General features: G+C 38.2%; 1 protein-coding gene across 1 annotated transcript; it reads right to left on the bottom strand.

Annotated features, from left to right (window-relative positions):
- Window positions 1-25041: 25041 nt before the first annotated feature.
- LOC125233863 (hemicentin-2-like) lies at window positions 25042-114815 on the bottom strand. The gene is made up of 6 exons (XM_048140005.1): window positions 114751-114815; window positions 93664-93800; window positions 70366-70576; window positions 55428-55527; window positions 35849-36006; window positions 25042-25591 (listed from the first exon to the last, which is right to left on the bottom strand). The coding sequence occupies exons 1-6, from the start codon at window positions 114791-114793 to the stop codon at window positions 25356-25358; spliced, it is 885 nt and encodes a 294-aa protein (XP_047995962.1). The 5' UTR covers window positions 114794-114815; the 3' UTR covers window positions 25042-25355.
- Window positions 114816-144179: the final 29364 nt, after the last annotated feature.

Raw genomic sequence — 144179 nt, 5'->3', positions numbered from 1 at the left:
TGCATCCCGCACTCGTTGTTCTATATTTTTTATTATTATTACAATACAAAAAGCTTAGTCGATGATGTAATCACCATTAGCATCTATGACTTCTTGCCAACGATTCGGCAAAGTTTGGATGCCTTTCGCCCAGAACTCTGATGGCTGTGCCTCGAAAAAGTTGTTCAACTCCACCTGTACATCATGGAAATCATTGAATTGTTTACCCCGCAAATGTCGTTTCAGGGCTCTAAACAAATGAAAGTCTGATGGTGTGAGGTCTGGAGAATAAGGTGGGTGGGGTATTGTCTCCCAGCCCAAGTTCTGCAGCTGTTGGCGAACGGTAGATGCGACATGAGGTCGAGCGTTATCATGTAGTAAAATTACAGTGGCTCGTCTTCGTCGTTTTTTCTTGATAGCAGAAGATATAGTTCGGTGAGCTGTGTTGAATATTTGTTAGAGTTTACAGTTTCATTGTGTAATAGTTCATCAAACAGCATGCCTTGCGAGTCCCAGAAACAACAAAGCAAAACTTTTAAGCGGTTCTTTTGACTCAGCTTCGGTTGAGTTGGTGGCGTTTCTTCTCGAGGCAGCCAAAAAGCACGACGTGTATCGTTCTCATAATAAATCCATGATTCATCTCCCGTAACCAGATCAGTCAAAAACTCTTTACGTCGGGGTCGCAGCAAAAGTGATTGACAGATGGCGACACGGACTGCACGACTGGCGTCGGTAAGGATGTGCGGTACCCATCGAGCCAAAACTTTTCGATACCCAAGCTCATGTAGATGGTATTCCACAGCATGGTGACTGCAGTTAAGTGCTTCCGCTAATTCACGAGTAGTAGCATCAGGATTCGACTGTAGTTCGCGGCGTAAATCGTCATCATTGAATGCAGGTGGTCGCCCTGAGCGTGACTGAATTTCAGGCTCCTGTCTCCTGATTTAAAACGGTCAAACCATCTGGACACCGTGGCATGGCTTGTACTTCCAGCGCCCAATGCAGTGTTGATATTGTCAGCCGCAGCCCGCGCATTGTGGCCTAACAAGTACTCGTATAACTAAAGTGTTCGAACTTGTCGCTCGTCCATTTTATTTCAATCTAACTAAACCAATCACGAAGGCGGCTTTATATACCCTCACATTAGAAGTACCTAGAATGTTCTACAACATACTAGAATATTATCGAAAACAATTAACTTAAGAAAGGAAATGTATAGAGTTTTGTAGAGTGTGTCATTACTTTTTGTGCCAACCCAATAGTTACCTATACTTAGTTTGGGGCTAAGTTGATCTGTGTAAAAAAAAAAAAGAAAAAAAAACTTACGTGATATTTAATTATAACAACACAAAAACATTAAACACTTAACGTCCAGAGACGTATTTCTTGTCATAATTAAGTGACAATGTCAGAACAAAGTCTTCCTCGTGTTGGCTAAGATCAATCATCACTTAGGTAAATAACCTTACATGATAAAAAAATAGTTGCAAGTTAATACTTATATCGTAATCGTAATAACGTAAGCGTTGCCCTCAAAAACCGGAAATAAAAAACCCATTAAGTAAAATCGGAGCGGTTACTACCGCTTACGTCCAGGGGGGTTACCATGACGTGCTAAAGCCGTTCAGTTTAGGTTGAGAGAGAGGGACGGAGCTATGTAACTGCTATAGCTGTGTCCCTTTCTCTCAACCTAAACTGAACGTCTTTAGTACGTCATGGTAACCCCCCTGTTCTTATTTCAAAATCTCTTGCGGATTTAATGTAATCCCCTCCCTTCTGTCCCGCGCCTCCATAAACCAACGTGAATTACTCACTCACGCAAAATTATAGATATACTATTAAACTTCATCATGGAAATACGCTACGGATTATGACTCCAAATTTATTAAGTCAAGAAACAAAATGGCGAGAGCGGGCGTTCAGCAAATTGGTTAATAAATTAAAAGCGGTAGTCTCGGCGCCGTCGCCGACAGATGGCGCTTGAAATACGACAGGTATTTAGCGTGTTGCAACACCGTGGCCGTGTTTTAATTTTATGCTTTATGAGCAATTTTTGTATCAATTTTCTCTCGTACTTTACATAATTCACCGCTTTCGACGACTATACGGCAATTTGTGAGCGAAGGTCGTTATTTGCCTTTTTGCTTGTGCGATTTGAATTAATCAAGGTGAAAAGGGTGAAATCTGTTGCCGAATAAAAGAAAGGAATAACGAAAATAAGCAGAAATAATAACTGGCTTTTGTTAAAGCTGATTGAATGTGTAAGGTACAGAGGGGAAAATCTCGACTGGGAGCAATTGTAAGTGATCCATTTTTTCCATTATTACACTATGATGTTGAGTTCTACATGTATCCACTGAACACGCCTACCGTACATAACCGGTGGACACTCTATTTAACAATGAAAACATTAAGAGTTTTGAATGATTCACGGTTATTTTCATTAGACTTATATTGACCGGGATATAGACCGTGATTACCTTTTTGATTTTTGTCAAAGGTAATCACGGTCTATATCCCGGTCAATATAAGTCTAATGAAAACATTGTAAAACATTGAAAAACTCTGTGTGGTGACGGGTTAAGAATTTCACCCCCATTCTTCTCATGGGTGTCGTAGAAGTCGACTGATGTGGGATATGGGTTAAATTGTGACGTTGGCGAGAGGCTGGCCAGCGAACAGCAAAAATACTTTGTAGACGAAAAACGAAGTTTCGTGATTAGCGATAAATGGGTTAGCAACACCGTTGGTAATTATCCGCAGTTTGTTTTCCTCGTTTGGAAACGCTTTGCAACGCATTTTTAGGGTTCCGTAGTAAACTAGGAACCCTTATAGTTTCGCCATGTTAGGCCGTCCGTCCGTCCGTCCGTGGATAATCTTAGTGACCGTTAGGACTAGAAAGCTGGAATTTGGTACCAATATGTATACATGTATAGGTATCAATCACGCCGACAAAGTGGTAAAATAAAAAGTGGATTTTTTTTATTAGGGTACCCCCCCCCCCACCTACACGTAAAGTGGGGGGTGTTTTTTTTTTTTCATTTCAACCCTAACGTGTGATATTACTGGATAGGTATTTAAAAATCAATAGGGGTTTACTAAAGTAATTTTTTGATATTGTTAATAATTTCGGGAATAATCTCTATAAAATTAAAAAAAATGTCCCCCCCCCCTCTAACTTTTGAACCATAACTTTGACAAATATGAAAAAAATCACAAAAGGAGAACTTTATAAAGACTTTTTAGGAAAATTATTTTGAATTTGATAGGTTGTAGGAACAGTTTTTTAAAAAACCGGCCAAGAGCGTGTCGGGCCACGCTCAGTGTAGGGTTCCGTAGTTTTCCGTATTTTTCTCAAAAACCACTTAACCTATCAAGTTCAAAACAATTTTCCTAGAAAGTCTTTATAAAGTTCTACTTTTGTGATTTTTTTCATATTTTTTAAACATATGGTTCAAAAGTTAGAGGGGGGGGGGACGCACTTTTTTTTCCTTTAGGAGCGATTATTTCCGAAAATATTAATATTATCAAAAACAATCTTCAAACACCCTTATTCATTTTTAAATACCTATCCAACAATATATCACACGTTGGGGTTGGAATGAAAAAAAAAAAATCAGCCCCCACTTTACATGTAGGGGGGGGGGTACCCTAATAAAACATTTTTTTCTATTTTTTATTTTTGCACTTTGTTGGCGTGATTCTCATATACATATTGGTACCAAATTTCAGCTTTCTAGTGCTTACGGTTACAGTACTGAGATTATCCGCGGACGGACGGACGGACGGACAGACAGACATGGCGAAACTATAAGGGTTCCTAGTTGACTACGGAACCCTAAAAACTGCGGAGCTCTACACTGAGTGTGGCCCGACACGCACTTGGCCGGTTTTTAAGAAATGCGAGCAACACCGTCTGACTTTCGGTTTAGACTAGTGGAAGTGGAATGACCCTGTCTGTTAAGCCGATGACCCTTGGTTCGAATTCGAATCCAAGTAAGAGCATTTATTTGTGCGATAAGAACAGATATTTGTTCCTGCGTTATGGATGTTTTCTCTATCTAAGTATTTGAATATTATATTATACTAGCTTTTGCCAGCGGCTTCTTTAGCGTTTAATCAGGGGCGGCTCACTCCGCGATTCTATCGCCGCGCTACAAGTACATGCTGGCGGCCGCGAGTTCGCGGCCTAATCAGGGGTGGCGCGCGTTCTCACGGAACGCACGTTCGCACTTTCTATTGTTACTTTATGCCGCGAGTTTTTTAAAGTTCATATGCGATGTCCACGTGTGGAATAGTTAAATAGACATCATGAATAAAATAGATCTTACACAGATCTTATTGATTAAGTCCCACGGAAAAGTTCAATAAGGCTTGTGATGCTGAAGGCTTAAACAAAAATATATAAATACTGTATATATACCTAGAAAGTACCTAAGACTTTAATATATAGTATAACATTTTATCTGAGAATTAATTCGTTTTAATCCATAGGCAACCCTAAAATCCGACGCTGCGCACGTGCGGCTCGTTTCTTTGTTAGAATTTTGTAGGCATTTAAAAAGCGGCATTTCGTGAACATCAAAGCAGTGAGCCTTCTGTACTTGTACTATTATATATTCTGTGGTTTAATTCGAAAATTGTGGAATCCTCCATAACTTCCACCCTCCCCAGAGACAAAAAGTAGCCTATGTCACTTTCTATCCCATCTACTATTTCCCATTAAAAAATCACGTCAATTCGTCGCTCCGTTTTTCCGTAAAAGACGGACAAACAAACAGACACACACACTTTCCCATTCATAATATTAGTATGGATTACACACACAAGCCTTCTTAAGCTTACCGTGGGGCTCAGTCAATCAGTTCATTTTTTTTTATGGGATGGGCAAACGCAAAGGAGGCAAACGAGCAGATGCAGGTCGCCTGATGGTGTTGGTGTTGGATTTAAAACAATCTCGCAAGCGGACCACCTCTACGTGACCGCATGCCGTTGATTTACGAGCGAAACACAACAATGATAACCTCCGAGCTACGTGGAAGATGCTTGAAAGGTTTTTTTAGAAATAATTTGAGCTTCTAACAGTATTAGGGCCAGTTGCATCAACCACATTTGACACACACATCATCGTCACGCAGCAGATGTCTATGGAATTTCCCATACGATAAAATTTAACGAACGCTTTAACGGTGACAGACGGTTTGATGCAACCGGCCCTTAATGTTTAAGAAGTTTACGTATAGGTACGTCATGGAGGATCTGGCGCCCATGGAGAGATTAAGTTTATTTCAGTAAAATGCGATTCTATTATTAGACTTAGTTATTAATTTTCTGGCCGCCCTGAAAGCCAGTACCGCTTCTATTAGACACGGTGTACGCTGAGTGGCATCCTATTTGGTGTACTAGTTATTAATTACTTGTTGTATTTATTATGTTTCTCTATGCCAAACAAAAAAAAAATTCTATTCTACTTATTGCTTATTGGATATAAATATGTCTGAGAACGACCAAAATTTGGTTTAGGATAAGTACGTTTTATAACGCTATATTTGACAAATAGAGCAAACAAGGGTTTTACAACTTTGTACAACCTGGCTGGTATTCGACTGAGTTCTGCCAAAACGTCGGAGACGACGCTATTGTCTAAAAGAATAGAATTGAAAAACAGATGATTGGATGCTGTAGACGACGGGTGTAGGCATGGGTCCAGAGGAGCGAAATAAGAACAAACGGAGATACTTTTTAGAGGTAAGTGTTAGAGCGCATGTACATGCGTGTATCGCACGGCAGCGAAATGGGAACTGACGGTGATTGGTCGAAAGCCGGTGCTTGTTGCACACATATGCATGCTCTCGCGCACACTTTATTCACACATACATAGGAAACAAATCTGGTAAGTACCTTCATACTATTGGGTTGGTAAGAAAGTAATGAGCGAATCATAACCAATATTGTAATTTTTATTTAATTTATTATTTTAATCATTTATCAAAAATATAACGGCCTTCGTTATCTACTACTTGTCTCCATCGTTCTGGTAAAGAATGAATAGCATCGGCGAAGAAGTTCTTAGGTTTAGATTCAAAAAACTCAGCTATGTACTGTCGTAGATGGGCTTGATCATCGAACTTTTTTTCATTCAAGGCATTGCTTAGCGATCTGAACAATGCGTAATCCGTAGGTGCCAAGTCCGGAGAGTACGGTGGATGAGGTATCACTTTCCAACCTAGCTCCAATAGCTTTAGCCGAGTCACTTTTGCAATGTGTGGGCGAGCATTGTCGTGTATGAAAAAAACTTTAGCATGCTGTGGACGATTCTGACAGATTTTTTGGTTTAAATTTTCAAGCTGATTACAGTATACTGATGCGGTAACAGTCATTCCACTTGGTAGGAGTTCCCAGTGAATAATACCATATCCCACCAAACGGACAGCATAACTTTTTTCGGGTGAGGCTCTGTTTTTGATGCCTCTATTCCTTTTTCGTTTGGAGCTAGCCACTGACGTTTGCGTGTGTGATTTATATATAAGACCCATTTTTCATCTCCAGTGATAAGATGGTCCAACCAGTTGAATGTGCGACGAAAAGACAGAAGTTGTATGCAGATATCGGCACGGCGGTTTAGTTGATCTCTATCAAGTTCATGCGGTATCCAAACACTGTATTTGTAGTTTTTTCCCAACTCGTGTAAATGTGTTTCTATGGTGACATGAGAGCAGCCTAACTCGGTAGCAAGAGTACGACTCGTTAGCCTCGGATCTCCTTCAATTAAGGTTTTTAATTTGGCTACATCAATCTTCACCGGTCGACCAGACTTAGGTTGATCTGATAATGAAAAGTCGCCACTACGAAACCGCTGAAACCATCGTTTCGCCGTGGCCTCAGACACAACTTCAGGAGCAACACGCTGACATATATTACGCACTGCTTCGGCGGCTGAATGGCCAGACTAAAATTCATATAGTAAGCAATGCCTTACATGCACTTTTAATTCGTCCATTTTCTTCCTTATATTAGCTCGGCGACAGCTAGTGAATGACTGACGAGAAACTGTGCGACTCGCCCTTTATATACTTTCGACCATAGAAGATTCTAGAACTCTCTCAAAAATTTTATGTGGAATTCAATCGATCGCTCATTACTTTCTTACCAACCCAATATTTTTATAAATTAAACCTAAATATATTTGTTTATTAATCACTAAGTTTTATGTTTCAGGTTTTCTCTTTCAGGTCCAGTCTAATGCGTTGTCTACAGATGCTGTCAATCGATCTGCAGGGGAAATGGTTGAGGAGTGCTTGCGTTGTTGGAGATTCATCGGTCTAATCCGGTGGTTTGCTCGAAATAACAGGCGAAATATATTCTATGATGTGATTTGATGTGTAGTCAGTTTTGTGCAGTAAATTCTGTAATATGGACATGGTATTTCATTGAAAGCTCTCATAAACAACGACGGAAAGTTCTGACAACCGAACGGTTCTGGTATGATGCGCCCACGATCCGACATCTCATCTGAAACATACTTTTGTTACATTACATACACTCCATTGCTGAAACAACTGAGCTATTTATGTATGTAATGCTTTATAATTGACTTACTACTGACCCACTATTAAATACACCCTATTCAGCAAAATAATCAATTTCCAATTTGTTTTTAATTAGCTCACTGCTGGGCAAAGGCTTCCCCTCGTTTTTTCCACTCGACCCTGTTCTCAGTGTTTTCCCACCATTTTGGGTAGAATGCGTCCAGGTCATCCCGCCATCGGCATAAAATCTTGTTTATAACAGTTCTAGATTTCTTCACATCAATCCGAAAAATACTAAAACGGTATGCCAGACTTTATTAACACCTTTGCTGTGGCAATAACCTCGCTGCTCGCAATAAACTATACTTTGTAATGGTTTTCACAATTAGCTGTTACAAAAAAGCATTGTGTAACAGCTGTACCGCTCTGTGACCGTATACTGTGACAGTCCCTACCAAAAGCTGTTTATTTTATACCATTAACATTATACTCTGTTGTTTTTTGGAAATTAATTTTGATTTGATCTAAAGAGGTCAAACTGAACTGAATTTAACGGATATCAAAACAATCACACAATGGTGTATAGCGGTCAATTTATCATATGACGACCACTATTGTGACATTCAGACAGCTACCGCAGTGAACGTGTAAATATAAAATCCGTACACTTAAACTCTATCTAATTACCCAAAGTACTCGCGAGCAAAACGCGTCCGGTGTTTTATCACATCTGTTCCGAACGCATCGGCTGCGTCGCCCGACGTGCCATGACGGTCCTGATTTATTAAAGGAAACTTGGCTCCTACCATAAGTTTATGACCTTTAGAATACAATACTCGAGTACCATAAAGAATATTCAGACACCTATTTCAGGGAACGTGTAAAATACACTTAAACTCAGTCTAATTACCCAAAGTACTCGCGAGCAAACGCGTCCGGTGTTTCATCACATAATCTGTCCCGGACACATCGGCTGCGTCGCGCGACGTGCCATCACGGCCCTGATTTATGAAAGGAAACTTGGCTCCTACTATAAGTTTATTATAGAATAGAATAGAATAGAAAAAACTTTATTCAGGACGCTTAAACGATATAAATTACAAAAACATGTCACAAAAATTGAAATGAAACGTCACTGAAAAGGTTTCCACTCAGCTTGGTGTCAAGGTACCTTTTGGATACTTTGACGCTGGTCTTCCGTGGCAACCCTTCCATTACATACAAACGGAACTTATTATTACATTTTATCGCTATAAGAAGCTCAATATAAACGCCACAAAAATGTGTGTGTTTTGGTTTCAGATTTTGAGTGAATTTGAATGAATAGTATTTGCAATACACCGTGTTTATTTTGTTTTTCGTTAAATTCGACATGTCGTTTGATTCGTTATCCAGGAACCATCCTGCATAATACTTTTAGTTAAATTCGCAAAAAAAATATTCATCGTTTTAATACATAATAAATGAATTAATTAATGTGTGAGACCCTCAGGAATAATATTCAAGTTAGTGTCAAGTGATTGACGGCACATGTCATAACAAGTAACATTGGGAAGTGGTAAAGGCTGTCACATACGTGTTCAGTGATTCATTTTATTTTTTTAATAACTCGATAACCGTAAGAGTTAAGACGCTCTAGTTTATTAGAGAAATTAATTGTATTTGATCTAAAGAACCATCCCCTAAAGTTAACGGAATTCAATAAAAACAGGGTGTATAAGTTGGCGTTTCAGAAGTGGAAAACTCCTGTACGGTGACGATCCATGCATGTGCATGGTTGTGAGTTTGAGTCCCATACAAAACAGTGCATTTAACGACTTTAAATTATCTTTAAACCTAATTTTACATGACATTGAAGTTATTTTAATGGAATGCTCCAGTAGCGTATTCTAAAACGTCCAAACCTTGTGGTAATGGTGCCTTAGTTGTACCAGGCTCGGAAAATTCGTCCGATAGCCTTTGCGGGACGTGATCCCGCTCGTTTTATTCAGTTAGCTGGATGAGACGGTTATGGCGCCGTGTGATGATTTACGCTGTCACTGGTATGGTGAACTTTCAGAAAAAAAACGCTGGTGGCCCAACGGTAAGAGCGTGCGACTTTCAATACGGAGGTTCGAACCCCGGCTCGTACCAATGAGTTTTTCGGAACTTATGTGCGAAATGTCATTTGATATTTGCCGGTCGCTTTTCGGTGAATGAAAACATCGTGAGGAAACCGGACTAATTCCAATAAGGTCTAGTTACCCTTCGGGTAGGAAGGTCAGATGGCAGTCGCTTTTGTAAAACTAGTGCCTATGCCAAATCTTGGGATTAGTTGTCAAAGCGGAGCCCAGGCTCCCACGAGTCGCGGCGAATGCCGGGATAACGCAAGGAGGATGATGGCTGGTAGGGTAAAATTTACGATTTTTAAGGGGAAACGGGTACCTACTTTTGTTCTGGTAAACCATTTTTGTTAACAAAGTAGCTGAAAAAAAACATGGATGTCTCAAACAACTGTTGAATTTTCCGACATTGACTCTATCGTTAGACCCTAAAATACAATAATTATTTACTCGTATCGCGTCGTGTGATGATTTTACGCGGCTGGTTGGATGCCGGTTTTGGAGATGGAAGAAATTTATGGAAAAACAGGCAGGTGTAGATACATACAGGTAGGTTTTTTTTTCGGATAAGCCATTTTTGGAGATGGAAGAATTTTATGGAAAAACAGATAGGTATAGATACATACAGGTAGGTTTTTTTTTCGGATAAGCCATTTTTTGTCAGACACAGATTTGGGAAAATGTTAGTGCAAATCATCGATGTCTTACGCAAATTTAATTTATACTTGAAAAATATGGGTGAAAAAAGTGATAGACACAAAATGTTAAAAGTCATCGTGATTTTTCTATTGACAAGCTATAAAAAAATCTTCTCTCACGAGTAATTGAAACTTAATCCTCAGCTTTATACATCAGATACGTTATAAACATTTAAAAATTAAAAGATACACGGATTCAGAATAAAAGTTGGCTCAACACATTGATATGTTCTCGAAAATGGGAAAGTCGGTAGCGTTTGTCAGCAAAATCGTTTTCCGATTCCATTTCCTTGCGAAGCTTAAACTTTCATTGTTTTTCTTTTAGGTGTATGGTATAATTTGCTTTTCTTCTAAAAAAAATATATGTTAGCACTGTAAAGCAACAGTGTAGGTATATTCAGCTACATTTTCAATTATAAATTGAAATAGATATCATACACAAAAGAAAAAACGACAAGGCCCACTGCTATTCAAATTGAGCTGCTATGCTATTTCAATTTATAATTTATATATAGTAGTGTGACTACTTGAAAAAGAAAAAAATCAAAAATATTCAGTAAAATAATTTGATTTGTTCCCTAGTTGTATATTTCCAAAGTTGCCGTTGATTATAATTGTAGGTAGGTACTAGGTACTTGAGATTGAACAATATTATTCTGGAATTCACTTTTTAATCTCATTGAAAATCAGTTTTTAGTTTTTTAGTTTCGTACAATTTATTGCAAATCCCGTTGAGGTTAACAGTACGCTTTTCCATGAAAATATAATAACAAATTTAATCAAATCAATATTGCCGTTTTGTAAAATGATTATTTGACTAATTTATTTTTTATTTTTTGTTGATAGATTTTATTCTATTCATACTTTTAATATTTACGAAAATTAATATATTACAAAAAATAAAACATAATCCGCGAATAGATAATGTGCAAGTAAAATTAGTTTTCACCACACCCGCAAACTAAATGTGCTATTGCACGCAGGCGGAGCGTAAGTTATTGAAAAATCGTTCTCCCAAGGGATTTTTTTTTACATCTATTTACATATTTTTTATATTGCGAATGTGATGAAAAACATTGTAACTCGGGGAGTATGAATATTACAAACTCGAGTCTTTAAATCGCTCCGGCAAGCCGTCGCGATTTAACTTACTCTCTTTAGTAATATTCAACTTCCTTTCCTTGTTGCACAATGTACTATAAATTGCAATGTTATTATGTAGAATCCTATAGGATATCAAGTTCAGATACAAGTTCAGATGGCAAAGATAAACCTTCCAGTCCTTCCACTTTAATACAAATTTAATTTGTCGACTCTGAAAGTTTTGAGACGGGGCCAGTCAACTCGCGTTATTTTGAAAGGCGCGCATTTCCTGGTTTCTTGGCTGGTCTTAAATTTTGAACTTTCTTGAGTTAAAATTGTACGTTGTTTATTAATAATAATAAGGGCTTCTCCTTGGGTGCATTACTATAGTGCATACAGGGATAAGCGTCGGTTGGTGTCACATCACCTTTTAGATTAAATTGTCTTAAAGGGCCTCTGCGCTGTTGGCTTCGGCCCCACGCACGCCTTCCAAATGTCCGGGACCCCATGGTCCAGAGATAAACGAAAGACATACAATAATAATAATATACGTTTATTTCAGGCCAAGGGCCCGTAAGTTAATTACAGTAATTTTGAATTAAATTCAATAAATTAATTAAGTACAATAACACATAGTCACTACATAGTATAAAACTAAGTCGCTTTCTCTGTCCCTATGTCCCTATGTACGCTTAAATCTTTAAAACTACGCAACGGATTTTGATACGGTTTTTTTTAATAGATAGAGTGATTCTAGAGGAAGGTTTACATGTAGGTATAGTACCCGTGCGAAGCCGGGGCGGGTCGCTAGTATACTATATACTATGAAATAAGGCCAAGCATTATTTGCCTCCATTTATTATAAATGGGGCAATCAAACCTATACGCAAACACTTCCACATTGTTTCCTCGTGTCTAGTCTACTTAGTAGTGACCTTAACCTTAGTTAATGGTCTCGGCTCTAGTTGGATGTTATATGTAAGCATCGCCCCCTTCGATATAATACCAGATGATGGCGACTGCACTTTTACTTTGGCCGTGGAAATGGGCCATTTTTTTCAAAGTTGTCCACCGCACATTTTTTTCTGGATTTGGAAATTGTTTTGTGGTTTCCACTCAGAATCGCGAGCTCTTTCAATCCTAATAGGAGAAAAAATGTGTCCCAAGGTTTTTTCCCATTCCGATACCATTTTTTCATACATTTTGTATGGCGGTAACGGAATGGAAGGTTTGAAAAATGTATGGAAATACTGGGACATTTTTTTCCTATCAGGATCGAAAAACCTGAGTATGAATAGCGTAAAAAATACCCATGTTACAAAAAAAGTGGGGCGGACAACTTTAAAAAAAACTTTAAAAAATGGACCAAATATTTCGTCATTTTCTAAAGAACAGGAGTTCCTATTCGTTCCAAGATTTTTAAAATGTACGCTTTAACTTTCAATTTAAAAACGAGCGACGAATAAATGTTTTATTTATTTCTTACTGGAGTATTGTGTTCGATGCTTGGCATACAAAGTCTCAACTAAACGTAGCGCTTAAGACTCATTTTGAACCGCACGACTGCAACTACACGAAAAGTCAAAAGTCAAAGTATAAAATAAAATATTCGATATGGCGTTATCTAAACCATATAATTAATAGTTTTTTCCCGCGGCTTTTCTCGCGTCAGAAAGAGACAAAAAGTAGCCTATGTCACTCTCCATCTCTTCGACTATCTCCACTTGAAAAATCACGTCAATTCGTTACTCCTTTTTGCCGTGAAAGATGGACAAACAAACAGATACACACACTTTCCCATTTATAATATTAGTATGGATATTTGATGTATGTCAACATAGTTCGAATCTGTAAATATATTCTAACTAGCTTTTTCCCGCGGCTTTGCTCACGTCAGAAAGAGACAAAAAGTAGCCTATGTCACTCTCCATCCCTTCAACTATCTCCATTTAAAAAATCACGTCAATTCGCCGCTCCGTTTTGTCGTGAACGACGGACAAACAAGCAGACACACACACTTTTCCATTTATAATAAGTATTAGTATGGATTTCTAAATATTCAACCACGTACAAAGCGAGTCCTGAATCAGTAGTTTCAGTCAACTCCAATTTTCCAATTAAAACATACAAAATTCAATAAATAATATTTTCAAGGACCAAATACCAAACTTCGAGAATAACATTAAATGTATCGACAGAAATATTCCCAGGCATGTTTATTTAGGCAAATAGTTGAAACGTGGACCCAATCTATGTTTGTAGATATCTGCCAGCGACAAGTATGTATTGTGCTTTATGCCCCTTAGCCGAATGGCATTACTGCGACGCGAAACGCCACCAAAATGCCGCTGAAATGTAGTCTGGCTCTGTCGCGCCAATACGCAAGAACGACAGAGATAGATAGCAACGAATGAGATAATTATTGTGAGCGTTTCGTGAGCGTTTGTGCATTCGGCTACGCACACAGTTCGCGTTCAGCTCCTTTGAGCTCAGACGAAGCTGAGTGTCAAGTTCCAGGGCTGCTATTCACAAGGAAAAACGCCATTTTGTTTTTACCGACCAGCTTAAGAAATGAAGCGCGATAGACATAGATAACTACGAAAACGATATTATCATGAACATTCGTGCATTTGGCTTCGTACCCAGGCCAGTATAATGCTAATGCTATACTAGTATGATACTAACATGCGACGTTTAACATGAACATTTTGTTTGTCAAAGACGTTGTAAACACAAGCCGTGGCCAACACTTTCCGGAAGCAATCGTTTAAGTAAATACTGAATAACTATGTGAATCAACGATGAACGTATACAATTTTATATCTTATTCCATTTGTAGTTGAGTTGAAAATGTAAATAACAATGAGTTTTATAGTTTATACACGTGTCTCCTTGAGGACTATAAGTATTTCTTATTGATGTCTAAGTTATTTATTATACGTGCCTAATTGTTGACCGTGGACTTCTTATGATTAAACAATCAAAAGCATACATAGTAAATGTTATAATGAAGTGACCACAGATATCACAGGCAAACGTATCCAGTGATCGGAACTATGGGAGTAAAACTTCAGTAAAAATCCACTGAGTTGTCCGTCTTAAATCGCCGTTTGCAGCTTGCGAGCGTCAATTTTTGTAAGTTGGAGTTTACAAAAACATTAAAAATGCCTCGTTACGTGATATTTAATTCCATCAACACAAAAATTATGAACACTCACGGGCCTGAGACATATTTAAAATCACAGGGAAGTAACAACTTGCACGCTCGGCCCCTATACAAATAAGTAGATGAATTTGTTCCTTCTATCTAAATCTAGTTCTGTGAAAGTGACATTTTACTGCCATTAGGCCGTCTCTATCGTATATCTTACAAATATAGTGTGGTAGGTAAGGGACGGCCTGATGTTTTATCATTTATCGCGCGACCATGCTTGCCTGCCAGGACCCGTAGCCGAATGGCATTTCTGCGACGCGAAACGAAAACGAAACGCCGCGAAAGGTAGTCTGGTTCTGTCGCGCCAATACGCAAGAGCTATAGAGATAGATATCTACGAGCGTTTCGTTTCGTGAGCGTTTCGTGAGCGTTTGTGCCATTCTGCTACGCACGCTGTAATATTTATTATTTATTTATTTATCACAACTTAATTAAATACTCAGTTGAGTATATTCTTCAATAAAATACTTAATTATCTGCTCTTTCATCTCAGTCGAAACTTATTTAATTATCTTGTAAAGTATTTTCAGTTGTTTATGTTAAATTAACATGTGAAGTCAACCAAGAACTTTCGATTACTGAGTGTGAAGAGTTGTCGCAAAGACTTCGAATTTGGGAGAAACAAAATGAACGCAAATAAAGTATTTATCTTATCAGCTTATCATATCTTATCTAACGGGAGTAGACCTCAGATAATATAATACGTAGAGTGTCGCGGTTGTTAGCTCCAGGGCTCGGATACCGGTAAAATTTTCAAATTGTTATCATGTACTTGCGGCAAAACCTTTAAATTTCGTTTTCGCTCGAAAAACCGCTATTTTTAAACCGGTTTTTAGGGGAGCGCTTTCATAAAGGTTACGTTCGATTAACCGGTTTAGAAAAAAAAAACCGGTTTATTCCGCGGCATGATAGGCAATACTGTTCTAACCAAACAAAAAAGTCGCTGCGTGAGCGTAGGCATTTACGCGGCGCCGGCGCGTCTCGCCACTCGTGAAATAAACCGGTTCATTTCGGTTAAAATAAAGTTCTTATAACGTTCGCGTTCTTTAGAAAGTTCGGAGTACAAGCGAAATAAACCGGTTATAACCGGTAAAAACTAAACCGGTTCCGAGCCTTGGTTAGCTCATTGAGCATACTATTTTCTTTGTGTGCGTGCGTGATGACACAACTCGCTGGTCGTTCGCATGTACAGTGAGCTGGAAAAGTGCATAGCGAATTTATCAATTAATTTATTCATAATTTCTCCCTGTGCATGCTTGGAAATGATGCACGTGTTGCGCAGTAGCCCAATAGAAGCGTCCCTCTACAAGACAAGTAGTGTGTGTGTGTTCAAGATGTAACGACAGGCGTATTCAATACTAGATCGCCCAGCATGTTCGATTTTCAGCATGTCAGATTTTATTTTCAGATTTAATTTTGAAACATTTATGCTCGTAGGTTTTTTTTTTTTAGTATGAATAGGCAGACGTTTGACCACGATCACACCTGATGGTAAGTGATGATGCGGTCTACGGTGGAGCACGCTTACCTATGAGATACCTATTTACTCTTGCTTTAAAGAGACCTGGATTGTACTCATGTGGGAACCCAGACTCAGGCAGGGCATTCCACTCCTTGCTGCGTGCTCTTGTCTTCGTAAATTATTCAAAATTATATGTCTTCGCCATATATTTTTATATAGCGGTGGGTGGCTAGAATAATTTAGCGGGAATACAAACTTAATTTTAATATTGTCTGCAGAATCAATAAAATTAATAATTTATATATTTTCTGACGACACACGCGATAAATAATTTTGTAGTCAAGTCAAATTGTCAGTCTATCAATATTAAGTACGTCAGTGTCATGTCATAATTATGTCAATGGCCACCTTAGAGTTGATTATTTATAGAAAATATTCACGTCAAAAGTCGAAAGCGAATTTAAGTAAGTATCGCCACCGGAGTGTAAAAAAAATATCTTTTTGGGCATCTTTTCTTAAGCTAGCAAGAACGTTTTTTTAAACCAACAAGATGTGTGGAGCACGACATAGTACCAAAGAACAAAAATAGTAAGTAGTTGATAAACTGTCCGCCCAATATGAACACCCCTTGTGCATATATCAGCCTAAATGATTCCGTAGCTCACATATATCTAAGACGATAGGCCGCCTACTTACTTCTAAAACAACTTAACTCATTCAACATTCTACAGACATATGACCTTTTAGAAATAAGCAAACATTCCGCGTTTCTGCTCCTTTTCATTTAGCTACGCTCCGTTTCGGGCTTTTATCCCTACAGTCGATGCCTTCATTTCTACAAAGCTTAGAAGCAGAAGGTCCTAACATTATGCAGATTCACTCTAATATATTAGGTTGTTCTTTTCAGTGGGTTCCTCAGCATTACTTAATACAATGATATTTTTCTTCTTTTTAACTTGTGTATTTTGGGAATGTTTTTGTTAAGTTAAACTAGATTTTGTTCATTCGGCTGTATTTAATTTTGAGTCCAGTGGCTTAGAATGAACAGAGATATTGTAATTGACCTTAAAATTGACCTAGAAATTACAATAAGCTGAGATACCTACCTACTATAACAAGTTCATATTCGTAATCAGAATCAAATCGTCTTCGAGTATATCTCATCAGTTTATAATAAAGGAACTGTTTTTTTTTAGTGTGAGTATATGTACTTATATTTCTTTGTCTAACATTAAATCATGGCATTTTATCAGTAAAACTTTTCACATGTCTGGTGACCATGCGCTCATTATAAAGGATTCATAATACCAAAGAGGATCGAGTATTATAGAGAGTTACAGTCAAAGTGAAATGTGTAATCACTGTGCATAGACTGCCATCTCTCGACACAAGCTTAAAACTTTTGAACCTCAGTTTTGACAATTCATTGACTAAGGTTAAAAATACCAGTGCTCGGCACAGTAATGCACAAGATTTAAAGTGACATCTACTGGTACACTATCGAGCACTGGGGGCCGATTTTTGAGTCTCACGGCGTTCGAATTCAGAAAATTGTCACTGAAAATAATATGCAATTCACCGTTTTCAACCGGAATTTTAGTGACAGTGAGACTCAAAAATCGGCCCCCAGGACACTAAACAATGTGAAGGTTTCAACTAAACAACGAGATATATATTTCATAATTATTAATTTTACTCCATTGTAATATTTTGTAATGCTGTAAACAATGCGTTTTAAATAACATATTGAACAATAAAAATTGCAACAATAAGATAGTGAGTTTCTCCAAAATATTTTCTTGAATACAACACGTCAATATTATTGTGTCTGACATGATTATGATACTAGTATAATGGATCTATGGTAGTACTTATGAAGGTACTATAATATTAGAGCAACTGATGCCTAAAGGTACCTTATAATAAAAAAAAAATAGTACAAGTACAGAAGTCCTTTGATGTTCACAAAATGCCACCATTCTAAATTGTTACCTACATTAACAAACGGACCGCACGCGAGCAGCCGACATTAAATTCTATTGCGCTGCGCGAAGGAGAAGGTCGCCACTGAATGGGCCGCGAACTCGCGGCCGCCGGCATGTACCTACTTGTAGCGCGGCGGTAGAATCGCAGAGTGAGCCGCCCCTGCTTCAAGTTCGATTCACTACTTACTGATTATTTTATGTTGCCACCACACCAGTTCTGTGTATTTGTCATGTTTATACCCTGTCGATAAAAATATATAGCTTGACTGTTATTGTTTATTTAAGGAATGAATAAAGAAAAAAAGTAATTTCTTGTATCAGTGTTAGTTCGATTGGGCCTGCTAGCTATATGCTAAAATAGATCTGCCAGACGGCCGGTCGCTAAGCAACCGAGCTTCTGACTCTCCAAGGCCGTTTCTTGATCTGGGAACTCGGGGCCAAATTAAATATATTTTTCATCTTACTCGCACACTAAGTGCGCTATTGCACTTGTTCGTACCCGGTCTTTAACTTACACGTTTGTGCCCCCCCCCCCTACTTTTTTTGAATTTGGATTTTTTTATGTGGATTCCACTCAGAATCGCGAGCTCTTTAACAGGAGAAAAAAGTGTCCCAAGGTTTTTTTCTCATACCGTTACCATTTTTTCATACCCTTTTTATGGCGGTAACGGAATGGAAGGATTGAAAAATGTATGGAAATATTGGGACATTTTTTTCTCCTATCAGGATCAAAAGACCTCGCAATTCTGAGAATGTATTATTGGACTTCCTCCCCACGTAGAACAATGTAATAAAATAAAACACCTTTAAAGCTACGAGAAAACCAATAGCATTGTCGATTTATTTGCGAGACACACAAATTTTAAAAATATCGCGTAAATGTTCATTTATAAACGGCATTTACATTATACATTTTTAACGAATTTATGTACGAAAACAAAACAAAAAAAAATGTACGTACTATAATTTAAGAGAATGTAAAAATAATTATGATTAAAATTGTATGAAGCATTTTTTCCACTTGTGGACCAAATTTGGCCGGTTTCGTTTACCCCCAACTTGACTGAGGTATTTAACTAAGTGCAATAGGCTAGTTTGCTACTAGTCAAATCAGCTTCTTATTAAGAACTGTCAAAACGACTTGCTAATATGGAATTACTATGAAATAATGAGGAGTGACGTCACGGTCAATTCATTTACTTTATTTCATTTAATTATGTTTAAACATAACTACTGTCCATATATTTCTTCTAATTATGTGGTGCTTTATTTCGTGCACTGCATAAAATATTTTATTTCAAGTACCTATAGGAAACTAGCCTACTTTAAGGGTCATAATATAGATTCCAAGAGCTTTGGATTTCCATTCCTGGTAGGACTTCATTTTAACGAAAAGGACCTAAAATGATAATTGCTATTTAATAATCGGAACACTTTATGAATTAAATGGAAATATAATATATGATATGTATAAGACTTTAAATAGAATGAGTAGGAGTTTTGATTACCTACCACAATTATATTTATTTTTACTTCTGCTATTTTTTCATCAAGGCTAGAAAACGTCTGCGATTTAGACACTATAATTAAAATAATAATGGTAATAGTTATTGTCCAAAATGTATAATTTTTAGGGTTCCGTACCTCACAATGGAAAAACAGAACCCTTACAGGCTAGCCTCTCCGGTACGGACGGAATTCTGCTATGGACCGGAATGAACAATTTTGGACCAAACTCCATAAAAAATTGCCTTGCATAGTTCTATCATGACATGAATGATTTCAAAAAGTAATTTTGTATCAAAATTGTGTTTTGTGTTGTTTTGCATTGTGTCTTTGATAACGTAAGGCCGTTTTCACATTATCCGATCCGATATCGGATGTCGGAAGGATTTCAATGGAAAAGCATCCAAGATGGCGCCTGTAATGTATGAGATATCGGTCCGACATCCGATATCGGATCGGATAATGTGTAAACGCAAGGGTATCATTATTGTTGTAAATAAAACCAGACATTTTCTCGAATAATTTATGACTAGTCTGTTATTATTCTTATAAATCATTAAATAACATTTTTAAATACAACTACACTTTGATAATTTATTACACAACCCATTTCATTATCTACTTTTAGAGTGCGAAGTTTGGAACATTCGCATTAAAAGGAATACACAAAATTATATTTGGCTGTCACAAAATTACGAATTATTTATAATTTTTTTAACTTAATTTAATTTAAAGGTAAAAGCACCAGTGCTGGACAGTGCTCCAGTAGATGCCGATTTCAATCATAGCATAGAGGAATAATTAGTAAAGAGATGCGACGCCATACATCAGTAAATGCAACTTATTTGTAGTGACACTTAGCGTCAATCACGCGTCAATCAAGCGTCAAGTAGCGTAAATTATCAGTACCTACTGCTACTTTTCAATAGATGTCGCCACGAATAAAGAGTCTAATTCTCAACAATTTTCACCAAATATTATTAATCAGTACTCTGTTTCCAATTCATTCTGCTAGTAATATAAGTTGCAAACTGTTTTAATATAAAAATTTTAACAGCCACGACACAGTTGACACCTAGTGTCGAGTAGTGGTACTGATAATTCATGCTGTTTGCCCGTGTGATGACGGGTTGAGAATTTCACCACCCCCTTTCTTCCCGTGGGTGTCGTAGAAGGCGACTGTGGGATATGGGTTAAATTGTGGCGTAGGCGAGATGCTGGCAACCTGTCACTGTAATGTCACAGTTTCGTTTTCTTTCAACCCCTTATTTGCCAAGAGTGGCACTGAAACCTGAGTAGTTTCATGTGCTCTTCCTACCCCTTCATGGGACACAGGCGTGATTGTATGTATGTATGTATGTATGTACTGATGTATGGAGTTACAATTCTTTCCTTATTTATTCCTCTATGATCTTAGTCATTGTCAACAAATGTGACAGAATGTGTTATATATTGGACAGTGACGTGTCGAGAACTGGTACATTTACCTTACACTATTTACATGTCTTATATTAAGTATAATATGTACATTTTTACATGATAAGTCGCATTCAAATGTATCTAAATCTGTTCACAAAGATAAACATCTGAACACAACTCAAATAATTAGGTATTATGAACATGTCTCATATTAGAGTTCAGATAATTTGTTCTGTGTTCGCTTGTGTTTAGATGTAAGTGAACACGACAATAGATCAAAAATAAACAAACTATAAAAATTGGAATACATGCATACATACTTTTCATTTCTCAGGTTTTTTTTTCAGATTAGGGGCATGTATTTTTTGGTTTTTGTGAAACAATATTTTTCTCGTAGGTGATAAAAAATGTAAATATATCATTTGCAGACGTCTTAAAGACGTTACATAATATATAAATAAGCATTCATGGAATAATTAAATATAGGTATTGTCTAAAACATTAAAAGTTAGTACCTTAAATGGTAATAAACAATTAAGCTTAAACATATTGTACAGTTATTTCTATCTTATTCAAGTTTTAAGACTAAATATTACATCGTTTTTAACCCCCGACGCAAAAACGACGGGGTGTTATAAGTTTGACGTGTCTGTTTGTCTGTCTGTTTGTCTGTCTGTCTGTCTGTGTGTGTGTCTGTCTGTGGCATCGTAGCTCTCGAACGGATGAACCGATTTTGATTTAGTTTTTTTTTGTCTGAAAGCTGAGTTAGTCGGGAGTGTTCTTAGCCATGTTTCATGAAAATCGGTCCACTATGTCGCGGTCGGGGATTTTTTCAAAATTTTAATTTTGTGGTTAGGTTAGGTTTTATCTGTCTGTGTGTGTGTCTCTTAGATTTTTTGTTTGAAAGCCGAGTTAGTCGGGAGTGTTCTTAGCCATGTTTCATGAACATCGGTCTACTATGTCAGGGATTTTTCAAAATTTTAATTTTGTGGTTACGTTATGTACAAATACATTGAAGAATTAAATGTAGGTCATATACTTTCAACTGAACATGCTCGTTTTAACGCGCCCAGTCTAGGAAGAATAATTAGAAAAAAATAGAGGCAGAGATCATGGAAATAAACTCAAAAAGTTTTCAAACAAACAAAGATAAGACGCATTTTCCTAACACAGATTAGCCTACTTGTTCCATTTGTGGTCTCCAGAATAACTAACTGTTAGTCATTCTACAGATAAGCACGGCCTGATTCGAACATTACCATAGGTCAAACATCTGTTCAAAGTTTGACTCTGTCTGTTTGGCCTTACGGCTGAGAGATAAAGAATGCCTTTTAGCATTTACCGCCTTTTCTACTACAAGATTTCTTTTGACGAATAAAGTATATTTAAATAAATAAATACTCAGTCGATGTTAATTAAGGCCGTCGTGAGCCCTACTCGCACCGTCTAGTCACAGTAATAAAGAGTACTATCGTACAGTATGGCCACCCCCGCTCCACACTGAAAGTGCCGCCCACCCCCTCTCGGTTACCTCACAGTTACCACCTGTCAAAAACGCGAACAGTCGACCTGACCATTTCATTCATACAAGCATGGCACGCGTTCACCTACACGAGCTTAGACTGTGTGCTAGGAACGCGCCTCTTTCATAATTTGACGACCGGTCTAGCGCAGTCGGTAGTGACCCTGCCTGCTACGCCGCGGTCCCGGGTTCGAATCCCGGTAAGGACATTTATTTGTGTGATGAGCGCAGATATTTGTTCCTGAGTCATGGATGTTTTCTATGTATATAAGTATTTTTAAATTATATATATCTTTGTCTGAGTACCCACAATACAAGCTCTCTTGAGCTTACCGTGGGCATCAGTCAATCTGTGTAAGAATGTCCTATATAATATAATAAATATATGAGCGCCAGTGTCCGCGGTGTGACCTAGTGTTTATATAAGGAATCCTAAGTTATCATGACAGCTTAATTTCGATAACTGTGTCAAAAAAATTGTTAGAAATGGTCGTAGTTACGCAAAAACGTTCCTATCCACATGAAATTGCCATTAAGTTTGAAAAACAAAAGTCTTTCATTTCAATCATGACAATTTCAGATGGATTGGAACGTTTCTGCGTGACTACGTCCAAATACGATATGGATCGGATATGTCAGACTCAAGAGTGACGTTTTTATTTGAAGAGTTTTGACACTGAAATAGCGTGATAAGAGAGAAGTGTGGAGTGGATGTAGATGTGGTGACAAAGATTGAGATGGGTATGTTAAGGTGGTTCGGGCATGTAGAGAGGATGTATGTGAGGAGATTAACGAAGAAAGTATATGAAAAAAGAGTGAAAGGGTCAGTTGGAAGTGGAACACCCATGCGAACTTTTCTCGACCAAATCGGGGGAATATCGCAAAAAGGCCAGGTCAGAAGTACTCGAAACCGACGACCGTGTATGAGAAACGTTATGAAAGTGTGTGAAGCGAAAGTGGTTTTTCAGGATCATAGTAAATGGAAATCCGTGATCTCTTCCTACCCCTCTGGGAAACAGGTGTAATTGTACGTATGTATGAGTTTTGACACTGATACTGAATATATATCGCATAAACAAAGTGCATGGTAATGGTTGGAGTTTATCAAGGTTCGAATCAGGCCGCTAAGGCCCTTCTCATTGAATATCGGTCCTTTGATCCGAATAACAGAACCGATTCGCTCGTTATCTTTAAGATTAAGGTAGTTACTCGGAAAAACAGAAGAATAACAAGACAATTTGGATGTAGATACGCTGACATCAGAACGATATCCAAACGATACCATTCAGACATCGTGCTTCTTTTGTCAATAGATCTAAGAGCAAGTGCGAGTGAAATGTACGATATCCGAATGGCATCCTTCTGATGGCCTCAATAATATTACAGGGTAGCCGAATAGCACTAACGCTTACGAAACGAAACGTAAATATCTATATCTCTCGCTTTTGCGTATTGGCGTGACAGAGCCAGACTGCCTTTCGCGGCGTTTCGTTTTCGTTTCGCGTCGCAGAAATGCCATTCGGGTACAGAACGGTGCGTAGTAGAATGGCACAAACGCTCACGAAACGAAACGCTTGTAGATATCTATCTCTATCGCTCTTGCGTATTGGCGTGACAGAGTCAGACTGCCTTTCGCGGCGTTTCGTTTTCGTTTCGCAGAAATGCCATTAGGCTACGGCACCTGATATCAGTGTACGTCTAAAAGCATAAATATAGGTATAATAACAGCGGATAAGCCACTAGCGGACGTGTAGCAGTTCTTACCTCATTGAGCATACAGTTGTCGTTGTGTGCGTGCGTGACGACACGACTCGCTGGTCGTTCGCATGTACACAGACTTGGAAATGATGCGCGTGTATTGCGCATTAGCTCAATAGGAGCCTCTATGTGTGTGTGGGTTCAAGAGGCTTGCGACAGGCACGGCGTATTCAATACAAATAGCCCGTCATGTCCGATCTTCTTTCTGCCTATATCTGTGGTGTGAGGCACAGTTCACAACACGGTCAGTTCAATCTGAAAACTCTGTCAGTTTGAACTGACAGGTTGCATACAAATCTTTTTTAAGATTATGAATTTTTAAGACTGTCTGTGGCGTGCCTTAAGTTATACAGTGTGTTACCACCACCCGGACCTTGATTGAGGAGTGTCTTTTCAAAAGGGCTTATTTCCACTTTGAACTTTTTTTGGGAAATCGAGAAAAACATAATTCCACGGTATTGATTTTGAAATTAATATTTAATTTGCAAAATTGTAATATTGTAAGTTGACGTTAATGCTATGATTACATCAAACGTAACATGTGTACCTAAATAAATATGTATGTATTCAAATCAAATTTTCTTTTTAGCTTTTTTCCGATTGGCGGTTCCGATAAACTAACTTATTCTATCGATTTCATAAACTAGCCCCTTTTAGCTGTATTCTGTCTGTGAGTTTAATTTATAGCCAGAAATTCCCATTACTGATTAATATACTTATCTAAAACTTAATATTACTGTACAAATCCTTCCGCATTTATTCTACTTTTATTTATAGTTAAACATCAAACTATACATGACAAGTTAAAACTTGTTAAATTTCAAGTTGATATGAACGAATGGGTGTATGATAAATTTTCTATAGCTGATCACATTTTTCGCTACAGTTGCAAAAATTAAGAAAGCCTAAAATGTCAAAATTCAACAGGCTGAGCTTCTATGAGCAAAGTTTTATCTTTAAAATTGACGATAATATGACAATAAAGATTTAGCAATATCAACACGAAAAATCTACTTTATAATCGTTGTATTTATATCCAACAATGGTATGGTTGAAATCGAATACACAAATTAATAATCTTATTTAAAAATTCCCCGGTCATCTTGAACTTAGGCCTTGACTTAAATAGTTGACGAGGCCTACAGCCGGGCTGATGAGTGCAGCGGTTGCAGTGAGTTGGTTTGCGAGTGCGAGCCACTGGCGAGGGCTGGCGACGGTAGCGGCGGTGGCGAGGCCTAAGATCGCCCGGTTGAGGCCTGGCGGGGACGATCCGGAGCTTTGCATGGCCGCCGGCCTCTCTCCGCTGAGCACATGCACTATTACCGAAGCGGACTCTGCAAGAGAAATAAAGACATTCAAGATACGTGACATGTGTGTTGAGCGTTGACCTGTTTGGGGTAATAAATTAATGCGACGGCTGAGATGCGCGCCATATTCGTGAACGGGTGCTGTTTGTGAAGACCGGTCTGTTTCAGCTAATAGGGGCTATGCTATTCTATGTAACATTAATTTTGAATGAGATTACGTTGAGGCACTCTGTTCGGTCCTTGTTTGTTTATTTTCTTTCTGACTCTTGGAGACCATATAGGTACATCTCCAAGGAAAAAAGTAGATTAAGTATATATATATTTTTTTTTTCCTTTGCTTAAGACAACAAGAGACTTTTAAAACTCTAAAGTTATATTAGTTATTCGTTTTTTTTCTTCATGTATAATTTTTTTAGATGTACTTTGACACTTAGAGACTCTATACATCTCTAACATCTCTTATTAATAATCATAATAGCTTTGTACTTTGTATAATTTCTTGTGGTAATTTTTTTTTATGAATACTTTTGCTTATTAAATTGTATCTTGTTTTTTTAATGCATGCTAATTATAAGATGTAATGTTTTGAAAAGAAGTGGCCCGCCGAGTTTCTTGCCGGTCCCATAGTGGATACCCTCCTCCAACTGAGGGGGGACTGAAATCTTCTCGAGGCTGAGGCGTAGGGTTAGAGCCGGCGTAGTTTAATTTGACGTTCATAAGCGCATTGTAATATGCCTACTTGGAAAATAAATATTTCATTTCATTTCATTTCATTTCATAATACACGATGAATAAGGCCTGAGTGATTGCCCATATTCGGCGTGCGTGGGGCGGAGGTGTGCTGAGCGTTAAAGTTCATACAAGTGACCTGAGTCGACGCTGCATAGTTTGTTATGTCGCAGTAAGATAGATAAAGCCGTTATATAGTTATATAATTATATGTCGTAACATAGTTAAACGAAAGCGATTAATTGCTATCTTACTAGGAATATAACTATAATACGTTACTAGTTTAGTGATATAATTATATGACTGGATTCAGTTTAGTGAAATGATTGTAGGCAGGAGTGCGGCCGTGCGGCGGAGGTATAGTTATAACCCTAGGGATATAATTATATGCCGTAACATAACGATATCACAGAAAAAGTGGCTAAAATTCAATAAATAATTATGCACGAAAACTCAACCGTGACGGGAACGACAACTGATGCCGAACGACTTCCTTGTGGTAGCGGGTAAGCTCCCGCCCCCGTCTCCACTGCACCCCCGCACTACACTGCTACAATTATACTACTGAACTTAATCCAGTAATATAACTATATTACTTAACTAGAGACGTATTATAATTATATCCCTAGACTAAGTTTAATCCAGTGATATAATTATATAACTAGGGTTATAACTATACCTCCGCCGCACCGCCGTAATCCATGGCTACAATAATTTCACTAAACTGAATCCAGTCATATAATTATATCACTAAACTAGTAACGTATTATAGTTATATTCCTAGTAAGATAGCAATTAATCGCTTTCGTTTAACTATGTTACGACATATAATTATATCCCTAGGGTTATAACTATATAACGGCTTTATCTATCTTACTGCGACATATACACGCTCGCCCGCCTCGCTGCACGCCCCGTCGAACGCTCCGCTCCGAGCGTCCACTCAGGCTTAAGACTCCTTATTCCTTAGAGCGCTCATCAATTTCACGAAACGGCCATCGATAGATGGCGTTGGCGCTCGGTACGCGAGCACCTGCAACTCAACGCGCGTTTCAACGCCGACACAAATAATCTTGATAGTTTTGAATTAAATTGGTAATAACATAATTTTCAATTTTATACGGGGAATTTCCTGTTCATGGTATGGTAGTAGTAAATAAGGTGTATGAATATAGTAAAAGTATAGTAGTCTACATATACAAATACATATATAAATACAGGTTTCCTAATTGATTGATTCAACAACCAACACCGCTGAGCCGAAACTACGAAAGCTAGAAAGTCGAAATTTGTATAGATTGCATTAACAAAATTTCGAAGAGATAAGAATCGATTATGAAAATTTACACCCCTAGTAGAGGGAAAAAGGGGGTGAAAGTTTGTATCGGGATCAATTTGTTTTTTTTTATTAGGAAAATTTTAGTTAGGAACTTGAAATTAGAGAATAGTTTAATAGTGATTTCTGTTTTTTTATTGAATGTATATGCATACTGATTGGTCCCATTTTTATCAGAACCCAGTTCTGATGATGGGATCCTGGAGAAATCCAGGGAACTCCTCAAGTCTGAAAGGCATACATATAGCGATTTTTGTGTTTTTATATGAATAGCATGCATTTACGTACGGAACAATGACATTTGGTGCAGTGGAACTGTTGATGATGGTCAGACCGGAACTCCCTAAATCTAAACGGCACAGTTATAGTGACTTTCATATTTTTATAAGAACAGCATGCACTTACGTCCAGAATAGTGACATTTGGTGCAGTGGAACTGCTCATGATGTTGTGTCACTTTTTAACCATCGCCTCAAATCTCTCAAGGAAGGACGGTTCTCAATTCGTCGTTTTTTTTTTGTTTATTCCTCGATATCTCCGACCGATTTAAAAAATTTAATAATTAAAGCATTAAAAGCAGTTTTAAAAAATACCTACACATTTCTACATGTGCTCTGCCTACCCCTTTATGGGATACAGGCGTGATTGTATGTATGTATTTGTACATAATCCAACATTCGCAAGTAGCTTTCATCAGAACCCAAAAGGCGGCGGTTTTTTTTTCTTAAAAATTATTAAACGTTTTTTTTATGGGATAGGAGGCAAACGAGCAGACAAGTTGCCTGATGGTAAGCGATCACTGCCGGCTATGGACACCCGAAGCACCAGAAGTGTTGGTGCGTTGCCGGCCTTTAAGATGGATGTACGTTCTTTTCTTGAAGGTTTGAAGGTCGCATCGGTCCGGAAATACCGCTGGCAACAATTCATTCCACAGTTTAACTGTGCATGACGTGACCTGTGCAAAACATTGCGTCTTAGAAACATTTGAAAGGGTGAAAATCAAATGATGTACATGTTCGTTCTAAAAGTAGCTGATCAAACATCGTCGGTTTGGAAAGCCTGCGGTTAAATTTTTGCTCCTTCCTTACTATACATATTTTATTTAGAGGGTTTTGAGATTTAGGTAATAAAACAACGCTTCATTAGGTTTAATAGCATTATGTAAAGTATAATGTCAATGTAAGTGCAAGCAGTCTTATGAATAGAATAGCAGTTCTGTTGACCACCTCCTGACTCCATCATGAGACCTTGGACCTCATCTAGTTCGATGGTGCTCGTCGGCCCAAATCTAATGAGCCCAAACATGATGGGGTTATAGTGAGGAGAATAGCAGTTCTGTTGACCACCTCCTGACTCCATCATGAGACCTTGGACTTCGTCTAGATCGATGGTGCTCGTCAGCCCAAATCTAATGAGCCCAAACATGATGGGGTTATGATGAGGAGAATAGCAGTTCTGTTGACCACCTCCTGACTCCATCATGAGACCTTGGACCTCATCTAGTTCGATGGTGCTTGTCGGCCCAAATCTAATGAGCCCAAACATGATGGGGTTATGATGAGGAGAGTAGCAGTTCTGTTGACCACCTCCTGACTCCATCATGAGACCTTGGACTTCGTCTAGATCGATGGTGCTCATCAGCCCAAATCTAATGAGCCCAAACATGGTGGAGTTATGATAAGTAGAATAGCAGTTCTGTTGAACATCTCCTGCCTGACTCCATCATCATGAGAACCAGAACCTCATCCTGGTCCCAAAATATAATAATAATTCAAACTCTCAACAAACTTCACGTATAACTTGAAATCCAAAATCATATGAAAAGCATGTCGAATACTAAAATTGCATAAGGTGTAAAAAGGATCAAGATTTGTTTAGTCGCAGTTTACGGCACTTCTCGGAACTATCGCGCTGCTTACGAAAGCTAGGTGCGCCGGACGATCAAACGCAGGTCCGTTGTCTTCGAGCGCTCGGCGCAGACTGAGCGGGCTCGCGTTAGCACAGTGTCTTTTATTCGAATTTTAGGTGTTTTAAAAACATATCTATCGACAGAAAGGTATGTCTTATATGTATGATTTTTTTTTTATAGGTCAATAAGAAGTTCTAGTTTAGGATAATATTATTTAAGAGTTACAAAAAATGCAGGAATCGCAGGAAAAATACATAATGTAAACCTCTTTTTATCGAAAAAATGGGGAGGATACGGAAGGTTATTTATCCACCATTTCAAGTAAATCTTAAAATGTCAAAGTATTAGCTAACTCGTACAGGATATAACAAATAGGATTGTGATCATTTATTACCCCAAATAACATTTTTAACAGCACAATCACGATTCTAAACGAGCTATTCCACTACGAAATTTGAAAACGTCTTCCGAAAAAACTGATTTTTCGGAAGTATAAAAAGACATATTTTAAAGTAGTACCAATTGACTTTCTAGCTTAAGATATGTACTTTTAGGAACATTATCATTTTTTTAATAATCATTTATAGTTTCTTTATAATTTTGAATGAAAAAGGTTCTATTTTGCAAAAAACGCTCGTCTTTAGGAATAAGGCCTCTTAAACTAAGGCCGATAGTCCACTATCATAATTATTATGTTTATTATAGAAATGTGATCATAGGCAACAAAAAAGCGCTGGTGGCCTAGCGGTAAGAGCGTGTGACTTTCGATCCGGAGGTCGCGGGTTCGAACCCGGCTCGTACCAATGAGTTTTTCTGACTTATGTGCGAAATGTCGTTTGATATTTGCCAGTCGCTTTTCGGTGAACGAAAACATCGTGAGGAAACCGGACTAATTTTAATAAGGCCTAGTTACCTTTCGGGTTGGAAGGTCGGATGGCAGTCGCTTTCGTAAAAACTAGTGCCTACGCCAAATCTTGGGATTCGTTGTCAAAGCGGAGCCCAGGCTCCCATGAGCCGTGGCAAATGCCGGGATTACGCAAGGAGGATTATGATGATAATCATAGGCAACATGTCGTCTTTTTCTTCACGTTGGAGAAAAAGGGAGGCATGCAGACCTATGATCATATTTCTTTAATTAAGGGCTATTTATTTAATTATCAAATGTACTCGTATATACGTCACATAGAGTTTATTTTATCATGAGAGCAAACCATTTTTTTTTTATTAGCCTACTGTAGTGTCTCACTGCTGGGCAAAGGCCTCCCCTCGCTTCTTCCACTCAACCCTGTCATGTGCGTAATTTTGCCAACTTGGATAAAATGCGTTCAAGTCGTCCCGCCATCTCTTTTTCGGTCTGCCTGAACCCCGGCCTGCACCCTCCACGGTGTTCCGTGGGTCCCACTCGGTAACCATTTTGGCCCACCATTCAGGGTGCATGCGGCAGACATGTCCAGCCCAGTTCCACTTAAGCACTTAACCATAAAATTACCAAATAAAATTACTAGCAGCACCTTTTTTTGCAATTTTGCGATCAATCTAGTAAAAGTTGCCAAGTGTGATTCACCCCGCAAACTATCGATCGTTGGTTGACAATGTTAAGTTGTTAGCATGGCGATAATACCAAATAAGGTAGTCTGGCTCTGTCGCGCCATAGAGATAGATATCTACGAGCGTTTCGTTTCGTGAGCGTTTGTGCCATTCGGCTTCGTACCCTGTGCTCGGCGGTGTACCAATGGTGGATGCTACTTTCAATATTAAGACAATGTCAACAAAGACTGAATTTATTGGGCAATAAAGCGTCAAACAATTTTAGTACTTTTAACTTATTTGAAAAGAATAACACTTCCAATTGAGACCTCTTGACTTAAACTAGTTATAGTTGTTATAAACTTATAAGCTTTAGTTTATAAACTAGCATTCTAAGCCCTTAACAAACTCAAGTTTAGGGTTCAGACGTTCAAAGTACTTGTTAATTTCGAAATAATGTTACGCCTGCGAGGTATTGACAACATACTAAAATACCCTATTTTACCTTTGTTCTATTTTCAAAAGATATTCAAAATATAGCACCACAGGTACACACACAGGTACAGGCACAGGTAGGTAGGTAGGTATAAACGAGTTTCTACAGGAAGATCATTGACCCTAACACTCTGGAACCATGTTATTAAGTAAAAATAATAATCACAATGTTGATACAAAAATGTAATGTATTTATAACTGTATTTTATTTCTAATTGTAATATTGTTGTTATTTTCATTTTAATTTAATTATAATAACTTATTTTTGACATGTAAATGAGATGTACATTTATCAATAAATATATCTGAATCTGAATCTGACAGGATATAAGATAACAGATGTGATGTGTAAGGGTAAGTAACTATGGAGATGGGAAGAATAACAATATAAGAGTAACAATAGGTACCTAAAATACAATACTCAATGAGAATAAACAGTTAGTTAGTTGTTTAAATATTACTTCAATTTAAACCAACCGTTTAGTTAGTTACCTTTACATTCTTAGTATATTAAAATATTCCTTGTGTTAGAACAACAGTAGTATTTATAGCTCTAAACGAACAAATTAGTTATTTGTTCTGGTGTTCATGTTTCAAAACATTTAAATCCTCTAGTCAACATGACAAAAATTAAGTACATACAAACACTCACGCCTGTTTCCCATAAAGAGGTAGGCAGCGCACATGAAACTGCTAAAGTTACAGTGCCACTCTTGGCAAATAAGGGGTTGAAAGAAAACGAAACTGTGACATTGCAGTGACAGGTTGCGAGCCTCTCGCCTATGCCACAATTTAACCCATATCCCATATTCGCCTTCTACGACACCCACGGGAAGAAAGGGGTGGTGAAATTCTTACCCCTCACCACACGGGCCATATATGTACATATACGTGGGATACCCCCATTTGCCAGAATTTCATTTGCCATAATTTTATTTGCCATCCTATTCAACAATCATAATATTGTTTCTCATAACATCTTATGCCATAATCATTGTTTACTATATTAATCTAGTGCCAGAAACTTTGTTTCCCATAAAGTCAGTTTCCATAATGTCATTTGTCAGAATCATCGAAATCCGTAATCACCACATTCCATACCATCATTTGTCATACAAATTAGCGTCCAGAAATGTCAATTTCCATAATGTGCTTTGGCAGAATCGAAAACTACTATAATAGGTACTAGAAGGACTAGAGAATGAAACTGCTATCAGAAAGTAGGTTAGGTTAGGTTAGCAGTGTGACCCCCTGGAAAATGAAACTGCTATCAGAAAGTAGGTTAGGTTAGGTTAGAACTGTGAACCTCTGGAAAAGGAAACTGCTTGAAAAGTAGGTTAGGTTAGAACTGTGACCCCCCGGAAAATGAAAATACTATCAGACAGTAGGTTAGGTTAGGTTAGAACTGCGACCCCTGGAAAATGAAACTGCTATCAGAAAGTAGGTTAGGTTAGGTTAGAACTGTGACCCCCTGGAGAATGAAACTGCTGGAAAAGTAGGTTAGGTTAGGTTAGAACTGTGACCCCTGGAAAATGAAACTGCTATCAGAAAGTAGGTTAGGTTAGGTAATAATATGGGCAACAATTAATATGGCAATAATTGCTTATGGCGTTTGAATATTCTATGAAACCATATTATTGCACTTAATAATAATGGCTAACAAATAGTATGGCATTGTATGATTATGGAAGGTAATATTCGGATAAACAACGAGTATGTCATATGATTTTTATGGTAAACAAATCATTCGGGCAAATGAAATTCAGGCAAGTTAGATTCGGGCAAATGAATATTATGTTAAATGACTGTCGGGCAAACAATAGACAACCACATAATTATACGTATATTGTACATTTGTTCAAAGTTTCGACTTAGTCTCCTAAAGTACTACCTACGCCGTATAAGTTCTGTTGCCATGATTAAACAACAAAATTATTGGCCTGTTAATAAATAGGTACGTACATTTAATAAATGAAAATGAGAATTGCCTTTCTCACTTATTACAAACAATAATCTGACGATTATACTTGATATTTATTGTTCAGCTTCACGGAATGACAAACGACGTAAGAGAATAAATGTTATAAGGGCACTTATCACGTTTTTGATTCTAGCTACATAGTCCAGTGATTCATTTGGTGTAATTTAGTTAGCCGATTTATGCCAGCATGCCGATGATGTCTACAAATGCAGTATTATTGGAGCAATTTGTGAATCCGCCCTGTGTGAGCTAACCGCAGCTCCTGATTTATATGCAAAATTAATGGATGTCCTGAACATTCGGTAGTTTTCGATGTCGACGCTTTGAAAAATATTGAATCAACACTTTTTCAACGTATCGGAACATTTGGAACGGCTATCGGGGGAGGTTTGGAAAATTTTATTTTCAGTTTTGTGGCCGTAACTTTTTAACGATCATAGACAGGCTTCAAAATAAAAGTTGTATAATATCACTAGCTAGGCTGTTTAAATACATGAACTCTCAAACACGTACGTTTATAAATGTATTACATCGAATGTTTTATTTTATAATATTCCCATTTTAGGAGGCAGAAGTGCTTATAAGCAGTGACTGAAATCAACCTTGCTCACTTATGCTATTAAACGATTCATAAAGAAATATACCTGAGCAATACAATTTGGAATAACTTTAATGCAGTAGTTTACAGGGGTTTTTCAATTTCTGAAATTCACTGTAGTATTGTGAACTAATAAAATAATAATAACACTCTTCCGTAAAGTCAAACATCGCTTTATTTTATTTGTAATAGGTAATGATTTAATTTCTAGATTTTACATATGCTGTAATATTTACCAATTGTAAAATTATTCTTATTCTATGCGTTGAATCATTTTAATATTTCCAACTAAAACGTACCTCAAGAAAATCATCTTAATGACAATAAAGTCTATAAGTAGGTATCTATCTTTTTATTTGATAACGCCTAATTTTTGTAGCCCAAGTAGCGCTGGTAAATACAATCCAATTACAAAGTCGACTTTATTCATCGTAACTTTTGCGTATCGAGGCAAAAAACATGTAAATGACCTTAAAAGGTTATTATATTATTACCATTTTGACGTGGATATTAAATTTGACCTTTTGGATAACCATGAAAAATAATATTACTTTCAACTTGCTTTCAACTAAGGCATATAGCATTGTAAACAATGTAAAGCTTAGGGCTTTTAGATATATTAGTAATTCAAAGTGAATAAAATAATAAACACAACATATTTTTTCAAATTAATTTAAATGAACCTATCAAATCCTGAAAACCTCCTACCGGCTAAAAATAATAGACAATATAAGTACAATCATGCTGCTCTTTACTGATTTAAAATCGTTGGTTATATAGTCGGACCGCATCCATAGATATGTGAATAAACTATTGTAACGAGTACAATGCAAAACGTATTGACTGTTCAGTCACCCCAAACACGAGTAAAATATGCGTTGATCCGAAAATATGATGGCAAATATTTATAGGTATTTGGCGCAATGAATGTTTCCACGCCAATGAAGTCACGGGTTTTATTTATTGTAACTGGCAGCAAGAATCTATCACGCATTGCTGCTGACCTGGTACATCATTTGAATATTTGGAAAATAAATCTCAACAGGTTAGATTTTTGTAACTAAAAATTTACAGAAGCAGGTAGTTCCTAATTATAGTTTCAAATAGAATTTGTTTTTCTAGTGCTACTTTCTCAGGGTATTTTAGAGATAGGCATGGAGAAGGTTACTCAAACTACCCAAGATTTTTTTATTTTTTTGGGCTTACTCTTGGACATAGACTAGCCAAACACAAAGACGTGGCCTATTACAATGGAGTGAGTTGGCTCAGAAGATGCCTGTTCAGTGTTCACCCTAGGTTGTAACTAGTCGATGGAGGAATATGATTCGAGCCTTACACCCAAGCAGAGGGTAACAGGATTTAAAGAGAGGAATAAGAAGTGCTACTGTCTCTATTAGTAAGTGTTATGTAACTCGGTAGACAAATGGGTTTGTTATCTTAGTGACAAAGGTACTAACCAGAACTACTTGAACGCGTTTAGTTCCTCGAGTTTTGCGGCGAGGCCTGCGCTATGTAGAACCGACAGGCACAGGTATGAGTACCTACGTTGCTTCATCCCACGGTACAAATGTAGTTCAACTAGTACCAAGATACTTACCAGAGCTACTTGGAGCAGAAAAATGAAGTTAGCGAGTGATTATTGGCAGGCGCGCGATAAGCAGCGATTGCTCTGTCTCCACATGGAGTTGACTTAGTACCAAGATACTAACCAGAGCTACTCGGAGCACAAGTATAGTTGCCCGAATCATGCGGCGACGCTCGTGCTATAAGCAACCGGCTGGTACGCGTACGCTGCTCCGTTTCTACGCTGATGCCTCCGCGCTGAGCGTAGTTTACCACCTGGTCGCCGCGGTACCAGTAGATGAAACTGAAACAATAGAAAATGTAAATATTTTAAAATACCACGCGGCTCTAGTTTTCAGGGCAAACAAAAACTAAATTTAAACTAAAACTGTACTAACGATGAAACAGGATGAAGAACGAACAAAGCATTACAGTTTTTGATCGGGGGCGGTAAGTTGTTCCAACGTATCGTGACAGCATATCGGAAGCTGCCACGAAAAGCGGGTGTACTGTGTTGCGTACTATTAAGTCTGAGAGCACGCATATTAACTGTCGAAAACTCGAGTTTTTTTTTGCAATTTCCTTGTAGGTACCATGTAATTTCCTGTCACAATAAGCACATTTTTCATACATACATGACACCCACAGGAGGAAACTTAATTTTGCAACAAGTAAAACTAGTTCTCTATATAACAAAACTAGCTTTTCCCTGCGGCTTTGCTCGCTCTAAATGCGAAAATAGCGAAATGATGCATACTAACTTTAGGGAACCACCCCTCATTTTAGGGAAGTGGGGAAGTTACAAAGATACAAAAATTAGCCTATGTCACTTTTTCCATTTCTTTAATTATCTCCACTCAAAAAATCACGTCAAATCGTCGTTCTATTTTGCCGTGAAAGACGGACAAACAAACAGACACACATTTTCCCACTTAAAATATCTGTACTTATGGATTCACTCGGTAGCTAGAATAAAAACTCTTTAAAGACTTTAACATTAATGTTATGAAGTGTATTCATTCAGCTCTTGCCCGCAATTTAACTTCAAAACTCGAGTATAACTTAGCCACAATGTTCTTCAAACGCCCTTTTACTGAGCCATTTAATGCGAAACGTTCATAATTTTCATAAATAATTTCGCTATTATAAATAAATATTGTTTATAATATCTTTATAAGACTTATATTGACCGGGGTATAAACCGTGATTACCTTTTTGATTTTTATTGAGGTCTCGATATTTCGACGCATTGGCATGGATCATGATCACGGGAAACTGAAGACGGCGGGTGGATGGCAAAGTTGCGTAGACAGCGCTCGATATCCCGGTCAATATAAGTCTTATGAAACTAACCGTGAATCATTTAAAACTCTTAATAATATCTTATATTTTTTACTTGTGGAGTCTAAACAATTTAGTAGAGGAAAAGACATAAGTACATCTAAGTCATAGTCTAGTAATAGTACAAGCCAAATAAAGTCTTGGAATAAAACGACCTCAAAAACATCAAGAATAAAATTCAGATGGCGATACACCTCTGGTTGGTACCAGATAGCTTTAACATTTATCATCTATCTATTTATCTATAGCAGCCTCTAAAGCGCCCGTCTTCGGACATAGGCCTCCTCTCCATTCCTCCACGCTTGTCGGTCCATTATCCGCATCCAGTTATCGCCAGCTAGTTGGCAGACACAGAACAACAACAACATCATCATCATCATTCATCATAGTATCTACAGTACAGTTTTTGACGAAGCTTGTAGCTAATAACGGATTTTGTATTCAGTTGACGAAGCCTGCGTTGCGGATTTGATCTACAGTCGGTTCATCTTTACTTGTCCTATCATGTAAACAAACGAAACATCAAATATGATCGATGATTAATATCGATCGTTCCTAACGATAAGTTGTCGTCCCAATATTACGACTCATAGACAATCTAGACTTCGTAATGTCAGGAGTTTTTGATGTCATCCGTTTGTGATGACAATCGTTTTAGAAATGATATTTTTCTGTGGTTTTTTGATTGATTTCAATACTTTGTGAGTTTATTTAAGTGCATAATAACATGTTAAGTGATGGTTAATGTGCAATTCCAGAGAAAAGTGAGATAATGTTTTCCAGCAGTGTTTGTTTACATGATTGGACAAGTAAGGTTGAACTGAGTGTAATAAATGATATAAGTCAAATTTTTAAAACTGTTGTTCAAATATTTTAGTCTCAAGTCGAGAAATGACAGTCTATGCACTGTTGTCAACACATTTTACTTTGACAGTAATTTTCTACAAATACTCGATTTCCTTTGGTAGAGGTTTAGTATAATTTATTAGTATTACACAAGGTTTAAAAACAAAATTTCATATCCTGCCTGCGTATTATGCTTCCAATTTTATCACTTATCCACGTGGATAATACGTCTGTCACGCTTTAGTAAGTATGTCAGTGTGAGAGTGACAGATGTCTTATCCACGTGGATAAGTGATAAAATTGGAAGCATGGTAGGCCGGCTGCCTGCGTATTATGCTTCCAATTTTATCACTTATCTCCGAGGATATTAAGACATCTGTCACTCTCACACTGACATACTTGCCAAAGCCTGACGGATACATTATCCACATAGATAACCACAGATGTCATATATACCATAGATCAAGCAAACATATCTATACTTAGCGTGTCAAATGAACTCAGTGAAATCCACTGAGTTGTCCGTCTTTACTCGCAGCAGCTTGCAGCTTTCGGGCGTCAAGTTTTGTAAGTTGAAGTCAACCAAAACAAACGAAACGAAACGGGTACGATTCGGGACGGTTTCATTTAGCTTAAAGTTATTATTTTATGTGTGACGAAGCCTGTTGCGGATATCATCATTGGTTTGTTTGACGAAGCATGTTGTTGATTTGGATTTGTGGCCACATGACGAAGCCTGCGTTGCGGATGAATTTTCGCATGGGAGTAGTGTTAAGTACTGTTTTATTTTAAGGTTGGAAGTGTAATTTTTGTACATATTGTATTCTTGTTTTAACTAAATAAATGTGAGTCACCAAAACATAAAAAATGCCTCGTTACGTGATATTCAATTGCAACAACACAAAAATTATGAACAATCAAGAGCCTGAGACATATTTAAAATTACAGGCAAGAATCAACTTCAGTACAAAATTTGACACGCTCGGCCCCTATACAAATATATGAATTTGTTTCTTCTATCTAAATTAAGTTCTGTGTAGATAATTGATAAAATTGGAAGCATAATACGCCGGCTGCAAGGAAGTTACGCCTGACTAAACAAATGACATCGTAAAGAACTACAACAAAGCACGTATTATGAAATTACTGCCGAGTGACGTCACTGTAACACAAGAAAACTTTGTCTTTGCCCTCAAAGACACAAAGCACTAACGTCACGTCAGAATAGAGATTTTATATAACTGTCAAAGTCACATTATTTTAAAATGAAACTATCGCGTGTTGATTCTATCAAGTTATCAAACAATAATCAACTTTGTTTTATTACTTCTGTACCATTTATAATAATAAGTAGGTAGTTTTGATTGTGAATAAGAAATATCCAATTTTGACAAGTGATGGAATTTATTCGACACAAAATGTCAGTTTTGGCAAGCCAAACAAGCCGAATAAAGTTCATTGCAAAACCCTTAGCTATTAGGTATTGAATATACTAAGACTTAAGGGGTATCTTTTGTCAGGAGAGTCATCCACACAACAGAAAATCATGTTTGTAATGTAGTAGTAGTAGTAGTAGTAGTAATCAGTTTATTGTGTACAACAGATTCATATACAGTTTACAGGAACAGAGGTACAAAGGCGAACTTATCCCTATAAGGGATCTCTTCCAGCTAACCTTAGATTAGATGATGATTTTGATGTCATACTGTTTTTGGAATCTCTGTGAGGATAGCTTTAATTAATATATAATCATCGCCAAAAAAAATACATTTCAAAGCTGCTTATTTTACATAATTAAAATTACGATAACAATAGACAACAATTATAATTTTCATCAGCCCTCTGGCAACTAATTAATATGTATCATAACATATTGAAGTCTCTTAGCGCTTATTAACGTTTAATAATGTAGCATATTATCTACTGAACTAAGCTGAGTACAGTAATTTCAAGTTAATATAACTCGATTGTTTGCACTTGGCACACAATGATCTGTCAACAGCGCTAGTAGTGTTCACAAAGAACTTACTGTAAAGGGCCAGATGCTAGGTCTCTTTTGCTTTGTCACAATAGAAATAAAGCCTGTGAGAAGTGGTGTGTGTAAGCTTTTCTCCGGATCTGGAGCGTCGCAGTGTTTATGTCGCATTCGTGTCAATATCGGAGCGCATTGCTGTCTCTCGCCGGCGCCCTTTATTCAATATTGTAGAAATAAATTGAAATATTATAAATACACAATGCTCATGGCATAAGGAAGCTAATGTTTCTATCATTCTATCAGCTAGATTAAATATAAGGAAATCATACTATCCCATACATTAAAATGCGACCGCCTAAGAACGCGCATACCACCCATAGATGTCGCCACAAAAAATGCCTCATTGCCATCGACTATTTGTAAATTGGCGTTAAGTGTCACTTTTGAGCCATAAATCTATGTCAAAAGTGACACTTAACGCCATCTACAAGTATAATCGAAAGCTACAAGACATTTTTTTGTGGCGTCATCTATGTGTGGTGTAGAGTATGCGCGTTCTTAGGCGGTCGTATTTTATTTTATGGGATGGAATGATCTTCTTATACTTAATATATGTTTATATTTAAGATGACGCATTGTACAGTAAGCTGCAAAAGTGCATGACGAATTTATCAATGAATTCATTCATTATTTCTCCATGAAATTTCGCAGCTCACTGTACATTTTGGTAGCTATTGTCTCAGATTTCTAAGAACCTCTTTTTGACACATGACAGCGTCCACAATACGCAAACTCGCACAACCTTTTAAATAAAATCCTGTAATAATATTTAAAAAAATCAAGTACTTAAAAACAATGTTTCGCTTGCTTTAAACATAATCTAGCACATGTTACATTTTTGCGGATCTTCGTAAGTGAGTATTTTACGATATTAATTTATCACGCAGGATTTACTTATCATGTCATTTATCATTCATTTTTATTTTTAAACTAGTGCTGTGACAGTCTGTAATTTCGATTGAAATGACATTTCAGTAACTTGATAGAAATCGTATATTTGTTTAAGCGCCTCCTTGTATGTACATAGGGCCTAATCGATTCAACCAATTCGAAATTAATCGTTAGAGTTGGCAAACGATACGTCTTAGCCACATCGCGACATACTTCAAAACAAATGTGTCAAAAATGTGAACTTACAGTCCGGGACAATAGAGATCTCCTAGTATGTTGCCGACGTTGCACGTTGCCGTCATACTACTACTACTGTCATTAGGTGACGGGAGCTAGAATATTGAAGCAGATGCCAGGTGCCGTAGCCGAATGGCATTTCTGCGATGCGAAACGAAAACGAAACGCCGCAAAAGGTAGTCTGGCTCTGTTGCGCCAATACGCAAGAACGATAGAGATAAATTTCTACGAGCGTTTCGTTTCGTGAGCGTTTGTGCCATTCGGCTACGCACCCAGTAATCATTTTATTGACCGTACAAAGCGTAGATCTACGGTTTATCTCGATTAACGTTGTTTAAGCATGTTCCAAGGGTCTACTGCTCACAAAGCCACTAGTATTTTTATAAAGTTTGTTATTGCTAAGATTTTTATTATTTATTTATCGTATGGTGTGTACAGTCAAACAATTGGAACTCCAGGCCACTAACTACGTCATGTCACGTTATAAATCAAATTGTAAGAAACCTGTTACGCCGTGGCTTGCGTGGGCGACGTAGCAATGCACGGTCGAGAAGTTTCCAAAGTTGCAGAACATTCCTCATGAGAATTTTCGGTAACTTCTGAGAATGTTCTCGAGAACGAGAATTTATCAGAATACTTAGTAACTTCGTAGTTTATACCATAATTTCGTCGAACTCAGTAAGTCAATACGTAGTCCCGTGGCAGTGCGCTGGCTTCGTATGCCGATGTTCTCAGGATCGATCCTGACAGCGATCTTTTTGTTTTTATTTTGTTTGTTTTTTTTTGTATATACATATATTGGCATGACCAAAAACAGGCATCAAGAAATAATAGTTCGGTACCTAATTTAAAAAAGTCAGGACTAAAACTGTGAAGTCTGAAAGTCGAAATGTTCCCTGAAGTATAGTGAGAATTTAAGCAACTTATAGTGAGAATTTAGGTAACTTATCACTTATCAACAAAATAGCTAACTGTAATAGACAATATTATACCTGTAATAACATATAGTTTTATATTATGCCCATTTAAACATTATTTCAAGTATATTCTCTTGTTTAAATAATAAATTGCATGTTGCGGGAATGTTCTGCGAACATTCTCAAGAATGTTTCCGCTTTTTGGGAATGTTCTGCAATTTCTACATTACTAGGGCGACGGTCGCGCGATGGTCGCGCGACGGCGATGCGACGCATACGAAATCAAACCTTATCGATATGGAAGTATGAGACGCGACGGCGACGGTCGCGCGACCGTCGCCCACGCAAGACACGGCGTTACTGCTTGTCATTTTGACATGGTTGTAGAATGTAGAGTGGCCTAAGAGATCCAATTATCAATTGGTTGACTGTATTTAAATAATATTATGTCAGAAGACGGTACAGTACAGTTGCCAGATAAATCACTTAGAATACTGATAAGTAAGTACATGGACTAAATTTAGTGCAGACAGTTGAAACTTTTTCGTATTTATTTCAAATTTTTAAATAATCGATGGAATCAGGCGTTACTTTGCGGAAATCCATGTTAATCATAAACTAGAACGTTCCTTTGCTTTATTAATTCGCGGATTAGCAAAGGAACGTTCTAGTTTATGTTCAAATCTTTAGGCCATTGACCGATCACCAAGAGTTTCTTGACACTGAGATACTTATTGACTGACTGGCAATAGCCTCAAATAAAAATCATCACAAGAAGAATCAAATTACACATCGAGTTATCAATATTGTCCGTCGTTTCTGTTCATTAGAACATTAAATATTATCGCTAAAATTAGATATACCCCAGACATTTCAGTCCGCCTTTAAATTCATAAATTATAAATGAGGACACTAGACTATATGGGGTTAGTCACTTTCGAGAATATATTTCTACCAAATACAATATGACTAGTAAGAGACAATCAACTCACTTATAGCACAGAATATATAATAGTACAAGTACAGAAGGCTCACTCCTTTGATGTTCACAAAACGCCGCCTTTCTAAATTCTTACCTACATTAACAAACGGACCGCACGCGTGCAGACGACATTGAATTCTATTGCGCCGCGCGAAGGTCGTCGCCACTGAATGGGCCGCGAACTCGCGGCCGCCGGCATGTACTTGTAGCGCGGCGAAAGGATCGCGGAGTGAGCCGCCCCTGCTTATAGAAACGATCGTTCACAATACAAAGTTTACCCTGGAACGTCATTGCTCATAGCGTAACATTATGTCGTTAGGCTCATCCGATTGCTTTGACTGCTTATCTTTAAAACGTTTCATGCTAGTTACCAAAGTATAGTTAAATAGTACATTACGATACAAGTGCGTAAAAAAGGAAGTTCGAAACGAGTGGCGATAAATTAAAACACGACCGAAGGGAGTGTTTTAAATCGACACAAGTTACGAATTTCCTTTTTGCACGTGTATCGTACGACGTTTTTCAGTACAGATGGACCTCCGAAGTTTCGACCTAGCATATAATGAACCACTTCTCGCACTAGTGCGTAAAAAAAACACCATCTCTACTGAAAAATAAATAATGTGAAAAGTTTTGAATGATTCACGGTTATTTTCATTAGACTTATATTGACCGGTATAGGTATAGACCGTGATTACCTTTTTGGTTTTTGAAAAAAGGTTTCCGTGATCATGATGCATGCAACTGCGTCAAAATATCGGGAGCTCGACAAAAATCAAAAAGGTAATAACGATATATATCCCCGTCTAGTTTAATAAATAATGTTATTATTTTTTGATAAAAGCGTCTGGCAAGCGTTACGGTGCGGCCGGCGGAAATGGTCTGGCAATAATGATTGTCAATTTGATTTTTTGCACCTGTTAAAAAAAAATTAAAAAAGTGACAATCCCCTTAATTTATTATGATTACTCATACCTCCGCTGATTGACGATTGAGTTTAAGGGTTGAAATTATATTGCCGCATCATCACATAATTATCACAGATCACAGCTAGACTGACAATTTCCGGTTTATTTTAAAGTCCCGTGACTTATAATTCTATTCAAATTACATTAATTTGCGAGTTGAAATCAGGCCTCCCATTGAATTGGTATTGATTTTCCGTTTCTGAACACAGAGCGGATAAGATAGGCTATTGTTCGCCAACGAATCAGGAAGGATAAATGAGATTATCTAAAACCCTCCGAGAACCATCGCTATAAGGGCAGTTTAATCTACTTAAGATCATTTATTTATAAACGCCATGCATCGCAAAATAAGTATTTAATTAATACAGCGTGTGGATTCCATACGGGCGAATAATGTATACAGTTATAGTATCTGTTCATACGAATCGTATATGATAATCATTTTGTTAAAAAGTGTTAATTATGAGTAATATTTTTTTTAAATCTACCTAAGCAGCCATGTACGCCGTCCAACTTAATTTCACATAAACGTCATGTCGTAATGACGTTTAGGTAGTTACGCTAATTGATGTGGACATGATACATTGCGTGCTGAATTATTATGTAGGAAAAAAATATCTCATCAATTAAAAAAAAAATGTGTAGGCTCCTTAGGTCCGATACTAATCGTTATTAAGATAATCGCCCGTATGGACTCCAAACGCTGTATACCCTCCTGATAACCTAGTCCAATCAGTTCACGTTTTTATAAATCGTACCTATTGTTTTCATTTCTTGAGTCTGAAAGCTCAAAACATGACCATTTCCTATCATACATTTACTATCATTATTCATATTATCTACTCCATATTAAACAAAGTCCGCCGCGCCTATCTGTGTCTTTGTTTCTATACATACATATATACATACAATCACGCCTGTATCCCATAAAGGGGTAGGCAGAACACATGAAACTACTAGAGCTTCAGTGCCACTCTTGGCAAATAAGGGGTTGAAAGAAAACGAAACTGTGACATTGCAGTGACAGGTTGCCAGCCTCTCGCCTACGGCACAATTTAACCCATATCCCATAGTCGCCTTCTACGACACTCACGGGAAGAAAGGGAGTGGTGAAATTCTTAACCCGTCGCCACACAGGCTCTATATTTCTATATATTGTGTTCTATATTTGCGTTAAACTCAAAAACTACTGAACTAATTTTCATGCGGTTTTCACCTACGATTAGATTGATTCACGAGGAAGGTTTACGTGTGGTAATAATTAGTGATTATTCTCTGTAAATTCATTTCAATATGAAAACTATCATTCAAGTCGGAAAAATCACGATACCTAAGACTAAGACGCGACTCATACCGATTAAGATGTATCAAAATAATGTAAGGTGGAATTGTATCTCTTTTATGGGTCTACATAAAAATCTACATATAATAACAAATGTCTATCTGTTAAGAAAAACTGACTGTAGCTATTTACTTATTTATTTATCGTAATGTAGGTAGGCCTAAGAAGCGCTGGCTGGACGTCGTGACAGCGGACATGGAAGAGAACAATCTCTCACCTCAGGATGCCGAAGACCGGGCAAAGTGGAGAAGGCTGAGCAGGAAAGCGGACCCTGGCGCTAGGCCGGGAAAAAGCTAGGTTGAAGAAGAAGAGAATGTATTTTTACGTCTTACTGGATTTCAATTCCATAATTATTTCCTTAAGTATTAAATCTTAAACTAGAGATTGATGTATGTGCTCTTCAAATACTCAATTGCTGTTTCGGTGGGGTTTATGCTAGCTAATTTAATGCTCTATTCCTTTACCGTTTATAGCCACTTTTATTCTATCGCCGGACTCTTAGACGCACGGCCAGTTTCCATTCTAACTTGGTAGATATTCCGCGTATTCGCACGAAGCTCTCTGCTTCCTTTCCGGCGGCTATACTTCCGAGCTCATATAACCCGGAAAACTTTAAATTTAGGGTGAACAAGCATCTTCTGTAGGAGGTAGGGCATAGCTTGTAGGAAGTAGGGCATAGCGAGTGATATTCCGCTTTGTGTGGTAGGGCACAGCACAGCGGATATCGTCTCGCTCGAATCTAGAGCAGAACCCAACCTGGGGTAGTACCTCCACCTTACAGAAGACCGCAGCCAAATAGAACTAGACCCTACTCATAGTGTTGTGTTCCTGTCGGTGAGTAAAGCTTGCAGAGCTTAACGAGGGTGCGGTGTGCTGATGACGGGAGGAATTACGGAACTAACTTGTTCCGTCTGTTGTCCTTTGAGTCGTCGGCAATCCGAACCCTCCTTAGAACTTATACACTCCTTTTTGTTGTGTACTTAACACAGCAAAAGGGAATGTACAATTAAGTCAATTAAGTTTCTAATGGGGTGGCAACGCGCATGTGACACTGTTTGAGTTGCAGGCGTCCATAAGTTACGGTGACCGCTTTACATCAGGCGGGCCGTATGTTTGTTTGCCACCGACGTAGTATAAAAAAAAAATTCTTGGCGAGCTCACTCCATCCTTGCCTTTAGCTAGTCTGTGGCCATGAGTATGCCCATTTATAATAATAAAAAAGCCGCCACTAGCAGAGAATAAGTGAACATGATAATCCAACCAACCAATGGCAAAAACTGGCTCCCGCGGTTGCATCATCAATATTCAATGCGGCCTTCTGCGAGATTTACAACCGGCCCGATGATCTTGTTAACTTCGCTTGCAGTAAGCGTTTGTATCCGTAACATTCGACCCGATTCTGATGTTAAGATTACGTCAAATAGTTACGAGTGACCCGCCCTGGATTTACACGGGGAGAAAAGCATAAAAATGGGGAAAATTAATAACTTTTTCCCCTCACTAGCTCGGAAACACGTGTTTTGTCCTTTAATACCAGCGGGTAAAAACACATTTTATCCACTAGTGGGTAAAGTAATTTGACCTTAAATATAATCAAATTAACTGCTTTAAAATTGATAAAAGTAGGTGAATCTAGTAATAAAGATGATTTACCACCTGTGGAACTACTGGAAGCAGTGATAAACGCATTTTTTGCGTTGTAGTTTCCTCGCTGTAGTGAGGAGAAAAGTTTTGTCTTACACTCGGGTGCAAATGTATTTTACTTCTCGTGTGTTAAAAAACTCGCAAGTTCAGGATTCTATTCTCGAACCACTCGCTTCGCTCGTGGTTCAACTATAGAATCCTTTCACTTGCTCGTTTTTCAATTCCACACTTGGCGTTAAAATACAACTTTGCCCCCTTGTATAACAAATAACTATTATATGAAAGGAAGAAATGGAAGTTTAGGTTATCGATATATTGTGTTGTTATATCTTAAACGGATTGGGCGGCGATTTCGATGAACTCAAACTGCACTGTTACGTTAATAAAGTGATTATGTTGTAATACAATTTAAATTTTTGGTAAATTCATTGACTAGGTTTTAGGATGAATATTTTTGCTCAATAGATTACTTTATTGATAGTTAATATTGTCTGCGGTTACTGTGATAGTTATGAAATAAAACTATGTAAACGGATTATATCGCGTATAATAAATTTACAATTGATCCCGACGTTTCGAACACTTTACAGCCTTCGTCACCCGTTCACCACGAACGATGTAAAGTGTTCGACGTCGGGATGAATTGTAAATTCATTATAAGCACGCGATATATTTAATCCGTTTCCATAGTTTTATTTTATTAATACTTAATTGTTTACACTTTTTTAAATAGATAAATATAATATTGTATAAGTACGATAAAAGTTTTTCTTCAAACTTAATGAGCTTTGATATTGACAAATCCCTTAGGTAGGTAATTATTATTCGATCCATTATACAGTTATTATTATTTAAGCGTATGGCGTATATTTGCAGACAACTAAATATTATAAGTCGACATCCAGGTTACGCAACCAACCGATCGCGTCAGGTGTCAAATTGGTATAGAGATCCACCGGGCTGCCTTGGAAACGTCTCTTAGGGCATCGCTCGACTATGTGCTGGGTAGTTTGATCGTCAAGGCCGCAGTCACATAACGGACTCTCGTTCCATCCCCATTTGTATCGCATGTGATTGAATCTGCCATGACCCGTGCGAATTCTATTTAGGCGGCACCAGTATTTCCTCGGCAGCGAGAAGCCCTTCGGCTTCTGAGTAGGATTTAATCCATTATACAATTAATGTATATGTATAATTATCTAGACCAATTTTTTGCCGTATCTCGAACTCCAAATCTCACCGATTTTCTGGTTAGACCTTATTTCTTCCTCACCTTATTTGGAGCGTAAGAAAATTATGTACATACAAAATTTATTGTACTTTTTGTGGAAGTTCGCGTTAAGGATACTCTCTGTGGGCGTAAAAATAAACTGGGGTGAATTAAAAAGGGGAGCTGGATACAGCGGTTTTGGCCTCAATCCAGGTATACGGATTAAGTGGCAACTGGATTTTGTTTCAGTAGACGTGTCTCTTTGTACTTCTTTATCTTTTAGAGATATTTTTAAAAAAGACAAAAGGCGATCTGTCACAACGCTCTCGCGTACCAGTACATACATCGAAGACGGGATAGATGTATGGAATCGCCCACGAAAACGAAAGGGCTACCAACAGTGTAGCTAATATCAAGAACAATCTAATACTGGACTGACAAAGCCCATACAAAAAAGCATACCCCTGAAATGGGCCTTTTGGGCTTAAAACTAGATGGCGCAGTTGGAAGTGGCCAAAATCATATTTCACCCAAATATTTTTGCGTGTTTTTATTTTTTACAAGAATAAATGACATAATTATTTCTTTATTTTAAAATCATGATATCACGTCAATACACATTTTGAAAAAAAAAAAATTTGTAGGCATCATCAGTGTTAGTTATGATGGTATTTAATAGGTGGCGCTAAAAAATCGAGGTACAATTTTACAATTAGTATGAAGTATGTAAATCCTATATAAATAATCATTGCTAATATAATTTTTTTAATACGGAAATGAAAACGTCAAGGAATATTATGTTGTACGAAGAAAGTTCATAGCGCCATCCAACGGTTACTTACTAGAACCTAAAATAATAATCATTTTTGGTCACATTCTCGCTACGTTAGACAACATTATTACATACAATCACGCCTGTATCCCATAAAGGGGTAGGCAGAACACATGAAACTACTAAAGCTTCAGTGCCACTCTTGGCAAATAAGGGGTTGAAAGAAAACGAAACTGTGACATTGCAGTGACAGGTTGCCAGCCTCTCGCCTACGCCACAATTTAACGCGTATCCCATAGTCACCTTCTATGACACCCACGGGAAGAAAGGGGGTGGTGAAATTCTTATAGACCCAGAGCCCAGGCCCGCCAGACCTTCCTCAAATTCTCAAGGATGAAACTTTGGGACAATGTAGAGTTCATATCGGCGGTTAATGTGTGCATATTTTCTAGTTCGGCCCATCGGCCAATTTTTTGCTATCAAGTGATGAAGGTGAAAAAAAAAAGTGCTTACTTTCCTTAAATTCTCAAGGCTGATTTTTATATATGTGTTAGAGCACGTTGTTAGAAATTGGTTATCATCAATGCCAGACCGTTTCCGCCGGCCATAACTTTTACCAGACGCGACAAAGTTGGCAAAAAACGACTCTAACTTACCTCATTTTCTCAAGCCTGATTTTGATATATGATACGCAGGGACCTATAACTAGACCGTTTGTAAGCAGCCAGACCAATCGGATGGACCCAACCATCCGCCAGACCGACTTAAAGTTTCGATATGAGCATTAGTAGAATTGAAATATTCCGGGTCTATAAAAGCTAAAAACTTGAATTTTTTACATAAAGCTACGTGTATATTGTATACTTGACGTAATAAGCGACTTTCAAAAATTTTACTTCTAAGGAAATAAAAAAATGAAAGTTTATTTGTGGTGCAAGATTAATTTTAAGCTATGAATTTTATTTGCTATGCGTTTTTTGCCAACTTTGTCGCGTCTGGTAAAAGTTATGGCCGGCGGAAACGGTCTGGCATTGATGATAACCAATTTCTAACAACGTGCTCTAACACATATATAAAAATCAGCCTTGAGAATTTAAGGAAAGTAAGCACTTTTTTTTTTCACCTTCATCACTTGATAGCAAAAAATTGGCCGATGGGCCGAACTAGAAAATATGCACACATTAACCGCCGATATGAACTCTACATTGTCCCAAAGTTTCATCCTTGAGAATTTGAGGAAGGTCTGGCGGGCCTGGGCTCTTGATCTATTAACCCGTCACCACACAGGCATAATGAATATAAATTATATTTATTCTTAAAATAAAGATATTTTAATTGTGATATTGCAGTGACAGGTTGCTAGCCTATCAGCAGCAACAAATTTTGAACCCATACCCCATTAGTCGACTTCTACGGCACCCACTAGATAGAAGGGGGTGAAATTCATCACTTGTCATCACACGGGCTGCTAAAAACGTAACTATAAAATATAACACCGATTAGGTAATACATAACAAAGTTGAAATATCTAGTCTCCCTCACAATTTGCATTGCTGAAGATGACATGTCATTATTCTCCAAAAAGCTTTTTAAGAATGCCAGACGCACTCTCATGCTTTGCATTATAATAGAAGTACGGTTCTGGAAGAAAGTTTAAATAAACAACTTGTTATTTTAAAAGTGGATAATTGCTGCTTTACGTGAGATTTGATCTTACGACCTCTGAATCGATTCTCCAGCGTTCTGCTATTTGAGCCACCAAGACTTCACATATATTCAGCGAAACTTTCCACCAGATATTGTAAGTCAATGGGACCCGTATTATCTAATTGAATTGTCTATTTCATAATAACAACTAATATTTTTTGCCACACTAAATAGGTAAGTACCTAAATATATTTATTTTTTAAACAGGTAAACGTTTTTCCTTCTCTAGAATCACCATAAATAGCTAAACAGAAATGTAGCAGCTGATAAACCGCCATCTTGAACCCGCAACCGAGCAAAATGAAACGCGGTCTTGCCACGCGAGGAAACAGCCACTTGGTGCAAATTTACCGACCGCGCGGGTACCTAGCCTACTTCACTATCGCTTACGGACCAGCCACGACATTGGTCTTAGCCCCATTTAGATGGTACGAGTTTCTCGCCCGTCTTGGTCGAGAAACTCGTATGACATTATCGTATGCGATAATCGCCTGGCGAGTATCGTACGAAAACGTTTACATTCGTGCGAGAAATAAAAACTCGCATACGAGTATCGTATGCGAGACTCGCCAGCCGATTATCGCCAGGCAAAATAGTTTAGACGGAGAGTAGAATTTTCGGGAGATATTTCCATAATATTTCTCGACTCGTCTAAACCGGTTCTCGTATGACATTTTTTCTCGAACGTGCGATTATCGCACGGATCGGAGCGAACCGATTTTCATACGAGTTTTGCCTGTCAACTTGCGTGCTTAGTTGCTAATTAATTAATTATAAACACATATATTATATGCTTTTTTTATAATATGGGGTAAATTTACCTTGGATTTATTTGACTTTAAGTTGAATAGTACCCAATAATATTAAAAACACTATAAATTATTTATGACGGTCTCAATAATATACAATAGGGAAAATAATTAATGCGACCGTAGCGTTACCTAGCTAATAAAATCTTGGTTGAGATTAGGTTTAGGATATTATTGAACATAGAATTTAGATAACATTTTAAATGATAGTAAGCATTTTGCCCCATAGGTATTAACTCTATAATATTAATAAGCCGAATTCATTTTTGGTTTTAGCAGTTACTGAGAGGTACTTAGCTATAAATATAAAAACACTATGTTTTACATGATTTCTACTGAATTCATTTCGACTGAGTAGCGTTTAAACTCGTATACGATTCTCGCATATGAGTTTTGTTTACACGGAGACATACAAATATCAAAGGCGAGGCGATTATCGCCCCCTCTCGTGCGATATCGTACGCATAGTTTACATGATACGATATTTTTTCTCGTACTTCGATAATCGTACGTTCGAGGCGAGAAACTCGTACCATCTAAATGGGCCTTCCCATCGCTGTGTCTCGCTCCAATGTATGGCCGTCGCTCACCGCTGTCGCGCTTAGACCAATGTCATGCCTGAGCCGTTAGACAACAGATTGGAATCCGTTGGCTCGTTGGGTGGACGACATCCGGAAAATTGCGAATCACAACTGGATGACACTAGCTCAGGACCGGGACAAGTGGCGTACTAGAAGAGAGGCCTATACTCAGCAGTGGGCGATAAAGGGCTGATAATAATAATAATTATGACAATGATGATAGATAGATAGATACCTACTGTAGATAGGTTAGGTTAGGTTTATTTTAATGGAAATCCTGAAAAACTAGGCGTTTCTGAGAAAAAACAAATTGATTGACGACCGGTCTGGCTCAGTCTGTAGTGACCCTGCCTGCTGAGCCGCGGTCCTGGGTTCGAATCCCGGTAAGGGCATTTATTTGTGTGATGAGCACAGACATTTGTTCCTGAGTCAAGGACGTTTTCTATGTATATAAGTATTTGTATATTATATATATCGTTGTCCGAGTACCCACAACACAAGCCTTCTAGAATCTAGAGCTTACTGTCGTGAGGCTCAGTCAATCTGTGTAAGAATGTCCTATAATATTTATTTATTATGACTAACGAAAATGTGGACAAACGATACATCATGACTTACGACTTTATGGAAACCAATAGATACCCCATCAGCTCTCCTTATTGGTCTTCTGTAGCACGACAGAGACAGCCTGCGTTTCGTAGCGTCAATGATTGTCACTTCGGCTAGGCCGACTGTTATATTACTCGAGGATGGGCCGTTTGCTTCGGTAGCTTGCTTGTGTTATGTATGGACTTGGTTATTAGTTAGTACATATAGCGGCTCGTAAGTTTACCGCTGACCGTTATTGCTGGAAGTCAAGAACGGGTCTCTCAGGCGATTACAGGTGCCGTAGCCGAATGGCATTTCTGCGACGCGAAGCGAAAACGAAACGCCGCGAAAGGTAGTCTGGCTTTGTCGCGCCAATACGCAAGAGCGATAGAGATAGATATCTACGAGCGTTTCGTTTCGTGAGCGTTTGTGCCATTTGGCTACGTACCCAGGAGGTGAAGGGTATGCGTCCCCATGCGCAGTTATCCCCTCCACCACGTTTCACTTAGCGCTAAACTTATGTGCCGCCACATGTAATTATGTATTTTTTAGGTTACCGATTTTACCACTAGTACTACTACTACTATAAATAAATAAATAAATATTATAGGACATTCTTACACAGATTGACTGAGTCCCACGGTAAACCCTAGTAAACTACTAGTTGACATATTAAACAACCTTCAAACCTATCTATTAAAAGAAAAATTCAATATTTTTTTTTAAATATCCCCAGTCGAGCATTGGTTTGCCAACACCCAATTATTTTTATCCACTTATTCCATGTAGGTGGTTCTGTTATAGAAATCGGACGTAGGTAGTCAGGGTGCGTGCCTTTACAAAATAAAAATATATACGAACTCGAAACGAGTAAAAAAGCTGTTACTCTTAAAATAGACTATTCAAGACATACAAACCTTTTAAGTTCCAAAATAAATCAGCACAATAGACCGAAAATGTCAACGCACTTTATATTTAATGGAAGTATTTTCTCATGTACCTTTATACATACGCTATAAACATGATACGCTTATTTCAGATAAAAGGGTCGGTCGGGGTCCCTTAGTGAGGCATTCTTTCCCTATCACCGTATAATGGTTTGTGTCTGAAATCTTTCAGCGCGAACCTTCAATTTGAATATTGATAGGGTGATACGCCGCTCGGCCCGACCGATGAGGTTTTACGATCATTATGTTTAGTTCACCGAAAAGATAACCTATCGTTAAAATTTTAAATATTATATTACTAAAATAAACCTGAACTTCGGTTCTGCTATTGAGTCCAAGGCTAAAACTGCAGCAAAAAAACTTGGCATCCTTTTTAAAGTGAGGCGGTATTTCTCGTCGGAGCAACTTCTCTCCTTATACAAGGCGCAAGTTCGCTCGTGCATGGAATACTGCTGCCACTTGTGGGACGGCTCTGCCAAATACCAGTTGGCAGCCTTGGACTCAATAGAACGTCGAGCTCGAAGACTCATTGGCGACGTTCCGGCAGGCAAGGCAGGATTACAAAGCCTCGAGCATCGCCGTCGAGTTGCGTCCTTGTCCGTCTTCTACCGGATACATTCTGGAGAGTGTGCACAGGAACTGCATGACCTGGTTCCTCCTTCCCCGTTCCATCACCGGACAACCAGGCGCGGGGAGCGGTTTCACCCTTACGTTGTCGACCTACCTTTCATTCGCACGAAGAGGTTTGCCTCTTCTTTCCTAATGCGAACTGCTAAGGAATGGAACATGCTCCCCTCATCTGTATTCCCGGGCGAATACAATCTGGGTGAATTCAAGTCAAGAGTGAATAGGCTGTTACTGAACCAGTGAGCTACAACCTCGGCCTTGTCGTCACTTTCCATCAGGTGCGACTAAGGTCAATCACTGGCCAGTTTATAATAAAAAAAAAAAAAATAAAGGTTTCCAAAAAAATATCTGTATATTTTACGGATTTACAGAAACAAAATTGCATAGCGTAAACTTTTGTATCGATAAACTGATTTAAACTTTCACTTTTTTTAACCCCCGACGCAAAAACGACGGGGTGTTAGTTTAACATGTCTGTCTGTTTGTTTGTCTGTCTGTCTGTCTGTGTATCGTAGCTCCCGAACGGATGAACCGATTTAGATTTAGTTTTTTTTGTTGTTTCAAAGCTGTTAGTCGGGAGTGTTCTTTGCCATGTTTCATGAAAATCAGTCCACTATGTCGGGGTTTTTTTCATAATTTTGTGGTTAGGTTATTAGTTACATATAATTCTTATCGTACTTATAATTACAAACCGAACTTCGTCGTGTAGAACTTTGTTTTTAAAACCAACGTCTTACATTTCAAGGACAGCATTGTACCTTGTCTCGAAACAGACACCGCCGAGACCAATGGAACAATGCCTACTTTTAGTTGAGTACCTAGCTAAACATAAAAAAATATGCCAGACTATTTGGCTGGGTCTTTGACCAGGCCAGACGAGTGTAAAAATTAATTAAATGGCCATCGAAAGTGTATTGATTTTTTACAAATTATTTTGCACCCGTATGGCAAAGTCAAAGATCGTCCAAATGGTCTGGCTTATTTTTTTTAATAACTAACTCAACTTTTACTTGTAACCCAAAACAAATGATTTTTTGATAAATTAAAAAGTTAACGTACCGGGCGTACTTTCATGAGATACGAGTAATATGTTGTGCTTAGTTAGGATAAACTCGCCTCATTCGGTGACACGCCTAAGGTGAAACAACCAAAAATATTCTTTCGGAATAGTCAAAGCTTGTATCACCGAATTAGGCGTGTCACCGAATGAGGCGAGTTCACCCTACTCCTTATTTTATTATATTTTTTATGCACAATAATTATTGAAATAAACAAATGTACCTGGGTGGGTCGGGAGCGTATTTCGCGACGCATGTGAGGTTGATATCGGAACCCGCGCGCACGAACAACTCTGGCCCAGACAGGATCTCCGCTTTTGATACTGCAACAAGACAAAATATTTAAATTAGGTACATCACACGTGTTGAAAATTTCAATATCAATTACGTAAAATGGATGGACAATGAGCCATTTGGAATTATAAAATAAATGTTTAGAAATTAGGTACAACAGTCTGAATTTTATTTTGAACTCGCAAAAGGAAAAGTGACATGACGTCACAATAATAGTACATTACATCAGAGGCCGGGAAAATGAGGATTTCCGGCCAAGTGGGTATATACGGCCAAGCGAGCGTGCGAGCGAGGCCGGATAGGGATACGAGGCCGGGAATCCGTTTTCACGCCGAGGCAATGTATAGTGCTTTTCTCAAACATACAATGAAATAAATAAAAAATGCTCTAAAGGACAATATTTTATAAAAAAAAGTTACTTTGCAGGCCTAGGCCTAAAAAATTATATGAAATCCCTTTACAGTCCTCTCGAGTTGTTGCGCCCAAAAAGCGATACTTCCCAGCCCATTTTAAGGAACGTAAAGACAATATTTCATTGCATGTTTGAGAAAAATAACATTTAATTAATCGCGTTTATCGACCCCAATGGTTGGTAATATTTATGAAAAATACTGTCAAGTTACCAAGTTATCTTACGTAACGTAACTGATATAAGAATGATACTGTAATCATACAAAATCAAACTCATCGTGTCTAAAACAACTATTGCTTCATTTATCTAATTTAATTCACGTCGAACAAGCTTAAACTGTACTAGAAACCCCATAAAAAGATCTACAAAACCTTCAAAGAACATTATCTCATAAACTTCTAATAAAACGCTTGTTCGTACTTAGATTTAATAGACCATAACTTTAGAACACAATAGTATTCTATTGTACGAGGTTCGTAGCAAGCAGCGTAGAACTGCTACACGCTCGTAACTCTCGTAGCGGTTTGCGTAGCTAGCTACGCTTCTCAGGGGTAACAAACCAAAGGTAGTAAGATACAATAGCGATAACAAACCTTTGGTTATCAGATAAAGATTATACAGCGTGTGGATTCCATACGGGCGAATAATGTATCCAGTTATAGTATCTAACCATACAAATCATATAGTATAATCATTTTATTAAAAAGTGTTATTAATTAAGAGTAATTATTTTTTTAAATCTGACCAAGCAGCAATGTACGCCGTCCATATTAACTTGACATGACATAAACGTCATGTCGTAATGACGTTTAGGTAGGTACGCTAATTGATGTGGACGTAATACATTGCGTGCTGAATTATTATGTATGAAAAAAATATATCTCATCTATTCAATAAAAAAACCATGTAGTTAGGCTCCTTAGGTCTAATACTAATCGTTATTCAAATATTCGCCCGTATGGAATACACACGCTGTATAGTGGCGTGACAGAACCAGACTGCGTTTCGATTGCCACGTAGCGTCCACGACAGTCATTTCGACTACGCCGGCAGGGGTAACAAACCAAGGCAGTATGTTACAATAGCGATAACAAACCTTTTGTTATCGGATGTAGGTTGTATGTTTTTTGACTTTTACGATGTTTCGTGATATGAATATGGTAACTTAGCGAATCGTAAATTTGCCTATAAAATCACTAGTTTTTTTATTCGTTTATCGAAATGGAATGTTTTATAGTCATACATTAATATCCATACTAATATTATACATGGGAAAGTGTGTGTGTCTGTTTGTTTGTACGTCTTTCACGGCACAACGGAGCGCCGAATTAACGTGATTTTTTAGTGGAGATAGTTGAAGGGATGGAGAGTGACATAGGCGACTTTTTGTCTCTTTCTAACGCGAGCGAAGCCTCGGGCAAAAGCTAGTAATACATATATTTATTTATTTATTGACTGGATTTATTTATTTACAATATACAGACAAATAGGTACTACAATTTAATTTAAAGTAACTTAAAATAAATGTTTACAAATAAAATAACTATTAAACACCGCTCCTTATCGTTTCTGGGGCAAAAGTACCCATAATACTTATGGCGTTACCCCTTTGGATGTTTATGGATAACTAATATTAACGTATTAACTTAATACTATTAAGTCACCCAAAAAAATACGGCAGTGTCATATTATTTGCCCATCTCCCAACAATCCACAGTAAAGAATAAGAATAAGAATAAGAATAAGAATAATTTATTTGCTTTAAACAATACCAATTACACAGGTGTTAATGCGATAGGTGGTAAGTTTCATGTTTAACCATTAATGGTATGCAAACTATGTAAAATTGAACCCATATCCCACAATCAACTTTTACGACACCAACGGGAGGAAATACTGGTGAAATTCTTAGCCCGTCACCGCAGAGATCTAAATAAATTTTATAAGTTAATATGTAATAACTATTATTTCAGAAAACATTTTATAATTTTATTCATTATGAATCCGGTGTTAACATCGACATTGCTGACGTAATTACCTTTGAACCTATCAATAATGATACAGCAACATCAAAAGCAATATCAAATAATGATACAGGGTTAAACTGTACATGTAATTAAATTTTACAATAAAAGGCCGTTGTGGAATTATGAATATTATGATACAGCTCTTAATTAAAATATTTTAGTTCATTGTTAGGTACTTCATATCATCAAACTACATTACATGTTTTAATATTTGTTAAACGCATAATATAATAACATTTTCGCTATCATTCTATCAGTAATCAATTTCCTTCTATCTGTGCCATCTTCGTCTTCTAAATTGTATAATCGTTCATTTACTTTCCAAGCTATTCGACTGTGGAACTCTCTCCCTGTTGAGTTAAGACGTTCTCAATCTATTGCCTCTTTTAAATCAAACCTTAATAGTTATTTGTTATACAAGGGGCAAAGTTGTATTTTAACGTCGAGTGTGGAATTGAAAAACGAGCAAGTGAAAGGATTCTATAGTTGAAGGTTCGAGAATACAATCCTGAACTTGCGAGTTTTTTAACACACGAGAAGTAAAATACATTTGCACCCGAGTGTAACACAAAACTTTTCCCCTTACTGTAGCGAGGAAACTACAACGCAAAAAATGCGTTTATCACTGCTTCCAGTAGTTTCACAGGTGGTAAATCATCTTTATTACTAGATTCACCTACTTTTATCAATTTTAAAGCAGTTAATTTGACTTTATTCAAGGTCAAATTACTTTACCCACTAGTGGATAAAATGCGTTTTTACCCGCTGGTATTAAAGGACAAAACACGTGTTTCCGAGCTAGTGAGGGGAAAAGAATATTATCTTTCCCTTCCTTAGATTTTATGAATGACACTGTTGTTTGTTTTTTTTTTACGTATGTATTTATTTGTGTATGTTTATGTATGTGTATTTGCATGAGTGTTTTCTGTTGTTTGGTTGAAAGATACAGTCGAGAGTGTTTGTGTGGAGAAATTATCACTTCTGGTGCATCTTAACTACACTAAACTATAAAGTGATCTAAAAAATAAATAATACAGCCGGCATAGCCAAATGGAAATTTGTCGACGCCGGACCCTTTAGCCACACCTCGGCCACTGGCGATTAAATATATGAAAGAGGCGCGTTCCTAGCACACAGTCTAAGCTCGTGTAGGTGAACGCGTACTATGCTTGTATGAGTGACATATGACAGGTCGACTGTTCGCGTTTTTGACAGGCGGTAACTGTGAGGTAACCGAGAGGAGGTGGGCGGCACTTTCAGCGGGGAGCGGGAGTGGCCATACTGTATGATAATACTCTTTATTATACTGTGCTTTAGCACAACTTGCCTTGTCGCGAGTCCATACATCAAGCGCGACTTCAAGTATGGACTCGCGCGCGACAAGGCAAGTTGTGCTTAGAGGGGCTGATGCCAACAGAAATGCAGTCTGGCTCTGTCGCGTAATGGCGATAGAGATAGAAAGCTAAGAAACAGATACTATCGTGAGCGTTTGTCTACGTACCCAGCCGGCGTATCATGCTGCCAATATATCACTTTTCCACGTGGTAATTGGTATGGCGCCTAGAATATACAATAAATTACCATTAAGCATCTTACAACTTGAAAATATAAAAGAATTTAAATCTACACTGTATAACTTTTTAGCGGCTAAGGCATACTATAGTATTAAAGAGTATCTTAATGATGTATAATAATAATTTAATAAAGTAGCTGATAAGTAATATAAATATGCATGCGATGCACACAACATTTTATAAATATTTGCATGTCTTTGTGACAAAACATGTAGCTCTATAAATTGAATATGCATGACCTTTTGTACCATGTTTTAGCAAATAAATGACTGATTCTGATTCTGATTCTGATTCTGATAAGACATCTGTCACTCTCACACTGATATACTTGCTAAAGCGTGACGGATACTTTATCCACGTGGATAAGTGATAAAATTGGCAGCATGATACGCCGGCAGGTTATTTTCGAAAGTAATTTCTCACGATCCGGACAAGATTATTACCTCAAATAGATCCCATAAATATATTGAAGCTGGAATTTTTAATTACTCAAATTTCAACAGTAATGAGTTTATAATTAAATTCCACCGACACTGTAAATATTCCAAAATTGTGAAGAAACAACTTCTTCATTCGTTTTACAGTCTTATCCAAATGAGCGATCAAAGTCTTGACTTCCAATTCTCATTAAGGGCATTTTATTGTTTTCGACATAGGCAGTATTCAATATCCGGAGGCCTATTCTGTAATCATTTTATTCTAAATTTAATAAACAATAATAGGACATTCTTACACAAAGCATGATAATTATGTCTATAATAAGCTGAAAGTGGAGAAAATTTTATAGAATATAACTTTTATGTACACCCATTTTTTTGACAAATAAATATATTTCATTATTTCATTTCATTAATTTAAGCCTCAAGAATACTTCTGTTTTGGGTACTCAGAACTATAGAGGTATATATTTATAACATAATTATATATAACATCCATGAATTCTAACTGGAAGAAATATCAGTATTCTGTGTTCATCACACAAACATTTGCCCTTACCGGGATTCGAACCCAGGGCCGCGGTTTAGCAGGCAGGGTTACTACGCTACACTAGGGTAAATCGCTCATCAACTTATTATACTTATTAAAAAAATTCCGGAATGTCATGTAATTGTTTGTCAGTAGTAGATGTCACTATATGCCACCCCAAGGCGTTATATACATAATACATAAGAAAAGGGAGAGAAATTTGCGACATACGGCGGGGCTTCCGTAGCTCAACTGGTTAACCGCAATGCATGTAGATGATGCGGTTTCAAGTCCCGCCGGAAACGTATTTTTTTCCTCTAATATAAAAAGCGAAGTTTCATTAGTCGTGTGCAATGCGCGCTGCAACGTAGACGCATTGATGTATTTAATATTTAAATATAAATTGTGAATTGGCGCGGCGCGGCCGCCGCTAGTAAATAGACACGATGGGTGATTCTCAGCAGAATAAACCTATCGTGAACGAGTTCCTCGCTTTTCTTCAACGCAAAAACAAGCTGGTACTGGAAGGAGCGATGGATGCGAAGACGGTTGTCCAGATGAATTCGCGTGCGTCGAGTTTCACCATCGATGACATCTGTGAAGCTAAGCAAGTGCTGTGCCAGTCCCTTGGGATTGCCGGCACCTATGTTCCACATCGACGAGGGGATGAAAACGGACAGAAGACCCTTGAAGATATAAAGAAAATCCTCAGGGAGAATCAAGACCGGATTCCGGAGTTCGTGGCGACGGCGTCGTGTATTCCGGAAAATCTCGACATTAGCAGCTTGTTTAAGGAAATCGAGGTCCTTAAAACAAGTTTAGCCGAAATGAGTAGCAAATTTGAAGCCAGCCTTATTACCATTGCTGATTTACGCAACGAAATAGCATGTTTGCGGAATGTCCCAACTCAGCCGGCCGCTTCAAATTTCGAACGTGACTCGCGACCTGACACACGTGTCAAGTCAGTTCGATTACCTGTTGACGCTGTAAAAAGTGTCGCAAGCGCCGCTCCGCCGCCCGCGCGCCCTCCGCGCGTGCAACCGCCTGCCCTTTCGAGCTTACGTCAGCGTTCATACGCTAGCTAAGCGTCACCGGCCGGCAGCCAGCAGCTGACCGGGTCAGCACGCCTTCTAAGAAATGTGAATCACGGGCTCTTTTTAAGGAGAAGTCCTCCCGCACCAATGTAGATACGGAGGGATTCACATTGGTGGAAAGGAAAAGCAAGGCGCGTAGGGCGCCTCGTAAGACTGTGAGTGGCACTGCGGATCCGGTTAATTCTGGTCTTCGGGTCGCCACACCAAGTAAGCCGCTCTACGTGTCTCGCCTGCATTACTCCGCCGTGGCCGACGAAGTGGTGGAGTACGTTCGCCGGAAGACTGGCTTCACGCTGAGGGTGCAGCAGCTGCAGTCGCGCCGCTACGTGCACTTCAGCTCGTTTGTTGTGCGCGTGCCGCGGCCGCTGCAGGACACCATCGCGAGTGCAGACTTCTGGCCGAAGGGTGTAGTCTTTCGACGGTTCCGGGGCAACCTGCCGAATTGTACGCCCGGACAGACGACGCAACGAAGCCTCGACGTTACGTTGTCACCTAAATCTAGATGACGTTTCTTACTTTTATGTGTTTATTTTTTATGCTCTTATGTATTTTTAGTTACTCAGTGCTTTGGTTTTTACTGTCATACTGTGTAACATATTTGAAATAAAAATAAAATAAAAATAAATTAGCACACGTTAAACGCCTGTTGCATAAAATACTATTATTCCATGCACGAAAAAAAGCATCAGAAATAATTTTAATTATACGAAAAACATGGATAGAAGTTATTTTTAAACCCAATTTCTATTTTGTAAGTCGGAGCATAGATTGAATATAAAAAGATCATGCTACCAAAATGTACAGTGAGCTGTGAAATTTCATGAATAAATAATGAATGAATTCATTGATAAATTCGTCATGCACTTTTGCAGGTCACTGTACAATGCGTCATCTGAAATATAAACATAGATTAAATATAAGATCATACCATCCCATACATTAAAATGCGACCGTGTAAGAACGCGCATACACTACACCACACATAGATGGCGCCACAAAAAAAATGTCGATTATACTTGTAGAATAGCGTTAAGTGTCACTTTTGACATAGATTTATGACTCGAAAGTGACACATAACGCCAATCTACAAATTATCGATGGCAACAAGGCATTTTTTGCGGCGCCATCTATGTGTGGTGCAGTGTATGCGCGTTCTTAGGCGGTCGCATTTTAATATATGGGATGGTATGATCTTCTTATGTTTAATCTGTGATCGGAGAGAAAGACATAAAGTAAATCAGTTGACCAGTCGTCACTCGGCACCATTTTATACTAGTGGCTCTGGGAGCTGTAGACCTTCGCGAAATGCTTAGAGAACGCAAAACTGAAAGATAATTAGTGATTATCGCAGTCAAGTCATGACCTCATGACAGCAACAGTTTCAAGCGACATATACTCGTACGCTATAGGCACTCAACTCAAGCCCTTAACGGCAATTTCTGCATTTAACATATAAAAACTGTGGGGCTATCATGCTTGCACTTTTATCACTTATCAATGTGGATAACATATATGTCAATATTACACTGACTAACTTGCCACAACGTGACGGATGCTTTATCCGCGTAGATAAGTGATAAAATGGCAAGAATCATAGTCCTGCCCTTGGTTTTGTTATCAACTTTTGTTTTGTAATCGTGTCGACGCTAGCCCGCAAAGTGGGCTTTTCGCTTCTAAGCGTCACACGAAAATCCTAACCTAACTTAGTTTGGATATTTAATAGGTCTTTCTTTTTTCGGGGGCTGCCCTCCCAAGCCCCCCCCCCCCCTTATAATCACCCTTGTTCGTCGCAAGAAAACCTTAAACTAACTTATTTTCAATAGGTATTACGTTGGTATTTTGTGGGGGTTACCCCTCCCCCTCCCCGAGCCCCGGGGTGGGTGTTTCGCCGAAAGAAAACCCTAACTTCTTTTCAATAAGTACAACGGTGGTATTTATTTCTTCGCCCCCCGTCGTCCACGATTTGTAAGCGTGTCGACACTAGCCCGCGAAGTGGGCTGCCTATTTTCGCTTTTCAGGGTCACAAGAAAACCCTAACCTTACTTAGTTTGGATACTTAATCGGTATTTCTATTTTGCGGGGGGCTGCGCCCCCCGAGCGCCCCCTTATTTTCCATCTTAAACTTCGCAAGAAAACCCTAACCTAACTTATTTTCAATACGTACTACGTGGTATTTATTTTTGGCGGGGGGCTTCGCCCCCCGAGCCCCCTTGTGGGTGCTTCGCCCCTCGTCGTCCATTTTGGTTTTGTTATCAATTTTCGATTTCTAAGCGTGTCGACGCTAGCCCGCGAAGTGGGTTGCTTATTTTCGCTTTTCAGGGTCACAAGAACACCTAACCCTACTTAGTTTGGATACTTAATTGGTGTTTCTATTTTGCGGGGGCTGCGCCCCCGAGCCCCCCTTATTTTCAATCTTAAACTTCGCAAGAAAACCCTAACCTAACTTATTTTCAATACGTACTACGTGGTATTTATTTTTGGCTGGGGGCTTCGCCCCCCGAGCCCCCTTGTGGGTGCTTCGCCCCTCGTCGTCCATTTTGGTTTTGTTATCAATTTTCGATTTCTAAGCGTGTCGACGCTAGCCCGCGAAGTGGGCTGCCTATTTTCGCTTTTCAGGGTCACAAGAAAACCCTAACCTTACTTAGTTTGGATACATAATCAGTATTTCTATTTTGCGGGGGCTGCGCCCCCCCAGCCCCCCTTATTTTCCCTCTTAAGGGTCGCAAGAAAATTTTAACCTTACTTAGTTTGGATACTTAATCGATCTTTCTTTTTTGCGGGGGGCTGCGCCCCCCGAGCCCGCCCTTATCTTCGCTCTTAAGCGTCGTAAAAAAGACTAAACCTAACTTATTTTCAATACGTACTACGTTGGTATTTCTTTTTGGCGGGGGCTTCGCCCCCGAGCCCCCTTGTGGATGCTTCGCCCCTCGTGGTCCATTTTGTTTTTCTTATCAATTTTGGATTTGTAAGCGTGTCGACGCTAGCCCGCGAAGTGGGTTGCCTATTTTCGCTTTTCAGGGTCACAAGATAACCCTAGCCTTACTTAGTTTGGATATTTAATCGGTATTATTTTTGGCGGGGGCTGCGCCCCCTGAGCCCCCTTATTTTCCCTCTTAAGGGTCGCAAGAAAACTTTAACCTTAATTAGTTTGGACACTTAATTGATCTTTCTTTTTTGCGGGGGCTGCGCCCCCGAGCCCCCCCTTATCTTCGCTCTTAAGCGTCGTAAAAAAGACTAAACCTAACTTATTTTCAATACGTACTACGTTGGTATTTCTTTTTGGCGGGGGCTTCGCCCCCGAGCCCCCTTGTGGATGCTTCGCCCCTCGTGGTCCATTTTGTTTTTCTTATCAATTTTGGATTTGTAAGCGTGTCGACGCTAGCCCGCGAAGTGGGTTGCCTATTTTCGCTTTTCAGGGTCACAAGAAAACCCTAACCTTACTTAGTTTGGATACTTAATCGGTATTTCTATTTTGCGGGGCTGCGCCCCCCGAGCCCCCCCTTTATTTTCGACCTTATACTTCGCAAGAAAACCCTAACCTAACTTATTTTCAATACGTACTACGTGGTATTTATTTTTGGCGGGGGCTTCGCCCCCCGAGCACCCCTTGTGGGTGCTTCCCCCTCGTCGTCCATTTTGGTTTTGTTATCAGTTTTTGTTTTGTAAACGTGTCGACGGTAGCCCGCGAAGTGGGATTCCTATTTTCGCTTTTAAGGGTCACAAGAAAACCCTAACCCAACTATTTTAAATACTACGATGCATCGCCAACTCACTAATTCAATCTATTTGAAAGTGGCAGCACATAACACTTAAATTCGCACCGATTAGTACAAACCACGGTGGTGCAGTGTCATTCATGGTACATTTTTGCCCTCATGCTGGTCATATTTCTAGGTTCGATTCCCGGCAAATGCAAAACTTTTTGTATTTTTATTATTTTTCTTCTTGTTGCCAACAGCTATCATAATTATGTTACGAAGTTTCACTTATGCCGCGCGGAGGGACTCCACGCACAAATTTTTAATGTTTGCGTCCGTTTTCTTTAGTCAAACCAGAGAGTATAGAGTCTTAGTCAGACGAAGTTATATAGGTCTCTGGTCAGACACAATTTTGTTGATTTTTCCGAGGTAAGTTTTTATCTTCTGTTTAACGCCATCTGTGAGAATATTGTGGCGTGACGTTGTAGGAGAGGCATCGTAATTATTTCAGCTCATCCTTTCTATATCAAATTGGTTAGTACTTATTTTTGCCATCTTCGGCACTACATTTATTTATAAATAATAAGTTTTTTTTTGTACTTCAAAATTATTAAACACTGGATCATAAAAAATAAATATAAATAGTCTCGTTACATAATTAAATTTTACGAGAATCGGTTGAATAGAGGAAAATATACGGACATAAAAATGCAAATTTCGATCATCAAGCAAACAGGATTTTACTTTCTACTGAAAAAAAAAATGATTATATGTATATAAAATGTATATATCGCTTAGTTGGTTAAAATATAATTATTATAATACAAAATTCAAATGCAAAAAAAATACAAAAATTATGGCACCTGGAGGATTCGAACGCAGAACTTGGTGATTAGAAATTTGAAAAAAAGCACGGTGACTTACCACTGAGCCACCCTAATACATACGTAGATTGGCGGAATTAAAATGCTTATTCTCATGCAATATTACATATTTTTACATCTACCGTCTAAACCTGTGTTCTAAAACGTCTGATTTTTTTGCCAAGCACTCTATATACATGCATCTAAAAGACAAGACTTTTAAGATATCGATACGGCTAAAAGTTAAGGCGTGAGGCCCCATGACTTTGTAAATTTTTACAATTTCCAAAATCTGGGACGACAAAAAAATTTTATTGAGTCATAGAATCTGGTCACAAAATTTCACGCGAATCGGTTGGGAAATGCGAGCTGTAGAGCGAGACATCCGGACATACAAAAGCAAACTGCTTGAGTTAAAACGTAGCCCTTGCTTCGCTGCGGTCAATTAATTCCATGGTAGCAAATTGTTCAAATTCGTTTTGACAGTTCTTTAAAAGAAGCTGATTTGACTAGGAGGGAAGTAGCCTATACAAGCAGACATGAAATCTTTCATGGGTGCCCTGTCGACCCGGCTGATAGACGCATCCGGCGACCCAAGGGCTGGCGCTTACCTCTCCCAGCGTATATCGCTAGCAATCCAGAGAGGTAATGCGGCCAGTGTCCTGGGGTCGATGCCGCACCAGGACTCACTGGACGGGGTTTTCTTTCTATGACTTTTTTTTTTGTCCCCCCCTATTTAGTACCTCCTTATTTAACTGTTAGCATCATTTTTATTTATTATAAGTTTATTTTTAAGTATTTAGTTCAATTAGTTTTGTATAGTTATTATTAAGTTTTATATATTGTATATAATTTACAGTATTGATAAGTTGTGCTATGTGATTAATAAATATTTTCAAGCATAATTTTAAAGTTGTATATATGATTAGGTACAAATTGTTACACAACATATAGTTTAATTTCCCAAACCTATTATAGATATTTAATTTTGGTACACTTTTTTCTGAAAACTCACGAAGATCAGATTTAAAAAACATAATCAGCCTCCTGACATCTAACGAAATGTAAAAGCAAAACATTAAAAGCCCTTGAAAGCAATAATGTCTCACTCGGAATTCCTGTCCCGAATAATTCATCTAAATTATTGCACTGGACCGATGAGCGACAAACGGCGACATTTTATTCGTTAAATGTTACATTTATTTGCAAATACAGTGTGTTATTCTTACAAGCGTAGTTCATCCGATATTTTCCTGATATTTTATAAATTATGAAGCCCAGGAGCGTGCAGATATATGAGATAAGGTACTGCGGGGCAAAAACGGGGGGGCCATTGTAACTGATCAATTTTTTAGGGTTCCGTAGTCAACTAGGAACCCTTATAGTTTCGCCATGTCTGTCTGTCCGTCCGTCCGTCCGCGGATAATCTCAGTAACCGTAAGCACTAGAAAGCTGAAATTTGGTACCAGTATGTATATCAATCACGCCAACAAAGTACAAAAATAAAAAATTGAAAAAAAATGTTTTATTAGGGTACCCCCCCTACATGTAAAGTGGGGGCTGATTTTTTTTTTCATTCCAACGCCAACGTGTGATATATTGTTGGATAGGTATTTAAAAATGAATAAGGGTTTACTAAAATCGTTTTTTGATAATATTAATATTTTTCGGAAATAATCGCTCCTAAAGGAACAAAAAGTGCGTCCCCCCCCCCTCTAACTTTTGAATCATATGTTTAAAAAATATGAAAATAAACACAAAAATTGTTTTAAACTTGATAAGTTCAGTAGTTTTTGAGAAAAATACGAAAAACTACGGAACCCTACACTGAGCGTGGCCCGACTCGCTCTTGGCCGGTTTTTCCATTATTACACTATTAAGTTGAGTTCCACATGTATCATATTCCGGGTGCCCGGTAATTAATGGACAACCTTTTAACCACCAAGAGGGCACCTTATACTGGTCCGGAAAATCGACATTAAGGTTGTGACGACAAAAAGTGTGAAAATCTCGAAAACTAGGTGACTTTTACTAAACCTTAAAGTCGACTTTCTGGACCAGTATAAGATGCCCTTTTGGTGGTTAAAAGGTTGTCCATTAATATCAATTAAAATTCTAATTAATACAATAAAATAAACATTATAGGACAGTCTTACACAGATTGACTGTCCCACGGTAAGCTCAAGATGGCTTGTGTTGCAGGTACTCAGCCAACGATATATATGGACTAGATGCATTTGTCCCCCAGTTGAAATTGCCCCACTGTTCCTTATAGACTTTTGGGGACGAAATGAAAAAGGCAGTCGGTAATTTAGAATAATACATAATTATACGATAGGTCCTATATTGTTTTTTTTTTTGCATTCCTAACCTCATTTAGTCAATGCGTAGTTAGTAGTTAATATTCAAATGCAATGAACATATTAAAAAAAAACACACAAACAAACATGTCGAACGCTATATCGACTTAACACGTGAGTAATCCGCTTAATTTTTTTTTATTAATGATTATGTTTGATTCTCACGGGAGTTTTATAGTTAAAATTGCAATGAAAATGTATCAAAACAAAGTGCAAACTAGCATTAAATCAATATATTAAACGCCGGTAAGCGTTTACGGTTTATAAATCATTTAATATTTAATGTACAGCAATTTGAGCCAATGAATAAAATATCTTGAAACAGTTGAACCTATCATTAATATTATGGCGTCAGTTTAGAAATTAGAAATTATTTTACATTAAATTATTTTCCAAAATTATTATAACGACCGCGCGTATTGTGTATACAAATATTTATGATGTGTACAGATATTTATGGTGAATCAACTTTTTTTTGCATGCCATTGCCATGGTTACGGTCCCCTGGGTCACGCAAGGTGGTTTTACGCAAAATTATGCTACTTAAACTATGCAAACATGCATTTTTCTGGTGTTAACAAGCCCTTTCCTTAATTTGCCACCTACAAACATGAACTACATGCATGCTTGCATAATTTCAGTAGCATAAATTTTGCGTAAAACCAGTGTAACTCAAGGGAACGTAACCATAGCAATAATAGGCAAGAAAAAGTTGGTTCGCCCATTTGGTTGGTTAATCGACAAATATGACTATCCGAGAATATACAAATTATATTTTTAACTTTTTTTAACTACCTATTCTACAGAGTACACATAGTGCCACAGCAGATAGGGCTGACTTAAATCTGTCAGATTTTTCGTTTTATTGTCAAGCACGAAATCCCAATTTAGGATAGTCATAGGCTGTGCTTGTGCCACTCATTTGAGTGCATCACATACCATTCCAAACACAATAATCTCTCTTACCTACAACAGTAAGTCTAACTGATCTTCGGTTCCGTAGACACTTGGCACTCATAAGCGCCAGAGTCCCTAGGTTGAGCCGGCGCGGCGCCACTCGCAACCTCCACTCATCATAAAACTTTGCTCATCTCTTATTAACCTAGACACTAAAAACCCTTTAAAATTATGAAGGTGTTTTAATCCTTCATGCTTTTGTGACTAAGGACTTACCTACAACAGTAAGTCTGAACGACAAACTGATCTTCGGTTCCGTCGACACTTGGCACTCATAAGCGCCAGAGTCCCTAGGCTGAGCCGGTGACACTCGCAAGGTCCACTCATCAGAGCCGTCAGCGTGGAGCGCCGCGAACTGCGCATCGCTGATATATGTGTGAAGTCCAATATTCTTCTATAAAACTGTGTGCGTCTTATACTAGGTACTGTGACTAAGGAATCTCTCTTACCTACAACAGTAAGTCTGAACGACAAACTGATCTTCGGTTCCGTCGACACTTGGCACTCATAAGCGCCAGAGTCCCTAGGCTGAGCCGGTGACACTCGCAAGGTCCACTCATCAGAGCCGTCAGCGTGGAGCGCCGCGAACTGCGCATCGCTGATATATGTGTGAAGTCCAATATTCTTCTATAAAACTGTGTGCGTCTTATACTAGGTACTGTGACTAAGGAATCTCTCTTACCTACAACAGTAAGTCTGAACGACAAACTGATCTTCGGTTCCGTTGACACTTGGCACTCATAAGCGCCAGAGTCCCTAGGCTGAGCCGGTGCCACTCGCAAGGTCCACTCATCAGAGCCGTCAGCGTGGAGCGCCGCGAACTGCGCTTCGCTGATATATGTGTGAAGTCCAATATTCTTCTATAAAAATTGTGTGCGTCTTATACTAGGTACTCTGACTAAGGAATATCTCTTACCTACAACAGTAAGTCTAAACGACAAACTGATCTTCGGTTCCGTCGACACTTGGCACTCATAAGCGCCAGAGTCCCTAGGCTGAGCCGGCGCCACTCGCAACGTCCACTCATCGGAGCCGTCAGCGTGGAGCGCCGCGAACCGCGCATCGCTGCTGTATGTGTGGACTCCGACAGTGAGGATGTGGAGGTCGCGTTTGCGGATCCAGGATACCTGGGGACAAAATGATAGTTGCTCTTTAACACTTGTTTGATTAAATAAAATAGTTAATAAATATTGGGGGGACACCTTACACAGATCAACTTAGCCACAAACTAAGCAAAGCTTGTACTATGGGTGCTAAGCGACGATATACATACTTAAATAGATAAATACATCCATACTAATATTATAAATGGAAAAGTGTGTGTGTCTGTTTGTTTGTCCGTCTTTCACGGAATTGACATGATTTTTAAAGTGCAGATAGTTGAAGGGATGGAGAGTGACATAGGCTACTTTTTGTCTTTTTCTGACGCGAGCGAAGCCGCGGGCAAAAGCTAGTACTTATATACATAGAAAACATCCATGGCTCAGGAACAAATATCTGTGCCCACCACACAAATAAATGCCCTTACCGGGATTCATACCTGGGACCGCGGCTCATCAGGCAGGGTCACTAATACCGACTGAGCCAGACCGGTCGTCAGTTTGAGTAGACATATTTAACCACTATTATAAGCCACTTGAAGGGCTATTAATACTACATACATAAATATAATCACGCCTGTATCCCATAAAGGGGTAGGCAGAGCACATGAACTACTAAGTTTCAGTGCCACTCTTGGCAAAAAGGGGTTGAAAGAAATCCAAACAGTGACATTGCAGTGACAGGTTGCCAGCCTCGCCTACGCCACAATTTAACCCATATCCCACAGTCGGCTTCTACGACACCCACGGGAAGAAAGGGGGCTGTGAAATTATTAACCCGTTACTACACAGGGGTATAAAACAATACTCTTAGAAAAAAATTATGTTAATTTATCGCATTCTATTATACTATAAGTCACTTTAAATACGTTAACGCACTGTAAGCTGGCAAAAGTTCTCACACTGAGAGAAATTTGCATTGTGAATTTAACAAGTTCGACTTGTTGCGGTTTATCCGTTTGAATCAGTCAAACGTATGTTTAAAACAATATGTGTCAGGTTGTTTTTATAAAATCGATTTGCCGATTGCCGATTCAACTGACAAATAGCTTGTTGTTTGAACCAAAGAGCACGTAGGCGCTATTTTAACCAAAAAACTTGTTGAACGAACATGAAAACTGGTTGTATTTTCTCTCAGTGCAGGATGGCAAGTAAATTTGGAATTTTCGTAATACACCTTATCGCTTTGAGTTAAAAAAAGTATTAGTACATATCCATGAAAATGAAAATTTGATGCTTCTTCAATATCGAATAAAAAAATTGCCACACTGTAAAACCTTACTTAGTAATACGACTACCTAATATGACTTCACCGGATACCTATCATAAAAGTTCAACTTATGTTTGTGTGCCTTTTTCTTTAGATGGAAAAATACAAACACATTAAATAATTGTCGTTTTAATAGTCAAACAGGCTACATCAATATTTGGCAGCGTTTATATGTTTATTTTTAACCATAATGAAGTCCCTAAATGCAATATAAACTACCATTTTCTCGTGAATTGCGCACATTCTCCAACTTAATTATATTTAACAGGATTTAGTAGACTAATTAAAGTGCAAAGTGACGAGCTAGTGTAAAAGCTTTGAAAGCTTCACGTGTGGTCGCGAGCGCAGCGCATTTGAGGTTGAAATGTTTCAATGCAATATACGCGACGAGAGATTTTCAAGCGCATTTGAAAACATGACATGACGCATTTGAAAAATTAGCAAAAATGTATCAGTATCACCCACCAGCCGAATGTATCCGTACCACATTCAAAGAAGTACAATACACGGTGTGACATGAGGAAACCGAAAGATTTTAACTACGCATTTCAAAATGGTATATGACGTCAAGCAAATTTCGCCAAAAAATTTTTTTTGAGTATTTTTGGATGTGTTTTCACATTATTCGTAAAACTGGCACTTAAAATAAAAATTTACAATTGTAAAAAAAATACTTTTCTGTAATGAGTTACTTTACCTACTTTTTGATGTCTATCAATGAGGATATTTAGATTTTGTCCGATAACGGCATCTTCGCCTTCAAAACAGGGTTTTGTTCTGAGAAATAATGAGTAATTGTCATTTTATTTTAATGCTTATAGTTTTGAAAGTAGGCGAAATCCAGAAAAGTTTATATGACATTTTACTCTTCTAATATGATGGGGAATACGCAGTCCAAATTAGTTTATATAATTAGACGTTTATTTTGTGGCGCCATCTATGTGTGGTGTGGTGTATGCGCGTTCTTAGGCGGTCGCATTTTGATGTATGGGATGGTATGATCTTCTTATATTTAATCTATGGTTTTAGTTTTAAAAGTGTTTGCAATATTATTTTTTTATTACAGTTCTCTGTACAAACACGGTAATCCGACTGAAAAGCTCTGTATTATATCACGATTGTATAAAATACTATAAAAAAATCATAAAGAATACATGCAATGATTGATTAAAGTGTTAAAATCGAAGGGCAAAGGCAATTGCTTGAAAATTGGATGATTTGTGCAAATCCAACAATGTATACTTAATTACATAGCTGGCGCGATGACCCAGATATACAACCTGTTTTTATTGATTACCGTTAACTTTCAGGGTAGCAAATATACGTTTTTTTTTTTTTTTTCAAAAAAGTTGTTCCTTAGATAACTTTTACTGTTTCGTTTAACTTACTGTACTGTTGTTGTTTTTATGCACGTTATCAAAAACGCTCTAAGCAATAATTATTTTAACAGAGTGTTTTTGATAATGTGTTGAGTCTGAAAGCAAGAAAATATTTTTTAATACAGTTGCTCAAAAAGTGCCCGTTTTTTGGTTGTGTAACGTGCGAGAAGTTGTATTTTACGAACTAGTGCGTAAAAAGTATATACGTTCCATTTTACGACTACTTACCGAGCTGTTTTCATATTAGTCTAGTTTACTAAGACAGAATAAAACTATAAACATACTATTAAGTGATTAATATTTAAAACGTTAATTACTTTTAGTCATACTAAACATAATTTATAAAATGGTTTATACTTTGAAAAATCGGTCATAATGAGTCGTGTAAACAGAACATGATTGGAACGAAACGCGTCTTCTACTGTCAAAGTAGAGGCGTCTACCATGTTTTAACTTAATGCACGTTCAAAAAACCTCAATATGTTACGCGATTTGTCATAATTATTTTACGTTATTTGCAATACGTCGGGGCATAAATGGATCGATTAAATTAAAATGTAGTTGTACATTAAACAATCGTCCCAAATCGTAAATGTTTATGTTTTTATGGCACCCAATGAAATAAATTATGTTAGATGAATAGCAAACTCGAAAATATGCACGCAAGTTTAAAAGCTTCAAAAATACGCCTTTGAATTGTCAAATAATCCGTCAATGTCCATGGGAAAATTGATAGTTCGGATTGTTTTATTTCGTTGTAAGTAGTAGTGTTTTTTCGCAACTGTATTAAAAAACGTCGTATGTCACACATGCGAGAATGTCATTCTTCACTCGTCCCGAGATTTGAGAAATGTCTCGGGACTCGTGAAGTAATGACATACTTCTCGCACTTATAACGAAATGTACTATTATTCAGGACGTTAACAATATTCCTTACGTCTATGAAACACATTAATAGGCATTATATTAACGTCACTGAAAAGGTCTCCATTTTTTTCAGTACAGATGGTGTTTTTTACGCACTAGTGCGAGAAGTGGTTCATTGTATGTCAGGTGGAAACTTCGGATGGCCATCTGTACTGAAAAACGTCGTACGGTACTCCCTTCGATCGTGTTTTAATTTATCGGCACTCGATTTGAACTTTTTTTCGCACTTACTTACTTACTTAATATAATGCGATCTACAAAATAAACTTTATTCTTTACTCTTATCCTTATAAAAAAAAAACCTAAAGGTTAAAGCCAATTAACAAAAATATTCCGAATCGAGAAACAAATATCTTTTGGGACAGACATATTTTATTCAGTTTGAGTATTAGTTTAATAAAATTGCCTTCACTATCATACAATTGATCGCATATTACCTAAATGCGATAAAAATCTCCATCGATTAGTCGATTAAGATCGGACGCTAAATATATTTGGAAAAATGTTGTATTGTTTGAAACGAAATTAAAATTATACAGTTCCTTTTTATTGACCAAAATTAAATGTTAGCAAAAATCTATGGTTTAATGAGAAAAGTACATTTTTATCCTCGTATTTATATATAAACCTTCTGTTTCTACTTATTAGCATTAGGTACATTCAAACCCACGATAATAATTCTGCCTTAAAAATCAAATACACATGGGAACAAAATTATTTTGCATCATATTTTAACAGCAAATATATCCGACGATCCATTAAACTCCGCTTCCTTGTTCAAAGCTAATAATTCATTTATTTTTAGAATGTTTGGATAAAGCATTTCCTGGTCGTATGATTCACGAAATATAAAAGGCAAAATTACAGTCTCCATTCGGGATAAAAAGATTCCTGTTTTAGCAAGTAAAAACCTATTCAGAATATTATTCGACCGCACATACCACGAGTGAGCATTCTGTCTCACACGCCAGTTTAACATAACCTTTAGTTGGTAAGATCTGCGGGGTACGCCAAGGTACCGCCACGCTGGTTTCGATCAGTCGAAGGCTTGCGACACAGTGAGACAGCGCCAGGAGAGTGGGTAACCTTTTATGTGGCTTCCGATGCGAACGGCGAGTGAATAGTAGCCAAATTGCTAGTGAAGAGGCCGACTCATTCCCTCTAGATTGCGTCGATTCACCTTTGACCCGCCGATTTCATTTACGGCGACAAAAAATCACATAAAAAGCATTCGCACGGAAGCTATTTTCGGAGGGAGTTCATAAATTCGTTTGGGATTTTCTCTAATAGCGCTAAGTGCATTTTTTGTTTGGACATAATGGTATATTTTTTAAATAAAAATATTAATAAAACATATAAAAACAAATTCCAGCAAAAAAAAAACATAAGAGAAAACAACGCCAACGTTGGTAAAACCTAAAGTGAAACAATACCTATTCAACGTTTCGAACATTAAGGGTTCGGTACTACAAATCCTACATGGAAAACATAAAAAACAACCATGACCCAGGAACAAATATCTGTCCTCATCAATGCTCGTATAGGTGAAAATGAAAAAAAAAATGAAAATGAAAATGAAATATTTATTTTTCAAGTAGGCATATTACAATGCGCATATGAACGTCAAATAAAGCTACGCCGGCTCTAACGCTACGCCTCAGACTCGAGAAGATTTCAGTCCCCCTCAGTTGGGAGGGGGGTATCCACTATGGGACCGGCAAGAAACTCGGCGGGCAACTTTTTTTCAAAACATTACATCTTATAATTAACATGCATTAAATAACAAGATACAATTTAATATGCAAAAGTATTCATCAAAGAATATGAACAGACTAGGTATTCTAAAACTTAAGAAAGTCACCTGTTGTATGTGTGAGTGACGTGTTCGATTAGAGAACACATATTTAAAATTAGTAACATAAACAAAACAAACGCCTATTCGAACACGTTACTCACACATACAACAGGTGACTTTTTTAAGTTTAAAAAAAAACGGTTACCATGTTCCGTTTAGATAAAGTCCTACAGTTAAATCTATTTTTTCGGTTCCCGAGATACAGGCTGCGCCTAGTTTGGGGCCGACGGATATAACCTTAATGGCAAAAATGTAATTTAAGTTCTGCTTGAAAAATGTACCTATGTAGATATTATGTTTGGCAAATAAACGATTTGTGATTTGTGATTTTTCACCTATACCAGGATTCGAACCCAGGACCATCGGCGTAGAAGGCATGATCACCGTTCGTCAAACCTCGTCGGTGTGTCGGTTAAATACGCTACAGGAGACAATGTTTTTCATGTTTTACACTATTAACTAGAGTGTCATAACATGTCCGCTGAACACGCATGCCACATTTGACCTAACGGTGCTAAATAAGTTACTGTCTGTCATTACACAAATTCAGGGAACTGATTTGCCCCGGATCAACTTGTTACCGTCAGCTGCAGTTAGCTCCATTTGAAATTCGGAACTAACTTATCATTAGCTAGTTTATCCGCTAGTTAGTCCAACTATTCGTAACACTGACTGTGCAGTTAATGACATGAGGTTCTTGATCTAGTATTCGATAAGGTTTTGTTTTGACTTATTTACAAACTAGAAAAAAACAGTATTGTTTTTATAACAAGATTTTATTCAACTTCCCTTGTCAGTACGTTAGTGTGCGTCAGAACTTAGAAGCTAAATTTGACCCAATTTCCGGTTTCCGATTGAGCTTAAATTTTGCACACATATGTAAACCACGTGACAATGCAACATTAGGGTATCATCGAGCTGATATGCTGACGGAGCAGAGAGGTGGTCATAGGAACTCTGTTATGAAAACGTCGTATCCCCATCGAGTAAGGGGTTTTTAGAAACGTCTCGGAGAGCAGTAGATGACTATTGAAAGAAAGGTACAGTCGGAGATAAAAGCTTGTGCCAAAAATGAATTTTTTGCAAAAAACTTATTAAATAATCAAAACTTATTGTTTAATTTTTTTGGCAAGCAGAAACGTCTGCAATCCATAGGATTACTTAAGTAAAATAGTACTTAAGTAAAATTTAAAAGTGGAAAATATTTGCCTTGGGTGGGACTGGAAGTCACGGCCTCTGGATCGAATTCCAGCGCTGTGTTAACTGAGCCACCAATAATTTAATCAAGCCAGCGATGTGTCCACTAAAACACCCTTCATTTCCACGTCACTTTCCATACTAATGGACGGACCGTGTAGAGAATGACATGAGAGTGAAAGACTCGTATCATTTTTCTCTCAGTCCATCCATCTTTTCTTAGGCAATCCACTGCTTTTGTGTTCATCCACCTTCATATTTACCACTCATTTTGTTACTTTGCTTTCATCCCCCCATGCCATGCTAATCAACTGCCTCACCTTCTCTGTTACTTGTGCTACTTTCAGCTTTCCTCGTTTACACCATAATGTACTATTTTGAAAATAGCAACGCATCCGTTTCGTTTTACTACACAATGAATTCAATCCGGCTTGATCTGAGCTTGACCCATAAAAACTCGGGCGCCGGAGAGAACGGGATCCCATTTATATCCAGTTAGTTCCGTCTCCGCTTTAAACCGCTGAAGAAAGTTTTAAAACCTCCAACGCTGCCTTGAATACAAATTCAGAGTCTGATTTAAACTTAAAAATACGTCAAAATAGCTAGATTTCTTTTTTTTTTATTAAGTTGTGTTTTTTTTTATCAGTTCTCTTTTGTCAATAACCATTAATGTCTACGCTGTGTTTGCTGTGGGTTTGAATAATAGTTATTTGTTATACAAGGGGGCAAAGTTGTATTTTAACGCCGAGTGTGGAATTGAAAAACGAGCAAGTGAAAGGATTCTATAGTTGAACCACGAGCGAAGCGAGTGGTTCGAGAATAGAATCCTGAACTTGCGAGTTTTTTAACACACGAGAAGTAAAATACATTTGACCCCGAGTGTAACACAAAACTTTTCCCCTTACTATAGCGAGGAAACTACAACGCAAAAAATGCGTTTATCACTGCTTCCACTATTTCCACAGGTGGTAAATCATCTTTATTACTAGATTCACTTACTTTTATCAATTTTAAAGCAGTTAATTTGACTTTATTCAAGGTCAAATTACTTTACCCACTAGTGGATAAAATGCGTTTTTACTCGCTGGTATTAAAGGACAAAACACGTGTTTCCGAGATAGTGAGGGGAAAACAATAATACGGCCACGCTCTCATCTATTCTATCTAAGACTAACATCGCACTAGTGCAATAACGAGCATTGCATTAAGCATACAACTATGTCAAAAAAATAAAAGGTTTTCAGATACATGTTTGAATGGATAAATATTTTTTCTATTATTTCATCGGAAATGTCAGTGTCATCAAGTGTCATTAAATTAAATGACACTTGTGATACTTCCATTTTCAATTCAGCGTCAAAAATGTCACTATTTAACCTTATATCTTCGACCCATGTCATGTTCGTTGATAGAAGCAACCACAGAGTATTATTGAATAGTATAGATGTATGGTATAGAGTTATCAGTCAAGATTTTCGAATGCAGCGCCATCTATTATTAAGTTACGACAACTTTTCATGTGATTTTCCATGCCTAAAGGTTCCTTATAGAACATAATGCATGTGAACCCTTTAAACATGGAACGCCACATATTTATGGCCGGATTTCTAAATAGGTCATTCATCAACCAGTCACATTATTAAATATTTCAACTCTAACTTATTTGTCGAAAAAGATGACAATAATAAAGTTTACAATTTAAATACATGTAATTAACCATAAAATGCCGTTCGCTAGTTTGCAGGTGGTACAGCGACATCTAACGAAAATTTTGGACACCAAAAAATACTTATAATATACATTTTACGACAACAAGTCATTACCAACTTTACCCAATTTGCGGGGGTAACAGTGACATCTAGCGAACAACTTGCACTACGGCATTTAATTTTAACGCCCTCTATTAGGGTGTTTCATTTTTCCAAAATTTTGATTTATCTTTGACTTCGCTTTTCTTCTTGTTTCTACACCTATACAGAGCCCATATACCAAAAATCAGGGAAATCGGACAATATTTAGAGGTCGCACACTGTGGCAACTTTTGTCTGAAGAAGTTAGTATGGGCGCAGGAAAGGCTAGAAACAAAATTTATGTAACTTTTTGTAGTAGGTGGTTTAAAAGTGATTTTAATGAAAAGTTTTTATATTGAAGCAAGTTCTTTTAAAAAAAATTACTATTTGACGTGGCATTTAGTTTCTAGGCAAGGTTTCTTATGATATTTTTTTAATAAATAATAATAAATAAATAAATTGCATTTATTTCGAACAAAAGTCCATATTTTGTTAGTAATACATTAACACTTAGATCTAGGGTTAGTAAAGAGACATAAAATTAAAATTAATATAAATTTACACACATTGGGGCATGTAGCTGCACTTTTTGGACGCTCGACTTCCTTCTAAGGAACAGGTTTTTTTGATTTTTTGTCCTGTTTTTGGCTTGAAGCAGTGGTCTCTCGGCCCTCTCGGGGCACTGATAACAGGATAGGTGGATGATATCAAGTGGCACATTGGCTATCACCAGGTCCGCCATGGATCGGCAAAATATGGAGAATCTTCATCACAAATGCCACTAAAATGCGACTTGTCAGGGCATTAGTATCTCCCAATTTTCCCATATTTCTTTACGGTGCTGAGACGTGGACTTCAAGGGAAAAGAAGATAGATTTCCTAGAAATGTGGTGCTGCAGAAGAAAGCTAAGAGTATCCTGGAGAAGGTTCAGATACGATGGACCAGTCAAGTCAAGGCTGCACTTAATAGTGGCCCACTCTACGAATGCGTAAGGAATGTCGATGCATTGTTAAGCTTGCTACCACCCCTGATGTGACGGCCACGACCACTCTGCCAAGAGTGTGACGACAAAGAAGAAAACAAGATCGATCTTTGACTTAAGTATATTGACCGGGATATAGACCCTACTTACATTTTAGATTTTTGTCTTAGAACTATTTAATGTTCAGGATGTTAGCGATTATTGTAGCCCTAACACCAGACTTGGTCGATAGTCTAACAATAGTCTATCATACCGCAAAGAAGAGTAAGTATACCTATATATTTAATAATAAAAATTAACGCTCCAGTCAAAGATGAAGAGCAAAACGGTTCTCGCTGAAAGTCGTCGAACATCACAGAAAATGCGTACTACTTGCGAACAAAAGATAAGGTTGCGGCTTAGGTATACATGTAAGCTAAATAATGATGATGACTTATTTTATCAAGAATGGATGTTACAACTGTTTTATTTTACTTTCAAATAAGTTACAACTACTCTATTGTTTTATTTGAAAATAAAATTGAGTAACATTAGTTTTTAGTGACTTTTTTTCAAACTGTTCATCCAGTGCGACCTCTAAACAACGTCCAAATCACTTGAAATTTGGTATATAGGCGTTTGAGATAAGCTAGAACCGAAAGCCGAGCGAAATCAGAAAAAATATCACAATTTTATTTTTCCCATACAAATATGAAACACCCTACCCTCTATCGTTGAGTTTCCTAAATATAAAGAGGATCGAGTATTATAGAGAGTTACTGTCGAAGTAAAATGTGTAATCACAGTGCATTATTTGTAATCACTTATTTGTCGAAAAAGATGACAATAATAAAGTTTACAATTTAAATACATGTAATTAACCATAAAATGCCGTTCGCTAGTTTGCAGGTGGTACAGCGACATCTAACGAAAATTTTGGACACCAAAAAATACTTATAATATACATTTTACGACAACAAGTCATTACCAACTTTACCCAATTTGCGGGGGTAACAGTGACATCTAGCGAACAACTTGCACTACGGCATTTAATTTTAACGCCCTCTATCGTTGAGTTTCCTAAATATAAAGAGGATCGAGTATTATAGAGAGTTACTGTCGAAGTATAGACTGCCATCTATTGACACAGGCTTAAAACTTTTGCATCTCAGTTTTGACAATTAGGCCATATTCATAGCATGATATGTGTTAAAATGTCAAATATTAATGTAAGCGCCATCTAGCTGAGCGTACCCCAAAGGTGTAACGCCATTTAGGCCACCGTGCCTTTCTCTGTATGGTACTGAGGTTCGGTTTTTTCGTAGACTTTATACGAAGTTACATAATTATGTCTTTGGTACATCGGATTTACTATTTCCTTTGACTGAAAACACCGTCGAAGCAACAATGTAGGACTATTTTTACCCAAACAACAGCGTAAGTAGGTAAACATGTTAGGTTTAATTCAATTAATTCAGTTTTTGTGTTTCCAAAAGTTTTGCTCTGCCTGCCGTAATTCTAAATCGATTCTCGTGAAATGTTGTGACCCAGGGACCGATTTTTGAATCTCGGCAATTCGATTTCGTGAAATTCGTTCAATAATATGTCCACTACTAGCGATTTAAATTCTACTAACAAAATCGAAAACGAGTGGTCATTACCACTAGATTTAAAATTACTAGCCGTCCTTTTCCAAAAATAGCATTACGTCGTTTTCACCGATTTTCGAACGGCGAATTTTTGCGTTCGAAATTCTAAAGTCGATCCCCTGGGGGCCGATCTTTGAATCTCACTTTCACTAAAATACCGGTTGAAAACGGTGAATTGCCTATTATTTTTAGTGACAATTTTCTGAATTCGAACGCGTGAGACTCAAAAATCGGCCCCCTGATTCTACAATAATAGTACATTACTACAGAGGCCGGGACAAATGGGGTTGCCATTGCCAACCCCATTTCCCGCCGAGGTATGTATAGTGCTTTTCTCAAACATGGTATGAAATAAATAAAGTCTACTGAAAATAGTAACTTTGGATGGCTGTATCTCCTAAACGGTGCGTCGTAGCGCAAAAATAATCGAATTTTCGTTCCCCTTTAATACCCCGTATACGCCTATAAAAAAACAAAAAATTAAAAAAAAACGAAAAATTTTTTTTTGTATGAAAACGCACCCAAAATCAAATATTGTCTAGGGCCCGTACCTGTTGCAGTCGGCACGTCTATAAAGCCCCTTATAGTTTTTTTTTAATTGGCTAAATACCTGGATGTTATGTCACAATTATCTGTGTTTGGAAATTAAAAAAGAAGACTTTGCCGGCCTTGGCCTGCAAGGTTTGTATGAAATTCCATTATCTATCAATCGTCCTAGCCGCACCTGCAACGTCATACTTCGCTGCCAATTATAAGGCACATAACATCAATATTTCATACCATGTTTGAGAAAAATATATTTTTTGTCGATGTAATTTTTATATTTTATAATGCAAAAAATCCTACTTATAAAGAAATTCATATACTACTAAGTAGTATTTTCGACGTATCAATTGACAACGTTTCAAAATTTTCAATGTCCCTAAATCGAAAACCATTTCGAGATATACGCCTGTAGATCACAAAAATATATTTTTTAATATTTTTTTTTCCTTATTTTTAGTAAAAAATTTTAAAAATAGTTTAAAGGGGAAGTGACGTTACATAGTTGAGTCAGACTATTCAGAGCTGCCACTATAACCAAAAAAATCTTCCGGTTGGGATGTCACTTGAGTTTGACTGTGACACTTATCATCGCTAGTAGTATGGAGATTAGAGGTAAGGAGCGAAAGCTTTAAGTTTCAGAAGTGCAGATATAAAACCAGGTGGCGCTGCAATTGCAGGTACATAAGGGTTTGACACGTCATTTTCGACTGTTCTACTTTGACAGATTTCTCTCCTTATACTTCTACATTCCATAGCTCGTAGTTATTCAATATTTGTTGACAGTGACACTTGACAGTCAGACATCTCGGACTGTTTAAGCTGACTGTTAAAACTTTTTTAGGAATGATTTTTTCGAAATATTGTATGAAATGTTGTCAAGTACTTTGCTTCCCGCTTTTCGGGATACAGGCGTGAGTTCATGTATGTACTTACTTATCCATACTTATACTTATATATTATAAATGGGAAAGTGTGTGTGTCTGTTTGTTTGTCCGTCTTTCACGGCCAAACGGAGCGACGAATTGACGTGATTTTTGAAGTGGAAGGGATGGAGAGTGACATAGGCTACTTTTTGTCTCTTTCTAACGCGTGCAAAAGCTAGTGTATTTAAAAGTATTGTCTGTCAAAGTATTGATATTGATATAAACATTTTAATCAAAGGACTATTGACTTTCGAAAATATGATTGTTCGATTGAAAGTGTAGTACGACATACATCTTTAGGTATTTCGCACATTACAATCTTGATTTTCGATGTTATGTTTTTCGTAATTTCGTACTTCGGATTTGATTTGATTTTAGAATAGGACCACATCGTCCCATTAATGCAAATACCGACTAAGTGACTTTTTGACGAAATCGAGTTTTTAGCACATATAGAATAAGGTTTTCAAGGACTACAATATGTTAAAACCCATGTATTGATACGACGCTGCATTCAAAAGATAGCTGTCGCATAAAGTTACTTAATGGTCAATTTTTTGCATTATAAACTGCCAGAATGTGATATGAATATTTAATATAAACTTTTATGCTTTATCCGCCAAGTAGAACATTTTAATGGTGTATAGTGTTTTTTTGCATTTAAATATTTTGTTAAAGTAGCCATCTTATGTTCTACAAAAAAGTTTAATGTGTACATATTTGATTTTTGCAAATAAAACTATCAACAAAATTATTTATTTTAAGCCAGGCTAAATACACCAAATGTCTTTAAGATGTTTTTCCAGAAGATGTTTGTTTACAAACATCAGCAATGTCATACTACCAAAAAGTTGTATAGGGACTATAATTGGTTTTGTATGTGATGTGACGAAGGAAAGGATAAGTCTATTACTGCAAATACCGACTATGTGTAAATAGGCGATTTTGTGATAATGCGGTTTTAAAGTTTGAAGGCACGTTTTATATGAAAACATGAAAAAATGTACGTTATGTGTATGGCGTTTTAAAACCTATATTTTTTTGTTTATTACTTTGTCGTGACGATCAAATACGATTTAATGAAACAGTCGAATACCTACTTAGTTGGTTTTTCCTGTAGAAATAAATGTTTGCATATTTCTCTTCTTTATACATGTAACCCATTGTTTGTCTTAAATTAAGCTTCGTTTTTCATATGATGTTTTCGTGATTAGCAAAAAGTGCGTTGAGAACCTCCTCCGTTTTTTTTTAAATCGGTTAAAAATACACTAACACAAACGGTTTAAGCTGAAGGAATCGAATTTAGTGTAATTTTATGTTTCATAACTTCGATGACCGTTACTAATTACAGTGTTACATTTAAATCAAATCTTTTTTGCCACTTCACCGACTGGTAAATGCTCTCTTAGTTTTTCGAAAACGGACGAGAGAGTTGCATTTTATCGATAAAATCTTGAGGTTTGCATTGGTGCAAGGTTATTTCATACTAATTTTAATTTGGTAACCTAAGCTGGTTGGCAAATAACCTTAAATTAACCTTTGAATTACGATAAATAATACAAATCGGTTCAGACGTCTGTGAGTAATCGCATAACATGTATCGTTGTTTTAACAACTCGAAGTGGAATTGGCCTACGAAACTAAATTCACTGCGCCAAAGTCACTGTATTGTAGACGTAGGTAGATGATATTCTTATTATTAATAAAATAGTGATAAAGTTATTAAACGTCATCTTCATCGCTGTTGATTCCCATACAGTGACATCTAGCATCTATTTTTAACGCCTTACCAAGTGAGCGTCGAATTGAGCCCTGCATACATTTACAATGAACGGTGAATCCGATTCGACGCGTCGCTAATGGACGTAGTTTTATAAGAAATTCAGAAGGCGGTTAAGTTCATGTCGAGATCTGGATGTAGCACAAGGCAAGGAAATCAATGCCACAAATTGAACTCCAGTTCAGTAGAACCACCTCAAACCTCGTAACGTATCATACCATATTTCTATCTCAGTCTAAAGCTCGATAAATAACTAGCTATCTCTGCGTTCAAGAAAATGGACTTATGCAGACGTTTTGACAAAGGTATCATAACTAAATAGTACCATGAGTGCTTCCAATCACTTAATACCTAGTTAGTCTAGCATTGTCAGCCGTGTTACGGATGTGTTTGTATCGAATTCCACCAGCGATGAAGATGTTGTTTAATAACTTTTTATCACTCTTGCGCAGTAAGTGTGCAATCGCACGCAGGCGTATCAGGAGTAAAAGAAAAACTTTTTCCCAAGGGAGTGTTTAAATTTGTATTTTGGACTACCATAAATACTTTTTATCTTTTTATTGCAAGTGTGATGAAAAACACTGCGTGTAACTGGGGGCGTAAGAATATTGCAAACATGATTGCTTTAAATCGCCCCAGAAACCTATGTAATTACCGTTACACATTACTTTTTCTTACTTATTACTTCATCTACGCCTACATTTTAGTGACTTTGGCGTAAATGATTACTAGAAAATAAACTATTACTTCAGGTTATTGCGCGTACAAAAATTATTAACCTATATTAAATGTAACAGTGTAGATAGTGAAATTTTGAACATAAATTATGGCGGACTTCGGATTGCTGAGACAGTGAACTAGTATGTAGTAAGTACCTATGCATATTATGCTATTACCCAAAAACGCATTAACCGATTTGTAAAATTCTTTTTGTGATTTCAAGAGAATGCTATTGCGTTACTTCTTGTTAAATTTTACTGAAATCGGTTAAAGTATTTTGTGAAAAATCTCCTAAAACCGGTTGAAGAGGATTTTTTTCAAAATTTTTTTTTTGAGAATAATCCTTCAAAACCTCAAATAAAGTATTATTAATGGTTAGTAATGTTAAAAAACTTTTTATTACAAATGTACCACTTTAATTAACAATGATAAGTGAAGTTTTGTAACATAAAATTAGAGCAGCTATACTTCCTGCAGCTAAAACCGCCTATGTCATTGAGAATATTTAATATATTTTGAAATAAGTTCAAAACTTTTGTATATTTTTTCTTTTTTTGCAAATCATTAGTAAAGTGTATGAAAAGCAAAGCTTAATCAAAGGGAAACACTGCTTTATATGTATTAATAAAAGAAATATACACATTTTTATTTCTACAGGAAAAACCAACTAAGTTTGCTACTATTTTTTTTTTAATCGTAGTTTTATCGGCAATCAAACACAGCCTGGATAATTTTTACGATTAAGTATTAAACAAGACAATACGGGCTGTAGAATGCTGTATAAAAATAGTAATTTTTTTCATGTTTTCATAAGAAATCGTACCTTCAAACATTAAAATCGCATTATCTCAAAATCACTTTTTTGCACATAGTCGGTATTTGCAGTAAGGGGACGACATACCCTTATTAATTAGCTACCTATAGCTAATAATACTTACTAGGAAACCGAATAACATAAAATATCAAATATCTTTTGATATTCCACGCCCGTGATTCCCCTTTTTGGATAATTGAATCGAGAATGATTTGATTGACGGTTGATTGATTACTAGGTACACTTTGTTTGAATCAAATACATTGCCTCTTTAATCCGTTTTAGATTACTGTATTGGTATTTCTTTTATTATCTGTAACAATAAGCATTGTTTGTTGTTATTGTTGCAGTCCGAAGGTACCCCAGAGGTGAAAAGGGCCTTCAAAAGCTCGCGCCATGCCTTCCTATCTTCAGCGACCCCCGTGGCCTCAAACCATCCAGAGTAAGGCTGCCAGAGCTCAACGAGGGTGCGGTGTGCTAGTGACGGAAGGACCTACATACGGAACTAATTTGTTCAGTCTATTAGATAGTACTCTTTATTATACTGTGCTATTGTCATTTGAGTCGTCGGCAACCCGAACCCTCCTTAGAACTTAAGTACGCTCCTTTTTTCTGTGTAATTAACACAACAAAAACGAGTGTACAATTTTCTAATGGGTTGGCAACGCACATGTGACACTCCTTGAGTTGCAGGCGTGGTTACGGTAACCGGCGGACCGCATGCTTCTTTGCTACTGACGTAGTATAAAAATATATTTGTTAAAAACACAATTGTATAAATAAATTGAATTACCCAGTAGAAGATTGCTCCACTTGTGTTTCGCCCGAAATTTCTACCGCTTAACTAACAGAGCACTCTGAAGTTTACTCGTCTAAATCAAACATCCAGAATCCAGCCATACCAATAATTCCTAGCACATCCAATATAACTCCGGGGTATATGCCAAACGTTTGCCAACTGCGGAACAGTGAACTCCAGGGAACTAACCAACGCCACAATCGCTTACGTTTCGTAAGCGTTTACTCTAGCTATCGCTCTCGCTTTCACTTGACAGAACCAGATTGCCTTGCCTTTTCACGTGTGCACGTCGATGGAATTTCACTTCAGCTAACTAAATAAATAAATAAAAAATAAATAAATATTGGAGACCTTACACAGATCAACTTAGCCCGAAACTAAGCAAAGCTTGTACAATACAATACAATACAAATATTCTTTATTGTTCACCAATATAACAAGATTACATCACATAACTTTAATTAACTATGGTAGACAACAGGCGGTCTTATCGCTAAAGAGCGATCTCTTCCAGACAACCTTTGGGTAGTGGAGACAAGACACAAAAAACAACTGATTTGAGTAGGTGATGCAGTGAGTGATAGAAAACGTCAAATAATCTTAATACTAATAAACATACATATTCATATTCATATTCATAAATAGGAATTAAAATAAACCTAAATATACCGTACATATATAAATACTATAACAACACAGCTACGAATGTACATAGATCAAAAACAATGCGGCCAATAGCGATAAAGGAAAATGAAACAGGACCATCAATAAATATTGTATTATGGAATAGATAAATAATGCTCTTTTACTTGACTTTTAAAAATGTGAAGAGACTTAGCATGCCTTATGTCAATAGGTAATGAGTTCCACAACCGAACTGCCTGGAAAGTAAAGGAATCGTTGAAGAATTTAGAAGAAGATGACGGGACTTTAAGAAGATAATTTCGGGAAGATCTGATAGATTGAACAAAACTAAAGCGGTCTTTGAGATAGCGAGGAGTTGAAGGGTTAAACAGTATATTATAAAGGAGAGAAACTATATGAAGGTTACGTCTGCGACGATGGGGTCTTGTACTATGGGTGCTTGGCGACGATATACATACTTAAATAGATAAATACATAATTAATACATAGAAAACATCCATGACTCAGGAACAAATATCTGTGCTCATCACACAAATAAATGCCCTTACCGGGATTCGAACCCAGGACCGCGGCTTAGCAGGCAGGGTCACTACCGACTGAGCCAGACCGGTCGTCGACCCCCAAACTTAGCTGAAATGGTGTTCTTTGAAGATAGATGACGATAAAGGCAGTCTGGCTCTGTTGCGTCAGGGTACGTAGCAAATGCACAGAAGCTTCCGATAATATCTGTTTCGTGGTTCCCCTTGTTTTGGCATAATTTTACAATCGAGAATTATTTTTGGCATAATCTATATTGGCATAATTCACCTTTCGCATAATCTGTTATGGCATAGTATAATTACGCATAATTTGTCTAGGCATATTTTTGTTTGTCCGAATATATTTCATGCATAAAGGTTATTCGCCGAATGGTTTTTATGCATAAATTATTTCTGCATAACATGGTTTAGTGGAAATTTACTACGCAGAATTTTTATCATAGGTAATACTACTATATTAATGTTGCAGTTCTAACCTAACCTAACCGAAATTCTTGACAAAATGTTTTATTTGTGAGGTCGCAGTTCTAACCTAACCAAACCGACTCTCTTAACAGCATTTAGTATGGGTGGATATTCTGATTTTAAGAAATATGCCAAATACAATTATGCGAATTAATTTTATTCATAAAAACAATCGGCGTAAACAGAATTATGCGAACTTATTTTCGGACAATGTGTTATTCGTATTATTTTCGATTATGACAAATAAGTTTTCTGCCAAATTAACATTCGGCGAAAATCGATTATGCGAAGTCTGTTATGCGAAAATCGTTTCGGACAATTAAAGTTATGCCAAATAGAGGGAACCCCTGTTTCGTAGCTATCTGTCCCTATCGGTCATCCATATTGGCGCGACAGAGCCCGACTACGTGTCGATCATTGTCATTCAGCTAGACCGACAGTACAGAAGAGCGATAGAGATAGCTAGCAATAGGTCTAGTAAGACTAGACACAATAAAATTATTGTCTTCTATAGTATTTGATGACGCAATGATAGTTGCCATAGATAGTAGACACGATGGCGTTGATCGCTTCAATAAGGATGCGTTCGAATTGCGATGGGGCTGTGTCGTGCGGCTGCGTTCGTGGTCTCACAAATGGTCTCGTCGGAAGATCAGCGCTGACCTCCGGGTCAGCATTATGCTGAGACGGGACCTTTTCGTGATAAACTTATCAATCCCTTGTACATTTGTAGTTTTAGTAATACTGTTTTTTTTGCATATTGTGTAGTTTTAAGTTTATTACGAATAAATATTTTGATTGATTGATTGATATTTGACATAAAAAACTAATATTATAGATTTTGGGTATTAAAAGTGTATGATGACTACGTATTTTCGATTAAAAAGGTGTGTGTTGTTTTATTTTGGCCACCGAAAACTCTGTCAGCGATGTAGTGACGTCATCAAATTCGAACTAACTTCATGTCAAAAAAAAAATCACTGACATAATGAACTTTATGCCTCATACTTAAAAGTCAGAAAATGTTGTTTTCGAATATAATGACCTGATGCACATATAATCTATAGATTAACATGACTGTGTTGTTTTCGCCTGATTACGATAGACAGACATTAAAAAAGGGTCAAGTAGCCTATTGCTGGCGCTTTGTATAGGTAGTTTCGTAGTTTTCTCTCTAAAGAAGTAGGTACCTATATTGCTCTGTCGCATTGACCAAATGAGGAGGCACACTCAAAGGTTATGACAGATGGCGCTACCCTATTAGTCCAATGCACAGATAAAGAATTTCATACGTGATGCGAGAAGATGATATGTTTTTTCTCTCTCACATATGAATGTCAGTGACATGCCTAGACACTTGCACAGGCACCGCCTGGCGGGATAAATTATTGTCAGTGTGCCTCCTCATTGCGTATCGTTTGCCACGAAGCGAAGAGATTGTACGCTTGGCTAGACGCTCAAGTATGTCGAATTCTCGACACACGTTAATCGAATGTATTTTGGACCGATTTCGGTCAGTGGAACGTGAAATTTCGGTATAATATAAGCAATTAGCGTTAAGATTACTTAAAATAAAATAATAAATAAATAAAAAAAGCTTTATTTGTTCCACACATACTTAAAACATAAATGAGAAATAATTTACAATAAGAGAAAAAAAAATTAACTTAAAATAAATATGTGGGCCCCTTTCGGGTAAAAGCCTCCCCCAAGGAATTCCACTCCTCTCTGTCTTGAGCTGTCTCTGTCCATTTTGGACCTGCCGTTGCCACTAATTCGTCCGACCATCTCCCACGTGGACGGCCTCTGCCTCTTGAGCCCAGTGGCCCAGGCCACTTTCCAGTTCGTATGGTCCATCTGTCGTCACTGTATCTGGCCGTTGCCAGATAAGATTACTTATTGCTGCTTAATAGTAGCGCTTTCAAAGGAACACGGCTAAATAGGGCCCACATTACACAAAGTGTATAAGTAGGTATGTATTAATAAATCGTTTTCCTTTCTGATTGGACGGCCTCGAAACTGTGATTTCCTGTTGGTATGAGGATTGAATGACATGTTTTAATTAACATTTCCTTCCTATTTATTTTATCGCAAATATTTTCATCTTCCCATTTCAATGTAGGTGTGTAAATACGAGTATGAATCATGGAATATCAATGTTCATTTTCTGTTCTGGTGCCGTATCCGAATGGCATTTCTGCGACGCGAAACGAAAATGATACGCCGCGAAAGATAGTCTGGCTCTGTCGCGCTAATATGCAAGAGCGATAGAGATAGATATCTACGAGCGTTTTGTGAGCGTTTCTGCCATTCGGCTACGCACGTAGGTAAATGTTTGTGACGACGTAGACTGAGGTAAAAATGTAAGAGTTACTTCACGGTTAATTCGTTCACTACTTATTTTATACTAGTTTTTGCTCGCGTTAGAAAGAGACAAAATGTAGCCTATGTTACTCTCCATCCCTTCTACTATCTCAACTTAAAAATCACGTCAATTCGTCGCTACGTTTTGCCATGAAAGACGGACAAACAAACAGGCACATACTTCCCCATTTATAATAGTAGTATGGATTTCTGTTCGACATTCTAAATAAAAGTTGTTATACACAATTGTTTGCCTAAGAAACTAACAAGCGTATAATTTTTATTACATTTCTTTGTTTTGTGCAGATGAATTTGTAAATTTTTGGAACAAGCTTTTATCGCCGACTGTATCTTTCTTTCATCAGTCATCTGCTGCTTTCGAGGCGTTTCTAAAAACCCCTTACTCGATGGGGATACGACGTTTCATAATAGAGTTCCTATGACCACCTTTCTGCTCAATCATCAGATCATCTCCATGATACCATTATTTCATTGTCACGTGATTTACATAATTATGTGTGCAAACTTTCAGATCCATCCGAAACCGGGAAGTGGGTCAAAAGCTTCTACGTTTTGACCCAAACTAACATAATTACTAATAACAAGGCAAGTTAAATAAAAGCTTGTAATAAAAAACGCGGCTTTGTATTACAGAGGCTGAAAATAGATTCCAATATCAAAGACTAGTTTGTGTGTATTTCTATCGAGAGTTGTGAACCGAGTTATCAAACATATGGCAACTTACTGAAGCGTTCACACAGAAGGGCGTTTACGCGCGATTGCTTGACTTGCAGCGTAAATCAACCATGTGACGACTTTTACGCGGTACATGGCGTAAAATAGCTTTGTTTACGAACATTGTTTAAAGAATAAAATTTTGAAATTGCGGCGATAGCTAGTAGTTTCTTTGATGTAAATTAGCATTTGTGAAGACTTATTTATTTTATTATAATTAGATTTTACCGAGAGCGCTGGTGGCCTAGCGGTAAGAGCGTGACTTTCTATCCGGAGGTCGCGGATTCGAACCCCGGCTCGTACCAATGAGTTTTTCGGAAGTTAGTGCGGAAAATCAATTTGTTATCAATTTGGCCAGTTGCTTTTCGGTGAAAGATAACATCGTGAGGAAACCGGACTAATTCCAATAAGGCTTGGTTACCCTTCGGATTGGAAGGTCAGATGGCAGTCGCTTTCGTAAAATCTAGTGCCTGCCAAATCGTGGGACTAGTTGTCAAAGCGGAATCCAGGCTGCCATGAGCCGGTGGTGAATGTCCGGATAATGCAAGGAGGATGATGACATAGCATTGCAAAGGTTCACTAAAGTTATCAAGCCGATAAAGTTCGTTTGTCCCTTTCTATCACACCAATACGTTAGAAAAGGATAAACGAACTTTATCGGCTTGATACATTTAGTGAATGTTTATGAATAAGGGGCAAGAGTTTGCGTTAGATTTATATGTGAAAAACACTGCACAGATAATCCTCAAAACTTTCCTCCAACACTTATAAATCACTCTTAAGACACTCATAAATATAAGGGTTAAAAATGTTGGTTTGTGTTATTTATTCTCTCATCTTAGTCGACCTGAAACCGTCTGTTAACCGCTTTACGTAATGGCTACGCATTAGGAGGCCATCTTTCGTTCAGTGGCGCCCTCAGTGGCAGGGTTTCGTTTTCTAATAACCCAATTAATTTTGAATTCTAGGTGTTTAGTTTCGCGGGGTTAGTAGGTGTTCGCGGTTAGTTTCATTAGAGCCGTTTCTTCCAGGGTAGTTTCTTCTGGCCGAAAGACGTCGTGTTTCGGCGGTTCAGGGGCAACCTGCCAAACCCTACGCCGTGTCAGACAACGCAACGGAGCCACGCTGTTACGTCGTCGCCTAAATAGAACATTGTTTTGTTTTGTCTTTTTTTAATCTGTTTTTTACTATTTATGTGCTATACGTATTGTTTTTATTTTTTAGTTTCACAGTGTTGGTTTTACTGTTATGCTGTGTAACTTATTTGAATAATAAATAAATAAATTAGACATATTGACCGTGACGTGATTACCTTTTCGATTCTTGAGGATAAGGGTAGTACTTAGATCGTGCACTGTCTATACTAATACACCTTTGATATCCTCCCCTCTTCAGTTACACTTAAAGTTTAAGTACAGTTACAGTTTGTCAAAATAAGTCTAATGAACCAATTAATTTACTTTTAAATCACTGCTTAGTCTTCTACCTAGTTACCTTCAGTGCAGACTGTGTAACTGGAAGGTGTTGTTTAAGTAGTGCTAAAGTGCTCTAGCGATATAACTAATTAACTAAATGAATCCCACTATCCCATCGACTGATACCACAGTCGGAGCAAGTATGTCAGGCTGTCCGCCTGCGCCAGGTGGCTTGTCGCTTCTTTGTGCTGCTGTCTGGGTACTGCCCGCGCGATATTAATACTATCCGATACGCCTATTCTATCGACTGATACTCTAGTAAGAAGAAATGCTAACTCACCGCTCTATCCGCCAGGTTCCTCACTCGGCAGTGCAGGTACGCGGGCTGTCCGACCGCGGCGGTGGATTCCCGCTTTGTGCTGTTGTCGAAGTAAGGCTGCCCGAGAGGCTCCCAGCCCCCGCCGTCGGCTGATACCCCTGAAAGAAGAAAATAATGTCAAAAATCCTGACGGATAATAGGCGAGACGACTAAAAAAAACTAATTAGTCCGTCAATTTGACGACCGGTCTGGCCTAGCGCGTGGTGACCCTGCCTGCTAAGCCGCGGTCCCGGGTTCGAATCCCGGTAAGGGCATTTATTTGTGTGTTGAACACAGATATTTGTTCCTGGGTCATGGATGTTTTCTATGTATATAAGTATGTATTTATCTATATAAGTATGTATAATCGCCGCCTAGCACCAAAGCTTTGCTTAGTTTGGGGCTAGATTGATCTGTGTAAGGTGTCCCCCAATATTTATTTATTTATTTAATTAGAATATCAAAGAATATTAGACACGTGTTTTTCCTTTTTGCTCGTAAACCAAAAATGACGATGGTACAGTGCGTTGAAGTTTCGCGTGACGTCACGCCCAGGGTCAATTTTACTTAAATTAGAAGTGACGTCACAAGCCCCCACTCCGGAACTTTGATGCTATATATCTTTGTATTTTTTCATTAATTAGAAAAAGCGAAAAATACGTGTTCAGTATTTTTGGACGATCTAATCTAACTGACGTACTAATACTAAACAGAATGCCATTTTTTTTATGTAATCGTCATCCATATTGTTTTAGAGCCACATTGCAATGAAACTGTAACTATGAAAATTGTACGCTAGCTTTGTACAGAATGAGTTGTCGCCTACGCTGCGGTATTTTCGGACCGATACGACCTTCAAACTTTCAAGAAAAGAGCGTACACCCATCTTAAAGGCCGGCAACGTACCTCCAACACTTCTGCTGTTTCGGGTGTCCATGGGCGGCTTCGCTTCGCTTACCATCATGCGACTTGTCTGCTCGTTTGCCTCTTACCCCGTAAAAAAAATACTTTGCAGTCGGGTTGCAGCGCGCCTGTATCGGGCACTATAAGCAGGTATTTAAGCAGTTCACATAAAACTGCTCAAGTTTGAGTGCCATTCATGACGATTAAAGGTTTGACGGAAGATGTAATTTTAACGAATTTTTAACGACGACCGGTCGGGCTCAGTCGGTAGTGACCCTGCCTGCTGAGCCGCGGTCTTGGGAATCCCGGTAAGGACATTTATTTGTGTGATGAGCACAGATATTTGTTCCTGAGTCATGGATGTTTTCTATGTGTATAAATATTTGTATATTATATAACTATATCGTCGTCCGAGTACCCACAACACAAGCTTTCTTGAGACTCGGTCAATCTGTGTAAGAATGTCCTATTTATTTATTATTTGACGACCGGTCTGGCGCAGTCGGTAGTGACCCTGCCTGCTGCGCCGCGGTCCCGGGTTCGAATCCCGGTAAGGGCATTTATTTGTGTGATGAGCACAGATATTTGTTCCTGAGTCATGGATATTTTTTAATGTGTATTAAGTATGTATTTATCTATTTAAGTATGTATATCGTCGCTTAGCACCCATAGTAGAAGTATTTGTATATTATAATTATAGTAATATCGTTGTTCGAGTACCCACAACACAAGCTTTCTTGAGCTTACCGTGGGACTCGGTCAATTTGTGTAAGAATGTCCTATATATTTATTTATTTATTATTTATTAATATTGCAATGACACTATCACTAGGTTGCCAGCCCGTCGCCCATACCTCAATGGAACCCATAAATCGTATAGTTTACTTCTACGATACTCACGGTAGAAAAAAAGGTGGATAAATTCTTAACCCGACACCCCAAAAAATAAAATAATTATCATTCAAAATCACCATTCAAAAATCAATTCTAACTAGGTATATAATGACGACGAATAACGACGACCGGTCTGGCCTAGCGGATAGTGACCCTGCCTGCTAAGCCGCGGTCCCGGGTTCGAATCCCGGTAAGGGCATTTATTTGCGTCATGAGCACAGATATTTGTTCCTGAGTCATGGATGTTTTCTATGTATAGGTATTATATATATCGTTGTCTGAGTACCCACAATACAAGCTTAAAGCTTACCGTGGGGCTGAGTCAATCTGTGTAAAAAAATGACCTATAAAAAATCTATAAAATAATAGTGAACATGAGAAGACAAGTCATTATTATCATTCGATTACTTTTCCCCACAAGTGCATAAAAAATTTCATCCATTTTCGGACATTCAATAACTGCTTTTAGTGCGTTATTAAACGATTATTTTAAACCAAGCTTAAACCAAAAGTTTCAAAGTTTAACAGCGATAATGCCTTCTTAGAAGGCCGATACGGGTTTAAGTAAGTAGCTTTCGGTCTTCCAAACGCTCCCGTCATAGCACCTAAGCTTCTCAAGCACTGTTTACAAAGCCCAGGGTGGCTAGCCGAATGGCACAATCGCTCACGAAACGCTCACGAAACGAAGCGCTAGTAGATATCTATCTCTATCGCGCTTGCGTATTGGCGCGACAGAGCCAGCGGCGTATCGCTTTCGTTTGGCGTCGGAGAAATGCCATTCGGCTACGCATCCTGGCCGTTTAGGTATACGCCTGAATTTCTAGCAATCAGCATGCCATGTTCGCATTTCCGCATGGCGTGCATTAATCGGAAACTCTAGGAAGACATAGCTATGCGCTGCATATGCAGAGATAGGTCCAATGATTGCTGTGTGAGAATTCACTGGTGACTTCTAAGATTGTTCTAAGGAACGAGAATTTGTTTGGTAACTAAGTAAGATATGGTTTCTTATAAACTCCATACTAATATTATAAGTGGGAAAGTGTGCGTGTCTGTTTGTTTGTCCGTCTTTCACGTCAAAACGAAGCGACGAATTGACGTGATTTTTTTAAGTGGAGATAGTTCTGTTGAAGGGATGGAGAGTGACATAGGCTACTTTTTGTCTCTTTCTAACGCGAGCGAAGCCGCGGGAAAAAGCTAGTATTTACATATATTAGTACTCATAATAGTACTCGTAATTATCTGCATTGAAAACTAGATAATTTAGTGAAGTATCCAAAACAAAGACTTTATTTCCAAAATTATGTTATTCTGTCACATTGAGAGTCATAATTTTGTATCAAAAGTAATTCAATCAGCTAGGTTAATATTGATTTTATATTATTTATAGATTGTTTGCGGCTCATCGCATCGGACACCTATCCCGGATTTTGGAGCTTACCTACTTGAATCTTTTATGTCATACATACATAAATTCACGCACGTTCCCGTGAAGTGTACGGCGTTGGAGTCGTTACGGGAGAGTAGTGAAAGACGTGACTGTCCAGTATAGAATCCTCTATTGAAGAAAAACAGTTTCCCTTATATACTACGTAAGTTCTTTGTTCATGTGCAGTCATGTGTAAGATTGACCTTGACATAGAAATTGAAAAATATAATTATAATTAAATGAATATAATATCAAGTTACAGGTATATCGGATTACAGATGCAGGTGTATTACAAGGTTATTGGAAATGTACAATTAATTATTATATTTTATTGCAGGCCAAGGTTAGCTGATGCAAGCTACATACCTATTCTTTGTGGTCTAAGTACGTATGTGTGAGTTTACCTACACCTCACCCGAAAAGGGTAAGCATAACACATGAAACTTCAAGTTTAACTCTTAGCAATTTAGGTTGCCCTTCGCCCACACCATAATTAAAGCCATATCCAGTTAATCCAGTCGACTTCATTCGAGTTCGACCACACGACTTCTAACAGGACACCCACAGGAAAGGAATGGATTCTTAACCCGTATCTAATTGTTTCGTAAATCCATATTACTAGGATAGGTACTATCAGGTGCAAAAGTGCATGGAGAAGTTATGAATGAATTTATTGATAAATTTGCGATGCACTTTTGCAGCTGATGGTACGTAGCTAAATGTTTCGTAGCTATCAATTTATGCCGTTTTTAGGGTTCCGTAGTCAACTAGGAACCCTTATAGTTTCGCCATGTCTGTCTGTCCGTCCGTCCGTCCGTCCGTCCGTCCGTCCGTCCGTCCGTCCGCGGATAATCTCAGTAACCGTAAGCACTAGAAAGCTGAAATTTGGTAACAATATGTATATCAATCACGCCAACAGAGTGCGAAAATAAAAAATGGAAAAAAATGTTTTATTAGGGTACCCCCCCTACATGTAAAGTGGGGGTTGATATTTTTTTTCATTCTAACCCCAACGTGTGATATATTGTTGGATAGGTATTTAAAAATGAATAAGGGTTTACTAAGATCATTTTTTGATAATATTAATATTTTCAGAAATAATCGCTCCTAAAGGAAAAAAAAGTGCGTCCCCCCCTCTAACTTTTGAACCATATGTTTAAAAAATATGAAAAAAATCACAAAAGTAGAACTTTATAAAGACTTTCTAGGAAAATTGTTTTGAACTTGATAGGTTCAGTAGTTTTTGAGAAAAATACGGAAAACTACGGAACCCTACACTGAGCGTGGCCCGACACGCTCTTGGCCGATTTTTTTGCGTATTGGGGCGACAGAGCCAGACTGATGCATTTCTGTAGGCGTCTGACGTCGACTATACTGTCATCCAGCTACGCTGGCTGTTAGATAAATAAATGGAATACTCTAGACTGAACGAGCATTAGTAGGAGTAAGGTACAGCGGGGCAAATCTCGACTTTGGGCAATTGTAACTGATCCATTTTTTCCATTATCACACTATTATGTTGAGTTCCACTTAACACGCGTGTCATATATAACCAGTGGACACTTTAATCAATAATGCAAACATTGTTAAACATGGAAAAAATGGATCACTTGCATTTGTCCTCCAGTCGAAATTGTCCCGCTGTACCTTAACCGTTTGAGTTGGGTAAAAATGCTCACGTATTTATACGAATGATGTTTCTCTTCACGTCACGTTTCTTTACCAATTCTTGTGTACTAATTTGGTGAACACCTGTCTATTATTTTGATTTGTAGAAGTACCTACTAGAAAATGGATTGATTTGGCATGATGTTCTAAAGGCTATGAGCTTTTATTTTATGCTAGTGACGTTTGATCTCGGCGTCAATGTTTGTTTGATCTTCAGTTGACGCGACACCGCTCAAAACCGAGCTAAGTGACGTGTTAGTGTCGGAGGCCAAAAGTCATCTTGGATTATCGCGACAGCCAAGTATTCAAGTAAATGTCTTTGAAGGAGTGCATAGGGACGCCAACGTTGACGTATGATCAATTCCATAACAGAGTACGTAGGTAACGCTTACGATAATGTCGTTAACGTACATATGCCTTCTGTATTTGATTGGCGTGACAGAGACAGACTACTTACGGTTCGGTTGGCGACTGGCGTTTAGCGTCAACGATTGTCATTTCGCCTATGCCAGCAGTTCTTCTCTATAGGTATCGTAGTAGTCATTAAAACTACATCTATTCTGTGCCACACACATAGTCTAACAATGCCCAAAGAGACGATTCCAAGACAGTTCGGAAAGCCTCTATATCAATCCAAAACCCGTCGGCTGCGTGACCTGGTTGTCGACTTAATAAAAAGTATTTACCGTCACGAATACATTTTGTATTCCGGACCTTTGGGAGACGTGCGCGAAGCCGAAACATAACACAAAGTCAAACACTTTTGACAGTTTAATGAAATTAAGAGATACACCAAGCGGATGCTCTTGCCCGTCTCATGGGATGCACGCATAGGCAGTAACCGCCAGTGTTTTTTTTTTTTTTTTTTTAGTATGAATAGGCAGACGTTTGACCACGATCACACCTGATGGTAAGTGATGATGCGATCTACGGTGGAGCACGCTTACCTACGAGATACCTGTTTACTCTTGCTTTAAAGAGACCTGGATTGTACTCATGCGGAAACACAGACTCTGGCAGGGCATTCCACTCCTTGGCGGTTCGTAAAAGAAATGTTGAAGCGAAACGATTAGGACTATTTGAGAGTTGATCTAATTTAAAATGAACTAGACTACTGGAATTAATGATGGAATAAAACGTGGACTATGGTAAGGTCAATACGGGCAAGTGTTCTATATGGGGATCTGTGGGGATAAGTGTGTCTGGCCTTTTAAGGTATTCATTGTTACGGGTGTTTTGAAGCGCTGGTAGCCCAGCGGTAAGTACGTGCGACTTTCGTTCCGGAGGTCGCGGTTTCTAACCCCGGCTCGCGCCAATGAGTTTTTCGGAATTTATGTGCGAAATGTCATTTGATATTTGCCAGTCGCTTTTCGGTGAAGGAAAACATCGTGAGGAAACCGGACTAGTTCCAATAAGGTCTAGTTTACCCTTCGGGTTGGAAGGTCAGATGGCAGTCGCTTTCATAAAAACTAATGCCTACGCCAAATCTTGGGATTAGTTGTCAAAGCGGACCCAGGCTCCCATGAGCCGTGGCAAATGCCGGGATAACACATGGAGGATGATTGTTACGGGTGTTTTTGCGAGTTCATACTTTTGCTACAAGCTACTCACGATTAGTATGAACTGTAAATAAACTGTTAATTTTGGAAATACTTAGGTATGCCAGATGACCAAAAATACTTGACGTTATTCACTACTTATTTGTTGCGTAAAAGATTACGCCATAATCTAAATAAGTAAGATTTTGACACAGCATTGCTGTGTCGCTGTATCATCCAATGGCTTTTACACAAAACCATAGAGCCTAACCGCTATTAATGTTCCCTACACGATTAAATTACCTTTTGCCCAATTGCAGAATCACCCCGAGTTCTCCCGAGTCCTCCCGATTTAACCCGATTATGTCCATACAGCTTCCATTAGAGCGATCCCTCCCCGCGATAAAAACGTACTTTGTTTCCCGTCACGTCCCGTTATTTTTTATGCCCCACTTTTAGGACATTAACCGGGCCGTTTTGTAAATATTTCATTTTGTATTCCGTTTATTGAAAAGGAAATTTTTGTGAGATAAAAGAGTCTCATTTGTCTGGATTTGTAGTGAAACCGCTTTTAGGCATGACTGTTGGTTGGGGTTAGTAGAAACAATGGCGATCGTGATTAACACCCATCTTTTGTGTTGGAACAGGAGGTCGTTTGTTTTTGATTTTTTTTAATATAAGGGGATAAATATCTTGTACAGATCGACCTATATTCCTATTTTTAATTAGCCGGAATTATTGTAAACAAAGGTGTGGCCGGTGCTATAAAAAATTTGCACCATTCAAGGTATTAAAATTGCCGATATTTACAAGTTTAATATAACAGTCATAATTAAGTACTCTTCGATCGATTCACGATTTAAGTGTGAAATGAGTGATCGTTAATAAAAGGTTAAAAATTATTTGTTTTTCTGTCGGCCCTTACTTTGAGAACCCCTGACTTGAGCTGCACGTGTTACTTTGGCAATGACAGCAGTTTGTATACGTTTATTGCGTTCAATTCGTTAAGGGATTATATAGCAGGGTGCGTAGCCGAATGGCACAAACGCTCACGAAACGAAACGCTAGTAGATATCTATCCCTATCGCTCTTGCGTATTGGCGCGACAGAGCCGGACTACGTTTCGTTTTCGTTTGGCGTCGGAGAAATGCCATTCGGCTACGGGGCCAGGCAAGCACAGTCGCGTGATAAACGATATCAGGCCGTTCTTTTCGCACTATTTGTAAGTGAGATAGCGACGCACCGACGCGATAAAGTTTGTGCACGTAACGTAGGTACTAATTTCAATATCGTTTATATGACACAAGCTTAAAGTGTAAAACATATGTATAGGTACATTTTGATCGTTACGTCGTCATCGTCTATATATATTATAGGTTGTAGGGAGTAGATTTTGTATTTTTTGCGGTAAGAGCCTTTACAGAAAGGAACTCTAGTCATAAAATTAGGTTCAGTTAACTTGGATCTGTGACTGTTTACAGAAAGGAACACCTGTCCCAAAAGTAGGTTACTCTTATATTTCTTGTATTTAAGTACGTATATTTGTTTGGAATATTTTATTACCTTAACGTTATACTTTACTTTAAGTACCTATAGTAAACAACATTGAAATTTTGTAACTTTTAGTGTAATTATATTGTAAAATACTTACACCATAAAATTATAGGTTACCATTATCAGATTGACCAATTGATCTTTAATAGCGTTCAAATTTATACAAATCGAGTTTATATCTTTTAATTAATATGCCATAGGTTGAATACGTTTTATTACTTACCCAAATTAACATTAGAGTTATTGAAACTTCTCATGAAATCATAAATTTATATCTACAAGTCCAATAAAATCGATGTCATCATTAATGCATGAACATTTTATAAAGCGTAATATCGTTAAAAAGAAATACGAAAAATGTACGCGTATGATGCTTAGTTCTTTTGTCCATAAAAGCTTTTAAAATGAATTGACACTGGCAAAAATACATTAAAAAAAAGGTTTACAAATCAGGATGGGAATACAGGAATACAGGATATTGGCTCGGTGAGAACACATACCAGGGACACCATGACGTACTAAAGACGTTGAGAGAAAGGGACACAGCTATAGCAGTAATCAAAATATTAGAAGCGCTGTATTTTCGCACCTATAGCGGTGTGGTCTATCGCTTCACATTTCCAAAATAATCTTTCTCAAATTTGCTGCTGTACAGATTTGAACCTTACAATTATCAGGATACAGTTGCTTCTTGTTGTCTTAGCGCGTGCAAATACAGAAGCTCCCGCTCAACACAAAAGGAACAATACCTTTGTTTAGAAACGTTCGTTTCAAAAAATTCATACTATAATAGCTATCATAGCTAGCTTCCGTATTGGCGCGACAGAGATTGTGTTTCGAGCGGCGTCTAGCGTCAACGTTTGTTATGTCAGCTAGACTGGCAGGTACGGATATTATAAATGTCAAAAGGTAAATCAAAGTCCTCGACGCATGTCACGCCGAATTTCAATACAGCTCAATCAACCTGCATTCATGATTTTCATTAGTTTGCAACCGCTCGCCTACATATTGTTTCAGACGAGTATTTGTGTTAAAACATTATGGCTTGCACTTTATACATAGTATGTTTTGTGGTATATAATGCACCAGGTTATCAAAATCTCGAAAATATTTGTCTTAATCACTATTAATATTTTTTCATTTATTTTTTATCATTCCGATAGGTGTTTTTACTTAATCAAATTACACACCGTCTAAGGTAATACGAGGTACAAAATATATACTTTAGGAATTGAATTACATAATTATAATAATTAATGACATAATTATAATAATTACTGCCCGTGTGGTGACGGGTTAAGAATTTCACCACCCCCTTTCTTCCCGTGGGTGTCGTAGAAGGCGACTGTGGGATATGGGTTAAATTGTGGCGTAGGCGAGAGGCTGGCAACCTGTCACTACAATGTCACAATTTCGTTTTCTTTCAACCCCTTATTTGCCAAGAGTGGCACTGAAACTTGAGTAGTTTCATGTGCTCTGCCTACCCCTTCATGGGATACAGGCGTGATTGTATACAGGTGTGTTGAAGATATGTAAACATAATTATAGTTTCCGAACGAACACCCGTCACTTAGTTCATCAATCCTGTCACTAGTGTCGCTACTGTCAATGCGAAATCGAAAATTGCTTTTGTCATTGTTGTTAACTTTTAATTTGCATTAAAACTAATAATTAACTATTCTATTCGGCGTATTATTTCCTCAGGTTATGGGCCGTCCCATAAACGCAATATAGAACTGAGGTTAATTATCTGAGTTTCGTAAAAAAGTCAGTACAACTAGAAATACGTGGAATAATTTGTACCGGGAACAATGGCTACGTCTAACTTGCAAATTGAGAAATTAGCCGGTCGAGAAAACTACTCGACGTGGAGGTTCGCCGTCAAATCGTATTTGGAGCACGAGGATTTATGGGAATGTGTTGATCCGGGAAATCCAGTGGATTCCAAGAAAGACATCAAAGCCAAGTCCAAGATAATTTTATTAGTGGAGCCAATCAACTATGTTCACATTGAAACGGCAAAATCAGCTAAAGATGTGTGGTTTAGCTTGCAAAAAGCATTTGAGGACTCCGGGTTGTCAAGAAAAGTGGGATTGTTACGTGATTTAATCAACACATCGCTTGATAATTGTTCAAGTATCGAAGATTATGTGAATAAAATTATGGGCACTGCATACAAATTAAGAAATATAGACTTCAAAGTAGAAGACGAGTGGCTAGGCACACTCATGCTGGCAGGTTTACCCGATAATTACAAACCAATGATCATGGGTCTGGAAAGTTCCGGCGTCAAGATATCATCAGATTTTGTCAAGACTAAACTTTTGCAAGAAGTCAAAGGTTCGGAGTCGTCTGCGTTCTTGGCTAAAGGGAAGAGTACTTCTTATCAAAATCAAAATACAAAACCCAAAGGAAAAGGTCCGCGTTGTTTCAGCTGTAATCGGTATGGACATTTCAAGAATCAGTGTACAGCGAAGAAGCCGAACAATGTTCAACATGGTTTTTCAGCAGTTTTTTCAGCTTGCAGTCCTTCGATAAACAAGGATGATTGGTATGTTGATTCTGCTGCGACAATGCACATGACAAGGCGTTCAGACTGGATGTATGACTTCAAACCACCTCCGGTTGACAAGATAATGGTGGCAAACAAGGATTATGTCATAGTTGAGAAAATGGGTAATGTAAACATTCAAACAGGCTCATGTAAAGATGGTTGTCCTATCCAGGTGAGAAAAGTTTTATTTATTCCTGAGTTAGGTGCAAATCTGCTATCAGTCAGCCAATTAGCAAAAAGTGACTATACGGTAACATTCAATAAACGACAAGGCTGTTGTATTTATGATGCCAAAGAGAATCTCATAGCAACTGCACAAGCAATCAATGATTTGTATAGACTCAATGTAGTAGGGGTCAGTGCATTTGCGGCAATTTGTGAAAAGAAGGCAGATATAGTTACCTGGCACAAGAGAATGGCACATTTAAACATGGCTGATGTGAAGAAGTTAGAGGTATGTGCTGAAGGCATAGATATCACCAACAAGCAGAGTGATACTGTATGCAAACCCTGTTGTGAAGCGAAACAAACAAGATTACCATTTCCGCGTTCTGGTTCTAGAGCAACTACATTACTAGAAATAGTTCATTCAGATCTATGTGGTCCGATGGAGGTACCATCAGCTGGTGGTGCTCGATATTTCATAACTTTCATAGATGACTATTCCCGCAAAGTGTATGTATATTTCCTTAAGAACAAAATGGATATCACAACAATTTTCAAGACTTTTAAAGAGGAAGTAGAAAATGAGTTAGAAAAAAGATAAAGATACTTAGAAGTGACAGAGGGACAGAATATTGTAATAAAGATTTTTCTGATTTTCTAGCAGCTTCCGGCATCAGACACCAGACCAGTGCACCGTACACTCATGAGCAGAATGGCCTTGCGGAGAGGATGATGAGAAGTCTGGTGGAGCGTGCAAGATGCATGCTTTTTGAGGCAAAGCTGAAAAAAAATCTGTGGGCTGAAGCAGTTGCCTGTGCTGCTTATGTCATCAACAGATCACCGTCACGAGTTTTGGATGAGGTAACACCATACGAGAAATGGACAGGTAAGAAACCTAACATTTCACACCTTAAGATATTTGGTACTAAGGCTATGGTACACATTCCAAAAGAAAAACGCCTAAAATGGGACCGCAAATCACAAGAATTAATTTTTGTAGGCTACTGTGAGAACACAAAGGGCTACAGGTTGCTAAATCCTACAAATGGAAAGACAGTGATTAGTAGGGATGTTATATTTATTGAGAATAGTAAGAATACTAAAAATATGACAGAGGAGCCTATTTCAGGGTCACAGGACCCCATTTCAGGGTCACAGATGGCCACAGTCTCTCTTAGTTCAGTTGAACAGGCACAGGAAAGTGGAGAGACAACAAATATTGATGAGAATGAAGCTACATCAGATTCAGAAGCATCCTTTGACAGCTGTGTATTGGTGAATACTAATGATGAGACATATTATCCCAGCGGTAGTGACAGCAATGATAGCTTTGAAAGGCACATTACTTTGAGGTCTCATCAGAAACATTTTGCTCAAGGTAATAATTTCATGTGTGTTCAGATTTCAGATCCGCTGACTGTCGAAGAAGCTTTGGCAAGCGCTAATGCTCAACACTGGAAAGACGCTATGGATGAGGAGTATCGGTCCTTAATAGAGAATAATACATGGGAAATTACTACTCTACCGCCAGGCAAGCGTCCCATACCATGTAAGTGGGTCTTTAAAACCAAGACGGATGAAAATGGAGCAATAGTGAAGTACAAGGCACGGCTTGTTGTGAAAGGATGTTCTCAAAAACCAGGCATAGACTACACAGAAGTATACTCACCAGTTGTCAGGTACGCTTCTTTAAGATATTTGTTTGCATTAGCAGTTAAATATGACCTAGATATATGTCAGATGGATGCGGTGTCAGCCTTTCTCCAAGGCGACATAGAGGAGGAGATCTATATGAAGCTACCGCAGATGTATGGTGACAATAGTGAGAAAGTATGCCGGTTAAATAAATCACTGTACGGCTTAAAGCAGGCTAGCCGACAGTGGAACAAGAAGATTGATACAACGTTGAGAGAAATGGGACTATCTCGTTCAAAGTTAGATCCCTGCATTTATTATAAGATAGTAGATAGCAGTAACATGTTTTTCCTGGCTATTTATGTTGATGACCTTGTGTTATTTACCAATAATCAGGAGACAAAGCGCTATTTTAAGGAGGAATTACATAAGAAATTTAAAATTAAAGACTTAGGTGATATTAACTATTGTCTTGGCATTCATGTGGAGAGAGATAGGGCCAAAGGTATCTTGTACTTAGACCAGAGAAAATATATACAAGAAGTGTTAAACAAATTTGGCATGTCTGATTGCAAAAGTGTACAAACACCAATGGATTTGAATACTAAGCTAACTGGAACTTCAGAAAATGCCGAAATTTTAGATAATGTGCCATATCAGGAGATAATTGGTTGTTTGTTGTACATATCACAAATTACTAGACCGGACATAAGTTTTGTTGTAAATATGTTGAGCAAGTATAACAAAAAACCAGAGATGCAGCACTGGGTTGCGCTGAAGCGTGTTATGCGCTATTTAAAAGGAAGTCTCGATTACAAGCTTAGCTATAAGCAAAATTGTGAAGAAGTCATGGCTCTTGGATACTGCGATTCCGACTGGGCGAGTTCCGGAGACGACAGGCGTTCCTGTACTGGCTATGCATTTCTGTTCCAGGGAGGAACAATCAGCTGGAATTCTAGGCGTCAGCCTACTGTGGCGCTCTCTACAACTGAAGCCGAGTACATGTCTCTATCGTCGTGTGTACAGGAGGCAATGTGGCTTAAACAATTTCAAGAAAGTTTGTGGCCGCAACTGAAGGATGAGCCCTTAATAATTTATAGCGATAATCAGAGCTCCATAAAACTTTCAGGTACTGATGGATATCACTCAAGGACGAAGCACATAGATGTGAGGCACCATTTCGTCCGCGATAAGATACTCGAACGAGCTATTGAGGTGCGCTACGTGCAGACAGACCAGATGGTTGCTGACGCTCTGACCAAAGCGACGTCGCACACAAAACTAACCTACTGTTCTTCAAGGATGGGATTATGTTTAAGGGAGGATGTTGAAGATATGTAAACATAATTATAGTTTCCGAACGAACACCCGTCACTTAGTTCATCAATCCTGTCACTAGTGTCGCTACTGTCAATGCGAAATCGAAAATTGCTTTTGTCATTGTTGTTAACTTTTAATTTGCATTAAAACTAATAATTAACTATTCTATTCGGCGTATTATTTCCTCAGTATGTATGTATGTATGTTATAATAATTAATGACATATTATTAATTGAACTATATTTTTTTCTTTTCTGTACATAGTGTTCGTTTGTCTATCATGTTTTAATTAGTTTTTCCTCTCAATTCGCTCAAAGGTTGACTGGAAGAGATCCCTTATAGGGATAAGTTCGACGTTGTGCACCATAACTATACTGTATTTCTATGTCCTAACTTGTCTTATGTACAATAAAGTTACATACATACATTATAATGTAAGTTATCGATGGGGGAATTTCTTCGTTGGTAGTTAATTATGAAACAGCGAAAAATAATTCTTCTTTCGTAGTCAATTCAAGTCAAGCGCTGGTGGCCTAGTGGTAAGAGCGTGCGACTTTCAATCCGGAGGTCGCGGGTTCGAACCCCGGCTCGTACCAATTAGTTTTTCGGAACTTATGTGCGAAATGTCATTTGATATTTGCCAGTCGCTTTTCGGTGAAGGAAAACATCGTGAGGAAACCGGACTAATTCCAATAAGGTCTAGTTACCCTTCGGGTTGGAAGGTCAGATGGCAGTCGCTTTCGTAAAAACTAGTGCCTACGCCAAATCTTGGGATTAGTTGTCAGAGCGGACCCCAGGCTCCCATGAGCCGTGGCAAATGCCGGGATAACGCAAGGATGATGATGATGATGAGTCAATTACCAAATCTCAATTACGAAAACAGACTAAAGGATGAATAAATATCGGAAGAAAGTCACTAGTATCACTTCGTTCGTGCCAGAAAAATATGTTGGTATACTTAGTTATGTTAACTATGCTGGCAGGTACGGATATTATAAATGCCAAAATGTAAATCAAAGTCCTCGACGCATGTCACGCCGAATTTCAATACAGTTCAATCAACCTACATTCATGATTTTCATTCGTTTGCAACCGCTCGCCTACATATTGTTTCAGACGAGACTTTGTGTTAAAACATTATGGCTTGCACTCTATATCTTATTTTCTACATACATACAATCACGCCTGTATCCCATAAAGGGGTAGGCAGAACACAGTCATGAAACTACTAAAACTTCAGTGCCACTCTTGGCAAATAAGGGGTTGAAAGAAAACGAAACTGTGACATTGCAGTGACAGGTTGCCAGCCTCTCGCCTACGCCACAATTTAACCCATACCCCACAGTCGCCTTCTACGACACCCACGGGAAGAAAGGGGGTGGTGAAATTCTTAACCCGTCACCACACAGGCACTTATCTTATTTTCTATTTAAAGAAATACTTATATCATTTGTTCTTATAAAACATAAAAACACGCAAAAATATTTGGGGAAAATATGATTTTGGCTACTTCCAGGCTGCGAACAGCGCCATCTAGTTTTAAGCCTAAAAGGTTTTAACCTTTCAGCGGTAAGGTACAGCGGGGCAAATCTCGACTGGGGGGCAAATGTAACTGGTCCATTTTTTCCATGTTTTACAATGTTTGCATTATTAAATAGAGTGTCCACCGGTTATAGAGGTATATGGTAGGTGTGTTCAGTGGATACATGTAGAACTCCACATCATAGTGTAATACTGGAAAACATGGATCAGTTACAATTGCCCCCCAGTCGAGATTTGCTCCGCTGTACAGTCAACCAATTGGAATTGGTGACGTTATAAATCAAATTGTAAGAAATCTCTTACTGCTTGTCATTTTGACATGGTTGTAGAGTGGCCTAGGGTTCCAATTGGTTGACTGTACCTTACGCTTTTTAGGGTTCCGTAGTCAACAGAACTAGGAACCCTTATAGTTTCGCCATGTCCGTCCGTCCGTCCGTTCGCGGATAATCTCAGTAACCGTTAGCACTAGAAAGATGAAATTTGGTACCAATATGTACATCAATCACGCCAACAAAGTGCAAAAATAAAAAATGGAAAAAAAATGTTTTATTAGGGTACCCCCCCCCTACATGTAAAGTGGAGGCTGATATTTTTTTCATTCCAACCCCAACGTGTGATATAGTGTTGGATAGGTATTTAAAAATGAATAATGGTTTACTAAGATCGTTTTTTGATAATATTAATATTTTCGGAAATAATCGCTCCTAAAGGAAAAAAAGTGCGTCCCCCCCTCTAATTTTTGAACCATATTGGACTGGCAACCCCAGCCAGGTAAACACACAACAATAAGAGCTCTCAGCATTTTTATCTTAAATAATCTGGAATAAACAGCAAGTACGCCAATACCTGTGTTGTGAAAAGTGGACACGGACTGCTCGCAATGAAAAACTGAGATACACATCCTCGAGACACTCAGGTACGCTGCGCGAGCACTTTTATACACTCTCAGAAAAACCGTTTCACTTTTAAACATTAAGTACCACTTTGTAAACAAAGGAAACTATTTTAAAACCGCAATCTATACTAACGGTACCATGCGCAACTTTAACAGCTGATTGGGCGATGAAATCGAATGTCAAACCTGTCACACATGACAAGTAACGGCTGTGTTGCCAGCACAAAAAATATATAAGGTCCGTTCTGAAATCAACTGTTAGTTGTGAAGTGATTGCACAAGGTGGATTACTTAAAAAAAATGGCATCAAATTCTACGCCTAAAATGGATATGGCTAAATGTGGACATTGTAGCAAATTAATAAAAAATAATGACTACATGAAATGTTCGCAGTGTGAAAATGTGTTTGACCTACCATGCACTACTGTTACCTCGCGGACACACAAAACAATGGCAAAAGAGAAAAAAATGACCTGGAAATGTCGTCAATGTGTGGGTAAAAAACCCAAAAAGGATGCATGTAAAATTAAAACCCTAAACGAATGTTTAATTGACAAAATTGAGTCACCTTTACAAAAAACTACATCGACTGAAAATCTAACTATTGGCTCAAATCAAGCAGAGCTCTCAACCTCCACGATAGATGAGGATAGTCCTAGGAGCCTGCCTAACATTTCTCATCTAGACAACTCGGAAATCACGACCCTTAAAGATCAACTAGAAAACGCAACTACTGAACTATCAAGTGCCCATGTTGAAATAGAGCGATTAAATGTAGAGAATAGCGACTTAAAAAAACAAATTGAAGAGTTTCAAAAGAAGCAAAACATATAATTATAACAAATTACTTCACGAGGAAACCCCGAAAAAACGGGGGCCGCAGCGCAACACTAAAATGGCAAATGCATGTGAAGCTGAAAAAATCAAGATTGGAATGTTGGAAAATGAAATATCAAAACTAAAGAGGAAAATATCATTCTTACAGAAAAAGTTAGCATTAATGACAAATGAGAATAAGAAAATGAAAGAGGGCTTAAAAAGCAAAACGGATATTAAACTATCGTGCATAAAGCGTTCGGTGATGACTTTACAGAAAACTGTGAAAGAGCTAGCTGAAAAACCGCCATGTAATGTAAACCTACTGCCAACTCCTTCTCAAGAAACTATTGTTGAGGGTTCTCCAAAGAAAGATCAAGTTCGAAAGCCACGGTTACTGCTACTGTCAGATTCCCATGGAGCAGACTTGCTGCTGCCCTTATTAAGAATAAGAAGAAATGACTACGATGCAACGGCAGATGTAATCTCTCACGGTACCACAGAACGAGTTCTTCTCAACTTAAAAGAAAAAATAGCGAACTTTAAAAATCGGATTGTGTCATAATATTATGTGGTTCCAATGACTACAACATATCGCCTATATATAAATCAGTCGAACTTTTAAATAAAGCTGTCCAAATAGCAGCTCATACAAATATTATTATTTGTAATGTTCCGTATAGCATAAATGAATATTCAAGTAATTATAATGAGTTTGTAAAAAAGTTTAACCATGCCATAAATAAAAAGTTGAGTAAAGCTGAAAACCTATGGGTACTAGATTGTAATATACAACTGCAAGATCACGATTATAAGAGAAATGGTAATCTACTCAATGGGAGGGGCAAACGTACTCTTGCGCAAAGTATCAATTATGTACTTAAACATGTTAATGAACTATTCTATAACTCGGAACGTTTTTTAGATGTGTCTGTCATAAATCAAAAGAACCAAACCTAGTTGAGGGGCAAATTAATATAGCATCTAGATCAAACGATGTATTTAAAGTTTATCATCAAAATATTAGATGTTTAAATAATAAGGTCTACCAACTGGAAGCCACCTTACAAAGTTCGGAAAAAACTAGTGTAATCTGCCTTACTGAACATTGGAAAAATTCAGATGATTTAAAGACTATTAAAATCATGAATTATGAACTTTCGTCGTCATATTGCCGAAAAAAATATATCCACGGGGGGGCTTGTATTTATGTTCATAAAAGTATAAAGGCGACTGAATTAAATGTATTAGTGGAATTATCGGTTGAAATGGTAATTGAGATTTCTGCAATAGCTATAAACGATTATAAACTTAGTATAATTTGCATATATAGACCCCCGTCTGGGGATATAAACAAGTTTTTTGAGAAATTATCAAATCTATTAAATATAATAAATGACGAATTTAGTACTAGAAATACACTAATTGTTGGAGACTTCAATATAGATTTATTAAAAGATAGTCCTAACAAAAACAAATTACTAGATCTTATGAATTGTGCAAACCTCAATCCCATAGTACTATGCCCAACTAGATATACCAACTCCAGTGCATCATGTATAGACCACGCCTATTCTGACATTGATGAAGTCAATTTTGCTCCAGTAAAGAGCGGGGTATCTGATCACGATGGGCAAATGATGAGCATAAGTTACGAGAAAAACAACCATAATAGTACTCCGATGATTGAAATAAGACGTGTCACACCCTATAAATTAAACTCTTTTACTGAATTCTTAAATCTGTATGACTGGGAGAAAATCATACAATCTGGGAAGGAACCAGATCAGATACTTGATTCTATTATTAATGTATTTGTACATGCTTTTACACACGCTTTTCCTAAACACAAATATCCGAAATGTAGCAGGGATAAAATATGGATATCTGGTGATATAACTGCAAAAAAACACTTATTAGATGACCTTAAAGATCTCTGTAACGTATTCCCGAACAATATAACACTCCATAATTTTAAAGACCAATTTGAAGAACTATATAAAACTTTAATGATATGCAAGCGTAGTAATTACTTCAAAAATGAAATACACAAAGCCAGCAACAAAGCGAAAGCTGTCCGTCGAAAATGTAATACAATCCGAAACCACTGCAACAAGTAGCAAATCAAACTCTCTTGAGTCCTCGGAACCAGACAGACTGGCAAGCGAAATAAATCAATTCTTTATCAATTCTGTAAGAGACGCCCAGAGACAACCGGAAATGCGCTTGGCACAACAACTCCTAGAAGCGTATAGTCCAATGTCAGTAGAATCTGCTTCATTAGAGCCATTGTCCATAGGAGAGGTTTATCGGCTCATAAAACAAATCAAGCCTAAACCCACAAAGGACGTGTACGAGGTTCCTACAAGAATCTTACGTGAGCTCCCTCCGTCCTTCATAGATATATTGTGTTATGGTATGAATTTGTGTTTACGACACGGGTCTTATCCAGAAGTTTTAAAAAAGATTAAAGTGGTACCTATATATAAGGGAAAAGGAGTGAAAACTGAATTAAAGAACTACCGGCCTATATCTATAACACCAGTATTGTCTAAAGTTTTTGAATTGGGCCTCGCAAATAGGCTAATGAAACATCTAACAAGTAAGGGTTTATTGGCCAGTGAGCAATATGCTTATCAGCCACGTAAGTCCACAGTAGATGCTACTAGACAACTGCTACAAACTATTTATGAGAAACAGGAAACGGGATACAAGGTTGCTCTAGTGCTGTGTGACCTGTCGAAAGCATTCGACCTCATAGACCATAAGCTTATTATTAAGAAGCTAGACCATTACGGCATTCGGGGAACTTTTCTGAAAGTATTCGAATCCTTTCTTAGGAACAGACAGCAATTATGCGAAGTTGATATTAAGGGATATAAGGGAAGATCTAATCATCAATCGCTTGATTCCATTTCTGTTCCTCAAGGTTCAATTATAGGTAATTATTTATTTCTTACATTAGTAAATGACTTGACAGCGTGTACGTCTTGTGGGCAATTGGTCGCATACGCCGATGATAGCGCTTTTGTTGTTTGGGGCACTGATTTCACAGAACTACAATCCAAAGTTAATTGCTTGTTATGTGATGTAAAGCATTGGTTCACTGTTAATGGTATGGTTCTCAACCTTGAAAAACAAATGTCGTTCAGATCAATCTTAGGGGTTTGCCGAGCCAAACATTGAGTATTGTGCTGGATAATATTAAAGTACCTGTCGTAAACGAAGCAAAATATCTGGGATTCACCTTAGACTCCGGGTTAAAGTGGGATGCACATATAGACGAACTTTGTAAGAGGTTAGGAAAAGCGTGTTTTGCAATTTCTAGGCTAACAAAAATGCTCGACAAGCAATGTGTCAAAAATGCATACTATGCCTACTTTCAGTCCATTGTGACCTACGGAATTGATATGTGGGGACAAGCTGCGGACAGACAACGGGTGTTTATGATTCAAAAAAAGGCAATTAGGATTATGGCTGGGGTGCCCTGGGACACACCTGCCCGCAGCCTATTTCAAACTTTAAAAATCATGACTGTTCCGAGTCTATACATATTAGAAATTATGAAAGTAGTTCGTAAAAATCTCGATCTATTTAGAATGCGTGGCCCTAACTACCGAAATGGAAGTAATCTCCTCCCTAACAGACACAGACTTAAAAAGTCCGAACAATGTGTGTGGTACATTGGTCCGAGACTATATAATCGTTTGCCCAATAATCTTAAATCTACTGAACTTGCATATAATATTTTTATCAATAATCTCAAGGAATATTTATTAAACGAAGCTTTCTATTCAATAGAAGAATTTTTGAATAAGAATAATTGTATATGATTGTTATAAAATTGATCTATAGCTACTAAGATGGATGTAATTGTAATTTTTGTAAATATGTATTGACATGTAACTTTCGTTATGAAGAAATAAATTGAAATTGAAATTGAAATTGAAATATGTTTAAAAAATATGAAAAAATCACAAAAGTAGAACTTTATAAGGACTTTCTAGGAAAATTGTTTTGAACTTGATAGGTTCAGTAGTTTTTGAGAAAAATACGGAAAACTACGAAACCCTACACTGAGCGTGGCCCAACACGCTCTTGGCCGGTTTTTTGTATGAGCTTTCCCGGTATTACATGGTCCTTGGTAAAAACTTACCGAACAATATGATGATACAGCTCAGCTCAGTCGTCCACATCATGCTTTACAAGTTCACATGTTCCGACTTGTTCCCACACAATGTTCACACTTCACAGTTCACTGCACACTCGACACTAGAACGCCTCCGGACATATTCCGCGTCTCATTGTCACTGTTTTTGGAGGATCTGAAACAAGGGAGGACAAAGGTTATGAACAAAATAGCCACAATTTAAGGAGACGCTCAATAATAACCAACCTGATCACAAAATTAAAATTTTGAAAAAACCTCCGTCCCCGACATAGTGGACCGACTTTCATGAAACATGGCTAAGAACACTCCCGATTAATTCAGCTTTCAAACAAAAAAAAACTAAATTTAAATCGGTTTATCCGTTTGGAGGCTACGATGCCACAGACGGACACACTCACAAACAGACAGACAGACGGGCACGTGAAACTTATAACACCCCGTCGTTTTTGCGTCGGAAGTTAAAAACGAAATTGGTCTTTACTAATAATGGTTTTTGTTTTTCCTGTGGCCCGTTTCTCGAAAGGTACAAGCCTTGTATTACAAGTGCGCGAACTGTCAGATCGTATGGGTTCTCATGGAAACACACTTGTAATACAAGACTTGTACCTTTCGAGAAACGGGCCACAGTTAGAAAAGTCAACATCATCTACTGATATTAAGTGAGTTTTTCCACCCGTATGACATAAAAGTCGATTATGTTTTCTACTGACAATTCGAAACATTACTTCTTGCTTTCCGAAACTTGTGCTCATCTCAATACTTCGCGCGTATTGAATCGACTTTTTCTCGTCTTACTAGTATCAAAATTAGGCGGCATAACGGAATTGACCGGTTAAATAGCCGGTAAATGCGAGTGACACAATCTATGTATACAGGACGTAGTTCCATACACGTTGCTAAGATTTTTTAGGATCGGCTACAAGGTGTAGATTGGTAACATGAGTTCCAATACTTTGTAGACTACATTAATTGTTTACGATTGCGTACGATCTGACCAATCTGTGTGCATTCTCGAATAGGGAAGCCAGAGCACGTGAAACTGTAAATAACGGATTAAAAAAAACCCATGTGTGATATTTATTACTAGCCCATCCCCCCACACTGCAGAACTCATATCCCACAGTCAATCTGCGATACCCACGGGAGAGAAAGGGTGGTGAAATTCTTAACCCCTCGCCACACGGGATGCATACATAATAGTTATTTGTTATACAAGGGGGCAAAGTTGTATTTTAACGCCGAGTGTGGAATTTAAAAACGAGCAAGTGAAAGGATTCTACAGTTGACCCACGAGCGAAGCGAGTGGTTCGAGAATAGAATCCTGAACTTGCGAGTTTTTTAACACACGAGAAGTAAAATTCATTTGCACCCGAGTGTAACACAAAACTTTTCCCCTCACTATAGCGAGGAAACTAAAACGCAAAAAATGCGTTTATCACTGCTTCCAGTAGTTCCACAGGTGGTAAATCATCTTTATTACTAGATTCACCTACTTTTATATCAATTTTAAAGCAATTAATTTGACTTTATTCAAGGTCAAATTACTTTACCCACTAGTGGATAAAATGCGTTTTTACCCGCTGGTATTAAAGGACAAAACACGTGTTTCCGAGCTAGTGAGGGGAAAAATAAAATATTCTGCTGACTGTAACAATTGCGCATGCACGAAACATCGCAAAGCAGCCATTTTAAAAATGAAATTTACATGCTACATCCATGCTTTACCCGCGTCATGTTCAGCAAACACTTCAGGGCAACCACGGTTACCACTCGACTGTTTCATGTTTTGCTGTGTTACCACTTTTGATTTTACATGGACAAAATGTAAAAATGTTATTTTCACCACACCAACTGGTAAAGGCTATTCTTTGCTATTTGAAAACAGATATTGCATTTTATCTACAAGGGGGCAAAGTAATTTCATACAAATTTTAACTCGATGTCTTAATCTAGCTGGTAGATTTTACCTATAAATGAGGATTTTGAATCATAAATATTCAATAAATTGATGGATTTGTTTTTTTTTAATGTTTTATAGTCAGTAGTTTGTTCGTGTTGGTGTGGTGAAAAATTTTGTGTTTCACTCGGTGGCAAAGTTTGTTTAACCTTCGTGCCTTGATACCCTCGCAACGCTCAAGATTCCACTTTTTGAACCACTCGCTACGCTGGCGGTTCAATATTGGAATCTTTCGCTTGCCCAGGTATCAATATTGGCACGTGCGGTTAAACAACAACTTTGCCCCCTTGTAAAACAAATAACTATTTCACCACACCAACTGGTAAAGGCTTTTCTTTGCTATTTGAAAACAGATAGCAAAATTGCATTTTATCCACAAGGGGGCAAAGTAATTTCATACAAATTTTAACTCAATGTCTTAATCTGGCTGGTAGCTTTTACCTATAAATGATGATTTTGAATCATAAATATTCAATAAATTGATGGATTTGATTTTTAGGGTTCCGTAGTCAACTAGGAACCCTTATAGTTTCGCCATGTCTGTCTGTCCGTCCGTCCGTCCGTCCGTCCGTCCGCGGATAATCTCAGTAACCGTTAGCACTAGAAAGCTGAAATTTGGTACCAATATGTAAATCAATCACGCCAACAAAGTGCAAAAATAAAAAATTGAAAAAAATGTTTTATTAGGGTACCCCCCCTACATGTAAAATGGGGGCTGATATTTTTTTTTCATTCAAACCCCTACGTGTGATATATTGTTGGATAGGTATTGAAAAATGAATAAGGGTTTGCTAAGATTGTTTTTTGATAATATTAATATTTTCGGAAATAATCGCTCCTAAAGGAAAAAAAAGTGCGTCCCCCCCCCTCTAACTTTTGAACCATATGTTTAAAAAATATGAAAAAAATCACAAAAGTAGAACTTTATAAATACTTTCTAGAAAAATTGTTTTGAACTTGAAAGATACAGTAGTTTTTGAGAAAAATACGGAAAACTACGGAACCCTACACTGAGCGTGGCCCGACACGCTCTTGGCCGGTTTTTTTTTTAAATGTTTTATAGTCAGTATTTTGTTCATGTTGGTGTGGTGAAAAATTTTGTGTTTCACTCGGTGGCAAAGTTTGTTTAACCGCACGTGCCAATATTGATACCTGAGCAAGCGAAAGATTCCCATATTGAACCGCGAGCGTAGCGAGAGGTTCAAAAAGTGGAATCTTGAGCGTTGCGAGGGTATCAAGGCACGAAGACTACTTTGCCCTCTTGTAAAACAAACAACTATTGTTACTGCCGTATTAATTTATAGCACTGCGTATGATATCTGTCAGTTTTAAAAGTTTTTTTTAACGAAAACTATATATTTTCACCACACCAACTGGTAAAGACTCTCTTAATTATTCGAAAACGGATAGCAAAACTGCATTTTATCCACAAGAGTACAAAGTAATTTCATACCAGTTTTAAGTTTATGTCTTAAGCTGACCGGTAAAATAGACTTATGAATGCTGATTTTGAATCATAAATACCTATTGAATTAATTGATGGCTTTAATTTAAATAGTTTGATGTATTATAGTTCATATTTTCCTCGTGTTGGTTGTGGTGAAATATGTTGTGTTCACTCGGTGGCAAAGTTTGTTTAACCTTCGTCATTCTGAATTGAATATTGAAATGTTTTGCTTGCTCGGGTAGTAATACTGGCACGTGCCGTTAAACAACGACTTTGTCCCCTTGTAAAAGAAACAACTGACATACATATGTATCATATTTAATATGTACATCGTATCTCGAATACTATACGATAATTGTTGAACATATCGATTGTCCGGTCTATTTTATTGACGTGACGCGTGACCTAGTATAGCTTCATAGCATTTTAAACCATTGCTTTTATTTTTATCATTTGAGTCCACGTGGTTGATATTCCACGAATTCGCACGAAGCGCTTTGCTTTTTCTTTTCTTATGCGCACTGCCAAAGAGTGGAATTCCTTGCCGGCGGCTATATTTCCGAACTCATATAACCCGGCAACCTCCAAATCCAGGCTAACAGGCATCTTCTGGGTAAGCTCACTCCATCGTAGGCCACGTTACCTTTAGCTAGTCTGTGGCAAAGAGTAAGCCCATTTATAATAATAAAAATATTTCTCGTTTTGGTTGTGTTCTCCTAAATCACTCATCGATTTACATCACAATGTTTACCGACAAAACGTTTTGTGCAATATCCTAAAAATAGCATCCGTGAGTCGTGACTTCGAAAATAAAATAACAATTTGATAAAACCCAACCTTTGTTGAATATCGATGTGAGTGAACGTAGGTAAAGGGGTGACTGTTTGTTCTCTTTAAGGGGTCATTTAGACGTCGCAACTCGTATACGAGTTTAGATACAAAGCGGACTATTGACGTCATACAAATCATGCAAATACAATAAGCCCTTCTGTTAACCTCTCGTATGCCGCGATTATTTTTTACATTTGGTTTCCTCGCATGAGGATCGGCATACGAGAAGTTAAGTACTAACGGGCATTCATGCGTAGTTATTTGAATTTTAAGTATAGCTAACCCACGTCACAATTGCTTAAGCTTCGTAAGATTACCGCGTATCGTAGCTAGCTCTCTTTCGCTCTTTTGTAGTGGCGCGACAGAGCCAGACTGCGTTTCGAGGTAAGCGTTTGTGCATTTGGCTATGTACCCAGAGGTCGCGGAATGTGAAATGCGGCGGAACTCTTAACTTACTTCGGTTTCGACATTTGTAGAATTGTTCACAAAATGGTTTAATACCGTTTGGTAGCCAACATTTCGTAACCGGCTACAAACCGGGAATCTTGATTCCCATTTTGTAGCCGGTTACGGCCAGAGTAGTGCCGTTTGGTAACTAAGTTTTGTAACTGGTTACAAATTGCGAATCAATATTCCCGATTTGTAGCCGGTTACGTAATGGGCCAGCGTGGTACCGTTTGGTAACTAAGTTTTGTAACTGGCTACAGAACGGGAATACAAAATTCCCTATTTGTTACGGTTACGTAATTGGGCCCGAGTTACTTATCGGAGTTTCTACCAAATCGAAGCTAGGACGGTATACATACGGACAGACGGACAGAGCGAAACTACAAGGGTTCCTAGTCAACCTAGTTGACTACGGAACCCTAAATAATTACTCAATGTCAGCAATATTCGAATTAATCATGTATTTATGACGGAAAAAAAATCGCATTTTAAGAGTTTTGAATGATTCACGGTTATTTTCATTAGACTTATATTGACCGGGATATAGACCGTGATTACCTTTTTGATTTTTGTCGACCTCCCGATATTTCGACGCAGTTGCATGCATCATGATCACGGAAAACTGACGAAGGCGGGTGGATGTTGCACAGTGCTTTGGTTTATCTGTAATGCTGTGTTAATTATTATGAATAAAAATAAAATAAATGTTAAAATTGCATAGACAGCGCGCGATTTACCCTCCTTCGCGCGCGTCGGCTGCGTTCACTTTCAGCGTTACCACTGGTCGCATTCACACTCGATGGTCTGTCCAAACACACTACACTCACAGTGTCACTACGTTTGTTCAATTCTGACTTCACCGTTTTCCGTGATCATGATGCATGCAACTGCGTCGAAATATCGGGAGCTCGACAAAAATCAAAAAGGTAATCACGGTCTATATCCCGGTCAATATATAAGTCTAAATCGCATTTTGTTACCAGTTACAATACGGGATATTTTTTCCCGTTTGCAAGCTGGTTACCAACCATGGCTACGAATCGGTAATGATTTAGTCTCATTTTGTAACCAGTTACAACACTGGATTCCTTTTCCCGTTTCGAAGCCGGTCACCAAACGTGGTTACAAATCGGTAATGGGAAAGTCCCAATTTGAAGCCAGTTACGAATTGGGATTTTCTTCCCGTTTCGAAGCTGGTTACCACTTTAGTTACGAAACGGTACTAAAGGCACAAAATTCGAATAGTCATTCATCGTTTAAAGAGAATAAAGCTAACGATTCGATAAATTCGTTAACTGTACTCGCCACGTGAAAAATAACTGGAATATTTTATTAAAAGAGTATAAATTGTTACCTAGTATTGTGTTTTGTGGCGTTTTAGGCATTCTTTTCTGTTCTATTTCCTTTCTTTTTTTTTCAATTCTATTTTACCAATAACAGTAGGTGTTTTTTTTTCTGTGTAATAAAATATTTTTAGATTTTTTTAGTTAAAAATGTGCTGTGACAAGTCTGGCAACCCATCGTTCACACCACAATTGAACTGAGATATCCTATTGTCTACTTCCACGACATCCACTGGAGGACACATAATATGTGTCGGTTAACTTCAAACTTGGGTAAATCCATTCTGCTATAAGGTTGATTATCTTTCATTTCAATATTATATTTTTTATATACTCAACCTTAAAAGCATAATGGATTTACCCAAGTTTGAAGTTAAGCGATACATACCGGGTGCCCGGTAATTAATGGACAACCTTTTATCCACCAAGAGGGCACCTTATACTGGTCCAGAAAATCGACATTAATGTTTAGTAAAAGTCGCCTGGTTTTCGAGATATTCACACTTTTTGAAATTTTAGGTAGTATTAAAATTTTAAAAAGTGTGAAAATCTCGAAAACCAGGGCGACAGGCCTTTTAACCACCAAGAGGGCACCTTATACTGGTCCAGAAAATCGACATTAAGGTTTAGTAAAAGTCGCCGTTAAAAGGTTGTCCATTAATATCAATTGAAATTTTAAAAAGTGTGAAAATCTCGAAAACCAGGCGACTTTTACTAAACCTTAAAGTCGATTTTCTGGACCAGTATAAGGTGCCCTCTTGGTGGATAAAAGGTTGTCCATTAATTACCGGGCACCCTGTATATAGGAAAGGATACACGGTACATAACACTCACAGTATGCATAGAAATGGAAAATGCTGTGTCTAAAATAAAATTAATAAATTTGTAAAAATACGACGTTTCATAACAGAGTTCCTGTGACCACCTTTCTGCTCCATCATCAGATCAGCTCCATGATACCCTAATATTGCATTGTCACGTGATTTACATATAAGTTTGTTTGTTCTAAATTAAAAATAAAAATCATACGTATATTAAATATTGTATCCCTTGTTATTTAGAAATCGGCACCCATCGAGTTCCCTCCATCGCTCATTCTCGGAAAGTAAACTGTGAATACAAACACCCGAGTGGAAAGTGCCGCTTAAAGCCCTAGGGTGGAAAGTTATTTGAAAATTTAACAACTTTTAAGTAATCCCGTTCAATAGAAAAGCAATAAGCGTTATTGAACTTCATTTTTTAGGGTTCCGTAGCCAAAATGGCAAAAACGGAACCCTTATAGTTTCGTCATGTCCGTCTGTCCGTCTGTCCGTCTGTCCGTCTGTCCGTCTGTCACAGCCGATTTACTCGGAAACTATAAGTACTACAGTGATGAAATTTGATGGGAATATGTGTTGTATGAACCGCTACAAAATTATGACACTAAATAGTAAAAAAAGAATTGGGGGTGGGGCCCCCCATACATGTAACTGAGGGATGAAAATTTTTTTTTCGATGTACATACCCGTGTGGGGTATCAATGGAAAGGTCTTTTAAAATGATATAAAGTTTTCTAAAAAACATTTTTCTTAAAGTGAACGGTTTTTGAGATATCAGCTCTCAAAGTCGTAAAAAGTATGTCCCCCCCCCCTCTATTTTTATAACTACGGGGTATAAAATTCTAAAAAAAATAGAGGTGATGCATGCTAATTAACTCTTTCAACGATTTTTGGTTTGATCAAAGTATCTCTTATAGTTTTTGAGATAGGTTGATTTAACTGTAATTTTGGCAGGTGTATAAATTGACATAAAAAGTTTATTATATTTGCTGCTACGGAACCCTTTGTGCGCGAGCCCGACTCGCACTTGGCCGGTTTTTATTAGTAACAACGTGACTAAAAATAATTAAGCGATGAAGAAAATGAAACGTGACTCGTGTTGACTGCAGACCTTTTAGGTACCTATAGATATTTTTTAGTTAATTAAAGTAATGGAACCAAAATAATATTTGTTATATTTTCAACAACATGATTTTTTAAAATTGGAATTTTATTTGTCTGAAGTCAATTAAAAAGTTCAAATACAAAAAAAAAATGACTTGATCCCTAGTTTCCTATTGAAAATTGGAGCAAACTTGTAGGCGACGGAACGACCAACCTCTGTACTGCGTGCGAGCTGGCAGTCTGGCCGGTATGGATGCCGCTGCCAGCGCGCGTCTTTTTATTTTTTTTGTACATATTTTTTCAGTTCTGTCAAGTAAATGAGCGACAAATGTTATATTTTGGACATATTTTGTTAATAATTATGAGTTTTGTTTTGTAAATATCCTGTGCTTTTTCTATTTGTGTATACACGGTGTAACATGAGTAAACCGAATAATTTTAACAGCGTGTTCCTCATCATATTACAAGAGTAAAATCTTATGTAAACTTTTCTGGATTTTGCCTACTTTCAGAGTTATAATCATTAAAAAAATATAATTATTTATTATTTCTCAGATCAAAACGTTGTTTTCATGGCGACATGACCTAACTATCCTCGTTAATAGATACCTATCAAAAAGTAACCAGCGACTCATTGCAAGAAAGTACCTATTTTAGAGAAAAATTGTAAAATTTTCGTGCCAGTTTTAGAAATAATATTAACTTTTTATGTGAAAATACATCCAATAAAACAAAACAAAAATTACACAAAAAATTGTTTTGGCGAAATTAGCTTGACGTCAATAACATTTTATGTTTATTTTTCCCTCAGAAATCCGCAGTTAAAATCTTTCGGTTTTCTGATGTTACACCATGTGTATATATGGTGGTGTATACAAACTGTACAGCTGAAGTTTTAATTTTTTTTTATTTACCATTGGCGACCCGATCACGTACAAAGCAAAGATCATATAACGGCTTGCGCGTTCAATTCAACAACATCTTGAGGATATTGTTGCGGTTGCCGAGGCATTGCAGTGCGTCCGGTATGTTCGCAGAGGTGCGAGTTGATGACCTTTTTGCCGTATCGCCGTGTCTTGCGTGGGCGACGGTCGCGCGACCGTCGCGCGACTGTCGCCGTCGCGTCTCAGCGCATCGTCTACTTCCATACTTCCATAGGTTTAATTTCGTATGCATCGCATCGCCGTCACGCGACCATCGCGCGACCGTCGCCCACGCATTAGACGGAAAAGAATCGCCTCCATGCTGAGACGGGTGCGCGGCAGCAGCAATAGTCTTCTCAGGGTGTTGGCCGAGCGCCTCGACTGCCCGATTACCAAGTATTGGGTGGAAGTGTCGATTGGGAGAGCTAAATAGGTCATAATTCTCTTGCCCTTATCTCAGTCACTTGGGGTCGGCGCAGCATGTTCTTCTCTTCCATCATACATCTCCGTCACTCGTCATCTCATCATTAACTTGTTTTAGTTCCATATCATGTCTCACACAGTCCATCCACCTCTTCTTCGGTTTTCCCGTCCCGTTACTTCTACCACCTTCCACATTCATTCGTAATATCTTTCTCGTCACATGCCTTTCATCCCTCCGCATTACATGTCCATACCATGCTAGTCGATTCGCTCTTACTTTTTCAACTATCGGTGCTACTTTCAGGCTTCGTTTGATATATTCATTCTTTATCTTATCTATTCTTGTATTAGGTGTAAATAGGTATTTAGAGCTAAATAGCTGAATAGAAGCAGGTATTTAGGGTTCTTAAAGGTCGGCAACGCATAAGTGACTCCCCTGATGTTGCTTATGTCCATGGGCGGCGATGACTGCTTTCCATCAGGCGTCTGCTCGTTTGCTGCCTATTTCATAAAAAAAAAGCTTTTTGAATCGACACGTCTGCCTAATAGTTCTTCAAGTACTTGTTGTAGGTCTTAGTTTTAGTTATTATCTTAGGCCCACTTGCACCAACCACTTAACTCAGGGTTAGTGGGCTGTCAACTGTCAAATTCCATATAAAATGGTGGGTTAACCCTCGGGTTAGCTCTCCATTTTCGTTGGTGCAAGTGGCCCTTAGTGTTTAATGTACCTACATAATAACATAGCTTTTAATTTTACTTTTTAATTTTTTGTACTAACATCTTATGGATCAATGATGGATCTGAAATAAACGAATTTTATTTATTATTTAAAAGCCTAAAGAAGGTGAATTTCAGCATGCAGTGATAAATAATTTCATGTTCAACTGCATTAATTGGTTAGCGTGCGTTTCACACTTGCGGTTTGCTTGTCATGCATGAAATGGAAACAGTATTTATGGCTTTGAAGCTTGATTCGTTTGAAATTTCAAAGTAAATATTAGTTCTTTTTGCAAAAATGTGAAGGTCATTATGGATAGGATTTTGCGCAAATAGAGAAAGTCAATTTAAACGAAATTATTGATTTTGTATATTATTATGTTATTGTCTGTGAGTTCTACCATAAAACTAATTAAAGTCTATTTTCTTCTTACACTGGAAAATCTTTTCGAGAATTAAATCATATTTATAACTTATTGTCATAATCAGAATACGACCCTCGGAAAGGATGCTTTTATTAAGGTTATATTAACAGAAGTATTGAATAAAAATGTCACAGGTTATTTTTTATTTATTTATTTGTGTAATACGAAAAATAGGTAACTTATTACAGGTATGAGCTTGTACCTGTCCGTTATATGTCAGGTATCAAAGGGAGTTGAACATCCATTGTATTCTAACAGTAGATATTCAATTTAATTATTGGAACTGATATCTTTAGCCTCAATACTAAGGAAGTATATGATAAGAGGAAGATAGTAGGATTGATTGACTCTTGAGATGGCGGTAGCGGCCATCTGACCTTCCAACCCGAAGGGTAACTAGGCCTTCTTGGAATTAGTCCGGTTTCCTAATAATGTCTCTTATTACATAATGTTTTAGACATATGGAAGAAATTGATACTTGTAGCACAGGTTCTCCTATTGCAAGTATCAAAGTCTCAAGATTTTGTGTATCGTTTAACTATTCTATTGTAAAATAGTTGTTAAGTGATTTAAGACCAATAAATACTTATAAAATACTTATAAAATACTTATAAAATACTTATAAAATACTTATAAAATACTTATAAATACTTCCTCACGATGTTTTCCTTCACCGAAAAGCAATTGGCATATATCTGCCGTCCTATCACTAGAACCCCTCTAAGCTGCATATTACCAGTTTTCATTTGGATAAATATTCTTAAATAGGAAAGAATTCCCCATCGACTGGTCTTGGAATCATATTTTTATCATTTTTAGTTACCGAGATACAGAGTCGACATACCTCGCTAAGTGCACTATTTTATAACCCTTTTCAATAGTATAAAACCGCAAACCCACATTTGTCTTCTATAACTTATATTAAAGCGCTTAGCAGTTGTTTATCTTCATAGTTTTATCACACGATACATAACTATAACAACGTTACTTGACATAAGCTTCATAAATTCCCATTAAAGCCGTTTAATTGCGTTATTACATTTTATAACATTCACTTTTTTAAATAAAATACTACGCTTAAACACGGCTAAAGTCCTTTAACCGTGTATTTAAAGACTTTCATTGTAATTTCGGTTACAAATACATCACTAAAACCTAGTTACTGCGCTTTACGGTGAATTTATTACTAAAAAATATTCATAATGCCACACTGAAACAGGACAAACCAGCAAAGCTACGCTAAAACCCCGCTAGTTGTAAAAGTATACCTTCCAAAGTTATTGCGCCAGTCCGACAGTCGCCGAGCGGCTCGCGCGCAGAAGGTTGTGCGAAGGCTGTAGTGACCGGTGAATGAACATTTTCTCCTTAAAATGTTAAGAAACCGAAGACCAGGTAAGTGTTAAATATCTTTTTTAAGGTTTTTTCAAGCACAACTTGCGTTTTGCTAACGTATTATCACACGTTTGCCGCGACAAGTAAATACCTAACTCATAAGTTATTCGATCAAGAGCCCAGTTAAAACTATTGTGTACAAATAAAGCGTAAACAAAAAAGTCAAGAAATTACATTGTACCATCCTATTGCTATGTAGGCATTGCCTTAGCCACATACATTTTGTAAGCATTTATTTACCTTACAATGTTTTAGTACCTATGTAGGAACAAAAGAAATCATTAAAAAATACATACGTTTAGATCCACAGCGCAGGCTTCGTCATATAACAGAGTGTCCATCCACCTAAGGTTTCGTCAAAATAAAACATTACCATAACATACATTATCCGCAACACGCATCGTCAAAACTCAAGCACACAAAAAAAAAAGGCAAACACAATACCCTTAATAAAAACCTTATATCCCAACCCGGTCAGTACCCGGAACAAACGTCCCCAAAATACCAGCCGCGTTGCCGCGCTGTATAGCCAACGATATACGTTGTACCAGGTACGAACCCGATCTAGGATCGCAACCCCTATCCCGCAAGCGTCTACCCAGGGCCTTCACAAAATCCTTGGCTTCGGCGCACCAGGGACCAGCCGACTCAACCGCAACAGGGACAAAATCGTACACCGGCTTCAAGTTCGAGTACTTGGTATGCTTTTGCCTTGCCGCGTACTCCGCCGCCCCGCCCGCCGCACGCGTAGTCTGTGCCAGATGTGATGGAGCAAACGTGCTCACACACGTAGCATCCCACAACAGACTACGACCTTTAGCCCACGGAACGAGAGTGAGACCGTCAGGCCTCTTTCCATCCGTACGACTAAGGCCCTGGGGCTCCAACACGCACGGCAGGTTCGCCGACACCATCGCCCTGCGAACGATATCATTAATCGCATGATGTCGAGGAAACCTACCAGCACACCGCGCACAACTCAGCCCATGGTGCCCATTTGCCTCCACCGTTACACCACAGACACATGGATGAGGCTCACACACAGTACACCCGAGCCTTAAGGCAGCACCAATCCTCAAGGAGTCGTTATCCAACAACGTACCCAAGTGCGATGATGGCAAGGCGTGTAGCCAGGCCCCCGACTCGGGCGCTACTGCCGCCTTTAACCGAGCCAACTCAACCCCCGATGCGCTCTCCAGCAACTGTTCGTATGCCTGACGGCACAGAAGGTCATCCCACGATCTCTGAGCTCCGAGGTTGTCCGGTCTGGCCCCGCTGGAATAGCGAACAGCCCACTCATCCAATGCGCTACCCACAAAAGGCATGTGCATATCGATCTCACGAACTGACAAAATACGCGCAACCAGACCCTGAGACGCGTGTGAAGATGCAAGAAAAGCTACAAGTCCCACATCCTGCATGCGACGCACCCCCAACCCGCCATGCCGAATGGGAAGAGTAGCCTGCAACCACTGGGATTCCTCAAACCGGACATTCAGGATGGACTCCAGACCGCTTTGGAGCACCTCATCGAATCTCATCACAACCTGCATATGCATCCAAGTCGGCGCCGTTCTCAAAGTGTATGTTACGCGTGGGATTGATAAACAGTTACGTAACAACACCAAAGATACATGCGCCGAGACATGCTGCAAGTGCTTCATAGACTCTGAAAGCGCCACGGTTTTGTCCTGAACCACCTGATTAACCCCCTCCGAAAAAATCGGCGCCCCAAGGAGCACTAAAGATGACTTCTCCACCAACCTTAAGCCAGGCAAAACATCTTCAAAATCAGCTACCAACCCCTAGTTTCCGGACCACAAAGAAACAACTCGCACTTCTCAGCATTCACCTGCAAGCCAACGGCTGATAACGCTTGCACTAGCTTCCTCACATCCCCCAACACGACATCCGGCGCTCCACCCAACGCACCATCATCCAAATACCAGACGTTTAAAGGACTGGCTAGCGAACGGATGACACCTTGCATGGCTAAACAAAAAAGGAGAGGGCCCAACGGATCGCCCTGCTGAGCACCTACCTGTGATGCAATCGGATCAGTCCCATAAAAGAGATTACTCGTGGAAGAATAACATTGGTGAAGGAACGGAAATAACGATGGTACCCTATCCTTAACTTCCCTCAAAATTACATCCCTCTCCACAGAATTGAAAGCGTTTCTAATATCCACTTTCAGTATCACACTAGAAACGTTCTCCGGAGCCATGGCATATGACCGCACTGCATGGATAGCTGCCTCACACCCCAAGGCGTTCCGAATCCAACCTGACATGGCTGAAGATATTTCGCCATCTCCTCCCTAACTGCACGACAAGAAAGTTTGGAAACAAGGCGTCGCAACGTATTCCCAACAGCAATTGGCCTAATCCCACCATCTTTCTTCGTCAAGGCACACAAAGATGCCCCATACAGATATGGACAAGCCTGGGGATTAACCATGCCACGTAAAAGGAAGTTACAAAGCCTTGTGAGGGACTCCAACAATTTTCTGCCATTATCTCCAGCCGACAAAGAAGTCAGCTCTTTCAAATGTTGAGGGCGCAAGCCGTCCAGCCCAGACGCAGACCCATTGTAAAAGGACCCCAAAGCGCTCACGACCTCCTCCTGTGTCACTGTCAAAAAAGGACTCGACAAATTAGGCTCAGGGGGGAAATTCAACTGCCTTGAAGGTGACGGGTGCTTCTGAATCAGAGCCTCCAACGTGTCAGCACTAGCCGGCGCGAGAGTGGAATCGGAGAACAGAAGTCTGACTGCCCCTCTTAAATCTCCATCATGCACTTTCGCCTCTATAGTACGGTAAACCGAACTTGTCTTAAGACCGATTTCAGCAGGAAAGTACAGACAACAGCTGTCAATATTCTCTTTAACCTTTGAAGTCAACGTTCTGGGACTGATATTCTCGGGAACCCTCAAAGCCGTGAAAGAAAAGGTGAGCAAAGCAAACCAATCTTTCAATTCATTATTGCTCAAACAATCCTGAATTATCGCACACAACTTCCCGGCAGCCTGATTTCTCGCCCCTCTCGGAACGTGCCGCAAAACCCTAACGTTTTTCTTCAGTTCGGCCAGCTTTGAAAACTCCACATCATCTCCCACTCCCGGTCCCAGCTCCCCCCCAGCACAAGGCGCCTGCAACCCAACCACATCCCTATGCGCACGAGTAATATGAACATTTAGGCCCCTGGGGACAACATACAGTTTCGAACCGCCAGGACAATACGGACACGCTTGAAGATTGGGGTTGCTCATGTTTGCTCAAAAACACACATTGTACAAAAAATAAACGCTATGAAAAAATAAAATAACAATAAAAAAAAAAACTTTTATATACAACCACCGAATTGTAAAACTTAATAAAATGTCACATATAAAAAAAAGGTCATAAAACCCATAAGGCCAAACAGGAATCAAAAATTTTGCTGCAATCTAAAATTATGGGTATGACTCAAAATTATTCCTCACACAGAAAACAATAAAAATAATAAACAAAAACTACTTAAATTACTTAAAAATAACAAAATTTTACAAATAAAAATTAAATGTCCCAGACTAAAATAACTGTCATTAAAGTCAACAAAAATAATCACTACCTATTCAGTCGCCAGCTAAAAAATTACACATATTACGTCAAAACTATATACTAATATTAAAAAGATAGTGACTTATTCTAACAAAAAACAAAAAAAACATTTAACAAAAAAAAATAAAAAATGCACACACAATAAGAGTTCAGCGGGGCTCGAACCTGGTTCACCCGGAGCGATAAAGTTTAGTCGACCGCGACTACCACAGGGCCACCGAAACGGAGCGCGGCGCGCCGAAAATAGTGTACCATAATCGGCCACACTACAAGCCCTGGCTATCGCTGTCGCCGCCGATTACTGACAACGACGTACCTCCAACTTATGATACAATATACCCTCTTCACTAAATTATGTCACTGCTCACAACAATTACACTCTAAACCACCGGAATTTCCACCAAAAACCACTTTTATTGCACACATCCCGCGCTCACTGACCGTCCTTCCAAACGCGAACCGCTCCTACGGTCCACTCCATCGAACCGGTAAAGCCAGCCTTCGCGCGCTCATCGGTCTCTTCCACCTCGACGGACACAGTCACCAACATTCGTAGACGCTTATCAATCACCAAAGCGCACATTGAAATAACCCGATGGCGATGAAACTCGTAACTCAAATTTTAAATATACAATAAACACGAGCTCGAAACGCACGTGATGGCAGCGCCATCTAGGTATGGATTACTTGCGCAACATTATATTACCGTCAAGCTGATTTAATAATGCAGTCAAAAATCAAATGAATTAATGTTTTTTTTTTAGGCTTGTTACGAACTTCAGGATACAAACGATAACAGAGATCTGCGAATAAAATGAATACCGAAAAACCGACCACAAGTCACCACACCAGCAGTAAGTTTAATAAATGTAGAACAGAAGGGGATTGCTCAACTTGATCTTTATCAAGGAACATTCTATCGTTGTGTATTGTTTCAAGAATTTTTGAGATTGATACCTCAGAATTCTTTGCCTAACTTAGCCACGTCGAACGTTTCTGCTTTAATTTTCAATGCTGACGAAAATACATCAATTTTAAAACTCCCTTTTACTGGTCCAAGCTAAAACCGTTGCTGACGATCATCGAATTTGGGTTTATCCTTCGTTGTAACAAAATCGAACAACGTTTACTTCTTTAATCATTCGTAAAATGCTTCTCATCTTGATATAAGGCAAGAAGGTTTTTGACTATTCATTGAAACTTCAAGTGATGACTCGAAAGAAGAAGAACTCTATACCTAGCATGTAAAAATTGTAAAATAACAACATATGTATCATCCAAAATGAAGCTTTATCTTGATTTATCCGCTCCAATTCATACAAACAACAGAGAAACAGACTTAAATTTAACCTAGTTAATACAATTTTAAGCAATGATGCACCTGATTTTACCAGAAATTGTTAACAAAGATCTCTATATTGATTCTAGTTTAAAGAAAAAAAGATGTATGATATATAAGTATTCTGCTGTACCAATTCATTCAGACCCTTCAAATCCAGAAGTTTTACATACAGAAAAGGAGGACTGACCTACACATAAGTACATATAACCATTTATCGATGTAGAACCACCGTCGATATAGAGCACCACACTCGTAATATTAATATTAATAATACAACTGTCGAAAACCAAACGCACAAAAAAAGAAAAATACATTTTAAGAAGAACGGAATCAAGCGGAAAGAGAGAAAATTATTATGTCAAACAATCCTAAATGTATTTTGAATTTTTGAAGTATAAAATAAATAAAGATTGCTATTTTCACTTGCTTGGCGAATAATAAATGAAATCCGTGTTTCTTTTTGTAAGAACAGCCAATGTCAACCGTTTTTAACCTTATATAACTCGGTAATAAAAACATTATTTTAATAGTGTATTATAGTAATAATACGAATAACTTTGGATATCCAAGAGCGATACCTTTCGCCGTGTCGGTATAGCAAATTGATTTGTTGCAATGTAAAAAGCGAATTTTATTGTTTCATATTAATGTTATGTTAGTTTTCACTAATGTTAGAATATTAAGTTTAAATATGTTGATTTGTAACATAACTTATAACGAGGTTTTTTATGCATGCAAATAAATGGTTACAATATCATACAGTTGTCTTTTATTCATTTAACAAATTGAATTGCTCTTGAAACTTAGTGCAGGTACTGCAGGTAAACGGGACATTGCTAAAATGATAAACTCCTTTTAAAAAGAATGACAAAGCTAAAACCTAGTAATCGTCGCTGGTTTGTCATATAGCGGGCTTTTAGATTAGGAATGCATACAAATTATTTCGATGTTAGTAGTCATTGCATAGCTTAAAACCGGCCAAGAGCGTGTCGGGCCACGCTCAGTGTAGGGTTCCGTAGTTTTCCGTATTTTTCTCAAAAACTACTGAACCTATCAAGTTCAAAATAATTTTCCTAGAAAGTCTTTATAAAGTTCTACTTTTGTGATTTTTTTCATATTTTTTAAACATATGGTTCAAAAGTTAGAGGGGGGGGGCGCACTTTTTTTTCCCTTTAAGAGCGATTATTACCGTAAATATTAATATTATCAAAAAACGATCTTAGTAAACCCTTATTCATTTTTAAATACCTATCCAACAATATGTCACACGTTGGGGTTGGAATGAAAAAAAATATCAGCCCCCACTTTACATGTAGGAGGGGTACCCTAATAAAACATTTTTTTCCATTTTTTATTTTTGCACTTTGTTGGCGTGATTGATATACATATTGGTACCAAATTTCAGCTTTCTAGTGCTAACGGTTACTGAGATTATCCGCGGACGGACGGACGGACGGACGGACGGACGGACGGACGGACGGACGGACGGACGGACGGACAGACAGACATGGCGAAACTATAAGGGTTCCTAGTTGACTACGGAACCCTAAAAACGGTTACAGCATTTTTTTTAGAGCATATACGATAGTATAAAATTGTTTAGTGTCTTTGCGGTTATTAAGCTATGTTTTTAGATTATTATGCAATGCTCAGTTACGATTACTATAGACACGTAAATTTACTTTGCCGTTATTAAGCCATGTTTTATGTATTATTCAATCCTAAAAAACGGCTAAAGTATACTTAACCGTGTTTTAACAGTAAAATCATACATATTTTAGGAATTATTTGCATAACTTAAACAAAAAATGGCGAATTTCTAATAAATTAAACAATATTTAATTAAATTGATTTTAAATAATGTTAGCGTGAATTTAGTTTTAATTTAAGAATAAAAGAAATTTGGACTAAATCGACACATTTCCTAGAGATATGGGTTTTTATGTTTTTTGCCCATATCTCAAAACTATCATTTGTGGGTTAGATGGGTTTTAGTGATAGGACGGCAGATATCAAAGGACATCTCGCACATAACTTCAGAATATTTATTGGTACGAGCCGGGGTTCTAACCCGCGACCTCCGGAGCGAAAGTTGCACGCTCTTACCGCTAGGCTAATACCAGGTGCCGTAGCCGAATGGCATTTCTGCGACGCGAAACGAAAACGAAACGCCGCGTAAGGTAGTCTGGCTCTGTCGCGCCAATACGCAAGAGCGATAGAGATAGATATCTACTAGCGTTTCGTTTCGTGAGCGTTTCGTGAGCGTTTGTGCCATTTGGCTACGCGCCCAGGTGCCGTAGCCGAATGGCATTTCTGCGACGCGAAACGAAAACGAAACGCCGCGTAAGGTAGTCTGGCTCTGTCACGCCAATACGCAAGAGCGATAGAGATAGATATCTACGAGCGTTTCGTTTCGTGAGCGTTTGTGCCATTCGGTTACCCAGGGCTTCTATTACATTATTTCATATCGCACTATATGTATTTCTACACTGATTTACATATCTTATTAATTAATTTCTCAATACCCTAATTTCACAATGTCCTAATTCGCCGCGCCCTCAGCACCGCCTCTCTTCCCGCGACTATGGAGCCATCGGGCCTCTCTGCAGGGGACGGCAAGAGGCCTGATGGCTGCACCCTGGTGCCATGGAGCCTTGGTCGCCCTTTGGCGTGGGATGCGACCTGCGTTGATACGCTGGCCCCGTCCCACATTGAAGGTCTACACGGAAGCCTGGGTCTGCCGCAGACCAGGCACAGATACTCAAGCGACGCAAGTATTCGTTCTTAATGAACGAATACGAGTTTGCGGCGCTTGCAGTGGAAACACTCAGTCCTTGGTCGACTGACGCGAAAAAAATCGTAAAAGAGGTGTCAGTTCGGCTAGTGGGCGTCTCAGGCGACTCTAGGACGGGCTCCTTCTTTGCCCAGAGAATAAGTTTGGCGATTCAGAGGGGGAATGTAGCCAGCATATTGGGGGTTTCCCGGAGGGAGATGAATTGGGAGAAGTTTTTTATATATAGTTTTTAGGGTTCCGTAGTCAACTAGGAACCCTTATAGTTTCGCCATGTCTGTCTGTCCGTCCGTCCGTCCGTCCGTCCGTCCGTCCGTCCGTCCGTCCGTCCGTCCGTCCGTCCGTCCGTCCGCGGATAATCTCAGTAACCGTTAGCACTAGAAAGCTGAAATTTGGTACCAATATGTATATCAATCACGCCAACAAAGTGCAAAAATAAAAAATGGAAAAAAATATTTTATTAGGGTACCCCCCCTACATGTAAAGTGGGGGCTGATATTTTTTTTCATTCCAACCCCAACATGTGATATATTGTTGGATAGGTATTTAAAAATGAATAAGGGTTTACTAAGATCGTTTTTTGATAATATTAATATTTTCGGAAATAATCGCTTCTAAAGGAAAAAAAAGTGCGTCCCCCCCCCTCTAACTTTTGAACCATATGTTTAAAAAATATGAAAAAAATCACAAAAGTAGAACTTTATATAGACTTTCTAGGAAAATTGTTTTGAACTTGATAGGTTCAGTAGTTTTTGAGAAAAATACGGAAAACTACGGAACCCTACACTGAGCGTGGCCCGACACGCTCTTGGCCGGTTTTTTAGTTGTAGTTTGTTTTGTATGGTTTCAAATGTTTAGTTGTAGTCATTTAGTCATTTATTTAATATTGCATTGTCATGTATTATGTACAAGTAAGGTGTGTAAGGTGTTAGTTTACATTTGATTCCAGTTCATGACACCCTGTAAGGGCACACAATATACAGGATGTCCCACGGCGATGCCACATGGAGGGAAAGCACCCCAAATATCGTAGATAGCATACTTTGCCGAAAGAAGACTTCACTTTATTTTCAAAACCCAGTAAAGTTGCATTCAAACTTCCTCAATCCTCACTATGAGGACCTATACAGGGTGCACTTTGACAGCGGGCCAGTAAGGCCGGTATGAGATCCCGTAGTCTTACATGAAAATAGTCCAACGGGACCAGCCATCAATTTCAAATTGATGAAAAACGGCATTCACAGATCTTGGAGAATACATGTAAATCTTAGTAAGTTAGGTAATTTTAAGATTTCGTTTGTCTGTCTTTTGAATAAGTTTTATTATTAAGTAATTTCTTGTGTTTTCGTATGTAAATGTTGACATTATGTTTTATATATTGTAATAACGCCCGTGTGGTGACGGGTTAAGAATTTCACCACCCCCTTTCTTCCCGTGGGTGTCGTAGAAGTCGACTGTGGGATACGGGTTAAATTGTGGCGTAGGCGAGAGGCTGGCAACCTGTCACTGCAATGTCACAATTTTCGTTTTCTTTCAACCTCTTTTTGCCAAGAGTGGCACTGAAACTTGAGTAGTTCATGTGCTCTGCCTACCCCTTTATGGGATACAGGCGTGATTGTATGTTGTATGTGTATATTGTAATAAAGATTACAGTGATTTCTCAATCCCTCGTCTCTTTATAGCTACCTACAGCAAACCAGGTAAATCATAAACCAAGGGAGCTCATAAGAAGCATGACATTTGCGTGCTCGCGTGATATGAAAATGTACATTGCAAATATGATCGCATCAAGGGGGAAACGGAAAATATTGGGAACGATATGAAGCTTTATGCTTTCAGATACCATTACTTTAAGTGTATTTAGGCAAGTTTATGGTTGCTATACTTGTCTCCTGTGTATTGTAACATTTATTGTATGTACATATTATTTTGTATCTTATGTCTTTGTTTTTGCTTGTATGTTTCATGTTCCCCTATGTTACATTTTTTTATTTTTGTGAAAACTAGGGAAACAGATTTTTACATTCATTGTAATTGTTCTGAACCTCATAATAATTGAAGATTTAAAAAACGCAGGAATATACTATCTATGGCTATAAAAGACATCGCGTAAAGATATTTTCCACAACGTCAGTTTTTGAGACTCAATAGCGTAAACGTAACGTAAAATTACTTTTCTCAAACATGCAATGAAATATTGTCTTTACGTTCCTTAAAATGGGCTGGGAAGTATCGCTTTTTGGGCGCAACAACTCGAGAGGACTGTAAAGGGATTTCATATTATTTTTCAGGCCTAGGCCTGCAAAGTAACTTTTTTTTATAAAATATTGTCCTTTAGAGCATTTTTTTTTATTTCATTGTATATTTGAGAAAAGCACTATACATGCCTCGGCGTGAAAACGGATTCCCGGCCTCGTATCCCTATCCGGCCTCGCTCGCACGCTCGCTCGGCCGTATATACCCACTTGGCCGGAAATCCTCATTTTCCCGGCCTCTGATGTAATGTACTATTAATTGTATAAAGAAAGTGGACAGTGAACTCAAACGGTTATTATATCAACTTAATTTTATATCAATTTTCTGAGTAGTTTATGATATCAAGTAACGTAATAAAACGCATAGTAGCAACTACGTAGTTAATCGAGTTTCACACGCACAAAGCATAAAACTTAAACACTTTTTGTCTGATAAGTACCTATATTATGTAAATATAATTATTTAGAAATGGGGCCATTCATAATCGAGGGTTTTATGACCTGTCGTATAATGTTCTTTTTCGTGAAATGAAAAAGTAGTAGTTACTAGTAATGAGAGTATAAAAGAGCACCATAAAGTCGAATAGTAGTAGTGTGAATTGTAATATTGCGAATATTTTGTGGTCGAAAATCGTTAGGTACTTATAAGATTTATTTTTCTGTCTGAAGTAAAAAATACCCAAGGCTGAGTTATCTTAGGATTCGCCGTAGACACTCACTAAGGGTCCCCCCCACATCTGGCGTCTCGCGAGCGTAGCGCCGGGCCAACTGTATGGCAGAGCCTGACGCCGCGTCGGCGCGTCTTTTTTCATACAGTTGACCCGACGCTACGCTCGCGAGACGCTAGATGTGAGGGGAACCTAATTATTACGAAACAGCGACTGCCATTTGATTTTCTAACCCAGGGGAAACTAGGCCTTATTGGCATTAAATAGTCCGGTTTCCTTACGATGAACTTCTTTCCTTTCCTGAACTGTAAAGCGACTGACAAATTATCCAATAACATTCTGTACAAGTTCCGAAATTCTCATTAGTAGCCGGGGTTTGAACCCGCATCCTCCTGATTAAAAGTCATACGATCTGACCGCTAGGCCACGAGCACTTTTAAACAACACTTTTTTTAACGACAGAAAGAAACAAAAGAATTCATGAAAAGTGTAAGTACCTACTTTTTTTTTTGTTATATGACGCGATCCCATGAGACTTGAACCCTATAATTACTTTATGACGATACAGGAGGGGTCAATTCTCCATACAAACGCTCCCTGGTTTTTGAAGATAGAGCAATGATTTTTTTCAACACAGATTATTATTATTTTTATCTATGTCGGACCGTTTTGATTCTTATTCTTGTTTTTAAAGACGCTAGAGCCCATCAAAAATTTCCAAAAACGGCCTTATTGAGTATGGCGTAAAAAAGGTGTGGTATTTAAAATTGGTGAAAACTAGCCAAAAAAACTAAACAGTCCGACACAGGGCATTTCATTGTTCTTCAGATTCTCAAATTTCGTTACGATTGATTATGTTTTGAAAGAGGAAACAGTCGAGAGCGGAACCCCAATTTTAAAGATTTTTTGCAATATATTTTAACTGAGTTGTTCATAATTAAATGGACAACATTTTTTCGATAAATCTAGAATAACACTTTAATATTAAACTAGAATTCCCAAATTGAATCGGCTCCTTTCCATTTTAGCATTTTCGCTCCTGTAGCGTCTTAAGCGATCTAGTAGCGTTTTATTAAGTAAACCAAAATTATGCACATAAACACTCACTTACCTGTGTGGTGACGGGTTAAGAATTTCACCACCCCCTTTCTTCCCGTGGGTATCGTAGAAGGCGACTACGGGATATGGGTTAATTTGTGGCGTAGGCGAGAGGCTGGCAACCTGTCACTGCAATGTCACAGTTTCGTTTTCTTTCAACCCCTTATTTGCCAAGAGTGGCACTGAAGCTTTAGTAGTTTCATGTGTTCTGCCTACCCCTTTATGGGATACAGGCGTGTATGTTGTATGTATGTTAAACACTCACTTTTGTTCCCAAAAGGGCATATGAAATTGCTCAAGTTTCAGTGCCACCCTTTGTACTTACGAGGTAGAAAGTAAACGAAACTTTGATATCATGCATTTGTAGATTTCTAGCCAATCGCCACACCACAATTGAATCCGTATCCCACAGTCGACTTCTACGAAACCCACAGAAAGGTTTCTCAATATTAAGTGGTATTATTGGGTTGGTAAGAAAGTAATGAGCGAATCATAACCAATATTGTAATTTTTATTTAATTTATTATTTTAATCATTTATCAAAAATATAACGGCCTTCGTTATCTACTACTTGTCTCCATCGTTCTGGTAAAGAATGAATAGCATTGGCGAAGAAGTTCTTAGGTTTAGATTCAAAAAACTCAGCTATGTACTGTCGTAGATGGGCTTGATCATCGAACTTTTTTTCATTTAAGGCATTGCTTAGCGATCTGAACAATGCGTAATCCGTAGGTGCCAAGTCTGGAGAGTACGGTGGATGAGGTGTCACTTTCCAACCTAGCTGCAATAGCTTTAGCCGAGTCACTTTTGCAATGTGTGGGCGAGCATTGTCGTGTAAGAAAAAAACTTTAGCATGCTGTGGACGATTCTGACAGATTTTTTGGTTTAAATTTTCAAGCTGATTACAGTATACTGATGCGGTAACAGTCATTCCACTTGGTAGGAGTTCCCAGTGAATAATACCATGAATATCCCACCAAACGGACAGCATAACTTTTTTCGGGTGAGGCTCTGTTTTTGGTGCCTCTATGCCTTTTTCGTTTGGAGCTAGCCACTGACGTTTGCGTGTGTGATTTATATATAAGACCCATTTTCCATCTCCAGTGATAAGATGGTCCAACCAGTTGAATGTGCGGCAAAAAGACAGAAGTTGTATGCAGATATCGGCACGGCGGTTTAGTTGATCTCTATCAAGTTCGTGCGGTATCCAAACACTGTATTTGTAGTTTTTTCCCAACTCGTGTAAATGTGTTTCTATGGTGACATGAGAGCAGCCTAACTCGGTAGCAAGAGTACGACTCGTTAGCCTCGGATCTCCTTCAATTAAGGTTTTTAATTTGGCTACATCAATCTTCACCGGTCGACCAGACTTAGGTTGATCTGATAATGAAAAGTCGCCACTACGAAACCGCTGGAACCATCGTTTCGCCGTGGCCTCAGACACAACTTCAGGAGCAACACGCTGACATATATTACGCACTGCTTCGGCGGCTGAATGGCCAGACTGAAATTCATATAGTAAGCAATGCCTTACATGCACTTTTAATTCGTCCATTTTCTTCCGTATATTAGCTCGGCGACAGCTAGTGAATGACTGACGAGAAACTGTGCGACTCGCCCTTTATATACTTTCGACCATAGAAGATTCCAGAACTCTCTCAAAAATTTTATGTGGAATTCAATCGATCGCTCATTACTTTCTTACCAACCCAATAGTAAAATGAGGTGATATTAAAATATACATATATTTGATAACAACACTCTTAAAATGAAAACAATAATACTAATCATAAACTAAACCTTAATAACTAAAAAACTAGGTAAACTCCTTAGACATGGTGCCGTAGACACTGGCAGCATTTCCTCGTTATATCGCTAGGCTTATTCTTTGGGCGAGGAAGCTGCCAGCCCTACGGTCACCGCTGACCTCTGTCAGTTTTTAGTAAAATTAAGTTGTTCAAATAAACTCTCGAAATATCGATACAATTTTCGAGCATCTTCTTGTGGAGCAAAGACTGAATAACCCATTTAACTTCCTAAATAAGAACTAAATCCTTTATTTTTGCGAAGCAGAAACGTCAGCGAGCGATACTATAAATTGTTAAAGGACCAATTTAAAAATTCACACCTCCGGCACGACTCGAATTACTGGCTTATTCTCAATGCAAATTGAGACGCTGGTGTCTGTTACGAGCATTATGAACTCTTAGAGGTAGAAATCGCTAAGAGACACCTGAAGGTTTCTATATAATATAAAGCTACAACCCGACTGACATTTTTCCAAAAATAGGCAGAAGGGGGATTTGAAGGTGGCTGTGTTTGGTGTGGTCGTATAGAGTTTGGTCCTGCGACCCCGGATAGATCAGACCGTCGGTCTACCGGTTCCGGGTAAAAAAATGTTGGACGGCCTGGCCAAACGGCTGGAGTTCGCCGGGGAGTGTTCGACCAAATGTCATAGAGGACCCTGGGCAGTTTTTGACGCCGCCATTTTTTTTTCAAAATGGCCGACTTTTTTTTTTGACGATTTTTCAAGTTTGTCGTAGAGAGCTCAAATTTTGGTCATAGAATCTCCAAGTGGCCTCGATTCGAATGAAATAAAAAAAAATTGAAAAGTGCTACAAATGTGGGAAAACTGGCCACTTTTATTTTGTATGGCAACTTTTAAACCGTAAGAGATAGCCGGGGGGTGCTCGACCAAATGTCATACAGGTATCCGAGTAGAAAAAAGTTGCATTAAAAAAAATTCAAAATGGCCGACTTTTTTTTTTGAAAATTTTCAAAATGGTCCTAGCGCGCTGAGATTTGGCACACAGGTGGAAGGTGGCCCCAAGATTTATATTCAAAAAGAAAATTTTGAAAAATTCAAAATGGCGGCCTTTGAGGGCCAATTGAAATTTGAGTGGAGGTTTTTCTTTTAATTACCATAGCTCCGTAACGGTACAAAGAAGTGAAAAGTGCTCAAACAAATGTTATACAGTCACCCGAGGTCCATCGAACGGCATTAAAAAAAAATCAAAATGGCCGACTTTTTTTTTTTGAAAAATTTCAAAATGGTCCGAGCGCGCTGAAATTTTGCACACGGGTAGACAGCCACCCCAAGATTAGTATACAAAAAGAAAATTTTGAAAAATTCAAAATGGCACCCTTTGAAGGCCAATTGAAATTTGTATGGAGGTCCTTTTTTAAATCCCCATAGCTCCGTAACGGTAGGGAAAAGGTTAATAGTGCTTGAACTAATGTTGTACAGTTATCTGAGGTCCATCGAATGGCATTTACAAAATTTCAAAATGGCCGACTTTGAAATTTTTTTTTTATTTTCGGTCCGAGCGCGTTCAAATTTGGCACGTGGTAAGAACGGGGGCCAAAAATAGAAATGAGAAAAAAAAAATTTGGAAAAGTCAAAAACGGTGGCGAGAGGGGACAAAGTCAAATTTCCCTACCAGTTTGTATGGAGGTTTTTTTTTAAATCCCCATAGCTCCGTAACGGTAGGAAAAAGGTTAATAGTGCTTAAACTAATGTTGTACAGTTATCTGAGGTCCATCGAATGGCATTTACAAAATTTCAAAATGGCCGACTTTGAAATTTTTTTTTTTTTTTTTCGGTCCGAGCGCGTTCAAATTTGGCACGTGTGGCAAGAGCGGGGGCCAAAAATAGAAATGAGAAAAAAAAATTTCTGGAAAAGTCAAAAACGGCGGCGAGAGGGGACAAAGTCAAATTTCCCTACCAGCCTGAGGGAGCGTTCTACAGCCCGACGGTCATTGCTCCGGTCCAAGTTCCGAGCTGCGTACAGACAGTGCTCCCAAGCAAGAAAATATAAGTAAAAGTGTCTAAAAAGCGACGCGGCGGGCCGGAGGCCGCAGGCCGGAGGTCCAACTTCCCTACAAATCCTGCAATCCCCACAGTAACTACGCGGAGGGCCGAAGGCCGGAGCGTGTCTGACAGGCTCCCAAGTACGCGAAGGCCGCAGGCCGAGCTGCGGGCAGAGTGCTCCCAAGCACGCGAAGGCCGCAGGCCGAGCTGCGTGCAGACTGTGCTCCCAAGAAAACAATAACAAAAAGTATCTAAATAAGCGAAGCGGCGGGCCAAAGGCCCGACGCGGAGCTTCGAAACCCAGCGAAGGCCGAAGGCCGAGCTCCGCGTAGGGCCGAAGGCCCGGAGCGTCCCTGATCGGCTCGCCGGCGGACCGGGGAAGTTGGAGCTTAAACACGACCCAATAGTAAAAGTGTCTTAGAGACACTTACTTTAGAGTGTCTCAAGACACTTTTACTATTGGGTCGTGTTTAAGCTCCAACTTCCCTACAACCCCCACAGTAACTACGCGGAGGGCCGAAGGCCCGGAGCGTGTCTGAAAGGCTCCCAAGCACGCGAAGGCCGTAGGCCGAGCTGCGGGCAGAGTGCTCCCAAGCACGCGAAGGCCGTAGGCCGAGCTGCGTACAGACTGTGCTTCCAAGCAAAACAATAACAAAAAGTATCTTAACAAGCGAAGCGGCGGGCCGAAGGCCCGACGCGGAGCTTCGAAACCCAGCGAAGGCCGAAGGCCGAGCTCCGCGTAGGGCCGAAGGCCCGGAGCGTCCCTGATCGACTCGCCGGCGGACCGGGAAGTTGGAGCTTAAACACGACCCAATAGTAAAAGTGTCTTAGAGAAGCGAAACGACGGGCTAAGTATAGCTGGGACGCTATTGCACAACACCCTGCATTTTATGATTAAGCACTGAGACTTGGCACAGGTTGTTCCTTGGGTGGCCCTGAGTAGATAAAGATCGGGAGGCATCGAGAGCCCCCCTTAATTTAGGAGGGAGGAGGGGGGGAAGGCTGGCGCCTCCGCGCTTCCTTTGAAACCATATTTCTCTAAAACTATACAAAATAGGGCATGCGATATATCATTTTCGGATAAATGAAGGACGAGGAATTAATTTTTGGAACAAAACAAATGTACTTTAGAACAAAAATACAAAAAAAATGGGAAAATCTTAAAACGAGATTTTTTTTTATACATATTATTGCACGTTTTATAAAAACCGTAATAGTTATTTTAAAATAAAAAATACTATTTAATAGCTACATTTATCTAGTTTTAGAAAATGTATAATTTGTTATAGAAATATATTATAGGACGAGTGATAAAAAATAATTTACATCGCCCGATAGGGTGATTTGAATGCTCATTTCAATAAGTTTTGTCAATGATTTCAGGTATGATCACTATTTTTAACACACGAAAGCCGTAATTATTGTAGTTTATGGCTATTTTAGTGATTAATGTACTTAAAATTAAAAAAAATACAAAAATTTTAAAAAATATTAAAAATGTGATTTTTTTTTAACATTATCCTATTGTGTTCTTTCTACACAATATATATCTAAAAGCAATAGATATCAATAAAAAGCCACATTTATGCAGTTTATAAAAATATATAGTTTGTTATATAAATATATTACAAAACGTGAGATAAAAAATAATGAAAATGAAAATTTTAATGTACGGGTCAGCTTGCATTATTCGATGAGGTGAGGTAAAGGTACTACCCGCTGTGCAGTGGAGTTCGTCTAGTAATACAGAAATATACTTATTCTAATAACGTTTACACATGTAGGTATATCACGATCCAGTACAGAAAATTGTAAAAGTCCTATGATATAGTTTGTTTTGATTGTAAAATAAAATTGCATGTGACTTATAATGTAAAAGAAAAATTGTCTTAATCACGTTCTCCTCTCCTAAAGCAGTTCTGCATGCATAGGCTTGAAGATTTTTTAGTTTACTAGCAGAACTTAGTTACTTCCTTTGGGCCCCCTTAAATCGGTTTTACCCATCCATAAAAGATAAAATA

The sequence above is a fragment of the Leguminivora glycinivorella genome, chromosome 15 (genome assembly GCF_023078275.1).
Source record: "Leguminivora glycinivorella isolate SPB_JAAS2020 chromosome 15, LegGlyc_1.1, whole genome shotgun sequence".
NCBI lineage: Eukaryota > Metazoa > Arthropoda > Insecta > Lepidoptera > Tortricidae > Leguminivora > Leguminivora glycinivorella.
Note: the sequence above shows the minus strand (reverse complement) of the source record. Positions and strands in the feature narration are given on the sequence as shown.

Coding starts and splice junctions, on each gene's coding strand:
- LOC125233863 (XM_048140005.1), bottom strand. CDS start 114,793: ATGATGTGGACGACTGAGCTGAGCTGTATCATCATATTGTTCG. Junction 70,577..93,663: donor GGAACCTGGCGGATAGAGCG/GTGAGTTAGCAT, acceptor TTTTGTCCCCAG/GTATCCTGGATCCGCAAACG. Junction 55,528..70,365: donor GTTTAGACTTACTGTTGTAG/GTAAGAGATATT, acceptor GTCTTGTTGCAG/TATCAAAAGCGGAGATCCTG.